The following is a 117258-nucleotide window of genomic DNA, read 5'->3' on the forward strand; positions in this document are numbered from 1 at the left end:
CCAAGCTGGTTTTTTTTTTTTTTTGGAACTGTTTAGCTGTGTAGCACACGTTTTTAGCAACCCCGCGTGTTGCAAGGTAGCGCGAGCAATTCAGCCTTCCGACGGCTCCGAATTAATCATTTCAATGACTTGTTTGTTTCTGCCTGTGGTCCCTTGGGACAAGAGGATGGGTATGATGAGAAGTTACTCCGGGGTGGATGAGCTCAAATTAATCAGACACATCAATGGCTTGTTTTGCTAAAAAAAACGGCAACTAAAAAAAACATTCTGCCTCCTTTCGAACCTCCTTTTCTCTCACGGCGGTGAACAGAATCACATCCATATCACGCCTCTATGCAATTACAGCAAGCCAACATTGATTCTGCCAAATTTATTATCTAAAAACTCATATCACAAATGATCGGTTGAATCATGAAAATAGGCGAGCCTTTTGAAAAGTGTACAAAGTTATTTAAACAGTATGTGTAATGCCAGCAACTCCAACTTGGAGGCAATGCAACTCAAAATGTGTTATTCTTTGTTTTTTTCAGTTAACAAGTCTATTTTGAATCACTGACATCAAAGTTTCCTGTGTTCCACATTAATATTCATGTGACGCACAAATAAAGGGGAGAAAATAAGACATGAAATGCAGATTAGCCTCTTCTGAGACGATATGCAAATAGAAAGTCAGACACTTGAAGCGTTTCTTTTCACACAGGCAGACAGTCCGCATGCACATATTCCGTATGTGCTTAGTCATTAAATAGAGTTTGAAATTCACAAGCTCACAGTCATCTGCAAAGCCAAATATGGAAATAACCAGCGAGTTTCATGTGCGTCTGGACAGCTACAAAGAAACAAAACAAAAAATGAAGGGAACTTTTGGCGATATTCAAATACAGAGTAGACATACGGTTAATGGAGTACAAACAATGAAGAGTCTGACATGGAAAACCTACCAAAAGAGCCTGGGGATAACTCAATATCGCAATATGAGTGCTGCTTATTGGCGGACTGATAACCTCCAACATCCCAAATTCTGCTCACATGCAAAATATCACCAGTTTAATGATCATTGCTTTTGGCACCTTTAAACTGGAAGAACCATGTTGTGCTGAAAAGCGTGTTATTATTTTACTGCTCAAACAATCTGCACCGTACACATGTAGCAGAAACATGCAACTGAATCATCGAAATGAACATGCTTATACTGGAACGTCATCCTGCGGGATTCAACATCAACAAGGAGCTTTAATTCGTGCTGTACAGTAGAAGTCCAGTGTTTGTGCATTTAAAGAAAAGGAAATGCGTCTCTGCATCTGCGAGGTCTGGAAAGCTGGAGAGAAAGCTCATTTATAACAGCAAACAAACACATTCCCTTTGAGCCTTGAGAAATCTGACACCAGGGTGGACAAAAGCACGGCAGAGCCTCAAAGGAGCCAAATAATTGCGGCATGAAATACGACATAAGCCTTATCTTGATAAAATAGTTCTCTAAAAATCGTAATTCATTTGAATGCAGTTCACCAAAGGCCTTGATTCCACATATAATATTATATATCTATGTATCCTATATAAATACACTTTTAAATCCTTTTCAAACACATGCGTCGCATCTAACAGCTTGGTTCAAATCGGAATTTATTTTACAAAACGATTTCACTTTGACGGCAGCAATCATGACCGATAGCATCGCTTGATGATGGACATTTTAACTTGCCACCAGAGCCACATGTGAACTTACAGCAGGATATTTAATTGAAAATGGGTTAACTCCTCCAAAGCGCTATATTCCACATTGATGGAGATGGGGGGGGGGGGGGGGGGGGGGTCTTAATGGCTGGTCAGACCTTCTTGGAGGAGCGTGAGCCAGAGCGGGCTTATCTAAATCCTCTTGGCAGAGCTATCTGAAAAGTCAGAGGCGAGTGCAGAGGAGGGCTCATATTTACCTGAAAAGCAGCTCTTATAAATGAAGTAGCGCCAGGAAGTTCTTCTGATATAACTTCCCTGCTCTGTATTAACTAACTTATTCAAAACGCGTGTTCAATCAAACAGAAAAGCACATGGGAAGCAGCATCACTTCATGATGAGATTGAGTGAAATATGATTTTTTTTTAAAGCCCAGACTAATCTGAAAGCAGTGTGCGTCTTCTCTGTCCATGCCTCTGGAAGCAGCTGGATTTGGGGAAAGAATGGTTCCCCTCCCGTGTGTCTGATGTCACTAAAAAGACCGAGGTGACCCGAGTCTGGGTTACGATGCGCTCTCTGCCAGCGGGCCTTCGCTGCCGCTCCGCCCCGTCGACTGCCTGCCGGAGTCTCTGTCCGCGTTATCCTCTTCATCAGATCTGCCAAGACTCAGGTGTCTGCGGCACACAGGAGGGCTGCAGGGGTCGACACACACACACACACACACACACACACACACACACACACACACAGCATTATATCACTACTTACAGTAGAAATAAAACTAGAGGATTAAAATGATGGCATGGGGAAACAAAACAAAGCAATCTAGTCTGTGAGATTACACGACACCAGGCAGTAAACAACATATCCCACGAGGTATGCTTAACATATGCGCACATTGTCATCATATGTAGGAAAGATGCATCACAGATATTCTTGGTGCACGAGCAAACCTGAAACAGTGTTAATGGGATTAAACCACAGAAATCAACACAAGGAACTCTCGTCTTATAACAACACAAAGACAGTGTTTACATGTTGGTAGATAGTGTGTGCAGTTAACAAGGTAAATGTCAGGCATCAGCATAACTCTGTTACGTCGCTTCTACCGGCCGCGTTAAAGGTCATTTCAAAGCAGGGCCTTGCATCCTTAGATCATGTTGTCATGACTACACATGACAAGCACTCAACGCGGTACCTTGAATTCCACCTGCAGGGATTTCATACATCCACGCTGCGCTGACATGACCACTGCCCTTTAATACACACCCAAAGGAAAACAAGCATTCAGAAAATACCTCTAGTCAACTCAAACGGTCTTCATTCACTCTGCAGTGATTAAAGACATGGAGAGCCAGTTTTTAACTAGACAGGCAAATGTTCAAGGACACTTGAGAAACAAAACGGAAAAAAACTCAAGCCCGCTCTCTCGCATTTTTCTAATTCTCACAGGAGGCAGAGATGCTCAAACTATCAGTGAAAGTACTCTGGAAACAGATCGGCTTTTGAAGCTAAGAGCTGGCGGTTTAAGTGTGATGCAAAGTGTTCACTTCAAGTCATCTCAGCAGCGTTGTCACACCTCTTTGAACTCTGCTCAGTTAACATGTTAAAGCCAAAAAAATTGGTGTCATTTAGTTTTTCGCCTAATTGCCAACATCTGTTTGTGCCACAGCCAGAGAACCCTCTCTCATCACCACGTGAGAGCATCAAACACAGCGTCAGGAGAAACACTGCAATCCATCGCTGCAGAATGGAAGCAGGAGAGGAACACTGCTCTACAAGTCCGACGACGCTTCTGATAAACGTTGAAGCAAAGTAAATCGGCAATGAATTGTAATGACGGATTACGGTATAAAAGGCATCCGCAGCTGTTAATAGTGACATTTGTAAATAAGACTGAAGGACCCGGAGTGTGTCAGCAGTGCAAACTAAGGGGATAACTACAGTACAACAGCAAATTGGCGGCGTTTTTTGATGAGTACAAATGTTGTCAGGAGCAAAAGGGAAAACAATCGGTGGCATGCACTAATTGGCCAATGTGACTTCTGAAAAACATAGCGAGGGCTTATCTAGTACAATACAAGTCAGCATTCGTGTATCTGAGTCAGAATAAATACAAAGCATTCACACACAGCACACTGCGTTAGTGCATTCAGTGAGAGATCCTGGATCAGTCTCGGATATGCCAGGCTCCTGGGTTATTATCACACCGAGCATCACCTTCCACTGACGGGATCAGTCACTGTCAGGCCTGTAGCGGTACTTCATCACCAGGCTATCCACCTTCTTCTGCTTCTTCTGGGAATGCTTCTTGCTTGATGGCCCCAGACGTGCAGGCTCCTGCTCGTCATCATCAGATGGTTGTTTCGGGGCCCTTTTGACACTGCTGGAGCTGCGGTAGGAGACGGCCGAGTGGGGGGAGGAAGAGGAGGAGGAGGAAGAGGAGGAAGAGGACGACTTTGAGGAGGAAGAGGAATCCTCTGACTCACTTTGCTTCTTCTTAGATCTCTTCTTGGACTTCTTGCCCTTCTTCCCCCTTGAGCTCTTTCTGCTGTGACGGTCGTCTGAAGAGGAGGAGGAGTCGTCGGACGGCGAGAGTTTGCTTTTCTTATCTTTCCGACTGCGGGAGCTGCTGGTGCTCAGGGTGCTGGACGGCCGGTTGGCGTAGTCCAGAGCAGAGCTTGATGCGGAGCGAAGCAGGCTGGATGTGCTGCCCTCTTCTTCTCCCCTCTTCCTACCGTCCTGGCTTCCTGGCCCCTTCTTCTCATCCTCTTCCTCTCCACTAGACTCGTCAAGTTTGCTGCGCTTGAACTTAATGGGTTTGAAGCTCAGCACCTCATTGATGGCGGCCTCCAAGTCGGGGTCCAAGTAGTTGCGGTGGGTGACCATCTTGATCTCCGATGAATCCGGCGGATTCCCGTCGGAGGAGCGCGGTTGGGCCGGGGTCGAAAAGCTGCGACTGAGGGAGCGGGGACTGAAAGATGAAGTCCCCGCTTCAGTGAAGGCCACGCTGTGGCCGTCATCATCCACATGCAGGCCGAATTCACTGAGGCCACAGCTGCGGGCGACGGACAGCCGCGAGCCGCTGCGTTTCTCGTCTTTCCAGGAGCTGCTGCGATGCAGCGATCGGGGGCTGGAGCGGCTCACGCTGCTGATCGTCGACTTACTGTCATCGTCCATGTCCAGCAGGCTCCTTCGAGTGGACATCCTGCTGGGAGCCACCGAGGACACCATGGAGTCCTTATCAAATTCAGGGCTGCTGCGGGAGGTCCAGCGGGACTCCAGGCCCTTCCTGGCTTTGCTGGTGGCTTCAGAATAGGCCAGGGAGATGACGGAGTCTTTGTCGTCCATGTCTTCCTGCGCCTGGCTCTTCTTCCGATCCTCCTGGAGCGCTCCAGACTTAGACTTGGCTTTGCGCATGGAGGCCTGGTCTGGTGTGTCAGGCTGTTCTTTGAGAGTGCTGAACAGGGAGCTGTCATCGCCTGTCCCCCCTATGGAGTCTTTTAGGTTGGAACGCTTCCTGTAGCTTAAGGAACTCATGACAGACACTGATCTGTTCTGCTCTACCTCTCTGCCGTCTTTCCCTCCGTTGTTCATCTTCTCCTTACCCTCTTTCACCGCCTTGGTGTCGGCATTTGCTGAATATCTAAAAGGTTATGTAATAAGTTGACACCAGAGACAACCAACGGAAGACAAATAGAGAAAAAATAATCAGACATCCGCATCCTTATGAAATTCTAAATTGTTGCCATCTATATTTATATGCAACATGTGGTGTTGGTACCTTGACAGAATATTACATTTTTCATTTTGTCCTTGGGACCAGTCAAGAGTCTATTGCTGTTATGTACAGTATACACTGCAGAAAGTGTGGCAATCTCCCAGCGAGGAGATCTATCTAACTGTGGCAGGGGCGTCATTAAGCAGCCGTGCCAACTGGCCACGGGCCACTTCAATAAATTTGACAGCAGCCGCTTCCCCGTTCCGCCTCCTGTCATTAGACAGATTACAGGGAGAGAGAGACGACACCTAATCACATGAAATACCCATCCTTCTGTTGCAAACGGCCCTGGGTAATCCTGGGCCTTCTTTTAAGGCCGGTCTACATTTATCACTGCGTCACCACGGGGCATGTACATGGTTATCTGTCGTGATGCACAGGGATGCGGGCACTGACCTGGTGCTCTTCAGACTCCCCTCTTCCGACAGGGTCTTGGTGGAGCCTTTGTTCTTGGAGAGCCAAGACTTAACCCCGTCCACGCGGTCCTCCACCTCGGAATCCGTTTCTGTCTCATCCCCACTGTGGAGAAACAGAATCAACTTCGAGTTTGACTCCAACACAACACAGCAAAAAATATTCATCTTAACAAGTCTTTTTTTTTTTTTTTTACATTTTTCCTTCATCCTTTAAATACCTTCTTGATAATATAAAAATAAACTGCCTTAAGTTGCCTTGTGCAACAATTCAGTATCAATTCAAGCAGATTTTAAGACAATAAATTGGACAAAATGACTTGTTATGTGAATGTTCTATGCAGCCTAATGTCACAGGAATTACACAGGCAAAAGAATTGTTAGTTTTCACACATCACAAGCTTTCTGTTAGTAATGCTACAGTTGTATTCATTCTCGTCATATTAAAAGACCAGTATGATGCAAGACAACCCAGACAAGCACGATGATGTGAGACAAAAATAACACAATCAAGATGCTTTCTCGACAGAACTTTCCACAGACGCAGATGAGTGATCTCGGCAGAATGTAGATGAAGCTGTTGGAGGCATAATTAACTGGTTCTGGGCTGCCAGCATCCGTGTGGCATGTCACCTGCTCCTGGTGATTGTTATTGGAGCGGAGCCACGAGGCGGAGGCCTTACGCTTGACATAACAATCAATAAACAGAGACCTGTGGATCCCGATGAAAAAGCTCGGTAGATCCCACCTGGATAAGGTCAGGCCTCATTCATTTCAAATCCAGGGTGATATTTCTAAATGATGCATCCCGTTGTTCTGTTAAGGTGACAGGATATGGTGAGGAAGAGGAGGGCAGAGTGGCGTAGCCTCTAAAGTCAATACTGCGGTCATGGTCGAAATGTTATTTCCTCCATTTGTTTGAGGACACTCTGCATTCAACTTCAGGGCTACATACACCGTCGTCCTTGGCTACATGATGTGTGAAAATGAATTTTCACATTCAGAGACGGGTGTAAAATTGTGCAGGGATGCATATGTTCGGAAGGCTCTAAACTACTTTCGACTTGTGTGAAAACGACATTTTCCATTCTTTAGTTTTGGGTTTTCTGAGCAGGACAACGGAGCGTATATTAAACACACTGTAGCAGGGCAAAGAGTGGCGATGGTGACAGGGCTTTAAGAGAGGAGCTGCAATTTTCAATCCCACATCTTCTAATTTGGACAAGCTTATCTATCTGAGCCTCGGGACATGCTGCAAAAAAATAAATTCTTTTAAAAGGAGCAAACACAATATTCAAAGAGCTGTGAGATGACAGCCAGACTGCTGAGCTCCATCAATTTTCCACATATCCATCTATGTAGGTCTCACAGTGAACAGCGTACCGTTTCCTTTGTCACCAAGCTTTGTGTCACACATTCAGTCATGTTTCCTCAGAGAACAAAGTGTCCTCTCCGCTCCTTTCTTTGTTTTTTTTTGGGTTGTCTGCCTAAAAGCTATTCTTTTTTTTTTTTTTACACAAGAGGGGTGGTGGCGGTGCCAGTGGTGTGTGAGCATTGAGAGGGAGAGAGCAGAGACATAAGGAGAGGCCTCAGAAACTTGGGCTAAATGGTATTTAGGTCTTCTAGTTTTCTAAGAGCATTAAGACATTTAACTTTCTCATCATCGAACTCATGACCCGGCTTTCTGGTGAGCATCAATGGTGACTCCAGAGAGACTAAATGGCCTGATTATAGTATGTTCTATAAGAAAACCTGAATGTGAGAGGAGCTTAAAGCGGCAGCAAGTAAAAAACGTCGAGTCCAAGTTCAGCTATTACATCAACCCTGCATACGAAACGCAAGTGATTCACGGCTCGCCACAACAGCATAATAGGTTCATTAATACTCTGAAGTTGACGACACCTGCTGCCAATTTGTCATCTCTGGGATACTGTGACTTCTTTTAACATGATTTATCACAAAACAAAACACTGAAACCAGCCCAAAGCAAAATCATCTCCCTCTTCCCACACACAAAATAAAAGGTGGCTAGCAATTGAGTGCTGTGCAAATGGTGTCACAAGCGATTTGTCCGTGGCCCCACACTGCTAGCTAACCAGTCCTGAGGCTCGCAGATACGAACAAGCCTCAGGAAAATGGAAGTGAACGTTGATAGCTTCTGACAATTGGCCTGCACTGGTTGTAAATCTTTGTCACAAATACTTACACAGCATCAAATCCCGTATTGGCTTAGTTCTATCGGTTTAGCACTTGTGGTGCCAACACCATGTTTTTAAAGTATCTGCTCAACATTAGCTAATTATATATGGCTAGAAAAAAAAAAGAGCATAGGGCATGAAATAGTGTGCACGCTCATCTAATATTCAAGAAAAATTAGCACTAAATGTGAAAAAATAACAGTGATGAAAGCATAGTTTGCAGTGTCCTATATTATATGTAACCTCTGTACTTTAACATAGCCTGCTACCCTGGTGGGAACTGATATTATCTCCCCCTACAATATGAATAATCCAGCTATTGTAACCTCTGTTTTTGAAGCATTGAGTACAAAAACGTATTGAATAGTAATGTAAATCATCTGGAAAATCCACTTCATAATTATAAGAAAAAAAAAAATCCCCTCCATTATTGTTCACCCATGCTGCTAATGCAATGATGTCGAAGAAGGGGGGGGGGGGAAAGGTAATTAAATAACACGGAAAAGTGTCGCTCTTTTCCTCGAGTTGCACAAAATGAACAGCAGAGCGTTGGTACACGCGGGGTTGTCTGATGAAAAAAAACAAAAAAAGCATATCACGAGCACAATGCCATGTCGCTGTGAAGAGGCAATCAGAGGTTAAAGCGGGAAATTATGGACGGGTTTATCCGCCACAAACTGAAGACTACATTTCTTTACTCCGCTCTGATGAAGGTTTAAATGATGTAACATGCCACAAAGGATCCTTTCACTGCATAAAAACCGAAAAGAAAAATGGAATTCAGTCAGTCAAAAGAACTTAATTAGCATTCACACAACACATTTGACAGGGAAGACAAGGTGAACATTTGTGTTTAAAGTGAAGTGTTTCACGGCGCTATGAAATTTGAGTTAGTGCAAATCTACAGCCAAGCTTTTGGGTGTAATGTTTTCAGTGGCGCACTGCCATTGCAACACTTGCTGACTGTGCAGCCGTGGACAGACGTGCCGGCCTGCAATCATTTTTACAGTCACAAGCATCGCTCACACGGTCACGCTTCAGGTCTTCCAGAGCACGTGCAAGTCTCTCCCACCACACGAAGTCCGTGTAGCGGGCACAACACAGATCATCTCTTCATGACACACTTTGAAAACATATAGAGGGAACCCTTTCATTCTATACATTTTCAAAGCCCGTATTCCCCACACGTCTTACTGGTGTCAGGCTAAGTCAGCACACCTGTGCCTCGTTGGCCACCTGCGTCCATGCAGTGGTTCAGTCCAATTAGAGCAGGGCCAGGAGGGGTATATAAAGCCATCGACTGAGGGAGAGCTGTGGTTTGTAGCACTTTGCTGTTAGGCCACATTATTTCAGTTCTTTTTCCAGCTTATTTTATCGTCTTTGTTCATTTTCCTGGGACTTCAGTTCTTCTCCTCTGTTTCCTTGTGATTGTTAATAAAAACAACCACCTTTTTGCACATTCTGAAATTCAACAATCTCTTTTCTACTCTCCTCCAGTGCCAGGCAGCCACAAAATATATATATATATATTTATGTAGTTAACTACCAGTACATCTATTTAGTTCAATATTTCTGCAGAAGCACAAGTCTAAACTTATTATTAAACTTAATATTTGATTTTGATTTCAGGCTGTGCTGTAATGAATTCTACTGATACATCGCAGTCCACATTTCTTATTGGTGAACTGAAGGAAACGGCATAAAATAATTGAAGAGAAGTAGAAAGAAATGTCTACGATACGGAGGTAGTAATACTGAAGGCAAAAGAAAAAAAACAATCAGCAAATGAAATCAATTCATCTTAATTCAAGAGATTTCTTAAGCAACTGTTGTAGCCGATACTGGAAATTTGTTCACATATTCTATTTTTGATTTCACATGAATGTATCATAAAATGAAAGTAGAGTGCAGTGCGTTGCTCGTACAACCTCGGTGAGATGTAGGCTTGTTGCATATGCTCTGGAAAACCCACCTCGGAGCAGAAGACAGGTAAAAATCCAGGCAAATGCATGATGAAAGTGTATGATGATGTTGCAAACGTCTGATAGAAAACCATTCATGGAGACAATGATGCAGTATTACCGCAGGTCTGTAACACTTTGCTGTTTTTCAAATCTTCTACAGCAGTGAGAGCGTTTTAGAGGAGCATGGCGGTGTCGTATATTTACCATTCGAGTTCACGCTTCCTCTAACATCCTGCAAAGTGTTCTGTGTGCCATCATATTTTTCAAACAACTTTTGATGGTAGTAAAACAGGCCCTGAAATCTCCAACGAGGCTGTCTGTGTACCGACACCTCCGGACAACTCTTGGCACAAAATAAAATGAAACTAAACGAAACACCGGGGCCATCCTTTTAAGCTGTCTTTTATCTGAGATGTATAACACAGACACAGCTTTCCATTCTATTTAAAGTGACTTCTCCTCGCGGTGTTGTTGGGAAACAACACAGACTGAGAGGCTAAGGAATACTGCATTATTCTCTCTTGTGGTTGAAAATGGGTGAGAAAAAAAACACCACAACTTGCAAACATTATGACAGAAACAAAGGATGCATTTTTCCATTCTCACGTTTTGTTCTTTCTTTTCTGATATTTTGTCACCATGTCTTGCAAACTGCCAGAAGTGTTGAAAATACCAAAGGGGGGACCAAGGGGGAGAAAAAAAGAGAAGGTGAGATATACAAACAACAGTGCAAAAAGACGACCAGCTGAGATAACAGCAAATAAATAGCTTTACACTTACACACGCACATGAAATAACTATCCATCGTAAACCTCGCGCTCTTGCCAGCCTCCGTCTCAAACAGAGCTGCCGCGTGTAATGTCTCTCTCTTTTTTAGAGGTCTATATTACTGCAGTCAGTGTTTACCTTAGTGGGCTCAGAGCTAGCATAACCCTCAACCCCTCTGCAAAGACGGAATGAGTAACCAAACAGGGAAATCCGCCGCAGAGACAAAAGATCAGAAGCAGGGAGCCGAATGAAACCGTGTGAGAGGTATTTGGAGAACAGACAGTATGACTCACAGAGTACTAAAGGGGTTAGACGGGAACTGGTGTAGGAAGATGTGGGAGATAGAGAAGGAAAAGATACAAGTTGTGATTGACAGGATATTCAAAAGAAGATACTTGCGCTGGTTCTCTATTGTAGCTACCAGCACAGTATCCCCTGATGCACCAAACACACATTACAGATCTAGCAATTGTATCTCCCTCTTTAGACGGCTAAATTTGGGCTTTACCTGTTGACTAAGTCGTCATTGTCGTCACTCTCCATCTCGTCCTCTATGGCGGCCTGCAGGTCACCTATCCTCTTGAAGGCCAGCTTAAGGTCCACTTGTAAGCTCTGATTTGCTGCCTCTAAGCTCTCGATGTCCATTTCCTGTTGAACGGGTCACAGCACAGAAGAAGCACGGTTACCTCCTCTAGTGTGAGCGCCGCTGAATCATATCGCGTCTCCCCAGCACCCGGCAGCCTTACCAACTCGTGCTTCTTCCGGCTCGCCTCGGCCTCCTTCTTGGACAGCTCTCCCATTTCTTCTTTCATGTCCCTTATCTGCCTCTGCATTCGCTTATTCTGGTCCTTCTCCCGGTTTTCCGCAGCAACGCGTTGGTTTTTGTCCTCCGTCAACTTCTCCAGGTTCTCCTTCAGACGACCCGTCAGAGTCTGGGGAGGATTCCAGGTGAACTGAGTGAACTTGTTCTTACAAAAATGATCTCCTTTGTTCTGTATTTACCCTTAAATGTTTGTTCCTAGCTCACCATAGTTGGCCTCAAACCCCATCCTCATCAACATGTTTAACAAACAAGGACTATTGAATAAAGGATAGAAACAATGCTAACTTATTTCTTCTCAAAACGTAATTAGTTGTGTAATATTTGTCATCTGGAAAAACAAAGAGACAATTATTATTTTAGGAAAGGTACAGTTCATCTTCTTACAAGTTTCAGCTTTCATCAATTAGTACTCAGAAGCTTATGTACCATCGTTATGATTTAGTCATTTCAAGTAAATATTATTTGTGTTATATTTATATGGTGAAACCAACCGGGGTGATTTTGCCCCCACCATCAATTGAAAACCCACAATCATTCAAACACTATTTGGTGTTATGTGTCTTTCAATATAAAACCATGTCCTCGGTATGGCTCCCTGTCAAAATAAAGGTTGAAAAAAATGTAATTTAGATTTGTTTGTGTGTGACACTTTATATCGGGGCCCATGGCAAAAACAAACTGAAACAATAAATAGTTCTATCTATAAAGCTGCATTGTGTGGAATTGTGTGCTTGTGACCCCAATATAGTGGTATTTACAAAAAGCACGAATTCAATTAGAAACAAAACAATTGGAGGAAGTCATTAAGAAAACAATTATTGACAAAGTAATGAAATCAAATCAAATGATCGAATAAAACACCTGTGAGAAATGACAAAGTATACCTCTGAGTTCGGATGACGGTTAAAAACACAGAAGATTTCAAGCTCGGCACTTTTCTCAATTATGTTTCAAAACATCCATTCCCTAACGGATGCTTTTCTTAACGAGCAACTCCAAGATCTGGAGCTATGCAAGGGATCATACCTTCAATTTTCTATCATCTCTTGCTCTTGACAAATGCAGAAAAAAATGTCAAACTTGCGTTTCCAGGTTCACAAAGTCTGTATCTCACCTCCAAGCGTTTGACCTGTGTCCTCTCGTACTCCAGCTTGGTCTCCAGCTCACGGATCTTGGCCTCCTGACGGCACACAAGAGACTTTCCCACCATGGACTGTTCTTGGAACTCTAGCTGGCTCTGCAGCGAATGAATCTTGAGACGACACACACACACACACACACACGTAAACACACACAATCACTCCCTAAGGGCTATTAGCGCTGACTGCACACCTCCCTCTTGATCTCCACTTCCTCTTAAGTACGGACTTAGGAATACGTCACGCTGATGCTATGTGTATGTATTAAAACGAAATTAATGTTCAGTTTTTCAACTTTTTTTTGCACAAATTGAATCCATCTTGGTACATGTAAATGTTGAGCATCCAGCCTGAATAATGAGCATGAGATATCTTACCACAAATGGTCAATAGAAGAGCTCGGGGTTCAGGGTTTAGTAGCACCGAGTCACAGCAATTTCACAGGCTTTGGGAAAGAGCACAGCTTCTTGCAAAGCACATTTGTTCCATCTGAATTGTTTTCTCATGACTGAAAAAGGGGGAAAACTGGCCTAAAAGGCAGTACCTAATGGGGGACTTTGCATCTGAGACACGGAGGATTTGGAGTTTCCCTTTGATATTACTAAAGAAGCTAGAGTCCCCTCCTACTGGGGATGAGATAACCACTTCAAGGTCAGATGCTTTAGATGGCTATCGCTGCCTTCTCTGGCAGTTTTTAACAATGCCTAACAGCCTGCTGTGTCTCTCTAATGTAGCCAAAAATATTCTGATGGGTGGGCTTTGCATACAACTAAGTGGACCAAAGCTTTGGCATGCGTATATCTTAATCGAATAGAAACAGGGTCTGCTGTTAGTGGGTGGCAAGAGCTCAATTCTGTCCTTCAGTGGAATTATATTGAAACACATTCTGTTCCAAGGCAGGTGGTTTGTTTAGTAACTGCATGTCAACACTTAAAGGAAGACGCCCTCCGAGAGCCCAGTCACTCCGAGCCGGAGCGTGTGTAATGTGCAGACAAACAAAGCACTTGATTGCCATATTCTCGGTAAATTCAGCGTTGATGGCGCATGAGGAAATTAATTTGGGAAACTAAAGCGTCAACAAAGAAAGCGAGCATTCATTAATGCGTGACACATGTGACATGTTCGAGGTTATCCTCTGAAAAAGCACTGTTATTATAAAAGCACTGTTATTATAAAAGCACTTTTATTATAAAAGCACTATTATCAACATAGGCCTGAATCAGGTGCATTAACCTTTTTAACCACATGAATACAAATTTATGTCGAGCCTCGATCATTTAGCTGACGACTCAAGCACAGAATACAGCAACTAAACCAATCGGCCCAGAAACGTGCTAAAATCACACTTCATGACCGGCATGTTATTCAAATGCTAAGCTTTCAAAGAGTGAGCTGTAAGCCAGATGCGCAGCATGCTAACATGCTCACAATGGACATGCTGTTTAGCAGGTTTAATGTTTACCAAAGGCTGTGTTAGCATGCTAACAGTTGCATATTAGCGCTCAACACAAAGTGCAGCTGAGGCACACGGGCATTTTGCAGGCTCACCATTTGACCTGATGATGGTGCTGGGTGAGGAATTAATGGATCTCTTGTAACGGTTACATGGAAGTGCATGTCATGGCAATCCAACCATTCGTTTTTGAGAGATATTTCACTCTGAAGCACAAATGTTAACCTCAATCTAAGGGTCGTGCAGGGACTGGTTAACCTGCCGGTGGGGTCTCACATGCTGATATCAGTTATTTTGACTGTTAATACATATAAAAAGCACATAACTACAGCCTTTACTCATGCCAGGGTTAAAGCGCTGTTTCAAAAACATTGAAGATGGACTCCCCATGAACACAGCACAGTACGTATTAAATGTCCGTGCCAGTTTGTCATTGTACTTGGAATGACACACAAATGACTGTCTCAGGGCCACTCGTCTCTTCACGGTAGTGTGCGAGTGTGCAAGGCAGCGAGCAAATACAAAACAGGGCAGCAGTTTGACATTTCCTGCATGACTAAGCAGTGTGCATCTGCTGTGAGAAATTTTTAATGTTTGAGAGTAAACCGGCATCTTCACTGTTTTTCCATTCTGTCGTATCAGAGTAAGAAGGTTTTTGTGTCCAATTCCTTTATCACATCAATAGTTAAGACATCCGATGATGTTCCCTATTGCCCATTGAGAATGTTCTGGTGTTCAAAATATAAAAAAATGATGCATTGGGAAACCAAGAAGACCAGCGATGAAAGAAATCGCTGAGACAGAAGCTGCTGCACCAAGTTTATAGAGGATCGTAGAAAGGACCGGAACGAGTGCTTTCGTTTTATCTAATTGGTTAAACCTACCGGGACAATCTGCCGAGTTTATGAACATGACCCTTCCTTTTAAGTATGAGTACTGAGAGACAAAAAAACAACAATGTCTCTCCTTGACTCTTAATCTTTGCTAATTCCTACTATTTAAATGCAAATTGCAATGCAATTTTTGAGAAGAAAGCTGCCACAGAAAAGGAGCAGTTTTTTTTTCTGGTCACAATAAGAAGTGTCGAGGCAGCGGGCGGGTGCCTGTGGTGCTTTTGAACACTTCCTTGTACCTTTTCTTGGATCTCCTGCTTCTCCTTCGTGGCCTCCTCCAGCTGGGCCTGCAGGTCACTGATCTGGCTCAAGTCCCTGGTAGACTAGTGCAAACACACACACACCCACAAAGTTACCGTAGTAGTCAGAGATTTAGGACATGTGTGTGTGTGTGTGTGTGTGTGTGTGTGTGTGTGTGTGTGTGTGTGTGTGTGTGTGTGTGTGTGTGTGTAAAATGAATGAATGTTATACTTCAGTGCCAAATCATGTGTCATGTGATCTGCTGCAGAGCAGCTTGCATCGCCCTGATTGCAGAGCACACACTGTGTTTCGAGGGCAACATGTCCTCCAAACCTCAAAGCCACTCGACTTAAACATGCAGAAAGGAACAGAATGTTAACGTCGATGTTACAGACGGTACCCCACAACTTCTCAAACTAGAGGGATCTTTGTCTGATTTTGGTCGGAGCATTGTACAAAAAGTATGCAACAAAAGTAATTCATATTTCCAAGGCTCTCGAACTGTTCACGGAGGTTTTAGGCATGTTGGGTTACCTGGGCAACTGCAGCTTTGTGTTTCTTCATCAGCTCATTCATGTCCTCCTGATCCTCCTCCATACGAGACTGCAGGTCATTCTTCTCTCTCTGCAGACGGCTGACCTGCTCCTCCAACTGGAGGACAAAGCGAGGAGGAGGAAACACGCACGTTTTTGTACAGAATGACAGGTCTTATTCATAAGCTATTGAATATGATAAATGGTCATTAGCTGGCCAGGCCGCGGCAGTGCTGAAATCTGATGGCAGTGAAACGCAATCTGGACGGGGGGGGGGGGGCTCTGGCTGAGGGTGGATGAGACCAATTGGAGATAATCAATTGGCTCATTTAGGCAAGGAAAAGTGCAGCCAGTGCAGCATATTGGTGATGTCCCGTTTAGAGTTCCTCCTCTGTGTGTGGGGGTGGGGTGGGGGGGGGGGGGGTTGGATTCAGACCCTCAATATGCATTCTCTAATCTGATACATTAACGAGACCTTTCCTTGCCATAAATGCAGCAATTAACAAGCAAAGCACCGGCACACAGCACTCTGTGTGTGCCATCCCCAGAGACACAAACATCGTCAGTCTACGAGTCTGACATGCAGGCAGTACTCTCATGAGACAGCCATTAATGAGCAGATGGAGAGAGTGGGGAAAAAATACAAAATTCGACAAAGCTTATTTATCCATTAGAGCAAAAACATTGAAATCAGATATAAGCCAAAGGGCATTTACTATTTTAATATCCCACCATGGATTTATGATGCATGCATATTAATGTTTAGAGCCCGGCTGCATTTTTTTTTAAGGGTGAAAGCTTGCGAGGCGAAGGCCGTCCATTAATTAAACACCGTTGGTTGTTTTGCTCATCAAAGGAAGGGTATAGAAACATTAACATCAACGATTTTATAAAGTCATCTGTTTACGCATTGTGAGAAGAAAGAAAAATGTGTGCAGTCCCACGCCACAGATGTGAAACCTCACCGACATCTTAGCTTTGACCACGTCCTCCATTTGGATATGCAAGTCCTCTATTTCAATCTCCATGCTCTTTCGAGCCTTCACAGCTGCCGCCGAAGTGAACTCTGATTCCTCCAGCTGTGAGAAAAAGGAGGGAGGAAAAGGTACCCGCGAGGAGGTGAGGGACAAACATGAGTAAGCCAAGGTCAAGGAGCTATCCCGGTTATTACAGAGGAATGAGGATTTAACAACCTGGGCGTAGTTGTAGCCTGAGACCAGATCAAATTCAAGAAGTGTGTGTTTTTGTTTTATCAGGATGAGACCGGTTTAAGTTTACTTGGTTTTTGAATTGGGCGATCTCCCTCTTGCTGGGGGCGTTACTCTTCAGGTGGTCCAGCATTATCTGTGCATCAGCCAGAAGGACTTTGGTTCTCTTCAGGTCTTTCTTCAGCCTCTTCTCTGTCTCCACATCCTTCTGGCTCACCTGGATCACAAAACACACCTTTCTAGCCAGTATTGTTACGAACTCTGTTTTTCTATCCGCCCTCTGAGTCCCACGCCACCACTCCAGACCCCAAAGCAGTTTTCTTTCCAATCAAAATAGAAGTGGTGCACACTAAATCGTGCACACTTAACCGCGCCGACAGAGACCAGAGGCGGAGTGACGGCGGTACCTGGTCCTGGGCGCTCAGCAGTTTGGACTCCAGCTCTCGTCTCTCACGCAACACTTTCTGCTTGTCTTCATACTCCTCCTCCAGCTGCACCTCCATCTGTTTCAGCTGCAGGACACGGGAACAGAGTGTCAGGATGCACAAACAGATGATCAGTGATAAACAGAGTCAGACAGAACACACCATCGACCATCCTGTTAGACATGGCTGCTCTCGCACATCAAAGACAAATGGATCCCCCCCCCTGAGCCGATCTGCTACTCTCTAGATCCGTCAACTTTGAAAAGCAGATATTTTAGTTTTCATTTTTCATAAAGATACAAATGCAAGCACTATTTCTCCTCTAAGTTGTATTTATTTTGTTATTAATATGCATGTACTGTGTTGTACTCTAAGTACAATGAATTTTTGTGATTACAAATGTGTGTTTCTCAGTGCTGCCTTGACCAGGCCTGATCAATCGTCAGTTCAAGATAGAGAGGCTATGTTCAGAAAAAAATATCCACAATGTGTAAGAGTGAGAATGAGCAGCACCCACCTTCTTACTGCAGGAATGCCTGATCTCCTCCACCTCTTCATCCTTACTCTCAATATCTTTAGAGTGGGTCTGCCGCTGCCGCTCCATCTCCATCTCAAGCCGCAGCTTAGCCTGAGTGCATGACGGGGACACACACATACAGCAGAAAAGATGAAAAAGAACACACACAAAAATACAAAATTCGATTTTTACCATCTGTGACAAATGAGAGACGCAAATGTAATGATTTCCTAAAAATGTTGCTCCTTTTGAAGGCAGTTTTTTGTTAAGTTACGGGACTTAGAGAATTACAGTTTGGAGCTTGAAACACTGAATAGCGTGATATAAGCAGCTTTGAGCAGTAAAAACTCAAGTATTTCACCATACTGCATCGCCCTCTACCTGCTCCAGCATCTGGATGGTTCCAGCCTGTTCGTCCAGCTCCTCCTCCTGGTCTTTCACCTTGGCCTCGAGGTCGCGAAGTTGCTTCTTGATCTTGGCCAGCGAGGCTTCATCCTTCGACTCCTGGGAGGAGAGATCCTGCAGCTCGGCCTCCAGCTGCTGCACCTTCATATTTACGGCGCACAAGTCATTGTCCTTGTCCTGCAGGCGGAAGAGATACAGTGAAACGCACATCTGGACCAGCCCAGTTATGTCAAATAGAGAGCGGAGCGACCAGACATGTAGTCCCTGAGAGAGGCCATAGTGTAGTGTAAAGGGGTTTACCTGCAGCTGCTGGCGGAGGTTAAACATCTCACCAGTCATTAAGTCTTTCTCTCGAGCCAGCTTCTCTCTCTGGCGCCTCTCTCTTTGTACCTCAGCCTGAGCCTGGTTCTGCTCTAGGTCAAATCTGGAACACACAGCACAAATATACTTCTTAGCAAAATGGTAATTGTACATGAGAGTAGGGTTCCAAAGGGCTGAACAATTTAGCATAATAGTAAACTGTATATCTGTAATAAGTGCCAATAAGTGCCAATCGGGCGGCAACCTCTGGTTCTAAAAAGTGAAGCCAATGCTTAAGTAACTTAAACTTGCATTATTTCTAATGACAAATAGGGGCCGACTCTTCTGGCTGTAAAATATAAGTCTGATTGTGTAAAAGTCCATGAGAAAATGATCCTACTTCTAACTTGTTAATTATAACATATTGGTTGTGTCACTTCTGGTTACAAAAAACCAAGATGGCGACTGCAGAAATGTCAAACTCAAGGCTTCAAAACGGCAGTCCACAAACCAATCGGTGACTAGTACGTCCACTGCTTATATACAGTCTATGGTGGCAATTTGCAGAAGGCTACATGAGATGTAGCAAGTAATTTGTCATCATCAATTGGCATTCAATATCGAACCCTAACTCCTGCTACATAGCAGATGTTGAGCCTATGAGGCCATCGTGGACACAGAGCCCAACATCCGTTCAGCGCCACCTCTATTTCAGGCTCAACTGTTGTCCCCTTCCGTTAGCAATCAATTTACAATTGGGTTGTAATGTGCAAAAGGTTTTTATATTCAGTTGTCTGAGACAGAAACACTTATGGTTCGTGAACTTAACAGCTAAGTGTTTCATGCTGTCAGCTCGTTGTAATTCCCTGTTTTTCTCTCTGAAGCGTAGCTGAAAATAATTTCACCCACAGAGCATCTTCAATTAGCCACAGGGGAGAGATCACATTCTGCCACAGCGGTAGCTTCTCAAGTGCTTAAAGTCTGAGTCATTTTCTCAGCTAATGCAATTCCACAGATTACAGAACATCTCAGTCAAATTAAAGAAAGCGTTAGTGTTCTGCCGGGTGGGTCAGCGTGTCTGCGCCTGTCCTTTCAGGGAGAAAAGAGCAATATGTTCTCTGTATTGATGTGTACATGAAAAGAAGGAAGTTTATGAAAGAAAGACGGACAGACAGATAGGCAGACAAAGAAACTGCTACTGACTTCCTCTGTTTCTTCTCCAGATCATGGTTGCGACTATGCAGGCCCTCCAGGTGAAGCTTGGTGTCCTGCAGCTCTGCCATCAGCTTCTGGCACTTCTTCTTCAGCTGCTGCACAGAGCGCTGCACATCCTCATTATCCGTCTGCAAATCAGCCAGCTGCAGCGTGCACACACACACAAACGCATGTAAACAAACACACAACATTTATATTCTTCTTTTTGTGACAGTTCAATGCATGTTGCATTTCTATAACTGGCAACAAGTGTGTGGTAACCAAACATAATGATCAATCATTTGTTTCATGATTGAGGATCGTAAACAGAGTTTCTTGCCCTTCTCTCGAAGTGTCTTTTGCTCTGCTGCTCTGTGTCCAACTTCTCATCAAACTCCTGCTGGAGTTTCTTTTTGGTGAAGTCCATTTCACGAATGGCTCGGTTGTATTTTATCCGCCACTCGCCTCCTGGAGGGAAGACATGCAATGCATAAACTGCCTCTGTGACATTTGGGTGTCTCCTGCCTTTGAAGCAGGTCTAGCAGGGTACAGAGACGGAAAAAGCTCAGTGATGATGGATGCTGTGGATTATGGAGTACACTGCCAGTGATGGTTATCAGATTCAAGAACCAAAATAATAAAATCTTTCAGAAAACTAAAACGCCTTTCATCAAATCCCGACCTTTTGAGGTCAAAAACTTCGACAGGAAACTACAAAGCAGCCTTTGCGTTTCAGCTCTAATCTCGGATAAACCTGAGGTAAGAATTCAGAGCACACCACAATAGTAGTTAGAGTAGGACATGGCTAAGTGGCACTTTCCACAGTTCTTAGCCGACCCTAATTCTGGAGCTGTCAGAGGCTATCAGTACCATAACAGCGGCCAGTCGGATATTCAGGTTCAGGTTCATTTCCAAGCCATATCATTTTAGAGGCTGTCCATTTCTCCTTCACATAGCAACACCGGCTCCTCCATCAGTGCTGCTCATTAGCATATATATAGCATAATGACAACTTGCGGGACCACCGGCTCTGATCCCAACGATTATTTTCTAAGAATTCTGATGTGCTCTGTAATGGCTTGTCTACCGAGGTTGGGGGGGGGGGGGGGGGGGGTGGACAATATGCTCTCAGCGGGAGCTCTCTTTCACAGCAGGTGCAGACCAATCAGCAACAGGCATTAGTTGTATGCCTGGGAGCGAACATCTTAATCCCCTAGCGGTAAATCCCAAACTTGGGAAATATACTTAACAGCATTATGCGAGATGTGACCAAGTCTCGCTGCCATGTCTCCCGCTGAAACAGTCGAACAAAGCCGCTAATTCCCGCAGCTACAATTAGTATAGGGGAGATATTTTAAAACTGTGCACGTAACGCTGGTATGAGCGCTCAGTAAATTATGCTTCTGCCCTGAGCTGACATGCCCATTAGGCAGGTCTTGGTAAGCTGCTGCAAATGTCACAAGGGCCAATTAATTTGGGAATTTAAAACAAATGTGTGAAAGCACTGATGACCAAGATTGGGATTCCAAAGAGAGAGAAAAAGTTTTCTTTCTCAATTGTCTTGGGCATAAAATGAACCGCACGGAGAGATGACAGTCTCGGGTGTCAGGCTGCAAGTGAGGACGAGCGGTTCGTAGCTCGACTAACCAGCATCGTCGTCGTCGTCCATCTCGCCGTTGAGCTCTGACGTTTTCATGAGCCGAGCTTCCATCACCTCCATCTCCTGTGAATCTAATTGTTTCTTCATGGCGTCAAACTTGGCCTGGAATGCACACGTTCGTACACCAATCAAAAAATGTCACACTGACATTGGAATTAGTTTTTCTGAAATATCACAATGTGAGTTTATATAAGTGTGTATGTGCCTGTAGATCCTTCATGTCCTTCTCAAGGCGGAGTCTCTCTGAAGTCTCTGTCTCCAGCATCTGGGATGCTGACTCACTGGTGCTTCTCTCATCAGCCAGTTCTGCCAACAATTCTGAGATCTGGACACAAACACACACACATACACACACAGACACGGTGTAACACAAAACTACAAAATATAATACCCGCTCTTAAACACCGTCATCCCAGCATGCATTGCCACAGGCGAAGGGACCCACCTTGCTCTCCAATCGATCAGTGTTCAGTCTCAGCTCGTTCCGCTCTTTCTCCACTTTCTCCAGCTTCGATTTCTGCTGCTGTATCTCCTCCTGTGGTACAGAACGTAGCCTATATAACTTACGTGTAATGTAACAGGCAAAACTGTGAAATATTAAGTGTCGCAAGAGACATCAAAAATGAATAACAGGAAGTTCCATGCGCCAGTGGCGGGCAGTGCGTCATTAAAGGGGACTAGAGGCTGTCTGACAGGTAGAGGGATCTATCGGTGTTGGGGTGCATCACACAGAAAGGCCTCCTCACGTCTTTGCCTCGCATCTGCTCCTCAGTGAGCTGGACCTTAATGAGGGGCTGGACTGTGGTGAAGAGCTTCCACCACGGCCAGTGCTTCACGCCGCGGTTCTTCTTGATGTTTTTCTGGAGGCAACGGATCGCTAGATCCTGAATCTAAAAGACACACACACACACACACACACACAGGGAGAAAACGTCACCAAACAGGAGCACATCTGGGACCACGTGTGTTTTTTGTGACTTTTTTCTTTCAGCTAGCTAACGGTGGCTTTGTAGTGTACACACACATAGAGATACAGAGATTGAGTCGGTGGTAGCGCGATTTTAATGTAATCACTTGTAGCTGTATCTGTAAATTGATCTTCCAATAGAAATAAGTGCTTCCCAATTAAGACAAATGAGATAATACAAGCTTTACTGCTGCAATTTGCGCAGTACATGGTGTTAAATGCAGTGTATAGAAAGAGATAACGTAATGGACAGAAATCACAGGGCGGCAGTGTCCAGGGGGCCATGAAACAATGCCAGACAACAAGGAAAATCTTAATTACCCAGTGGAATAAATGTTATGTGTTGTTGCGATATCATCCTCGCCTCCGAAGAACAATATTTGACAAACATTTCGCTCCTCATTCTTATGCTATATTGCCTGTGTATGGGCTCCCGCAGCTAACCCGGGACTTGCCAGCCTCCTCTGGAGAGTTTCTGCAGAATGTGTTCCAAGGCTGGAAGCCTGGATTAATTAAATCAAACATGTTGGCAGATAATTCCAAGTATTACACGATTTCCATGCTGCTTATGCATGAGGCTCTCCAGCAGCAGCAGATTATGGGCAAACCCAATTAGAGCAACGCAATTCTCGGCATCAGGCACATTTCGCCCTGAAGGTACCGTCTATGTCCAATTAGGATTCGTCACACAGTGAAAGCCTCAACATGGAGCAGAATGCCAGCGCATCTCTGACAGAAGCCTCAAACAGGTCTCACTTGTCATATTTAGTCTGAACTGAATAGAAAACAAACAAAAGAGTATACTACATGAACACCGTGGATAAACGTGTTGGTATTCACATCGCATTAAGAGGGCGTGACAGCTGTGAGACGTACGAGATGGGAATTAGGCTTGTGAAGCCAAGATTATGACTAAAGCGTTTTTCTGTTTTCTCCCTTGATGTTCTACATTTCCATGAGAGTTGAAAATCACAATCTGTGTCAGTGTGTGTGCATGTATGTGCATGCAGGCATGTCTGTACATATGTCAGACATCTGAGTGCTGCAATGTATATATGACTGCAGCGCCACTTCTGAAGCAAACATTCATGCTCAGTTCCTGAGGACTTCTTCAACATGAAACAACCTCACTGTCTTTAAGAGACTGTAGCGGGTTCGTTCTTGAAGCTATAGAGGGAGGATATGCAAAACTACACAACCTACATTTAATGAATCCATTGGTGCCAACCAGTCCACGCTAGCTTGTCGGGAAGGGGGCTGAAGAACGCTGCAAAATTGGGCTACATTTTGGCCTCGCAATTTATGAAGGGGTCCCTTGAACTGTGATCTCAAGATATCTGACTGAAAATAGGTTCTGTGGGCTGCCACAAGTCTTCCCTTCATATACAGTATGCATAAGCATTTTTTTGCATGCAGTCGTATTCTCAAAATGGTGTATTTGAATATTTCTGCATTCTGGGGTCCCAGAACAGTCTTGGAATTGCTTAAATTGGGGATGACTAGATAAACGTCTTCTATAAAATGACCTGTTGTGACCACTAAGATAATCATCACAGCTTCATGAAACTTTACAACCACTAAACTACAGACCTTGGCCGTTCAGAGGATGTATGGGCTTCCTAAGTACAGTATATTGACAATGAGGGGTAAGCTTTGACTTACACCAACGTGTAATGGGCACACACTATTTATAGAAATGTAACTTACACCAATGCAGAGCCTAGCTACGCCTTTACAACGGGAGGTATTCATGTTTGTTATGGAACGATGGGAACTTTGCATGTTTCAAATGAATGAGATATCCTGCATCTCTGTCTGATAAAGGTTTATATAATTCAGTGAGCACAGTTGCAATGAGTAGGTATAGTATGAGAAGGCTAAAGCTAGCTTATGATTGCTGCTTTACAAAGATTTCAAAGCAAATCACTAAAAAAAACAAAAAGAAGAAATATAAACATCTGTAGGGTACCTGAAGGACAAAACCCCCAATGCGGCGAGTGCCAGCTGAGGGAAAATAACAGACTTTTAAAATGTCAGGTTGTCCCCTTGAGGAAGCAGTTGACAGTTGAACGAGAGGGGGGGGGGGGGGGGGGGGTTAAAACACAAGAAAAATTATGGTTTTGTCATTTAATGTCACATGGGCTTGGCACAGCTTCACAAGGTTAACATGCCAGGGACTATCAATCAAGGGAACTGGTGACCGTCTGTCACATCCATGTACATCGACCAGGAAGTGTCGGAGAGGCTTCACCAGAACACATCCGCACTGTTCCAGAGGCGCAGTATCATCGACTGGACCTGCTAAAACGGGATACTTCAAATCAGTGCAAGAGGCAATGGAGCCCAATCAATATTCCCAAAGGGATGAAAGGGTAACAGCAGAGGTGCAAGTGAACCGTATTACGTGATGATTATTCTAAGATTGAACAGCAACACACTCTGTGAATCATGGAGAGAAGCAGAGATGAAAATCACTCCACAGTCCTGCTTCTGTTCCATTAATCTGGTGTCGACAAATTGAATCAGGAATAATACAAGCAGAATGAGATTCAGCGGGAAAAAAATTATAATAGCGTTTCGGGTAATCATTGCAAGAAGAGAGACGTGTAATAAATCCAGCGTACTGTGGTCGCTTGAGCAGTAGGTGAAAAAAGGAGAAATCAAGGAAATCTAGACTTGGCACTGCTCCTCACTGCTGGTTTCTCCTCAGCACGCATTTTCACATCTCAGTCTGACACTTGACTGCAGATACCGACCTAAGAATGTTATTAACACTTTTAGAGGGCTTCAGATGATAGGCCGTTCCATTATTGGAAAGACTGGAGTTCGATAATGCACGATTGGATTATTCTAATGCAGTGAATAGCTGCACTGAGCTGTGCCTGACACTCACTCAGACTGGGCTGCATGTTTGGAATATAGACTCGATACAAGAAGTGGACGTAGTCTCACCCATTTGTTTGTGGAATGCCACTTTGAAGCCTGGACTTGAGCATTTTGGCCGTCACCATCTTGGTTTTTTGCAACCAGAAGTGACATGAGTGGAAGGAGCTAAGTACAACCGAACGCTGAATGAGACATTTTTAGGCGACCCAAATGTTCCAACTAACTTTCATGAACTGAAAACACACTGTGAAAGGTTGTACGGAGGCAGACTTTGCTACTTTTGGACAGGACCAGACTAATTGTTTCCCCCTGTTTCCAGTGTTTGTGCGAACCCAAGAGTACCAGCTGCTTGACAGCTGGTTGTTGATAGTAGCTTGATATTTAACATACAGACATGACAACATGCCATCATCTGACTCTCTCTATTATTATTTAAGTATCACAACTGGTCCTTCAATTGGAAATCTATAGATATGAGAGATATTTGTGTTAGTATGTGGGCTCTGCTGCATTTACTTTTTGATTGTCCTGCTGGAGGTAGGCAAGGTTTTGTGACTGAATTGAACTTAGTGATTTTTGAAAGGAAAGAAAAAACACCATGACCATGAAAGCAACGTGCATAATCATGTGCACAGTTTGAATAAGCCTCTACACTACATCCCCCTGAGTTGATAGAATCTGCTGTCACAGTCATAATTGTATGTAACATTGAGTTTAAGAGCAATGAAATTACAAGAAATCATGAATTTATCTCTCTATTAAGGATGTATTTGCAGGAAATAAGGGGCACATGGGGGCAGAGGGGAAAAACACTGCATCTTTGCTCATGACTTCTGTAATTGCACAGTTGCCTAGCAATTTTGAATGGTTCCTCGCTGTTGATTTACTTGTCGTCCTCACAGATTATGAATCACCGGGCTCTTAGCCTGCTTCACTGTGTGAATAATGACCTGTGAACCAAATAAAGAAAATACATTGGCCTCTCTTGGTTCCACATTTTACATTACTCAGACTCGACTTGTGGTAGAAACAGTAACAGAAGAGAGCTGGAAGTCCAGTAATATAAAAGGTCATATTGATTTACCTCATTGCAAAGATGACAATTTCATAGTTTTACTGGCATCATATATATGATATCTGCTCACTACCAGCATGTAATACTGGAAGGAGAGCAGCGATTTTGATTCCGTTTCTGCTGGTTCATCACTAGCCAGCTGAAGCGGCACATTCACTTAAATAGTAATCCCAGAGAGGGAGAAGCACTGTGGGGCCCCATACATCACAGGGGGACATGTATGAGGTCCAGAGAGATGGACCCATCACATGCTGGGAGAGAGATGGAAGATGGGCGGAGCAGATGGGTGTGTGAGTCAGCAGTATGTTTGATAAGGCTGCACTCAAGAGGAGCAGTTTTGATAAAACGTAACAGAAAGTGGACGGGTCTCTTTCAAATTGCCCCCTGGGAGAGCTGATTGGACGGATTACCGAACAGGAGGTACGGAGGAGAGGGCAACAGATTTAGAGAACAGGTTTATAATTAGTTGAAGATTTGCAGCGGGGCAGGTTGGATCCACCCAAAGAGCAGAGCTAACATGCACTAAAATTAGCTGTGAACAAGGAACTCTCAACTCCTGGTGGAGTCGTAGGGAACAAGGCCTCTGGGGCCATTCCATTCATTCTCCACCTACCTAATTTTAAAAAAAGAGCTAAGCAGCTAAATGGACCTTGATTGATGGACCTTACTTTGTTCAATTTTGCAAGCATCAAATGCCTTTTTGCATTTGAAACTTGATCGTGATCAAGTGATCAATAATTCAGTTTAAATGTCAACACCTTTGGTGTTTCGGGCTGAGACTAACTTTAATTAAAGACTAAGCCGTTCGTCTCGTGTGACGTCTTTTCCTACCTTCCTCTTCTTGAAGGCTTGCCGTGCCAGGTGGCCCCTACAGGCAGCTTGGAACAGGGTGAGATTACGCTTGGTCTGCTCATCCCTCTGCTCCTCCAGCTTGGCCAAGGTGCCGGCTCTGAAGAACAACTGGAACAAAACACATGAAACCAAATTAACTTGTTAGCGATGGACAAAATGAGTGAGAGATTGTGTAACGCTTATTTTAGCCAGGGGGGAATTGGATTTAGAGGCAGCACTTTAGAGCAAAATATAAACAGAACAGAGTTTAAAAAAAAAGAAAAATAAGTAAATAAGTGCACTGAAGCAGTTCATCAATAAGAGGCAGTGTAATCCACGGACAAGTGAGTCTTATCTAAGTGTGAAAGCTGTGATTAAGTTATTATCTCGGACAATCAGCCTTGTCTGTGTCTAATCTAGGCCAAAGGTAAAACACAGGTAAACAGCCGATATAAAGCAGATCACCCCACCGGCCTCAGAGGGATTGGGCACTGTGAATGCATTCCAGCTATGATGGCGGCAAGCTGTTAAAATAGATTGATGACGGACTGTTTCCACCCAAGGTCTCTCTGCACAAGTCCCACTGCTTTACAAATGACCAAATCCATATGCGATTTGTTAACAAAGCCGACGCTGGAAATGATGGAGCAGCTGAAGGCGGGGAATCTGCAAACCAGTTGGGAGGAGCGATGCATTCAATGACATCAGTGAATATTACCTTTCAAATTGCTTCGTGGAGGCCAGAGCAGAAGCCATTTGTCATCATCAGGCGCATGCAGTACTTTGTAAAGATGTCTTTGGCTGTGCTGTTTTTCAGACACGTGGCCATCTCTAATGGCTGTCAAAAAGCTGTGATTCCGCTGGCGTAAGGTTACATGGGGGCTGGTGTAATTGGCATGCAAGTGAGCCAGGTTGCTAGGATGCCACTAACATGCTTTGCGAATGGCCAACTGTGCTCGTCTACTTCTGAGCCCTTTTCACACTCCAAAGTGTGGCTCCATGCGAAGCTGCCTCCGAACCATTCTCGAGTTGTGTGTTTTAAAAAGGAACCCTGCGCAGCCTGCGCACATATCTGGGAGCACAAGTTCCACCGTTTTCTACATTATTGTTCCCTTTGATTTCCTTCTTGGCTGATGGCCACTTTCCGGCTGATAGGATTAGACCTCAGTGTGCCAGGCAGTGTTTACTGTGATTACTTTACAACGGTCATGGGGAAAAACAAAGAGAACCATCAGTTGCGAGAATTTGCTCTAATGACCTGAAAAGAAAGAGAGAATTGCAGTCGGGCAGGGTGGAGAAATGTCTCTCGGGTTGCCACTGGCTACACGACTGAAAGAAGGGGAAAGGCTTGGCAGCTTTCCAAAAAACAGGATGACAAAGAAAACCTCAAGGAGGGACAGGTGTAATGAAAGACACACTCCCGCCCCCAGACAGTGAAGTGTCTTTTTAAATAAAAAACATACAAGGACAAAGAGAGCCTTGCACTGCAGCTATCTGCTTAGAGCTTTGAGAGGAGTCAAACTGGCAGCGATTTACAGCAACGGTTTATTCAATCGTTTTAAAGCTGTTGTAGTCGTTTGACATGCGGCGGCATGACTTACCCTACTGAGACCCATGTGGTAGCAGCTCTTCTCCAAATCCAAGGACTCCAGTAGCTCCTCCACCGCCTGGAGTAAAGGCACACATGTACACAAAGAAAAAACACACGCTTAGTCTTTCAACTGCTGCATCCAGGGGGAACTTCTACTGACACCACAACACTTCAGTAGTCCACAGCTCTCAGTTGCCATGCTGAACTAATGTCACAGCGCTGCGCTGTGCCGCCCCCCCCCCTTCTTCTCTCGCATCCATTCCCAGCTGGACTTTTGTTTTGAAAGGAATTCAGTAAGCACAGGAAAAGTTTGGCTCATTAGAACCTCTCAGCTACAACGCAATTACGACCTGTCCCCCTCATAATCCACCTGCTCCTGGCATATTCCTCACGACCCCCTCTGTGGTCTCGGCCCTGTTGCAGCTTTGAACGCACATTGTCGATGCAGAGGTACACCATCAGCCAGCCTGGAGCCTCTCCCTGTCCATCCACATGCCCGTGTGCTGTAGGTGCATTGTTGTCTCAGCCGCCTCTCTCTACTCCAGCCTCCAGCCTGAAAGACCACATCTAGATTACACCAGGAGAGGTTTGCCACGAGCACTGAGGGGCTTTTGTTTGCCAGCGTTTCCACAGAAACTCAGCCACAAAACAGGGACACAGGGGGAAAAGAGCTTTTCTCTCCCGTCAACCTCATTCTTTCACTCGCTCTCATTCCTCTCAAAAAACTAACTTTTATATTTGTTTCCACTGCACTTCAACCAAGGCTTCTCTCGCAGAGGTCCAATCATTATTTATACATTTAAGACAAAAGAAGATAATAACATCTTCTTGAATGGCATTTTGTTGCTTTGAGCGCACTTTCTAAATATTAAGCCACACTACAGATCTGCCACTTTAACAGGGGGGGGGGGGGGGTTCCTGATAAGGTTAAGTTGATTAGATAATTCCAGTGGCTCTGATGAATGAGGGTTTATTTCTCTGTCAGTTGACTGCTGACAAACCAGGGGCAGATGTAATGAAGCTGCCTCTTAACAACATCAATCTTCACTTGCGCTTGGCCTCTGGCGGAGCTGCACATTTCCCTCCCTCGTTGATTGACTCACTCTCTTCTCGTCCTTCACAATGTAATTCCTGCCGTGCTTCTTGGTGAGGTGCGGCGCCAGCACGTCAAAGCGCCGCCGGAACTCCGAGAACACCATGTGATCGGGGTAACCTGTAACGGTCGGCATGGAACAACATTAGATCCTGGAATTGTTTGTGGAGTGTGACAGGAACGTTGGGAGAAAAAGAAAGAAAGTAGAGGTCTGTATTTCTATGTGCGTCCTTAGCATGTGAGTTATAGGCGGTAATCTCACCTTGCCTGTAGATCCGGAGAGCATCCAATAGCTTGGAGCCGCGCAGCTGAGCACGGAGCAGGGCTACATCGAGCTGCATTAAGCCGGGATCTCCAGTCTCCCCTTGAGACTCACATTCCCCTCCTTTGAACAGGGATCCACTCAGAGCCTTGAGGGCATCTGCCTTCGGCAATATGCAGTGAACAAAGTGAGTCCTGGACCTCCGCACCATGTCAAGGAGAGCATCCTGGAAGAAAAAAGAGCAGTGCAATGCAATATCTTCCACAGGCCTATCTACATGGAATCAGTAGCCTAGCTGCTTTACATAAAGCAACCAAATGCTACACATATTGGTTTCAGACATCGTACACCTTACAGTATCACATTAAGGAACTACTTTGTATTTCATGGTCACATGCTGGTTAAATCCACTGTCCACAAAGTGTTTCACCCTTTCCTGTCATCTGGTTGTTGCTACTATACGTACAAGGTTTGGGGATCAAACAGCCCAGTATTTGTGGGAATTGTTGTTTTGAGTCCACACCCCACGGTCAACTTTCCTAACCATATCTCAACCCTTGTGTATTTGCCATAACAATGCCATGTGCAGATGTTGTAGAGCAGAAAAAAAACAGTGTTTAAAAAAAGAAAGAAACATTCATTTTCACAAAATAAATAATAATCAAGTGTATCGCAGAAGGGTTGGAAGCAAAATAGCTGCAGACAGAGCTGTTCTCATAGCACACTAACACCAGGCCTAATATCATTTTCAAATCCGTCTCTGAGCGCAGCCAAAATATTGGCCGTCGTCCCATCCATTTCATTTGAAGCTGCGTAGGGCAATTTGTGTCGGCTATGGTGTCCAAAGGACACCACTATACAAATGCACAACGATGAGCCTTGATTTACTCATCACATCAACCTGTCAAGTTCCCACCACAAACAGGATTAATGACAAAAGATGCAGACCGGGATGTTGATTCTCAGCGTCCTTGGCAGTACGGGCACATGATGTTGTTGAAACTCGACAGTGGACAAAAGCGTAAAAACAAAGTCTGATTGATTCGTGTCATCCTCTCCTCTCACCACTTGAAGCTTGATCTGGATGCACAAGGACTTCTTCTTGATGGCAGCCAGCCCTGTGGTGAAGGTCTTCCTCATGCTGGTGGCCCGTCGCAAGGACAGCTGGGAAACGCCTTCGAGGCCCGCGATGGACCCGGACAGCACAGTGGCTCCAGCCGCACGGCTCGTGAACAACGAGCTGATGATCTTCCTGCAACAGATGCACTACTTCAGCCTCAAGTCTGGTCTAAAACTCCCCCCACCTCCTCCATGCATGTGTGACGCTTACTTTTGGGAGTCCCGCAGCAGGCTTGTGGCGTTGGTAGACGCTGGATTCTGCTTGGCGTAGTTCAGCCACCCGCAGGCATCGTACTCCACCCAGTCAGTCCCGTGACTGTGGCCCAGCAGGAAATGATGATCCTTTTCACTCTTCAGGAGGAAAGTGTGACCTGATGGGAACGCAGGAAGCAACGTGAGATTCTCCGGCTCATTGCACGTCACACGCAGAGAGACGAGCAGTCTCCTTTAGGAGGAAAGTCGTATGCAGGGGTTGTCTTGATTACTACGTATATGTAAATGCTGTCACAAACCTACATACACTTACAGTGATAGTAATAACTGTGGTAGACTATCAAAAAGATACGGGTGATAAACCAGACAGAGACGCTCAAATCTGGTTTGTAATTTTGGAAACAACACTTTTATAGAATGCTATGGAGTTCTGTTGGGATATTTTGTATGCATGATACAGTAAGGTTTACTGTGACACAAAAGAGTCTTCACTGGAGAACTGTAGTCTCAGACATTGGGACAAAATGCATCTTCATCTAAAATTAAAGCTGTACCAAGAGTTGGCAAATAATGTGAAAGATTCTGCGCTCACATATGATCACACATTGCACACAGTATTCCGTGCCAAAAAAAAAACTGATGAAAGTTAACACCAAGCCTGTTTATTTGCACCCCGTTATTTGGTTTGGCAACATCATTAATATTAATGTGGCATCAAATACATTTGGATGAAATATTCACTTTTTTATTTTCTTCTTAAAAGGTCGACTGGAATCCTTTAAAATAAGAGTTGCCAGTCAATTTCTGTACACTAAAGGCTGTTGTATTAGCTTCAAGTGTGTCTGTCCTCTCCTTGCCTTTGCTCTCGCCCTCAGCAGGTCCGTAGTAGCTAAAGAGACGTCCCAACAGGGTTTCCTCTGACCCTCCGGGCTGCAGGGCCTCCTCCTCCATCAGCCACAGCAGGCCTCGAGCCTCATCTGTTCGCACCGTCCGTACCTGTCGAATAAACGGTCACAGCTCCTTAGTGCAATCATGACGGGGACGCAAAATGCTCTGTTTTACCGTCAAACAATGACACAAGAGTAGAAAAACATCTCCCCAAGACTGCCATGATCACTGTACCTTCAGCTAACTTTCCATTTGATCAATTTGACTCAAAAGGATTGTTTTACCAACAGTCCCTTACACGTTGACACACCACCTTGCCACAAGGACATGAATAAATCGGAGGGTGTTTCAGGTTTTATTGTTCATCCACTTTCTGGGTACTTAAAACATACTGCTACTTGTGAAGGATTCTGAGAGCTGGCCTCCTATAGTCAGTGTTCCCTTGAATATTTTCTACTAAATGTCAGTAAAAGTGGCGCTGCATGTTTTTACCATGTCTGAGCCGGTTGCGACAGGCCCGATAGCACAACTAGCATCCGAAATTAAAGTTTCAAAAGAATTTGCGGTCTCTGCACCCTCCAGCAGTTGCTGCGATAATGGCGTAATCAATTTAGCTTTTCCTCATCCTCGAAATGGAAACAAAAAAGAGCTCATGAATATGGAGAGTGGGGGGGGATTAAAAAGTAATACAATGAGTATTACAATTAGTGTGAGCACAGAGAAGGAAATAAAACCCACTCCGGCAGTGATCATGGAATAAGTGCATGGGAAAGGTTCTTGTTGTGTCCATGTACGACAAATAACAAGTACGTGTTATTGGGCAGTGCAGCTTTACAGTACATTTTAAAAGCATACTGTTTATTTCTATTTTTGCTCTTAAACTTTTGCCAGAGTCCTATAAGTTTAGATGATGAAATAAGCCACTGTTGTTCTGTGGATGACAATGAGCTCCAGGGAGATTGATCTCCACACTGAGGCAGCCGGCTCCGTTGGCATCACGGCTGACGCCTGAATCCAGCCCGGGAGCTTGGGCAACCAAACTCACAAAAACCAAAAAAAATGTTTTTATCAGCTATCAGGAAGTTACACTGGAGACATCCTTATCAGCAGTGCACACAGCGCCGACTTCAAATACAACACAGAGTATCAGTTTGGAGGAGACATATGACAACGACGAGGCAATGAATTGAGCGTTAAGGCTGTTTGCGATAACGGACATCTGAGCTACAACAGAAGAAACAAAATGAATATGTGTGTGAGTTGAGAAAAAGAAATAATCAAACTGTCTTTTCATTCTGAGCAGCGGATCTTTAAAGTTGACTTTAGAAATGACTTTGATGGATCTATGTTTCTTCCCCTTTGGTTTTCAGAGGAATATACTACAGTTCAATTTCTTCTGATGACATTCCCACTGGACAGTGGACCCTATAAAAAGCAAAGCACTCAAAGAGAACACATTGGAATTATACCAAAGTGATCTATGACTCTTCAAACTCTGCCATTTCTGTTTCCATGGTGCAGATCACAGGCTGCGGAGGCCAAACATCGATTTTCTTTCTTAATGTCAATTCTATAACCTTTCTGTTCCCGCTCCTACCCTCCTGTTTGAGCCTCTGCCAAACACCTTTCAATATTTCAAAACTTGCACGAGGAAAAAACATCCTATGCTAAAAGATGGCATTTATTGTTGATTGAAAAAGGAAGATTCAGATAACCCTGTGAAAATGAATCATCAAAGACTGCAGATTTATGCATGAAAATACCCAGAAATGTGAGCCAGAGATGAAGATGAAGACAACCGACACATGGAGACACTGAACTTACCAGCGCTTGGCTTGAGGCTTGGTCTACCACTGCTACAGACAGGGAAGTGCTGGGCTCCGTGTCATCTAAGGCAAGCTCGATGTTCTCCTGAAGGACGACAGGCAGATTGGCTCTTTAACGACTTGTGAGGATGTGAAATCAAAGAAACAGCAGATTTAAAGAGTGTTGGGGTTTTTTGGAGCGTGCATATAAAAGAAACTGGAAAAAAGGGCTCTCTTTAGATTATTTTTTGGAATCAAATTTCAAAAGTCACTCAGTGATTGACATCGATTTCATCATGGTGGTTAGTTCAGAGGCCTGGGTTAATGGGTTTCTACGGACATAGACAAGCATATTTAATCAAGCGGGGGGCAACATTCATGAAATATGGTCAAATAGATGATGAGGAATCCCCTTTAACACAAGGACTTTTTCAAGAAACCCAGGAAACTATGGAACCACAGTTTGACCGCCACAGCCCAATTCCTGATTTGGTTGTAGTCCCTAAAAGGATCCATGGTGTTGAGGGAGGAGGTTCCGATTACCCAGAAACTGAGGAGTGTGAAGGATTAAGCATTGCTGATAGTCCAACACAACCCTGATCCCATGCCCCCATGGGCCCTAGATTTTATTTATTCTATTTTTATAGAAGATAGTAAACACAACATCTTTGGGTTTTGGAGCGTTGGTCTGACAAAAGACATTCGAACACATCCTGGACGTTCTCCACATGTGACAATAGAGGCCAGCGCTGATCCCACGACAGTATGCACAAATTAAAAATCCTAATTCCCCTTCATGGTGTTGGGGGCAGCTGGGCCCATGCACCCCGTGAATGTGCAGGCATCCATAATAATTCCCAAGATTTTCATGGATATTTGAATGAAAAAAACAAAGCATATTAGATGTAAAAAAATTAATAAAAGCCGCTACAAATCTATTATAATAACAAGAACATTTGGCATTTACGAAGGCTGCTTCTCCTATAGGCAAATGGAAACTCTCAAATATTTCATTACTGTTGCAGATAATAAGATTTCGGGGATAAAAGACAAAATAAATAGAGTAAATTACCTTCACCGGAGCAAAGCGGGCATAAGGCAGCTCGCGGTGACAAAGTGCAGGCGGCACTAGGAAGGCAGGGAAAACGCTGGCAGTGCTATTTGTGTGGCCGTGACAGATGCCAGTGTTCCAGTTGACAGTGTATGTGAAGTAGCCTAAATGATTTCTGTTGTCTGCCATGCAAAGTCAATATGCAGAGGATATAAAAAAAAAAAAACATCCACAGAATTTAAAATGTAAAGACAATACGAAGCATGTGCCTGTTGTGTGCCTCACAGTTTAACCTGCATGTCCCTGTTGTTGATACTGTGTGCTGTGTTAAATGAGTTTGACCCAGTTTTCAATGACGGTTTCACAGCTTCTTTTATTTCCAAGTTGCACTGACAAGAGAGTATTACACTACACACAGATTTATGAGATACTTCATTTCGCTCCAATTTTCTTTCTCCCAGGCGGAGGGCGTGGGTGGGAAATCCCAGGATCCTTGCTCGCAGTATTAAAACTAATATGATCATAGATTTTAGCGTGCCAGCTGTGTTTAAAATTAAAGGATATTAAGAGTCGGGGCAGCCGTAATGGATAGACATATATTTATGTTAACGATGAAAGAAAAGGAAATCTTTAATATTTATATCTTGATTTCTTAGGAATGACTGTAGGTCCAGCGCTGCTGCACACAACTCAAAGGGAGGACGGAAGAAGAATTGTAACACCGCTGTGCAGCTGGGCGTGTCTCCCAAAGGCAGTTGTGAGTGACTTTCCTTTGATCTCGGCAGAAGAGGTGAAGGCTGGCATCGCTAATGAGAAAGGTCTAACACATGAACTACACAGCTTGTGGCAGGTGGTGGTGGGGGGGGGATCTGATGTGTGAACGCATACACTATTGGAGTTGACTTAGCTGAGAGAAAGCAGCAGACAAAGGGGGGGAGAGAGAGAGAGAGAGAGAGAGAGAGAGAGAGGAGGAAGAAAGAGTGCCAGAGTGAGGCTGGGTTTTGTTGCACGTGCACACTTCACATGTCCTTACCTCTTTGTATCTCTCCAACTCCTGAACGAAGGTGCGCTGGTAGAAGAGGGAATGCAGGCGTTCCTGAGTGTAGTTGTGGCATAGGTCCTCAAAGGTTGCGCCGCACTCGCGATTCGCCAGCCTGGGGTTTTGAAAGCCCGGTGTGTCCACAATGAGCAGAGAGCACAGGGAGTGCTGGCTGGATTTTAAGGACCTGAAGCACACAAGGCGAAAACACACACACACACACACACGGAGATGCTTGAGACTACATTTTATTGATTGCATTCGCTGCATATAACCCCTGGCTTTAACCTTAGCTCTCTCCACCACATCCCTAACCTTAACCCTCGCTAAACATAATCCTAGTTCTATTCGAAAAGCTAAATCCAAGAGCTAAAGCTAAAACAGCATCTGGTACTCTCAAACTAGCCATTAAAGCCGTTAAAAACCAACCCTGTCTGGACAGGCATCGCTTAAACACCCCCAAAAACTGCAGTTGTGTGAGATTCTATTCAAGATGCCAGGATTTAGAAACATAAAGATGTCACAAGGAGTCTGCACGATTCCATTATATAACGGTGCAGGCAACAACATGCCATCTTCAATTTGCCACGGCTTCGGGAGAGCACAGGATCAGAAATACTAACCGGTTTATTAAAGAGATGAGGGTCGTGAAGAGTTCCGAGTAAAGCCCCGATGCCATGGCCTCTAAACACTCCATGGCCTTGGATCCTGCTATGAGAGGCAGCCAGACCAAGAGCGGATCAGAAATAGCTCACAACAACATCTCCATCGACAAAAAACACGAGGGCCAGTTGAATTAGATCAAGAAAGAGCGGTATAAGCTTAAACATTTGTTTATAAAACCATGTGCAAAATCGTCATATTTGTGCGTATTATGCCCAAAGGCAGGCATAATGTATTCAAATTGGGTGTCTAACAGTCTCTGTAAAGCAGGGTCATTTAGGACTCAGGTGTTTCCGAAATGGTCCGGCGCATCCTCATGTCCGTGCCTCGCGGCAATGGCCACCTGTTAAAACTCCTAATTCATCCCACCATCACACAAAACAGTGCGTCCACGGTGCCTGGCGGATATTTTCATGTGCACGCGCACGTTGATGTCTGTACGTTGATGTGCGAGGGGATGTGCGGGGAAGGTGACGCTGAGGCCAATTCTGTCCATCCCTTATGTGACAGACTTTTTAACTGTATCCTCGTGCCCTTCAAAGCGCGTCGCAGTCTTGACGGAAAGCGTGTGAAAAATCAATGTGAGGCAATTATGATTTCAAGGACAATGAACGAGGAGCAGATCCAAAACTGCTTGTCCCGACACAGTGTGTGTACTTATCTATCAACAGCCATTGTAAAGCTGTGGTATTCATTACTAAGATAAGCTCTACTTTCTCCAGAGCATGCAATTTCCCTCCAGTGATGAGCAGAGGCGTATGCCTGTGCATGTGTGTGTGGAAACAGAGTGACAAAGAGAAGAGTGGAGGGGGGGGGGGGGGAATAGGAGGAAATAGTCTGTTGGTAAATGCGGTCTGTGGAGTACCTGCATCTGCTGTGCCATTTTCGTCCGAAGCCTGGCGGATGGAGCTGGCTCTGGGCAGGGTGCCCTTGGCCTGGTGCTTGAAGATGGAGGAGGAGAGCTCCTCCAGGGTGCAGCCCAGCAGGTAGGCGGCCTTCTGGGCCCACTCATGACGTGCAAATTGTTTCCTGCCAGCTGAGACACGTGCATGAAAACCTCCATTAGCCCTTCTGCCAACCACCCCAGGCACGCGGCTAGAACGGCAGCTTTGTGACGAGCCTGTCTCCGGTCAAGCTGACACTGACACAGCTGGTGAGAACACGCACTAAAAGCATGCTCCAATGTTAGCGGCTTGAACATTCACATTTTATCCACAGTTGCAGAAAGAAAAGAAGGCACATCCACTCGCTTCAACAACTGCTGTTTCATGTTCAAGTCTGTGAAGTTGAAGTGATAATTGCCCTTTTTTTTATTATCTTGAGAATGAAAGCAAAACTTATAATTAGGGGACACAATTAATGTATTGACATAAAGTCCTCTGTTATTCTCGTGGCTGAGTGATGGAAACATGCAGATATGAGTGCAAGCTTCAGTTTTAATCCACCATGAAGTGGTATCTTCTCAGACTTGAGAGGAAATGGGGGATTTCACGCAGAGAGCAGTGGGCTCTATCGGTTTCATCAACACCGCAGCAGCCCTGCACACTTCTCATGATAAGCAGGACGGTTGTCAAGACAAGTACAGCCATTTGAATATTTGCTTTGATAGACATTCGCCACCACGGTTATTGAAATTCCGGTAAATCATCAAAAAGAGGAAATTGGTTATGCCAATATTTTGAGGATATTACTGAATCAAAACATAACAGAGTTTACAAATTTGAAAGATTAGAAAATAATTACATATTTATAATACTTGCCCTTAATAGCATCCAGACTCGCAGTGTGATAAGCCGTTTTTTATCTACACTTATTAGATCGAAGTGTTGATACAAGGGAGACGCAACCATCATTTCAGGTGGGCCCTTTAATTAGTTTTGGCGGATAAGAGACCAGTGCTGCCCTCTTGTGTTCCACTACGAAGCTGCACTCAATATTTATAATATTTCATCATGTTTGTGGCAATCAATCACAGTGAAAGAACCAGCTGCCAAAAAAAATGTTTTTTTAATGGACCAGATTATGATTTGAGTACCTTAATGAATAAATGAAATATTCCCTTTGACAGGGAGACATAACTCTTATTGCCGTCAACGTGTTGACTATTGGGCTTAACTTTTATCCCATCATGCCTTGTTTTTCATGAGAACCCCGGTGTGTTTAACAGGAAGACAGCAGTCCAAATCCATAAATCGACCAGTCATTCGCAGATTAGATGTTGTGAAGCGTCTGTATTGTGGGCCGATAATAATTGCTGAACATTTTAAGAGTGTTCCTGGTTTGTGCTGCCATTAGAAAGATTGGCAGCCAGCTGGAGGGGATCACTGTGAAAATAATTTAGCAATTACACTGCAGGCAGAGAGTGGAGAGCGAACAAACATGTCAAAAGCACCAAATACACGCTCACTGTTCCATTATTCCTTGTGAATTGTCGATGATTCTGATAAACTGCTTCCAAAACACTGAAAGCCATCAAGCTAATAGATGCGCATTACAATTACATTTGCATTGCAAAATACAGTAAAATGCAATCCCATCAACAGCCCACTGTAACTGATCTTAAGCAAGGGCATTTCATAGTGAGATATATATATATATATATATATATATATATATATATATATATATATATATATGCTAATCTCATAACACAAATCTTTTTTGACAGCCTTTTAAAATAGCAGGTATCTCATTGTAAACTGAGAGTCAAATGCTGTGGGAGGCAGATCTACTACTTTATAGCAAAGAAGAAAAAAAGAGAAGAACCCTCTCTTACATTAGGTTTCATCATACAAATAGCTTCAAAGACGGGAACAAACCCTCATGTTTAAGAGGACCGCTGTTCCCATTAGGCCTCTGCTGCTTTCTTAGGACAATAAAAAAAAAAATGTTTGTCAAGATTTGAAGCCAAAATCAGATTGATTCTTTCTGTCCTCAGATGTTTCACTGTTTCATGACCATTAGACTCAGACAGTGGTCTCCGCTGTGCTTTGATGATATACAATGATCCAACCATTAAGGATTAATAAGGTCAACCTGAGTTGTTGAAGATGAAAGAAATACAATGCATCTCATATCATTTCACATGGGTGCTGCCGGGTCAAAGCAGAACCTGCTCGGCAGTGACCAGGGGCCTCGTTTATAAAACAGTGATTAACACTCACTGTTTGCAGACAGAAATTAGGAAATGAAGGTACGCCAAAGATTCTGATTAATAAAACCTTGCGTACGCCTGCTAGTGCGTAATTTCCTTTTAAAGATCCCAGTGCTGGTGCATCCATCACGCATTACAAGAGTCGCCTCAATACATCCTGCTTCCTAATAAGTACTACATGTCTCCAGTTAGCTGAAATACTTGCATTAGATAGCTGTTTTTAGTTTGTCTGTATACATTATACTGTATCTGTCCGAACAAACCATGAATAAATAAAAGCTGTGTTCACTGCAGCGATTTTACGCACAAAAACGATACACAAAGTAAAATCCTACTTGGTGATATATGCACTGCATTAGAAGATATCATTGAGAACTATTGACGATCTATTCTGGAATTCTTTAACGCTATTAAAGAATGCATTTGGATTCCTACAACCGATGGTGACAATGTCAGCAGGTGACGTACGCGTCTGTCAGGCCCTGTATGTAACAGTTATAAACGAGACCTCGGGAAGAATATCCTGGATACTGGTACAAATGTGTCCTGCCATAGATCAGTGCAACACATCTTTTCAAATTGCAGATGCCGGATCTGGATTACAGCTGTCTTGCATCACACTGAAGGAGTACAGTGAGATAAAGCAGGCTTGACATTTTTTAAGATCACACAAAGTGTTGTGAAAATAATTCTGGCTCACGTTTTGTGATATTTGGGCTTTTACATCGTGTAGTGTGTACAAATCCAAGACGATCTCTGTTACTGGGTTGCGTTATATCATTAATAACATTATCCTTAGGAATAAGCGATGCAGCTATGGAATGGAAAAGCCTTTCGGCGAGCAATCTTACCCTTAGTGGCTCCTGCAGACCCGAGATGGTAGATGGCCCCGAGGACGAGCCAGAAGGCCCTCTGCTCATCACCACTGATCCCCAGAACCTTCATGGCTGCTTGCAGCTTGGAAAACAGCTGGGAGGCCCGCTGCTTATCCTCAGTCTGGCAGATAGCACATGACGCCAAATAAAATTCCTTTTAGAACGTTTAACGACAATCCTCTTAAAGTAATGCTCGGAGACTGTCCAACTTGTCATATTATAAGTTAAAATAGGAATAAAAAAAACTGCATAGTTGTTGATAGATATTGAGAAAGACATTGATAGATTGGTGATTATTCTGCCAGTTGTTGAGCCTGTGCAGTCTTTCAAAACACACTTTCTGTCCTGTACGTATTTCTATTGTGAAATTGCAATTGAAGTATTAGTTGTCCGTTCTGGGCCACCACATACTGTGCAAACAGGCCAACCTCCCATGAACAAGTCGTATTTACCTTTGTCTGAGGCACGATTCCAAATGCATTGTTTTCGGCAAAGTGGTTCAGGTGCAGCTCCGTTCTGATAAAGGAATGAGAACAGCCCGGAAGACGTCAACATCTCCCCATGAATACTAATGTCTCCATAACAGAGAAGCAGTCACACATCATTGCTGCAAATCAACGTATTAATCCAGTACAGAATTGTGGTGCAGTGTGCATTGAATGGGCGTAATAGTATTCATGCTGACCTAAGGGAGCTGTCTAGTCCAGCCATCAGGTAGTAAAAGACATGAAAAGTGGACTCTCCCCCGGGTCTTCTTGTCACCCTCGTCTTCTCCAGAAGCATGGTCTGCAAGGCCGCAGCAGAACAGGATGTTAGCGTGACAGAAAGTAACGTTCACTACAAGCAGTGCAACAACAAAGCCTGCTGGAGGTGAACATTTGAACGAGTTTTATGACACATTGTCTGAGATCATATAGATTTGTACGAGTAGGAAACTCAGAGGTTGAGCACCAGTGATTTGAATGAATGAATGAATGAATTAGGGCTGTCCTCGACCAAAGAAATTCTTCTTTATTTAGTCTACTGATCAATCGATTAGTTGATTTAGTCGACAGATCTGTAAATCTGAGTTTCTCCACAAAGAATCACACAAAAGCACCACTTTGAATCTTTTGTTTACTGGAGATGTGCTCCTAGGTTTTTGGGAAATAAGTCATTCAGCATGAAAAGAGCCTGAAAAAACAACTAAAACAACTGATTAGTCAACTCCTTGACTAAAAGGTGCCAGCCAAAGAAGGAACGAATGATGGATAGATAGATAGATAGATAGATAGATTAATACAGGGGTGTCAAACTCATTTCCACTCTGGGCCACATCAGCATCACGGTCGCCCTCAAAGGGCCGGTTGTAACTGTAAGACTGTGTAACTAACTTCTCCCTAACATATTGTTAAATAACTCTCTGCATTTGATTATTGTTTATTCAAGTGTAAACATATTGTACATGCAGTTATATAAATGAAAAATGATATTTAAACACATTTCTGTTATTATAACATAAATCATTTTAATTGAGGGTTAAGAAACCCACATTACTCCATCAAAGATCAAACTGTTAAAGAAAATAACAAAGACAAATATCAAACACAAGTTATGACATTAACTTTGTTCAAAGCTGTTTGTGTCACCTCTCTGCATCACTAATGTTCCTCCCTGTCATCGTCCTGTGCATGCAGCTTCATCCAAGAGCTGCTCACTGAGAGTCAGGTCTGATGAACATGGATAGATGATGTGTCCGTGTTGTCTGTGCTTTCATCAACAGTTCATTAGAAACACAAGTACCTGCTCGTCTCTTAGCTGCTGTGTTGTTAGATTGCTGCTAGTTCATGAACTCTGTCTGCGATGATGTTTCTTCACAAACTGACATTTGTAAAAGTCTGTATCTGGCCGGAGCTCTGCTCACATCCTTCAGCATGCACTGGGCTGTAGCTGTGTAGATATATTCTGCTGTGATTGCAGTCTGCCTTTTAATTCTTGGACAATTTGATGTTTTTCTTGGAGGCTAAATTTAGCTCCGTGTTTGGTGTCAAAATGCCGTCGTGAATTGTATCCTTCATCACCAACACACCTCATAACACAGAAGACAGACCCGTTGTTCTCCTTGAAGCACAAACATGTATTCGCTTTCCCATCTTTCATTACATTTTCTTCCCTCTGCATCAATTTTTCTCTTCGTGGACATTTTGGGATTATTTGTCGATCTTTTTCAATCGTTGGAAAACCGCTTTTCGGGCTGTTGCCTCTCCTGTCCACCTGTTGTGATAGTTTTAATGTCGGTACACAGACAACATGCTATCACATAATTTCAACTTTCTATCTCATAATTTCGACCATGGGGATACTTTTATTTTCAAGTCTAACTTTTAATTATTTTTCCAAAACAAAATTTGCTGGCGGATTCGCGGGCCACATAAAATGACGTGGCGGGCCACATTCGGCCCGCGGGCCTTGAGTTTGACACATGTGGATTAATAGATTTATTGGTACCTGTATAGAGGCTGAGGTCACCAGGCCTGTCTGGTCAAAGTCCACGGAAACAATATGGGAGAAGCGACTGGCATTCCCATTCATACATGTAGAGGCATTCCCAAACGCTTCCAAAACTGTGTAGACCGCCTGCCATTTCTCTGCTACAGACAACAAAGAGTCAAATAAGATGGGGGGGGGGGGGGGTCCTAGTAATACAACAGCACAACATGCACTACACTTAGTATTTTTTACTTTGAGTTCCTTTTCCAACCTACTGGAGAATGTTTTGTTGGTGCTGCCGGCAATGGAGATCAGGTATTGGATGATGTGCTGACAGTTGGTGGTCTTGCCACTTCCACTCTTGCCCAGCAGGATGATGGACTGATCCTGTCGAGTGATCAGCAGGTTCCTATAGGCAGCCTGGGCCATGCTGTAAATGTGAGGGGCAGTGTCCTCCCTTCTGCAGCCCTTGAACATTTGCATCACCTGTAAAGCAGATAAATAGATCACAGAGAAGAGGAGATGCATATCAACTGTTCTTATAAGTTGATATTCTGATCTCACATTCTGCTACTCCATAGGAGATGTGTCATCATATCCACAGGCTGCAGCCTACCTTCTCAGAGTACATCGAAGGGGCGCTAATGGGGTTGACGACCACCATGTTGGGCCCAGCATGGGTGTGCACCAGGTTACCGCCGTACCGCTGCCTCAGGGAGTGCATCACGCTCGACTCGTTCAAATACTGCAGAGAGGCCAGGTCCTCCACCCGGTCAAACATCGGCGGGTTTGCCTGGAGTTGAAAGTCAAAGCGGTCACGTACTCCCCCGGTGTCATCCTTAATTGATGCGGTTCAGAGTTGATTTGATGATTAAATACCTTCTCTACATCGTCTTCATCCACATCCAATAAAGATCCGTCACTCTCCAGGCGGATTTTCACCTTCCCCTCTGGCAGGCTGCCCGCCGCCGTCTTCAGGAGAGTTGCTGCAGCGCCGCAAAGTCTGGAGTTAATTCACCCCGACATATGATCTCGAGCCGAGTGCAGTAGCTTCACCTTATTTTACATGTCGGATACTGCGTGGCAGTTGTATCGCTTTCAATAACGCATGAGCTTCATTAAAACTGAACAAGCCACATGCTTGGTCTCATTGCCGTGCGGTCGAGTCTAGTCTGGTGCCCTCTATCAACATTGGAATATCAAAAGCATTTTCTAAGATTCAATAATCCACGTCTGTAGTCCAACAATTATCAAATGTCACCCCAGAAAGGATAGTAAGTTGAGAATTTGCTGTGGAAGTGTTATAGAGAAATGACACATGGGTGCTGGTACATGTGCTGATGTATTACTTACCCATGGAAAATCCATCCTTGTGGACGAGCCATACTTTCTCTGTGTTGTACCAGGCTCTCTCTGCCGTTATCTGCTCCTCAGTCTTTCCCTGTTCGAGACAGGTGAACACTCAGCATGAGAAACACATGTACAATCAATAATTGAACATTGCCAAATGGAAGACGAAAATAAAATACGAAAAAAAGAATACTGGGTAATGGACCACCACGAGGATCCTACAAAGGAAACTTTCACGAGCACGGACGAACATGCAGTTCACATTCACATGAGACACAGGAACTGCACTCATAGCCCCCCCCCCCCCTCCTCCTCCTCCTCCTCTGAAAGCAGCTTTCAGAGCTCCCAGAGTGTGCGTTGAACTCATGGAGAGTGCATTTTATGTTTTCACTGAAAGGATAGACAGAGTGTGGGGCAGGGATGTTTCATCACAACCAAGTACATCAAAGACAAAATACACGCGTTTAGGGGGTTTGCACAAAAACACAACACAACAAACAGAAACAGCCCAAAAGTGTTTGGAGTGAGTCATGCATGGAAACAGACAAACAGACATGTAATCAAGCTAACATAACAAGCATCGGATAGCTGCACCGAGACAGCACGTCGTTTGTATTTCCTCCCTTTGGTGAAGATGTAACAGCAGGAAGTGAAACGCAACAGCTGGGGCGATGGGAAAGATGAAACCTAGGTTTTCCTGGAGGTGGAATTGCCTCACTTACCACTGAGCCGTCCTCCCACCCACACCATCTTTACTCGATCATCACACAAGGGAAAACACAAAAAGCACACATCACTCTGGAAACACGGGAAGAACTACAGTCAGTTGTAGCCATGGTCAGACCTGAGCTGCAGCCGAGTGCGCTGCCTGAAGGATGGCCACGGGGTCCTCGACAGGCTGGGGCTGGAGAAGGGAAGGAGAACTGAGAAGTCAGTATTTTCAGTGGGTTTCCAAACAATGTAGAATAAGACACGGTTGGAGAAAGAAAACGTGTAAGAAGTCAAAAATATGTATGGGTAAATAAAACATCATACTAAAACACTGCGGCAAGACCATCAGCAGTTCAACAGTGCAATAGTAAGTCAAGCAACGGCAGCAGTAAAGTAACTCACCATAAGATATTACAATATGAATGCATTAATGAGCAGGGATTACAAGGTGCATTGAAGTGAAGTGTGTGGGCTCCGTGGGGCACAAAATAAATGATCCGGCATATTTAACAAGATCAGCTGTGCACAGTGAGGTATAAATGCAGGGCACCATGCAGCCAGAAGGAGTAGCAGTCGATGCTAAAGAAGTCAGCTATAGAGATGGTATGGTAATGCGTAAACACAAGGATAGAATGAAATCTGATATATACTGTATCACTGCAAGCAATTTCGGGGAGTTTGATACTGACTTTTTCAGTGTATTTGAGAAACAGTTGCATGGGACTACAGTCTAACATCAAGAGCCATATGTGGGTATAAACAGCAAAGATCAATACACAGCAGCATGTTGTTTTAATTGTCAACTGACCGCATTCAAATTTAGCTATTTTTATCTTGTTGGTGCATCTAAAAATCAAGAATCCCCAAAGTTTAGCAACCACTAGTTAATGTCACACGACTACATTCCGGGCCCTCGCGTGAACCCCGAATGAACCGAAGAGAGCAGCTAACGGGACAAAGCCGAGCAGGCAGGCGCAGACAAAGTAGAGCAGAGAGGGGTCAGTAGAGGAGAACAGGCTCAGACTCCAGCACTGCGCGGGGGCGAAGGAGCGCGGCGAGCCCACCAGTCGAGCCGGCCGTACCTGAGAGGATTTGCGGCCATGCAGACAGCATAGAGGACAGCGGCGAGTCGGGATCCGATGGCCCGCGGAGAAGCCGAGATAGAGACATGAGACAACAGGGGGGATAACAAGAAGGGCCTTTCAGTGCTCTGGACTTTGAGAGGAGAAATAAGCAGACCACTGCCATATTATCAAGCACTGCCAGAACAATAACAATGGGCATTGTACGAAGTCATGCAGTACACAGGTGCTCCCCTGGACCTGATGACAAAGCAGTTAATGCTACAGAATGAATGAGAGGAGGGCACTGAGCGAGAGGAACACAGCTACAGCTGTTAAATCCAGGTGTGCAAAGTGAGCTCAAAGAACTCAAACTGTTGTTTCTGAAACAAAAAAGTGTTACCAGTCAATCACACGGCATTACCATTGACGACAGCATGTATGGATGCAGAATTGGATATTATGATCAGTTTCATCGAAGTGTCAGCAGAATCTCTTTCATTCCGGTTCGGGCTGGGCGATAACTCATTGATCGTCTGTTTAATGGAACCGTATCGCCATGAAATCACATGTCGAGATATTACATCGTCTAATTTGATAATAACGTTAAATTACGTTACCACTAAGTTCTATGCAATTAACTAATGTCAATATGTGCAAATGTGAAAAACATGCTGTTCTAATTCAACCTCATTTACCACTAAAGTATACAACAAGAGGCCTTATCTTCTGGTTATTTAATATCGACTATGTATTGTACTGCGATAGATAGATAGATAGATAGATAGATAGATAGATAGATAGATAGATAGATAGATAGATAGATAGATAGATAGATAGATAGATAGATAGATAGATAGATAGATAGATAGATAGATAGATAGATAGATAGATAGATAGATAGATAGATAGATAGATAGATAGATAGATAGATAGATAGATAGATAGATAGATAGATAGATAGATAGATAGATAGATAGATAGATAGATAGATAGATAGATAGATAGATAGATAGATAGATAGATAGATAGATAGATAGATAGATAGATAGATAGATAGATAGATAGATAGATAGATAGATAGATAGATAGATAGATAGATAGATAGATAGATAGATAGATAGATAGATAGATAGATAGATAGATAGATAGATAGATAGATAGATAGATAGATAGATAGATAGATAGATAGATAGATAGATAGATAGATAGATAGATAGATAGATAGATAGATAGATAGATAGATAGATAGATAGATAGATAGATAGATAGATAGATAGATAGATAGATAGATAGATAGATAGATAGATAGATAGATAGATAGATAGATAGATAGATAGATAGATAGATAGATAGATAGATAGATAGATAGATAGATAGATAGATAGATAGATAGATAGATAGATAGATAGATAGATAGATAGATAGATAGATAGATAGATAGATAGATAGATAGATAGATAGATAGATAGATAGATAGATAGATAGATAGATAGATAGATAGATAGATAGATAGATAGATAGATAGATAGATAGATAGATAGATAGATAGATAGATAGATAGATAGATAGATAGATAGATAGATAGATAGATAGATAGATAGATAGATAGATAGATAGATAGATAGATAGATAGATAGATAGATAGATAGATAGATAGATAGATAGATAGATAGATAGATAGATAGATAGATAGATAGATAGATAGATAGATAGATAGATAGATAGATAGATAGATAGATAGATAGATAGATAGATAGATAGATAGATAGATAGATAGATAGATAGATAGATAGATAGATAGATAGATAGATAGATAGATAGATAGATAGATAGATAGATAGATAGATAGATAGATAGATAGATAGATAGATAGATAGATAGATAGATAGATAGATAGATAGATAGATAGATAGATAGATAGATAGATAGATAGATAGATAGATAGATAGATAGATAGATAGATAGATAGATAGATAGATAGATAGATAGATAGATAGATAGATAGATAGATAGATAGATAGATAGATAGATAGATAGATAGATAGATAGATAGATAGATAGATAGATAGATAGATAGATAGATAGATAGATAGATAGATAGATAGATAGATAGATAGATAGATAGATAGATAGATAGATAGATAGATAGATAGATAGATAGATAGATAGATAGATAGATAGATAGATAGATAGATAGATAGATAGATAGATAGATAGATAGATAGATAGATAGATAGATAGATAGATAGATAGATAGATAGATAGATAGATAGATAGATAGATAGATAGATAGATAGATAGATAGATAGATAGATAGATAGATAGATAGATAGATAGATAGATAGATAGATAGATAGATAGATAGATAGATAGATAGATAGATAGATAGATAGATAGATAGATAGATAGATAGATAGATAGATAGATAGATAGATCAAGACGTGAAATGACCTATGTCAGGATGAAAGGTATTGTCCATATCGCCCAGTCCAGTATATCAACATCAACATTCACTGAACACAAGTTCAGCTCATGCTGCAGAGAAAGCCTTTATTTTCCTTGAAGTCATGTCCATAGCTTGCAACAGAGAAACATGATCCCACCCTTTGGTCTCAAAGTTTCAGATTTCACACAAACAACGCAGAGGACCCTTGTAATAAGAACGCTATCGGCAGACTGCTCGGGACAGCCGTGGACCCGGGTCGACTCAGGCTGGTAACAGGGTAAGCCTTGGCAAAGCAATGGCAGGTGCAAACCAAACAAAGTTACAAAGACAGAAGTTACATCATGGCCGTTGACGGCGAAGATCCTCCTCACGCGCTTGTAATCCTCCTCAGAGGGAACCAGCTCCGGGACCTACAGTTGGATAGCAGGACCAGCAAATTGCAGCGGGGCAGCCGGGAAGAAAAACCAATGATGCAGAGGAAATTGCTGTCAAGATCCACTTTACACAAACAAACAAAAAAAACTGAGTAGGCACACAGTAAGCATGCCATGTAAAAAAAAATATGTATAAAATGTGAGAAACACACAGTGTGGCGTGTACCTTTGCTTCGAGGTGAACACACACCTGTTCATTCGGTGCAGACTGAGCCTGGGGCGGCGCAACGGGGGACGGCTTATCATCGGGGGCCGCAGGGGGACAAGGGGTCTCCTTTCCCTTCACACAATTATACACAAACGTCCACAAACACACAGTTGGGACGGACACACGCGCACACACAGATGGAGACGACATGGGAAGGTGACAATGAGGATGACGTTGACGTTTTTTGGCGCGGTGTACTTTCTTTAAACTCTGTATTCAAGTCAACACATCCAGAACTATGCAACCAACTCCGTGGGACGTTTGTTCCTGCTGATTACATTTTCCAGTTAATTCAATCAGGAAATGAGTACGGGGAAACGACTATCAAGGAGAATGGGATCATTAAGCGCCGCATCACAAAGATAATGGTTCACAGCTTTTGTTTGTCAATGGTTACTTGAGTAACAAGCTGTTGCAAATTAAAATGGTTTAGCGTCGTCTCGGCTGACTTGTCATACAATTACAACGACATGCACGTTATCTGGGGGTAGCACCTGAAATGAAATCATCAAGTGAGTTTCATCATTTGCTCTGTAATTGTATGCAGCTGTGGATCAATAGTTCTAGTTTATTTCCCCTCATATCTGCTGCCGTTTACATCGAAGTTTCAAGTTGAGGTTGTGCAGCTAAAAAACTATTTTAATCATGATAGAACCATTACTACTGATGAATTCTTATCTTGAGACGACAATCAGGATAAGTAGGGCCATTACAAAGCTTGCTTTCATTTTACTTATTCTCTAATCTCCTATGCTAAAAGTGGCAATTCAACTAACTTCCACACAAAGCCTAGGAGGTGAAAACACACGTCATCCTGATTCTTTTTTTTATTTGTTGTATCTAATGGTAATGGCTGATGTCAGAAACATGCCGTGTTGATACGTGGCTCCAGCGAGAGCAGAACAGTCCAATCACTAGACGGCACAACTCTTTAAGGATGCTCACTCACACACAAATGCACATTCCTGAGTTCACATCTTGATCCTTCCCTTAATATTAGAAACCTGAATCTGTCCCTCGAGAAGTCGTAAACACAATACCCCTCAGCAAAGAACACCAGGTGCATACCTCCGAAATCTAATCCCGAGCTCAACGGCCAAATAACCAACTGTTCGCCAGATTTTATGGGCATCTGTTGATCACATTTTTAGATGGCCCGCCGGCAGACGAAATGCCAAAGACGCTAAATAGCAGGACATAAATATAACCTCGTCTGAGGTACAAACCATGAAACAAATGAAAGAGACACCGTGACGTTAAATACACAATCAGAGTCCAGGCTTAAAGTTTAGCTGAGGGAGAAGGCGCCAGCCGCACGTGCTGATGCATGACGAACTGGGATCTCGGTTTTCTAGTCAGCTGATTTGAGCTGTTTGATTAGCAGCAGCTAGCAATTAGCTTCCTCTGTAAGATTATCGTTTGTATTCTTATTGAGATTCCTGTTTCTTAAAAATAAAAAGCCTCCCAAAAGGCCGGTGGTCAGCGCAACGTCAGTGCTCTGCCTGCAGAAAGCGACAGCAATGAGTCACGGCTCAGTGCTCGCAGAGAGCGCCGACCGACCGGACTAGCAGAGTGCAGGCCATGAGCACTCCCTTACACCCACTGATGAAGTCTGTTCATGAGCTGGCACATGCACCCGTCTTCCCTTCGCTTATTCGGGGGAGGCTTCATGATGTCACGGCTCCTTTTTGTCAGAAATCAACTTATACTTTTGTGAAAATGTAAAAAAAAAAGAGCAATTGTGTTAATCATGAAGGTGACGTTTAGTAATAAAACGCTAGTTGTAGGAAATGGTAACCAAAACCTGAAGATGTCTTTCAGTGTAAACACTGTGAGGAGGTTGCATGAACAGAAAAGTCTGTGTTTTTATCAAACAGCATGCTCCACCCAGAGGTTAAGTAGCAAATGTGCACCTATTTCACTCAGTACCTCCGGTTTCTTTACAGCAACCAGACGAGGCTTTGGGATGAACCCTGCAGGAGGAGCCAGGGGGTCCGTTTTTTGGACTGGGATGAATCCCGGAGGTCTTGCGAGGGGATTCTGGTTTGGGGACCCCGGTCTGGATCTTCTGGCAGGGATGAAACCAGGTGGAGGTGTCAACAGGCTCTGTTTGGGGAGCGGGATGAATCCAGCTGGAGGGATGAGGGGGTTGAACTTTGGTGGTGCGGGGTTTGGCGCTGTAGGAGTGGGCACAGATGTGACCTCCTCTGTTTTTTCCTCCTCTTTCTCCTCCTCCTGCTTCGCCTCGTCTTTCGTGTCCTCTTTGCGGTCCTGGGTGCGGGTGCGAGGCCGGTGTTCCTTGGTTCTGCTTCTGCCCATTAGGCTGGTCAGGCCCATGGAGATATCGTCCTTGTCTGGCCGAGCAGCTCTGGCGGTCCTGAGGGTCTGGGAGTCTGCAGCGGAGGCGAACCTCGCAGACTCGGAGACTGAAACGGGCTGGTTCTGCTCTACCGTCAGAGCAGGAACCACGCGCCTCACGACTCTCCTCACGACCCTCGCCACGTTTTTGCCGCTGGGGCTCGGCTCCTCCCCCGGACTGTCCGAGCCGCCCATGGCAACGTTACTATTTGACTCTTCAGCTGACGACGCCGTCGACTGTGGACCGCTCCCTGTGTCTAGCCCAGGTTTAGTGGCTGCCTGAGGCGGACTACTATCTCCATCGGACTGGATACAAACACAGCAGGGCAGACAACAGTACAGATTATACCTACGGCTGGCGCAGATAAACTGTCAAAGATTTCATCAGCAGGTTCTGGGCTCAGAAACTCTGTAGAAAGGCTTATTCAAAGAATTCAACATTTCAATTTGATTTGAACTTTGGAGCTTATTGGCAAACTGTTGCAAAAGTACTCAAAACATTTGTCGGACTTCAAGGATGCACACAATGCATTTAGATGAGAAACACTCAACGTATAAACATAACTTTTGTTTTGCAGACAGTGTTTCAGACACATGATGCTCAGAGTAATGGGAGTAATGAACATCACCTCAAGTCCGATCAAGAAGTAAGTATTGATGAAGAAACTGTATTTGTCATCACCATATACCTAAATTCAACTTATTGTTTAGTAACCTGACATTAGCTGGCAGAAGGTCATGATCATGATTCGTTATCTTGTACCAGCGCGACCAAAACTGTTCATCGTGTGAATTAGTGGCCAAAAGCATACTGGTGTGGGGGGCGGGGGGGGGGGGGGGAGCACTTACATCTGGCTTGTTCTCAACTTGAACCTACACAAGAGGAAGCAACAAAGAACAAGATGAAACCACACATTCAGACCAACGCTTTCTCTCCATCAACAGAAAGGTTCACACATTCAACGAGCAACAGCATGCACTTATGAACTGAAAGGCTAAATAAACACACACACACACACACACACACACACAGAAAAACGAGACTTCCCTTTTGCTCCCAGAATGAAAAGCGGGATTTGTACGCCATGGAGGAAGGCCAGAAGTCATGGAACAAGCTGCCCGACGTGTCGAATAAATGTATGGAATGATGAGATGATGAGAGATAGAAAGAAAAGAGACAGCGATGAGGAATGGCAACTTAAGGGTCAAAGGTGGGAAACTGTGAACTTCTTTTCTGCACACAAGGCGGTGAGACCATGCAGCCCGAGGACAAAACACGTGAAATGGATCGTTTAACCACAGCTCTCTTCACACGATAGGAGACAAGCGGGAGACATGACGATCTAACAAGATCTGTGTGAACAGGACCAAAAGTCTGTGCTCAGAATCACCTGCGCTCGTGGTGTTTCATATATGTGGGCCTTGCTCGCAATCAATTACTATAACTAAGCATGAAAAACTGCCCTTCACCTCATTCAGCTCACTGAATTGATTACATATGTTTGTCGTAAAATCAATCAATCAAGCTTAATGTGTTTTGACTTCGCAAAACACATTAAAGCCAGCGATATTAATGGTCGACTGACGAAGGAATCAAGCAACACATGGGATTGTCACACTTGCATCTATACTCAGTAAGCAGGCAAACGTATCACAACTTTTCATGAACAGTTCAGACAAAACAATGGCCTCCTACGCACTGAGGAGACGGAGCACAGCAAAATGTTTCACCGTGGCCGAGTCCACGCCTATAAATAGTTTCAGCAGCAAAAGGAGGCCATTTCTGAGAGGCCATCAGAGGCCCAAATGGAACTGCTAAGCAGAGCATGTAGACCCGGAGCGGATCACACCGCTCACCACACACACACCCGCACAGTCCGCCAGAGGCCCCTGCGCCCATTACCTTCTCTTTAGGCCTGGTTAACCTTCCAATCTTCGCTTCGCCACCTGTAGCGGTGCGCTCGGGGGGCCGAGGCAGGGTAGGGACCTGGGTTCTGCAAAGAGCTCACACTCACTACTCCCTGAGAGGGAGTGTGGGAGGGCAAACGTGGAGGGCAGGGTCGCAGTAACGCTGTGGTCTGAGGAGTGGAGGGGCGTAATGTGAGAGGAGCTGGGCACGGAGATAGAAGAGGGACAGCTGCTGAAATACACAGGGGGCTATAAATAGTATTTGCAGAGGCACAACAATTAGCGCTTTTCACTGCCACTCCCATCTTCCTGCTGACAAGGGGTTTCCCCTCATCAGGTGATACACACACTTATATTTGCCCTATAAATTTGAGGGGAACACCAAAGCTGCAATAACTCCGTTAAGATATCTACGGCTCAGTAGTAAATTCAACAATGTCCTTCTCCAAACAGACTCAGAATTGAATGACATCTTATTTAATCTTCCATTCCCCTCTCAACAATTATCACACTATTCTCTGCACATCCAACTAGAATCCTCTTTTCTCTCTGTACAGCTACAGTAATGCACGCACCGATTCACAGGTAAACACGCAAAAACACAACGGCCTATCATCTGAGGCCACAGCACGTCTGTCATATTTGTGGGAGGCATGTTCCTCAACATGCGTTTTATACCACAAGAGGGAGCTATAAACTAATGTATCAACTCCTCTGTCTCACAGAGGGGGTCTGCTGTGGCACACTACTGACCTAAACCTGAGATGTTGTATGGCTTAGTGACGTTGATAAAGGATCATGCACAAAACAGTGGTTGCAGGACCCGAGTCCAGATACACGACAAACGGCACTCCTGTCTGAAAGAGTAAATCCAGATTCAATTCAGGGCATGGCTTGATGTGAAAACTCTGTCAATACTGCATTGCTGTAAAACCAGTTGGGTAAAAATAGTTGCCGAGACGTAGATTTTCAGAGTGTTGGTGCCATGGAAATAAAGCAACAGGCTTTTAAACAAACTGTTTAATTGATCAAATAATCAGCGCTTATGTACACAGTACAAAGTAGCAAGTGGGTGTTGTTGAAGTCAGTTATTCAGAATCGAGAGAAAACTTTTCATTTGAAATGTGCAAAAATGGGGCAAAAAATATATATATATCCTGTATATATAATCTGCTATAAAGCGTTCCTTCCTCATGGTAAAACCAGAAGCTCCTATTAGCACTCAGCAAGGGCCAGCCAAACACTCAGCCTAGCCCGTCTATCTAGCACAGTCTGCTCATCCCCAGAGTCAGTTACTGGGACGCAGCATCGCGTCTACACGAGGTTAGTGCACACCAAAGATTAAGGACTCGATAGGACACCATCAACACTGTGGATTCTGACCCAGTTAAATCCTTAAAACATATGAAATCTGTTGGAATTATGTTGCAAACAAACACAACAATATCTGCTACTTCTTTATTTACCAAACACGAAGCAATTTGAGATTTACTCCCTAGATGTTAGAAAAGGGAGAGCTAACAAGACGACAGAAATCCCTGAAATAAAAGTATTATATTTATTGGTCATTTCAGATTAAAATCTGCACACAGCATAATCCCCAAAAGCAGGCGTTTGACCAGCGGCCCATGCTTCAGGAGCTACGAGCAGAAATGAATCATGGGACATCACAATCTGCAGTCCTCAATTCCAGGACGTGACCCAGATTTTACTCCGTAATAGCGAAAAGGTTCTCTCTGAAAATAGGCCACCTGGGCATGATTTAGGGAGCAGCAGGTTTATGCTCAGGTGTGAGCCCACCTGTGCAGTGGAAAGTAAACATGGCCTTATGCAACAGTGATACACAACTTTGGAACGATGCTGGAATGCATACTGCGCGTTCTATCCGCTTGTAGTGACACGAATAAAAGTGCAAAGAGGCTCAATTAAAATAGTTACATGTAAAGAGTGGAGGGCATCTTAAGTGCAGCCTCCATCATGATCCAAACAGCTTTATTCTTGGAAGCCCCACCTCTTTCTAATCCACGCCTGTGCTAATACTCTCTGCTGCGGTAGCGTCGCCCCACTGGAGAGGGGGATGATGTGATTTAAATGGATAGCTCGGGGAGGAGATTACACCATTTGCTAATTTCCTAACGATAAAACTGTGTCTGGGCTGCGGAAAGACAGGAAATGCATGGCATGGCAGATAAATGATGCAGGGGTTATTAGTCGACCACACGGGAGCATCAGGTCGGCCGTGGACCATCCTGGCAATCAGGCCCTCAGCATCATTTCATTTTATTTATTGGTTTATTTGATAAGGGAAAGTGCACATTCATAAAAACATTGCTGTAAATGCGCCAGAGTTTTAGCCAAGAGGATATTTTTCATTTGTAGTCCCAAGGCAGATGTTACAAAGTAAACCCAAAAGCAGATTACGTTTACAAAGTTATGCAATATTTAGCCTTTACAAAGCTCATTAAGTGTAAATGGGTCAAATTACCTGCTCAACGGTATGATTTGGGATGTTATTGAAATAGTACATGGATCAGCTTTTTCCTGATTTGTTTTTTACCATATTTTATTTTAGTTTAGTTTTTGTTAAATAAAAGGTGCTGCTGCCAGCTTTGAAAGGATGAAGTAATTGTAGATATAATGATGAAATATGCAAGTAAAAGGTATTAAATAAATGTCAAGTCAGCTCTGCCAATTAGACCAAGGTGTACACCAACAACAAAGTGGCATGTGCTGTTCATGGAGGCACTAACCAGTTCAAGGGAGAGCCCTTTTTGGCCCTTTTTTGCCCCCTGCAACAACAAAAAAGGCATCTCAACTTTGTTTCTTAATGCCTCTGACCAATTGATTGACCTCAACCAGCTGGGAAATTGTCTAACAGTGTTCCTCCCTTCAGAATGTGTGAGACAACAAATAGCAGACACAGGTATCACAGCCTCACATGCTGTACAGCAGGGTCCCCACCTACAACCTGAACAGATGCAAGGCATGAGCACTCATTTCTCACCTTGTTCAGACCCACTGGATTAGTTGATCCTGCTTTAGTTTATTTTATTCGAGTATGAGCCCAGTGGTGTGGTCTAAAACTCAGTGTCTATGATGGGGAGCTTACAGTGAATCGGGGAAGACACGGAAAGCTTTGGGAACAAAACAGAAGAAACGCTGCTCTGGCCTCATGTAGTGTGGACAATGGCTGCCACCCAATGGACAAAAGGTTCATGTGCTCCGCTGTGCACACTCAGCCTCGCCATGAGATGTTCTAATTTAGGCCCAGAATAATGTCTGGGCACGTTTAAAGTTTATTTTCTCCTGAGAAGTGATCTGCTGCTGACCCTTTGAATGGCAAATAAACAAATGTTTGAGATTATATTAATGTAGCGCCAGAAACAATACTATGGATGAGGAGATTCCTTTTTTTGTGTATAAATGTGAGCGGTGCTTTACGCAGCCTAAAGCAAACCATCGGATGTTACCGACTGATCAGAGGCCAGATCATGATAAAAACAGAGACAGGGGGAGACTCCAGGAAGTCACCGCACCCAGCCAAGAAGTAGTCCAACCCATCAACCCCTGTAAACCACAACGAGTTATCGATACAACAACAAGTATATAATATATATATTTAACATGTTAATACGTGAGTTTTAGAGGTCCTGGCATAGGCGGTTCTTTTTTTTACACTTTTGAACAAAGCTAGGCTAGCTGTTCCTCCTGCCTCTGGTGTTTATGCTAAGCTAAGCTAACTGGCTGTAGCTTCATTGTTGAATTGAATTCTCTCTCCAAGAAATTAGCATATTTCCCAAAACGCCAAAGCCATTCATTAACCTTGAAATACATGCAGCCAATGTAAGTGCTCATGCATCACATTATGGTTCTACCTGCGTAGCACAGCTCTAGATCCAGAATCCAGACCTTATTATAACCACCTATTAATAGTGCTGCTGGTTCTAGGTCACGCTCACATGCTCATTTTTCTGCTTTTTTTTCTGATGGCCTGTCTCATGATGATCATCATCAAGATCAGTTCAATGAAGGACAAAGGAAAGCACATTAATTGTTGTCTCCGGCTCTGCCAGAATATTCCCACAGGTACGGTTCCCACGTGATCCCAAATGATGGTAGCGTGGGTAAAAGCATCCGTTGGAAGGTGAGACAATGTGGTACACACAGACAGAAAAACACATATCAAGTTCACACCTGCTGCTGTACAGTACAGACTGTATTGTACAGTACACACCAACTGTGACACACCTTCTGTTTAACCTCATATTTGTTTTCACTGTGTCTTAGATTTTCTGCACACCAGCCTTGTTCCGTGAACCTTTTACATCAGAACAGCAAACCCCTGTATGGCGCCCACGATTATAAGCACTGAACTTTCACACCGAGCCGAGCGAATGTGAGCCAGGTCTGAGCCCCGACGTGCTCGGAGAAGAATGGAGGTAATCTCCTTCATTACGCAAAAGCGCTGCGAAGCATTCTCCTATACAGTGTGATGCTGAATCAATCTGGCCACTGACCAATGTGGTGCTGCCTTTATTTTACTGATTGAAACATCTGTCTCAATAGATATGTAGATGCATAATATTGTATTGCATGTATCAGAATGAATATGACACCCCTGCAATAATCTCAAGGATTTTCATTTAAATAAGCATCCGTTACTATCTATCAGCGCATTAGGCAACACAATGGTGATTGAGCCTTTATCTATTTAATTTCCAAGGTTCAATAATATCGTACAGTATTCAGCTTTTTTTCAGTTTCAAACTGAAATGACATGAGTGTGATGTTCTATTTACACCCATCCTCATTATGTAACTAATATGCTGGAGCTTTTAATTAACGAATTATTTTATTACAAAATGGTTTTTTATTACAAAATACAATGTATAAAATAGCAAAAGCACTGCGAGAACACTACTGATGCACCTCAGATCACAACATAGCACACCCTTGACCTGAGCCAAAGTTAATCTCACCCACTCTCTTAAGACACTTAAAAATGCTCAAAATCCGGGTGTTTGTTGTGGCAGCTGATAAAGAGTTTAACTTGATGCTCCTCTACTTGTTGCACATGATTAGCCGAGCGAAAAAACAACCGAGTCAGCCTCAGGCCAAGTCTTACAAGACCATATGGCCGTGGTCTGTGGCGGCGTTTGGGCCGTTGTTTCCCTCAGCGTCCTATTGTTTGGTGTCAAAGGACTGGGGGAGGGTGGGGAGGCGGGGGATTATACACACAACACATTCTCTTTTTCAAAAACACACACCACACACTCCCCCATACATACAAGCACAAAAGCGCGTTACCAGTGTCATTACAGTTCCACCCACGATCGAGAGATCTTTAAAAAAAAAAAAAAATCACCTTTAGGGTGCAAAACCACACGCTTAGAAGGAGGAAATAAGAAAATGAGAAAAAAAAGGCTGGTATGTATGGTCATTTTAGTCAATTTTACCCCAGGTACATATTAAGAAACTGTATTAATAACACAGCTCCAGGAGCACCAGAACAATGCAAGTATGATCATGTTTCAAAAGTCTGTAATTGTCACGACATCCAAAGTGAAATCCTGGCCAACACATATTTTAGATCACAGGTATGAAATGCTGCGATGGCATTGAAGACACGGAATGTGTAAATCTGGAATTTGTGTTTGCAAGTTACAACACATTCCCTTTTGGACTGAACACGATTCAACAACACTACTTACATCAGAGAGATCTTTGTGCGGGCCCTCAGTGGTCCTCAGCCAGCTGCGGTTCAACTCGCTCAGCTCCAAAATGGGCTGCACCTTCAGCCGGACCGACTCTCCGGACTGACGGATCATCTCCACGATCTCATCCCTGCTCTTGTTCTCCACATTGACCCCGTTGATTTCCACGAGCCTGTCTCCTGGCACCAGGCCCAGAGCCCGGTCCTTGGTCCCGGCACCCGGTTCGGCGAAGTGTACCACGCGTCGACACGCTCCTCCGTCGGGCTGCCTTTCCAGCATGGTGGTCCTCCGTAAGGAGAAGCCAAAATCCCCGGTGTTGCGCCGCTGCAGCTCCAGCTCTCTCGGGTCTGGTATCGGCGGAGCAACGAGCACGGGCAGCTGTAGGTCTGCGCCCGGGAAGGTCTTCTCCACCAGCTCAGGAATGTCAATCATGTAGCTGCCTTTTGAGTTGGAGTGGTACTTCAAATACGTAGTCCAGTTCTCGCCAGCAAGATCCGAAGCCTCCGAGGCCTCGTCCTTGTTGCTCATCTGGGAAAAGGACACGTGCCTCTGGCCTACCAAGGAATCCAACCTGGCCAATTCCCCAAACTTGGCTGCTCTCTCCTTTACAGAGTTGCGATGATGGTCCACTTCTTTTCCCCTCACATCTTCGCCAGAGATACTCGCGCTCATTCGCCCGGCATCCTGCCCCAGGGTGTGAAGCCGCTCGGCCTCCAGGTCCGTCAGGCTGAGCTCCATGCTGGTAGCTACCTTAATGGGGATCGGATTAGAGATCTCCAACTTGGTCCTCGAGTCCCTCTTGGAGCTCCCTCGATTGAGGTTGAAGAAGCCTCTGCGTATGCTCATCTCTTCAAGGCTCCTTAACTCGGCCTGGGACATGCGCTCTTTCTTCTCCTTCTCCTTCTCCTTGTCTTTCTTAATCAGGTGAAACATGCTCCAACTTTTCGGTATAGTCTTATACCAGTTTGAATTGCTCACAGCGACAAAAAGGGCAGTGTCCTATAAATGATGAGCGAGCATCTGTGGTAGCTACGGACCTGCAACGCCATCTGTAAGGAAAAAGAGGAGGAAATTAAGGAATTATTTGCTGAACGGTTTAATTTAGTTTTACCTGAATATAGTACTGACATGGCGATTGTTGGCAAATATTGTTTAATCATGCACATCTGTAACGGCACATACGGCATGATGTGAGATGTGCAAAACAAAATTGCAGATGCAGTAAATTCTTTTCAGGATGCTTTTTTTCATCATTCTTATTTGTGTTATATTTTTATGCATAGATGAAAAATAACATTATTCCTGCATCATATTGTTGCAACACATAAAAACATTTGAACAAATACTGCCACATCATATCTCTTCTTCTCATCTTGCAGCTTTTGCGTCATTGTAACACAAATCATCAACACAATTAAATGAACTCGAATCAGAATTAGAGTGTCAACTAAAGATACGACCTCCAAACACAAATCGAGTCTACATTTGGGACTTCGAAGTTGCCCTACATACAGACACAGAGCTTGGTCCACATCTGTCTTGCTGTCAAAGGTTCAGCATCGCCATGAACGGTGATGCGAAACACCTGAACATATGTGCCCGAGGCTCTCCGTGGAACCTGAATGCCTCGATCGCGCGCACAAACAGTAGCCTGGGTCAACCCATGAACAGTAAATTCGCACTTAATCCACACTTAATCACATCTCCTGAGGTCAGACAGGCAATACAATAGCAACAGCCCTCAGTTGACAGCACTTTCAACCTCTGTGACTATCATTGTGACTTTTCACGTGAAATGAGAGAACATTCTGGATGTTTAGCTGTCACTGAACTTACTGTACACACACGCTGTCGCTGCGGCTGGTCCAGCTCGACCGTAAAGCGTAATGCTCTCCCTTTAAGCAGCTTTGCCCTCATTCCCTAGCACCGGTGGCCTTGGGGAACACTTTCAGTAGAGAGTGTAACAATGTCATTTGTACAAAACAACACGTTTTTTTGAGTAAACGCTATTAGCACATGTGACACTGACCTACCTGAAATTGCCCGCGTTGTTGTCTTGCTTGAAGTTTTCCGCATGTTCCTCTTTGGTGCGAGAAATGTAGCTTGTGATGCGTTCAGATGCTTACCGTAAACTCCTGTTTAACATTGTTACAGTAGGTTTTTAACGACCCTCGACTGTAGATATACCTACTCTCATGTTTGTGTTTTTAATTTAGACAAAAATCACGCAGTTAGTATTCATGTATAGAATAGTCTGAATATGTAAATGTAAAAACTGTATGGAACTTAAATTGTGTGCATAGAACACCACAACGCAACGTAAAGTATTATCCAACGCATACTTTCATCACGTTTTATTCTGCTTTCATGCAGTCCATTTCTATGTGTTACACGGGGAATAATTGTGCCAAATAATGGTCGAATGTAGACTTCTATAATCTTGTTTGGGTCGTCAATATTTCAACTGCTCTAAAAATGTAGTAATTCCAACAGCACGTAAAGGCAGCACCAGTGTAAACCAGACAGCAGTGACCCCTCCTGGTCGTTTTACTCACTGGAACAGTGAATGTGCAGGTATATCATAAAGGCACAGGTAAATAAATACATATTATATTATATTATATTGAGTCAAGGAAAATCAAGCATTTTGTCACACTCTATGGCACAGGTAACCTACTCTACAGGTTACAGTCCAGTAACTTTGCTGACTTTGCCATTTTCGATGAATATAGACTTCTAAAGCGGTTCAGAGCCCTTGTGAATTGCTGCTTAACAGTATGTAGTTTCTGATGTTTAAACTGGTCATCTGTCTATAAAGGATCGTTTGTGGACCCTTGTTTCTTCAACAAGGGTGGTGTACGTGTGGGAGAAGGTGGAGGTATGAATAAATCACAGCAAATACCTTGATTTGACTGTATTTAAAGAAACGTTTTCATAAAAATCTGCACTATATTCATATCAGTGCGTCCCTCTACAGTGCCCCTAAACCCAGAATATTAAATCACATTGCAACATCTCCAAATCATTCCAAAATTCCAGATTATTCATGTTAAATTATCTTGCTCTGGGGAGATTTTCTGTGGCTAGAAAGAAAACAAACAAACTGACTCTGTCACAGTTTCTCCCTGAAATTGTCTGAATCCTTTGGATAATCACTAACTTCATAAATGACTTAAACTGATCCATCCTGAAGAGATTTCAATCACACAAACACAAAAAGAAAAAATATGGTTTGAAATCATTTACAGCCATGACTTTTTCCCTCTTCCTGTTTTGGCCACATTGTGCTGTCTAGTCTTGCTGCGTTCTTTTTCATCCGGATTTCTCTTCGAGGTGCACTCAAGTCTGGAGTCCGTCTCAAAGGAGATGGCCGGGCCTTGGTTTGGGACGCCGCTGCTCTTGTCCCGTGACACGGAAGAGGTGGTCTGCAGGACGACGAAGCCACGAAGCGAGTGTTTGAGCTCAAGCAACAGTGGGTTGTTGTCGGGGTACAAGTCCAACTGCTGCCCAGGGGTTCTCCCTGAATCACAGCACATACAGCATGCAGAGACCAATACCCTGAAAATATAAATCCAGCCTAGATAATGCAGCTCCACAATGTTCAAGATGAAGCAGCTGAGACTGACGCTGAACATGAAGTTGAGAAAGATGGTCTTCTCTGTTGCTCGAGACACGAAGCAGTCGGTCCTGTTTGGACAGGGGTAGGTCTCACAGCGGAAAAGGTGTGGGACTTCAAATCCAAAAAGGTAGTACTGTCCAATGAGGAAGATTATCTCCATGATGGAGCGCAGCAAAACATGTATGATGTAGATAAGTAGCACTTGGCTGGAGAGCTGGGTTGGGTCCTTTCCTACCTCTCTGGCATCCTCCTCCAGCTGGCTCTTCTCCTCACACTCACCTTCCCGTGAGCTCCAGTCCTCGTTGTTGTAGCTCGTGTTGTAAGGACTCCCGGCCTCCAGTGTGGTCTCTTGATCTCCTCCCACGTGTTTGTCCCCTTCAAGTGAAGGTGAGGACCTGGCCACCACTTCAGCCTCCCTATCCTCGAGCTTTTCATTATTGGTGATTTTTTGCAAGACGTAGACAATGTAGAAGATGGAGGGTGTGGAGACTAGAACAATCTGAAAGACCCAGAAGCGCAAGTGTGAGACGGGGGCAAAGGTGTCGTAGCAGACGTTGTTGCATCCGGGCTGCAGGGTGTTGCAGGTGAACTTGGACTGCTCGTCGCTGTAGACGGCGTCCCCCACCAGGGCCACGAGCAAGATGCGGAAGATGAGCAGCATTGTCAGCCATATCTTGCCGATGACTGTGGAATGGTTCTGGACTTCCGTTAGGAAGCGGCCAAGAATGGACCAGTCTCCCATTTCTGTGGAGAACACAGTCGTTCAAATGCAATTTACAGCAGTCAAGCAGAATGAACAAATAACAGAAGCGCAATGAATCTGAAGTTGTTGATCTGCACTCCTAAGGAGACAAAAAATGCCTTAAATACAGTGTGACTCAATCTTACCAAGGAAGCAGATGCTTGAAACCTGACGTATTTGCACGTGTGACTTTCAAATATTATCTAAATATTCACCTAAAATTCCTCTATAAATATGCAGTAAATATCATGAAATAGTTTTCTTAGTGTGTCATCGCTTCATGTTGGTACCCAAGTGTTACAATCTGGCATGTTGCTTAACCTTCAGTGTCATTTTTCCACTATGAATTTCTTCAAAAGGATAAATTGTTGTAATAAAGAATTCTTTCACATCACATCAAATCACATGCATTTTATATGACTTTAAATCAGAGCAGATGTTGCATTCAGCTCTAAATTACCATCAGCTTAGTTACATTCAATGAGACACAGTTTCCTGGATGAGAAGTTTGTGTTTTTACAAATGAATTATCAAAACAATATATAATCTGCTCCTAAAAAGAAAAAAAACAAGTTCAAAAATAATAAACTTCCAGAGCATTCCTTTTGTTATCCGGTGTTTGAGGAGCTTACCTTTGGAGAATCTGCCTTTTCCTTGTCCAAAGCTGGTAAAATATCAGAGGAAGCAATCTGCATAACTGTATTTTCAAGTGGAGCTCGTTGCTGGACGTTAACGTGTCTTTTGAGCTGGATGAGGGGAGAATGGGCTGACCACACATATTCCCTAACTCTAACTGAAACATTCGTTGCACTGTATAAAGAGGCTTTCAATGTACAGTGGGACAAAGATTGAAATGTACAATGGGGGCACCTTTACTGAACAGCCATTCACAGACGAGCAGAGAGTTCAAAGAACCTACTGGAAAGAGTGCGCACAATACCGTTTCAAGCACGGACCTGTGACCACTTTCATTTTAGGGCTGAAATACAAGTCTCGTTTCTTAGTGGAAGGGTCGAGAATCGCTTTGTAACAATTCTCACCTCACTTATGACACAAGTTTTATGAAATGTCAGGAACTTTTTAATTTGTACCAACTTTTGGTTGTGGTGAAGCAAAGAATATACCTCAAATCGTACTCATAAATAGAAGCACAAGGGTAAATTCAACCATTTTTTTGTAATTCTCAGATTTTATTTTCATTCATAGTTTGCAGTTTGTTTTTTTCTTTGGCAGCATTTAAATTTGGATAATAATTCAACTCCTATTGAGGTGTGCCTTACTGAGTTTAATATGGGCCTATAGTTTTAACATGTTTAACCTATGAACACTGGTCCTTCATTCTTGGTGACAATGGAAATTTAACTTTGTTTGGCATTCTTGCCCAAGTATTGTGTACATTGTCTGGCGCTGCCAAGCAATCTGAGCCCTGTTGCTTCGGAGACACCCAGGTACTTAGTTTTAAGCAGCACACTTTACTGTGTTGAACCTATACTTATTGTATCCACATGGGGTTTTATTTTTAGGAGTTATTTCAGGAGTTTAGGGTTATTCTTTTTGTTCATTGAGATATTTTACAGCAAATATGGAATAAGAAAATGACAAGGGGAGTTGTATCTTACGTGGGCCTACAGGTTAGCCGGACATACAATCGTATGTGTCTTATTTATCCGAGCTAAACCCGTATATATGAAAGTCTTTGCGTACTTTTCTTATAACCTCAGAGGCTCTGTACTTTTCTCTTGGCTGTCTACAAGGTTGAAGGTGTCATTTCAGCACAAACAGACAGATGTCATGTATTCCTCATATTGTACGTGTATCGAGTAACTCCAACAGCGAGTTATTTATTGTTATATAACAGTAATCTATCACATGTTCCCTTCTATCAAATGACTAAATTCAAGTCCAATGTGTGAAGCATCTTTGAGATGGGTGCAAAAACATCAGGATGGTACAATGCAGCTATGAATCATCTCCAGTGTGGTCGCAACAGTTCCGAGGGTTGAGTAATCATTGGTTATACAGTTTGATGATGCATTATACAAGAAAAGTGAAGGACAAATTTGCATTTGGTTGAAAGACTGACAAATAAATGCACACGTCTACTCCATGTGTAGAATGAACGCTGATATGGTTTGAGACACACAGAAAGTGTCAATTCCCTTTTTCTACACACTCAACTTTCATTTTTAACAAATCAGCAGCCTTAGCATAAAAGCCAAAGATATTGTGTGGCAATAACATTCATAAAAATAGCATAAAAACATCAGAAACGACTCATCCATCACACAAATTAAAATACTCTTATAAACATGGCAAATATTTTAGAAATAAAAGTAGTTTGTTCAATATAGGTGGCGTATTTGCAGTCAATGAGTGACCAGAATGTTTTATGTTGGTCCACTGGGAGGCAATTCAACCAATATATTGGCACTGTCGTGTTCATTCACCCCATCCCATGAATGAAAATAACTGCTGCGCACGAGGATTATTTCTTGCTCCGTTTAAACTGGAAAGCCTCTCATAACGGCGAAGAAGTAAGACCAAATGCTTGTAATGCAGAACGAATCGCTTCACAAATTATTTTCTTGTAAAAACGACTGTGGTGTTACCGAAACACATTCTTATCCAAACCACATGCGACAGTGGTCGACAAATCATGGTAAAAAAAATGCCCCTCGCGGAATCACCGAAAACTCACCCAGAGGGGTGTTCAGAAATCCAGCTACGTCAAGTTAGTTCTGTGATAGAAGAGGGACGACTCAGATAATGTCTCGCAGATACATTTCTGAAACATTTTTCAATTAATAGTCTTTAAATATTTATATATGTATTATGAGCAGCATACACGCTTACACTAAGAATTTTAACGCACTAAATTTAACACCCCCCCCCCTAAATAGTATGTAAAATGGTTCAGCCCTCGAGGTTACCGGAAGTTGTTTCAGCTGCCATGTTTGGTTGCTTTGTTGTAGGCTTCCTACAGAATTAGTAAGTGTGGAAATGGAGCCGAGCTGGAGTACGTTTCTTTTTCAAGTAAGTTGACTCTTTAGGAGGGGGACTGGGATAGCTCGTAAAACAACCTTGAGAAAACGCAAGCACCGGGTTTCTTACCGGTAAAAACAGTTTTGTAAACGCGTAACGTTAATGCCAAGATCAAGTAACCAAGCAAAACAATGGTATATGAATCCAGGCGTCCAGCTGTGAGGCTCGGGAATGACGCTAGAACAAAAAATCAATTCTCCTCAACGTGCATTTGAAAAATGTGGCTTGTTTTTTTCTATTGTACGAACACTTAGCTCGTTGATGTTTAATAACTCGACAGCGTTTGAGGTTTTTCAAGTTTGTTTGCTAAGTCGAAGCTAGCAAAAACATGCGGGATAATTTGAAGTGAGGCTGGAGAGAGACGCCACTGCACCGTTACAATCGAGACAGACCTGTTTTTTTCTCCCTGTGACTGAGAGGGGCTTTGATCGGACGCCGTAGGTCGGATAATGAGATTTAATGCCGGCGAAGATTTTCGCTTTTAACGCAGATAATACCGCAGATAACTTAAGGGGGTGCACGTTTGTAAAACGTTGAAGAAGTGCAAGTTGTTGGGTTATCAATCGCTGAGATTTTACCAAACGACGATTCGCAATCCCGCGGTGAACTTTCCGCTCGCCTCAGCCGGTTCCACAGTAACTAGCCAAGTTAGCTTACGGTGTTTCGGCTGCACACATCAAAGTCGCTGGCTAATTTAAACGTTAGCTTAATTTGGGCGAGGCTGACGCAATGAGATTACAAAACTAATGTTACCCCGACTCGATACGCGGCGTTTGTACCGGGCTCTCTCTTTTATTTACCAGCTATTTATTCTGCGATACCGCGGTGGTAAGGCATTCAAACTATGCTCACAACATCAGCTAACACAAGCAAAAAACAAGAAGAAGAAGAAGCACGTTTGAAATTAGCAACGACATTACGCAATGTGTAAAACCCCTTTGCAGCCAGAAAGTGAACGCTGCTGCTGAGACTGATGTCTGCCACGGTTTAGTGCTTTTCAATGCGTCCTAAGATGTGAGGCTATTGTTCAATAAAATGAATGAAAGGTTGTATTCCCATGCCGTTACACAGCCCACGACAATTAAGCCCAGTGAGGTCTTGGGGGGGGCGTAGGACCCGGAGTTGTATGGAGACGTTATAACGTCGTATTTCAAACCATGATGTTTTGCCGCGCATCTGATTTTGATTATTCAAAGCTGTCATTTTGTCCGTTTGTTAATTAATTAATTGCATGAAACTATATTGTACATCACCGTTCTTCCATCTCGTGTGCTTCCAAGTCTTAAGAGGGGGTTTTTTTTTGGGTGTGTTGACCATTAAGTTATGCCCTTTTGTGTTTTTTAGTGGGTGTGACAAACTCCTAATGCGAAGAGCCTACTCGATGAGCTTTACAGCAGTTCAGCATCATTCGCCAAAATACTTTGAACTGTTTTTATTAAATAGAACACGAACACAAATCTACATCCGAAAATGAAATGTTCAGGGTAGATTTGCTGCCTGCAAAATGTATATTTCTACTGCAGCTTCACATGAGTATGGATAATATGAGGGGGGTCAAGTATGGATACTTAGTTTTTGTTGGTAGTGTTTTCATGTTTGAGGCTCTTGCCGATGTTAATTTGGTATTTTGTGAGAAACGCGTTTACTTTGTATCGCTCGCCATCTGATTAGTTCATAATCTGTTATTACAAATGTGTGCTAACACACTGGTGCTAAGAGGCAGCACTCATGCAATATGGCGGATAGGAGGCAAAGATAAATGTCCAGGAACTTGGAAGGGTTCATGTGTGCCGTCATTAGGCTAAGCCACAGGAGAAGCTGGAGTTGGTACAAGTGAACGTCGTATCGTCAATATGTCAGAGGACTTCTACACAATACAAAGTTAACTTAACAAGTGTCAACAAGTGTTATCTTAAAGCCTCAGGCTGAATTCAGGCAAAGTTAGAGTATGCACCGTGGACTGCTTTTATCATATTTGTAATTAAGTTAAGATTTCGTATCACAGCCTGTGGGATACGTCACTTCTTTAAGAGTAGTACGGTATTGCTCCGCTGTCAGAGACTGATCACTTACTTACATTTTCTTCCCGATTGAAAAGGGCAGATGGATGGTGTGGCTTGTTGTGTAGTGTCTGGCGTCCCGCCAGAAGCCCTGCATGTATTATGTCCCGCACACTGTTGCTCTATAAATCTCATGTAAATATGCGTGAAGTTATCAACGTAAAGAGGTCGATTTTCCATTTAACTACCGTCACAGGTGTTGCATTATTTGTAGTTTTAAAGTACTCTACTATGTTACTGTTTATGGGAAAGCATTTTATTAAAAAGTTTAAAATTAAAAGTTGATGATGAGCATCTTCCTGTTTGTATACTTTGTCGGGCGTTTTAAATGATCCACATTGTTGTGTAAATGAGCTTGAATAATACTATCGGTACAGCTGCCTCGCCTCCTGTTTTTGATTAATGCGCAGTGCAATGTCTTGAAAATTCAGCATGAAGAACAAAAGCACTGTATAAACTATTATAATAACACAAAGAAACATTTATAAGAAAGTGCCTCGCATCCATTCATTCCGCCCGACAACTTCCCAAATGTCTAAAAGAAAATTGCATTCAACAGGTGCGACACATTATACTGAAAATGTGACATGATTGGCTCATCTTAAACTAATAATATTCCCCTTACAGCACACTGCAAAACATGTAAACATAGTTTAAAAATAGCTGTGGCGATGCACCTTGCAGTTGGGAGCCATTTTGTTGGTGTAGATCAGTTTCTTAATACAGTAAACATCTAGCTAACGTGTATGTATGTATATATGTATGTGTTTTAGATATTTAAATTCAGCATAGTGACAATTTTGAATTCAGAAAAGTGTTGCAATTGCATTTCTCATTTTTCCATTTGGGGCAGAAACACATTCAAGTCAAGCTGACCGATACGTAACCACTAATGGCTAACGTGATAGCAAACAATTGCCTTCTCAAAAATCCAGGCAACATGAAGCAACATTTATCATTCGTTAATATCTATGGCCAGTAGTCCAATATTTTAGCCCCGTTTGTTCTCCACTAACCCCTGAGTCTTTAGCGTGCTAGCCGCTAACTTTCTGTTTGCCATTTGGTGCTAAGTAGGTAGCGTACAGTGGGTTTTTATTAGCTTGTTAGCTTGAAACAGTGCAACTTCAAATGGGCTGTTTGTTGTAATGGGCCGACGTACTTTGATTCACAGTTTATATCAGTCGTAGTTTTAAGTCCTCGTCAGTCGTAGTTTTAAGTCCTCGTCCCAGAGTAAAGGCTTTTTTGTAGACTGAATAAAAAACGACTCTGCAATCTTTGTTAAATTGCGGCTTAACAGTGCAAGTGGGACATATTTAATTCGTTTCTTATATTGTACTGCTCGTCCTTGTTCTACACATGTTTTTAACAATAGATCTTTTTTTAGACATTTTGTCACGGCTCAAGAACAACACCGGAGCCCTTCGAACAAGCTCAGCTAAATGGAATGCAGCCGATTTTAATCAGTTAGCAGAAACACCTGTGCTCTTACAAGCCAAGTTCTCAACACTACGTCTTGTAACTGCGGTGGTCACGCTAGCAAAATGCCAAAAGATAAGTGATCCTTCTATTCTGTGCCATACATCAGCTACATCAGAGAGACTTGCACCCTGGTTTTGGATCACTGATTTTAAGTATTTTTTAATCGAAGGCTGACACGGTGAGTTGCATAGAAATGGCCTCTATCATCCTCCTGCATAATGCAGTCAAAGCTGAAAGAGTTGATTCATCAAAACTCCCAGCAGAACTGAGAATACCTCTTGCAAGCGAGGCCATGAATCCCTGCAATATTTGTGTAGCTTTACAGGCTATGAAAAGAAATCCAGAAGGATTACAAACGTTACAAAAGTGACGGTTTTGTAGGAACTTGTGTCAACTCTGCCGTCTGGGTAGCAGCCAAAAGATTTCAGAAATTGGTAAACAAGTGAAGAACATCCGAGAACAAACTTTGAAGAGAAGGCTCTACATGTGTGCCAGAAAAAGGACAAAAAAAATGTTTCCTGCGATATGCGATCACTTTATTCCTTTTACTTTTTATTAATCAGTTATAGTTTTTGCTTGTTTTGTAAAAAAAAAAACATCATTAAAAAAAAGGGATTTCGGTAAGCAGCTGTAGAGTGTGACACAAAAGCTCTGAGAAAGATGTAATCTGACTCAGACCGTGAGCTCAATTCAAGTCTACAGTGGCCTGTGGAGCCATCGGGGCACTCCCTCCATTTTGATGTTATTTATGAGGGAGCAGCCCCAGTTGTCAGAGCGCATTTGTGTCAAAATGGTCAGAGCTGCATGAAGGCACAGCAGCTTACAGGCCCTGCACCTCTGTATAGAGGCGGGCTGTCTGCAGTGGCCGTGTCTGCCGTTCACAAGCTCCACAAAGAGGGATCCTGGCTGGTATCCCCCCCTCCCTCCACCCCACCCAAACATAAAGCCCCCCCCCCCCCCCCCCTCCTCCTAAGGGCCCACCTGGTGTGCCAGCGGACGGGTTTGCATTGGCATGATGATGACTAATCCTGGAAGGTGGCAAGCGTGAGCAGGTGCTCGGACAAATGGATCGGTGGGCTTAGTGGCATTCTCCACAAGTTCCCAGATCCCATTGCGTTACGAGGGAATGACGGCTAGTTTAGCCGAGCAGTGTGTGTGTGTGTGTGGAGAAACAATGACCCCGTCTCATGAATAGATGAGCTAAATCAATGAAGATGAGCATACAAAGATCCCCTGCTGAGGCATCACTGCTCAGATTTGTGTCTCTCACAATGGGCTGGATGACATAAGGAGGACACTGTGCGGTTCATTTCTCTTTTCTGTCCCCTGCCGCCTCTGCTGCAACTCCTTTTTTTTTTTTTTTCTTCTTCTTCTTGGCTGGCCTTCTGCGATGGATGATTGAACCTCAAAGGGAAAGGTCAAGCATTTCACCATGCCCTCTCTTGCTGGTGTTTCGCGACACGGTCGTCTTGACCGTCTACCAAAACAACAGCGTTGGCTGTGGTTTAATATTAAGAACCATCAAGGAAATATGGATTATCATTAACATATCCTCTTGTTGATTATGTGTTTGCAACTCGGTGCTGGCCCAAAATGTAGATTTAGACTAACTTCTAAACTTGGTTAGAGCACTGTGTGTGTGTGTGAGAGAACTTCACTCCTTTACTTCACCATGCCCTCTAACCGAGCTCCTTAGCTAAGCTAATGGCCTGCTCTTCCGAGCACTGGACTCTGCTTTGCCTCTGATTTGGCACGCTTGCTTAGCAGTCACATGCCCGGCGCCGTCGTGATGGGATCGTTTTTCATCCAGTATATTCGGATTATTTTGCAGCAGTGGCATGCTGCATCAACCTTAATGACAGGCCTGCTGCTCATTTTGTGTTCTGTAACATCTTCCTAACCTTTTGTTGCCAAAGCTGACTCCTTACAAACCTCCACTTATTATTATTTGTTATGTGAATTCTTATGCAGCCTTTTGGAAAGGCAGTGGGGTGTTCCAACTGTGTTGAATCCCCAATATTAATAACGCTGTATGTGTGTGGTTTTTTTTCTTTGTTTCATCAGCAGGCCAATGAAGCCCTCCACCACCAGCACCACATGGCCCAAAACAACCTGCTGCCACTTCTTAATGCGGGAGCCGAACAAATCGACCAGAAGCCCATCTTGCCCATCCACATAGACCACAAGCCCCCGACCAGCGCCGCAGATCTCCTCAAAGACAATGTGGCCAGCGGAGGAGGCGGGCGGCCGCTCGTGCCTGTGATAAAGAAGGAGCACAAAGGCAAGACGCCGTTCGTCTGCGGCTACTGCAACAAGGCTTTCCGCGACAGCTACCACCTGCGGCGCCACGAGTCCAGCCACACCGGCATCAAGATGGTGTCGCGGCCAAAGAAGATGGCCCAGACGGCCCCGACCATGGTGCCCATGATCTCGACCATGTCGCGGGAGAACAACGGCCACCCGTCCTACATCTCCACGGTGGCGGGCATCCTCTCCACGGCGACCACCTCTGTGTCCTCGGGCGTGAGCATCATGACGTCGGCCGCGATGGGCAACGTGCAGCAGCACCAGCAGCAACAACAGCAACAACAGCAACAGCAACAACAGCAGCAGCAGCAGCAGCACCACCAGCAGCAGCAGCAGCAGCAGCAGCAACAACAACAACAACAACAACAACAGCAGCAGCAGCAGCAGACCGTGCCGAAGAAGCCCGCCAAACCCGTCAAGAAAAACCACGGTTGCGAGATGTGCGGCAAGGCCTTCCGAGACGTCTACCACCTGAACCGCCACAAGCTGTCCCATTCGGACGAGAAGCCTTTCGAGTGCCCCATCTGCCAGCAGCGCTTTAAAAGGAAGGACCGGATGACCTACCACGTTCGCTCTCACGACGGGGGGGTCCACAAGCCCTATGTATGCTCTGTGTGTGGGAAAGGCTTTTCCAGGTAAGGACCACATTCTTTGGCCTTTTGATTAACTCAAAAAAGGTAACATTTTGAACAGACATCCTATCCTGTTGTGACTGTTACTCAGGTGGCGTTTCTCAAATGGAAACAATGGCCCTTGCAGTATTTCTGGAGGCAATGCTAATGACAAGCAAGCACTGGTATGATAATGAGACTAAAATGTTTTATAATAATGATAGAAAAGCATTTTTCCACACGTTAGTTATTCAACAGCTCTCCAAAGCTATTCCTTTGAAAAACAGACCTTCAACAGTTGTACTGATAGTTCAACAGTGAAAAGGGTGAAATGAATTCATGTCAAATGTGAACATATTACTCCTTCATGCTGCCACACAGACTTGTCATCGGGAGTCCGACCGGCGAACTCTGTGCAGTGCTGGCAACAGATTTGATGGGGAGATAACATTACCCGTTTCAAATGTCTTTGTACATTCCTCATATAGCTCCTGGGGTCGTGGAATAAGTTGTTATGTTCCCTCTTAGAAGAAGCAAAATGTAAAAACATTAAACCACACGACACAGTTCATGAACAGGCTTTTCAAGTGGCCTTGAAGTGTCTTAAACTTCCACTAATATGTTGGTGAAAAGCTAAGAAAATACTTAGACTTTTAGGTATTTTCAAATGTAGACAAAACTGAAGTGATTTTTAACTTTTATTCACTGCAGTTATCCAACTATTTCAGCAAACCCGCTTCTCGAGACTCTGACTCCCGTTAACGTAACAGGAGATGGTCTCCACCGGATTGTTTGGGATGTGTCTGAAGTGCAAAGTGTGTCTGACTGTGAGTGTCGGCGCGTAACTCTCTCTATGTGTATGTGAGGACGTGTTTGCACAGCCAGTTTATTCATACGCTTTCATTTCAAAATTCAGAAGGCTTTTGTAAACAGGAAGTATGCCTCTGACATCTAATTTATTCTGATGTTAGTGGAGACGGAGAGTCATTTGACCCCCGGTATGCATCGGTTGCATACCGGGGGTCAAAGAGGAAAGTCTTGGCTTGTCTGCACGGAAGTAAAAAAAAACAACAACAAAAAACACGATGCGCAACATTTTTTAACAAACGCACCGTTTTACCGTTTACTCGTCAGTCCAAAAATGAGCGTTTGTTGCGTTTTCATGTTTCTGTTTTTTGTTTTTCCTTTGCTTCTCCAAAAGCTCACTGAGCAGCGACCCCGTGACTGTTTGGATTATTCGACGTATTATTATGATGGTGCAAAGCGGTTTGGATTTGTACTTTTCTTGACCCCCCCAACGCCATTTCAACCACATGTTTAAACAGTCGCACATGGGAGAGCACCAGTAGTAGATTACAAGGGGGGGAGGGGGGGAGGCGTCACTTTGCGCTTCCCGCCAGCATGTCACAGACGCTCTTTCCCCTGGGAATTCAGTGAACTATGCGGTAATCTCCAGGTCCACATATTCACTGTGTAGGGAATAAATGTGTAGTTTAGGAAAGGTCTCTCGTTGCCAAAATACACACAAAAAAAACTACATTTTACTGTCTTTTAACGTGCCAATATGTGACACAGCAGAGAGTACAACAGCAGAAAGAGTTCTTTGCTTTAACCGCACCACACAAGTTCAACAAAAACATTCAGCGGTGCACCGTAGCCAAGCTGTAACATAAGCACCGCGCTGTGCAGGGCAGCTTCAGGCATGCTTCCAACACGGTGACGTGGGGTTAGGGATTCATCAGCATACTGGAAAGTGAGAATGGGGACTGAATAACAGGGCACTGAGTCACTGCCACTCAGCCAGATATGCAGGCACGCACTGTCTGGAGACTGCTCTCCTCGTCAGCGGATCAGAGAGAACTGATTCCGGTTCATAGCACCACTGAGGAGATTCCACTTGACTCCTCATTTGTATTTAATAAAAAAACGAATCCAGCAGCATGAAACTTTCCGGTTTGGGCTGCCAATGCTGGAGCCCTTACTCACTCCGTTATGGCACTTCTAGCATGATTCAGCTCCGAGCTTCAATAGAACCAACAAGCTGGCAGAGGAGGACCGGTGCCAAGGAGCATTCACTGTAAAGGTCAAGAGGCATAGAGATGTTTTCTAGCAACTGCTGATATGCAGTGGACATTAAATGATGCTGTGAGACACGGAATGTTTAACCCTCAGGTCAACATCAGTATTTGTACAAAGACTTTTTAGGATTCCGGATTTTATTTAAACATAAAGTGTATATATATTTGATTGAATATCATCAGTTGGAAGATAACGTCACCGGTGATTGTCGGGGTTTTGTTTCATCCATTTGTCATTTTTAATGTGTATAAGCTACATAATACATGTTGATGACACATTTGTGAAAGAAATAAACAAGTGTTAAGAGTTATCAAACTGGTTTCCTGATTCAAAGCTCAGTGCAAAAGCAAGTAATATGCAAAAGAGATTAGTGTATTTGTTTATTCCGTGACAATCGAAAAGGTCATTCAGCACCTCGGTTGTTGAGGCATAATTCAACCCCTCCATTGCATTGATGAAGTTGAATTAACTTTGTGGACTACATTTATATTTGTGTAATTAAAATCAAGGCTGCGAGTAAATGAACAGAATATGTGTAGTCTGATGCTATACTGTCAGTTTAATCAGAAATAAGTGGGAAATGTGCAAATCTACAACCTGTGGTGGGTTTTTTAAAACTAGGTCAAACTGATTCACGCACGATTGATCATGGAGAATTAAATGCAGTTGACTGAAGTTTTAGGGATTTTCTTTTCTTTTTTTTGTGCCCATCCCCTCATTACCAGAGCAAACAGAGCGCATCCTTAAACTTCCGCACTTCTGCACTCGCAATGTATGGAGAAGTTGTGAATTTCACTTGTGCTGCTCCAAGTCAGTTAACGATGTACACCTTTAGTCTTTATATCGTTGTATCTCCGGTCAAATCACAAGCAAAGTAAATGCAAAGTTACAAAAAAATTACCTCAGTGTGTATATATATATATATATATATATGTCACTTCTCTGGTCTACTGCTAATGACTTCTGGTGTAATTAGAAAGGACAGCATTGTTATCACACTAATGAGGCATCTGTAGCAGACAACATAGTATTGTCTTCAAGTTGGGGTTGCTCTCTGTATGTATATATATATATATCTATATATCTCTATATATCTCTATATATACATATATATACACATATATACATATACACATACATATATACATATTTACATACATATATACATACATACACACATATATATATATATATATCTATATATATAGATATATATAGATATATATATAAAATCCTCTGTAGTTTATGGGTTAATAGTTGAAGGAAATCACTACTTGCATTCAAATTTCCTCATGAATCGATATAATCCGAGAATCTGAATCTGCTTCTCTGGCGGTACATTTTTCTGGAAGTGGAAACATTATCAACTAAACATTCTGTTCTTCAAAGAGTGTGTGGAATCAAAACAACATCTCCAACTCGCGGAGCTCGCTGAATCACTTTCAACCATTAAATGTGTTTGTTTTGTTTTTGATTCAATCCAGGCCAGACCACTTGAGCTGCCATGTGAAGCATGTGCATTCCTCAGAAAGACCATTTAAGTGTCAAGTAACGGTAAGAGTCCTTTCTGTCCTCCTACGAGATGATGATCGTTAATGGTGTTGTTGCTGTACTCTGCTGACCTTTGACACCCCCCTCTCTTCTGCTATGTGCCTGCAGGCCTGTACCTCTGCTTTCGCCACCAAAGACCGACTCCGTTCTCACATGATCAGGCATGAAGGCAAGGTCACCTGCAGCATCTGTGGGAAGATGCTCAGCGCAGCCTACATCACCAGCCACCTGAAGACTCACGGACAGACCAACTTCAACTCCTGCAACAAAGGTGCGTCCTCGCTAACAGCAGTTAGAGAGATATCTGATTCACGAATAAGTTGTGTCATAAACATTCAAGTCTCGTGCTCCTTAGTCTCTACAGCCTTGTCCAGCGCCGACATGTTGGCAGTGTGGAATTTTATTTTGAATCTCTGCCTCATTTTTGAGTCTCTTTACTTGGCATGTAGCTTTTGAGAGTCTCATTACTGCTGTGGTCGAGCCGTACATGTTCAAACCCATCACCCTCCTCTAATCCTGCTGGTTATACTACAGTGTATAATGTTTTTCCACTGTTAAAAGTCCTATTTGGCTCCGTTGCATTGCAGTAGTGAGGCTTTTATCTCTTAACATTAATAAGGGCTGCACGATTAGAAGAAAATAGAAAAAAAAGAAGCACCTTCTTTTTACCAAATTATGACTATATTGTCGGCTTGACCACTGGTGCCTCTTAACATTTTACACAATGCTTTTGATAAATAACCATCATTAATGTAGATAAAATGACTTGTATAATGGTTAAAGGCAAATAATAAAACTGTCTCTTTGCTGTAATGCAACCTAAAAAAAGAACACTTATGCTATTTTTTACTGTGTGTGTGTGTGTGTGTGTGTGTGTGTGTGTGTGTGTGTGTGTGTGTGTGTGTGTGTGTGTGTGTGTGTGTGTGTGTGTGTGTGTGTGTGTGTGTGTGTGTGTGTGTGTGTGTGTGTGTGTGTGTGTGTGTGTGTGTGTGTGTGTGTGTGTGTGTTTCCCCCAGAGGCTAACGGCTTCTGCAATTCCTCCTCAGTTACACCTGTGACCATCTCTGCCCCCATCACCTCGGCGATGCACCGGTGCCACTCCAACAACCCCGTCACCATCTCCGCACAAATGAACATTGGCACCAACACGGTCAACATCACGTCTCCCATCAGCCTCCAGCACCCGGTCACCATCGCTTCCGTCAACATCCCCTCCACGGGGTCCATGAATATCGCCCACCCGGTCGCCATTACGACCAGCATGCCCATGAACATGGCCGGCCCGCTCAACATCGCCATGAGGTCCATGGACAGCATGCCTTTTCTGTCCCAAGTCTTGCCTTCTTCCCCACCCTGGTAAAGAAAGAAAACAACAGAAAAGAAGAAAAAGAGGTGAGAGTTGGACTGGCCAGCAAGAAAGGGAAAATGAAGTGAAACGAGAGACTTGAGAGCCGCCTCTTTCTCTCTCCCCCCACCACCATGTTTACTTACCCCCCGAGGTGAACATCTACCGTACATGAGCTGCTGCGCCGCCGGTAGAGCCCCCCCCCCCCCCCCCCCCCCCCCAAGTCACAGCTGCGTCCCAACTAATGTTAAAGCAACCGACGCGAGAGGCAGAACACTTGAGTAGAAATCGAGTAGGATTTATCGTGAAATCAGGATGACCGCCGTTAGTGTAGTCAAGTTTATAGAGTGATGAAACTGTGATTCGTATGATGACAGAGGAGAGGATTCCCCCCCCGGGGACTCCGTAGGAAAACACACCTGTGCTTTTTGTAAAAGGGAGACGAGGAACGGACTGAAGCAATAACAATAAATTGCTGTTTTTACAAGTTCTCTCCCAAAGCCTCTGGGTGTTACTTTGTATGTCGGTTATTTTTTTTGTTTTGTTTTTTATTATAGCCTGCTAATCACTATTTAATGTTATAGGAAATGAGTCTAGAAAAAGGGACGGCAGCTTCCACTCGCGTGGAAGAATATTTTTTCACAGTGCTCTAGCTTTTCTTTCTCTTCTCAGATAGTAGGTATGCTCTCGAGGTACAGTGACTAACTTGTACAGTTGACATAGTAATGTATTTTCATGTCGGCATTTTTAACTATTTGTTTTTAGCTTTTGTCATTCAAGCGGATGTCTCGACGCTGTCCTCTCTGATAGCGACACGTTTGTGCTTTTGTTTTCTATCGGTCTGGAAACGCAGAGGTTTTGTTTTCGTTTGCCTATTTGTAGTGTTCATTTTTCCATGAAGTCAGAATGGATCGAGTCTTGCACTGAAAGCATATCCTCCACACACACACACACGCAGGTGAGCAGCAGCAGTATTATCAAAGATCAAAATTGGAGTCTTAAGTGTGGTGGTTAGCCGGCCTGTACCTAGAGGGCTATCTAGTGGCTGAACATGGGACTTCCTGGCCTTGTAGTGAAGCTTTTTCAGGCCGTTGCTGTCGTCACAATGGTGACTAATTCGTTTTTGTCTGACTCTTCTGTACACTGTTTTATTTTTATTTTTTTTAAATCATGAATCTGTGAACGCCCCACAATGATACGAGGGACCCTTCACTCAGGAAACACATAAAAGCCCCATTACACATGAACGTGGTTCCTTTTTAAGTTCATCTACCATGTATCTTAATTCCAGCTCCCTTTTTTTCAGATCATAATTTGGTACGTCGCGTTAAACGACTCCCATCACGGACAAGAAGTCCCAAAACTATTGATTTTAAACATAGCCGTCCATTTAAATGATCATTTCCTGTGCAATGGCGTACATGCTGTATTTCCGTCATGAAGTGGAGTTCAGCCTCGGGCTGCGTAAGTTATGTGGCTGCGAGTTTGATCAAATGCAAGTTTGTGTCCATGAAAATAACGGGACAGGATTGATGTTGCATGACCCCAAACACTGTTGAACATGAACTTGTTTTTAATGAATGCCATGTGATCTCAGCAGAGTTGATTTCAGTTCATACTGAAAAATGCAATATGCATGTTTGTCATTCCCCCCCCCCACCCGAAGATTTTGTTTTAAACAAAATGTTAGCGTAGCTTTTTCTTTGTTCTTATGCATTTTACGTAGATACACTATGATAGCCTGTTTGCCAAATTTGATACAGTAATAATGTGATAAACTGAACATTTCTGGTGGAATTGAACATCTCTTTATTTTTTAGGAAAAGAAAAAAAAATTGGAAATTCCAGGACCCTTGTGAAAGCAGTTGAATGTATATCTTTGTACAAAACTATTTTAGTTCCAAGGATATGGTAGTTACAATAGATGTGGAAGATAAGATAACTTTTTTTTTTTTTTTTTATATAAATCTTTTGTATTAGAACATTAACAATGGTAATTTTGTATATATACGAGAGGCTAGGCTTTCCGATTAGCAGAAAGGTCAAACATTCCTACATTTTTTTTTAAATGTATGTTTGTCAAATTATTACATAAACATGCGCAATGTTATGTGCCTTTTATTTGGGTTGTCTAAATAAAAGAAAACTACCAAATGTGTTTATATGGATTAAGTAATGTTCGGTATGAAAGCACCACAGGTTCAAAGTAGCAGTTTATCACTCTTTATCTCTTCAGCAGAGAATTTCCAGAATCTATGAGTTTTATCGTTTGTTTAGGAGCGCTTACCATTGGCCACGCCCCTTACCACTGTCCTTATATTTGTAGCTAGTGTGTATTTAAATTAGCTCATGGTTTCAAGTTTGCACCCCCCACCAGGGGGTCCCACAGTCTGCACTGATTTAAACATGCAACCAGACGTCATATTCCGGAGATGTGACTGCGCAAAGGTAGAGATGGGAGACCATGAAGCACTCTGCGATCATGACAATGAGTCCCTGACACATGACATCACCCCACCGTGGACGTGTGGGCTTGAGCTTCATGAAGTGATGTGGTGAGAGGTCGCTGCCTCCCGGGCAACACTCTCTGTTGCACAGTAACTGTATATGAAGTTAATAAAAAGTAGCTCCACCTCACGCAGCTACAACCGCAAAAAATGCTACTTACACACGGATGCATCAAAATTATGAATCAAATGTGTGTACTAATACAGTCACGGGCTAGTACTTTTACTTTTGATACTTCAAGTACAGTTTGCTGATTATACTCCTGTAAAAAAGGATTTAGAAAACGGGACTATTACTTGCAATTTGAGTATTCTTACATTGCCGTGCTGGTACTTTTACTTCAAGTTACTTTGAGGAAGTTTTAACTTGTTATTAAAACATTCTCAATTTAATACTGATGCTTATACATAAGACGACGAGACCACCAGCGAGAAGATTGGTTCTATGTAGCTATTCTTAATGCTCTTCATCCGTGCAAAATCAGACAAATCCTGGAGGTTCACCAGAAACTCCTTCAGCTGAGACTCAAGCGGGACCTCCGGCGGCGACCGGTCCACCGTGGACAGACCCGAGTTCGTCCCTGCAGTCAGAGCTCGGTCAGGAGGAGGAGAGCTCTGCTCCTGGATGGAGGTGGTGCCACTGCCGGGAGCAGAGCTCTCCTCCTGCACCTTCGCCTCACTGGAAGCCACCACGGACACCGTCCTGCTGGAGACCAGGGCCGTATCGCTGGGCCCTCTGAAGAGAAGGGAAGCACGGCAGGACCAGGACCAGGACATTTCTAATCTGTCCAGAATTTCTGAAAGACAAACTGCACTAAAGACCAGTGGTGTATAAAGTACCCAAAAGCCATACTTGAGTAAAAGTAAAGATACCTTACTGGAAAATGACTCCAGTAAAAGTCACCTATTAGAATACTACTTGAGTAAAAGTCTTAAAGCATCTGATATTTATTGTACTTGAGTATCAAAAGTAATTTTCTGATATTAAATGTACTTAAGTATGGAAAGTAAAAGTATAAGTAAATGCTGTTAATAAAAAAGCAAAGGGTCAGAATTGTGAGAATGATGAAGTTTATTCTTTTAAGTGCTGTGGCACCATGACCAAGGACATGGAGCTGTGTTGAACATAATTGGGTTTGCTGTGATCCATCCAGGAGCAACAATGTTCAACATAATATATTGTACATAAGTATACTTTTGCATCTACTATGAACTTATCATCATAATTCTCCAAAAAGCAATATGACACTATGAAGGAGTTGTAACAGTGCGTTTATAAGTCTGCTCATTAGACAAGAGGATGTAGAGGACAAATGCATAATATTGTGTTCAGCAAAACATATCCACTTGATGATCAGGTCAGTGTTTTGAGAAAGGACACCTGCCTTGTAAACTCCTATGGGCTGATTTGAACACAATAAAGGTTTTGCTCAAGATGAATCTGCAGTTGGGCGACTGCTACCATCATAACTCCATCTGATCATCCACAACATGACTCAAATATCAAAACATGATCAATACTAAAGCAGCAACACAGTCATTACTTGAAACTGAAAAATGTCCTGTTCATCTTCAAAAGACAATTCTATTAGAATGTAAAGAAGCTACAGTGTATAGAATGATTCTATTGAAGTTATTCCTTTTTTAAATGTTTTAGACGAGTCACTAATCACTTTAAAAGAGTGATTATAGCTGATTTAACTTACAGACATGAGATTGATCTTCTCATGTCACTCTCTTTATACAATGATATAAATTCATCCCCGTTTTATTGATATCTAACGAAAAGTTACTCCTCATTTTTCGTGCGGTTTTCCTGCAAAAGTCCAGCAACATGAGTCTGTTTCCGCTTGTTACATGCATACTGTATTTTCAAAATAAACTTCCATCTTCACAGGAAACAACTCAGGTTTAGGCGATGAAACGACTTCGTTAGGTTTAGGAAAAGATCGTGGTTTACGTTAAATATCTACGGAAGTGGCGTTGCTTAAGTACGGAAGTCACGTCACAAATAAATCAACGTTGGCTTCTCGTTTCACACACGGCACAAACTGCGGCCTCCTGGAGGAAACACCAGTGTTTGTTTGACCCGTCCACCTCTCCTCATCCCACCCGTCCTGTGTGGAGTTCTACTCATAGTCGCCCGCTAGCTTATAGCATGTAGCATCCTGGGCATCACTGGGGATCAACACACCGCGGCTTTGAGAGCACTTGTTCGCATTAACGCGATTAACCAATGATTTAACTTGCTGCTAGGACCACTGATTCACCAAACCTGCTTGCTTGCAGTCTGTGTTCCACCACAGTCCCCGACGCTGCTCTCATGATTCATTTTGTTTCTAAAGATAGATTTGATTTTGTAGCGAGTAACGAAGGTTTCAGGGGAAATGTATCGGAGTCAAAGTATCAGTTTTATTTGCAAAATGTAGTGAAGTAAAAGTCAACAGAAATATAAATAGTAAAGTACAGATATCCAAAAAAAACACTTAAGTACAGTAACGAAGTATTTCTACTTCGTTACTATACACCACTGCTGAAGACACTTTGAAGCTGAATGAGACTTCATGTTTTTCTTTGCAGTGCAGAGTTGCCCAGCAGATGGTGCTGTCGATGCATACTTCACTCGAGTCCTCTCCAGTTTGATCTACCCTTTGTTCCTCCAACTTGTCCCCAGTGTGGGCCTATTGATTTACATTACCCTCTACGATAGCAGCCACTTTACTCACTGAATGGCAAAGTTTGGATTTCATCGTTCCCGGACCGGACATTCTACTTGACTGGGACGGTGTTGGAAACCACTGAGACACACAAAGACACTCCAGAGGACAGTATCTGATGGTGGACATTTCATGGAGTGGACCAGCTTAGATCCCTGTGGTGGAACAATTTACCAAAAAGTAAAATGTGCTCAGGCAATTGGGTACCTTTTCATTTGAAGATCTCCAGCAATGTAAACATCTGTTGTTTTTTTTGCTCTAAAGGTTGCTGGACTGGTGCTGGTAAAGAACTGAAGCCCACCAGTACTTTCTCCTCTCTGCCCCCCTCCCCTCGCATGTATGCAGTAAAAAATAGTAAAGGTTAGAAGGGTGCCTGTCCCTCAATGGAAATTCATTTTTTAGAAAAAGCTAAAGTCATTTGGCTGCGCTCTAGGGCAGCTGAAGTACACAGGAGGCCTGCTCTGTCTTAATTCCTGTTTTCAGATTGTTTATAATAATATAAAAAAGGCAATGGATATGCTTCTAGATTCCAGTAAAAAGGGATTCAAATAAGATATAGTCGAGACATTTCAAAATAAGAGCTCCACGGCATCTTGGATTTCAAAGAACCTTCCCTGTAATGTGTTTTTGTATGCGTTCGCGCAGCTGTGGGAAACCCAGTGGGGAAAGAAATGTAACACTTAAAATGACATTGATTCCACACGATGATACCGGTTTACTGTGAGACCAGTATGATGGGGCACTCTTTTATCCAATGATTAAATAACAACAAACTTCACGCCACAACACCACTTGACATTTCTGCTGAGGTCATGATGAGCAAAGCTAAAAGCAAAACATGTCTTGTCAGAACAGACTGCAGACGGCTGCAGGCTCGCATGGTCAGAAGGCCGAGGTCAACCTTTGTCAAAGACGGGGTCAGGACCAGCAGGTGGAGGTTTCAGTAGGCTTGCCAAATCAATTCTTCCATCCTCTTCTACTTCCAGGTTTACGCCTGCAGTACACCTTTGAGCCACATGAGGGAGCCTGAATGTTTGTATGGATCTGATAATTGTAGCCTACTTATAACATTGAATCTAATATGAAAGGTATGGCACATTATGTGTTTGTTATACTGATGAGAGGAAAAAAACAACTCGAAGTGTATTTTTCTGGCCTTGTTAATGAGTATTTAATGTGTGTATATGATTTCAATAACATGCTTACAACAAAGTTGGGATTTATCTTCAAAATGGCTGGTTTAGCTGGTCAAGATAATGAAAGGTGATGCGTAAATGGCTGTAAAAGATAGTGGGGAACGTTCTTTTATGCACAAATTTGCTCTTCTCGCAATCTTTACATAAGGCCTATTTGTGGGTTGTCATTTTTAAGAAGTGGGTATAAAAAAGATGCAGGAAGTGGTCTTTCTTCCTAAAGTTTGAAATCTAGTCAAAAAAATTGCAGAGTTACCTTCAGCATTGAGAGCGCTAAAAGATGTATAAGTGTGATTGTGGTCGGCTGCAGTGACTCTGAAGCGTTCGAATAAGGACGACAATCATGTCTGCTCAGAATGCCTCTGGCGCTGTGTGTAATTCAAATGAGCTGTTTTGGTGTACAATGCAGGCCAATGACAGCACGCATACTGTTCGTCAAAATACGAGCATTAATCAGGGTACGAATGAAACATGTCTTGAAAAGTTTACATACTTCGAATAATTTTGATTTGTCGTCAGCTAATGAGCTTAGCAGTTAGCTAGATCAGAAAAGTAAGCATCTCCAAATGGTGCAAACTGCTTCTGCGGACCGTATAGGGCAGAGGCTCCGGGGTTGGCCCGTGGAAATCCTTTTCCAGCAAAGCAGATGAAATCAGACGGTCCTCAATCTAATTTAATCTGAGCTCCATGCTGCGTGTGGTGTCATGGCTGTCCAATGGTATGCCAGTTTAAACGGCTTAAGGGACCATCAGGCTGGGAAAGGATCATGTTATCCTCAGCCGGGTGAGTCGCGTCAGCAAGCTGGCAAGTGCCTATCTGAACATTGCTCATGCAAATCTTTTATATATATATATATATATAATATATATTGCAGGAACGTTTTGTTGCCTGCATGCATTTATTACTGAACAAAGGTCAGAGAACGAATGAGGCGCTCAGATGTTTTTCATCAGAGATGCTTCTGCTGTGCTCACATTTCACCGTTTTGTGACCCGTCAACTGAATGTTTCAGTCGTCATTGCGGTTATCCAATAGACTAGAGCAGGGGTGTCAAACTCATTTTCACTCTGGGGCCACATCAGCATCACGGTCGCCCTCAAAGGGCCGGTTGTAAATGTAACCACTCCTAACATATTTAGTTTAGTTTCCCGGGATATCTGTGACTTCCACAACACGTACTAAGCAGAAATAGAGGTTATTTTTTCCATGGTTAATGGCGGACAGTTGAACGGCTTTCAGGGCGATAAGCCCCGCCCCCTCTCCGACGCGTCCAGTGCGAATGAACACAAATAGCCCCCGGTGAGACCGGCGGCGCGAATGGCTCAACTCAAAGTTTTTTTATACTCAAACATCTCCGCTCGATGTGAACTTTGAATTGGAACAGTACTTGGGCTGAGACTGATGACGTTTCACAAGTCCACGAGTTTACAAGTGCAGAGAAGTACGCATGTTGAGAAAGGCACGATCACTTGTTGGAAATCCTCTTTATGGGTTGTTGCATCTCCTGTCCACCTGTTGTGATCGTTTTAATGTCGGCACACAGACAACATGCTATCTCATCACTTCGACTTTCTATCTCATAATTTCGACCATGGGGATATTTTTATTTTCACATCTAACTTTTAATTTTTGTAAAAAAAAAAAAAATAATAATTTTTTTATTTTTTATTTATTTTTTGCTGGCGGATTCGCGGGCCACATAAAATGACGTGGCGGGCCGGATGCGGCCCGCGGGCCGTATGTTTGACACCCCTGGACTAGAGGATAAGACAGGCGTATGGTATGAGAGACGTTTAGAGGAACAGTTCCCTTAAATACCCGGTTTTACTGACAGCTGTGTTCCTGTGTGTGGTACTTGTTAGTTAAACAACACTGATCCACCTCACCTTTTTGTTGTTCGTACAGCGCTGCTTATTAGCTTGACTGCTCTCTAAAAAAGTAAACATTAAATATCTCTTCAAAACTTGACTCTGATCTCGCTTTCTTTTTTGCCACTTAGTAACTTGATTTTGAAGGCAAAGAAGAGCTGGAATTGGCAGGGTGTCATGCTGGCATGTCCCCATCAAATCTGTGCTGTTAATACCGCAAGACTGAATTTACAAAGCATCCGTCGCTGCAATGGCGTTAGACGGATTGAATTTCTTGTCGAATCGGTGTCAAATGTATACCTGTGGTCTGTCAGAGGTTTTTACATATAGTTTCAGCTGATTGGAGGTCAACCCTGTGGTATATGCCAAAAAGAGTTTCCCACTTCCTCGGTTTTGTTTTCACCCTGATCTCCACATGTTACAGTGCGAGGCCTGCTACATGGACTGGTGCATGTCTGGCCAGTGATAAGAGGACGAGAGAGACAGCTAGACAGATGGAGAGGAGGAACACAGGGCTCCGTGAGAAGTGACTCACGTTCCATTGTATAATCAGGGTATATTAAAGGAAGGAACATCACACCCTCATTGCAGCAATGAGCCATGTGCACCGTTGCTTCATGGTTGAGGAAACCGTGCGCACACACCTACCGCCCACCATGCGTGTGATGTGCACCGTGCTCACACGAGGGCAAACTGGGGTACCTCTGCTCTTGAAGTTGCAGCAAGTTCCGTCACTGACGTCGTTTCTTCATTTTCGCCCGCCTGCTCTTTCGCTCCGGCATGCGTTTGCTTTCGGTCGGGGAAATAATAAGAGCACGAGTGGGAGGATGAAGAGATCGGTTTCAATTTGACCGTCTCATTTGGAGTAACTCTCGAGACTTCTGCAGAGCGAGAGTGCATGCACTCGACAACAACAAACTGAAAATGTGCACTATTAAAAGGCCGAGAGACACACTGCACCCTTTCCACGCCGAATGTCACAGCATTGTGGAAAGTGCACAGTCTGCATTTTGAATGCAGACCGTGTACACTCAACTACATGCAAGTGGAATGTCAACTATGTGGAATTGGATTGGCGGTGATGGGAAAAGGGGGCTGCACACAGATCACAGACTGAACCCTCAACAAAGCACAACGAACCTGCATGCGGCCTTTTAACCGTAATATGCTAAAATCTCATTCCTGTAGGCCTCGTGGTGCATTTCTTTCGCTCAATGCAGAGAACATAGCGGCGGTCCATGGCGCTGTGATGTGAGGTGAAAGGTGGTCATTATTCTTGGGGCCCAAAGCTACTCTTGCATTGCCAGCACTGCCTCCCCACACTCCTGTTTAATTGTTCTGTACAGAGAGAGCGAGAGATATTCTGGCTCCCTGAATTCCTCACAGCACCAATACGAGGCAGATCGTGCACAAGTCCTTCAAAGCATGATATTTTGTGAGCCAGCATGAGCGACTCCAGGACCTTAAAACTGAAGAAGCTAAATGGAATTAACTGTTGATTTGTTTTTAATCATTTTACACCTGTGCTCCTCCTGTTGTAACAAGCCAAAATAATTCATAATAATAATAATTCAATGACAGTGTAATATCAAGGAACTCACCGGAGCTCAAAAATGGAATACACCACAATCAATGTTATGAATTACACCTGTGCTTTTCCTGCTATAGCTTTGTAGATACTGTACTAAACACTTCCCTGTGTCCTAATACGAATCAACTTCCCTTCAAGGAATAATTAAAGTGAGCCGTACGCAACTCGCTCTCCCTCATTTGCATGCGAGTGAGCACGCGCCACGAGAGGGTGAGGGTAGGGCGGGAGGGGGTCGAGGCGGTGTAGCGCGGAGTGCAGTTTTTTTTTTGTAAGCCTGGGCTGACTTCATTTCCCAGACTGCACCGCGCCCCATGATGTTCCCAACAGCTGACAGACGGTGAGAGCCTCTGCCACAGAGCTGTCGGTGCAAGAGAGTAGCCTGTCGTCGGTGGCCTGTACGGACCGAAAAATACAAGTCGAGCACTCCTGGACTTCGGACCGCTTCACCCCCTGTTTCCCCGTCGAGCATCTTGTTTTGACCAAAACGAAAATATTTCCTCTTGCCTCTTGCATCCTGACTTTTTTGTGTTTTTTTTTTTTGTCCTGACTGGGGAGCTGGGGGGACATTTGCTGTCAGCTAACTTCCACAATAGGTCGCTGCGTCGCTGGACTGCTGCATGTGTTTTTTTATTTTTTATTTTTAATAATTTTAGCTTAACAGTTTGACTCCAGCCCTTACAGCCGTGCCCAATGCTGAGGAATGGATAGTGTGTCTGCTAAAGGTGGGAAGATGGTCGAGAGTGATGAGCAGCCGGAGAGGGACAGTGGCGGCGGCGGCGGTGGCGCAGCGATGGCCGCACTACATCAATGCGAACTCATCCAGAATATGATTGAGATCTCCATCCCCAGTTTACAGGGGCTGCGGACCAAATGCGCCGCGTCCAACGACCTCACGCAGCAAGAAATACGCACTTTGGAGGTAACGAGCTTTCCAGATCTGTTATCGAAGCCCCCCCCTTGTCCTGCGATAGCGGAGCAGTCGAGTCAAATTGCGGAGTCATAAACCCCCAAAGCACCATGTCTGCCTCATACAGGCGGAATATTAGGCTGCGAGCGAGGCGCCCTATCACCGAGCGTCAGTGAGCTGGGCACATTGTGTCGCTTTACGATGTAGACTACTACTACTAGGTCGATGTGTTGAGGGTGCAGGTGACTCAAAATAAAATGACATCCATTGTTTGCCTTCATTATGCCTGCAGAATATCCCCTACATGGTCGGAGATAGGACTGATCTGGTTATTTGTGCGAACCCTCTCCTCTAGGTGGAAGCGTTTGTTCAGAAGCCCCTCGCGCGCGGCGCCGCGCGGCCGACTCCCGCCTGGCCTAATGGCACACATTCTATAATCTGATACACCCCTAATGTATGTTATCGTGTTCCATGTCCCTCTGCACGGGATCCCTCTCAATCTCTCTCGCGCGCGCGTGTGTGTGCGCACAAAAGACGCACGCGAGACAAACACAAGGCAATAAAAAAAAAAAAAAATGTACGACGTGTCTCGCGTTGTTTATCCGCGTGCCAGCCGCGTGAGCGGGCAGGGTTTGATGCCCCCACTGCATCTGGATGCAGATTCAGTTCTGCTCGCGTTGGTATGACTTGACATTGCTTTGCGCGAGAGACCGGGGCTTTGTAGGGGGCCTCGGCACTGTTGCAGGCGGCAGAGGAAGGGGTTTGTGTGTGGGGCTATAGAAGACTGATACGGTACATTTAGATGAGACGTGGAGTTGTGAGAAATAGTGGAATAGTACAAGGTTCATGCCTTGTAGAGGGTAGTCTAATGTGTCTTTGGGTGTGTAGGCTCCAGACACACTGACATCCTGGAGACACGATGGATGGTAAATGGGTTTTCTGGCTCATGGTTTATTTAAGCGTTATACCTTGGATAAAAGGAATATTCTCTCCTGATTGGCTGGAGGCTATCAATTATCCATGTCTGTTTTATTTCTGTATAACTGAACACCCCGTGAACAATTGCACCATCGCCCCGAAAAGCTAATGTACCAGAAAGCTCCGAGCGTTTGGTTTCAGCCTCAGAGACGTGGCGTGTCTGGCTGAACTGGTTTTCCCGGTGACCGCAATGCATCTTGCTGTTGCTCTGGCATCCGTCCGCCTCAGCAGGCCAGGACACACCACAAAATATCTACTTGAGTCAGTGTTTTTAGGTGCAGCTTTTTATTTTTTTTCCACCATTTCCATAATGTCTACAAGATAATTCGGTAGCCCCTTAGTTGGCCCGGCAGGCACAAGCTGCAAGTTGGCACGCTGTGTAGGGGGAACACATTTTCACAGACTCGAGTAAAGAAACACTGTATTAAATGGAGAACAAATCCAAAGTGTTAACTGAAGTGGAGAACAGACCGGAGAACAGACCACACCCGCTGCTTTTGCACAATGAGTGTGAAACTCGTAGTCTGTCTGAAAAGTTTGCACAAAGTGAAGCTTGCTGGCTGTGCAAGCTTCAGCTCTTCTTCATCCGTTGTGATGCGCGCTTCGTCACTGCGTGGAGCAGGACGTGATCTGGCACAGTACTTCCTGAGGTGCGCCGTGGCTTTTCACGTGCGTTTTGCACCGGCATTGTTCTACATGACAATGGGCAGGCCGTGCATGTTTCTTGAAGGCCTTTGAGAACTGGTCTGAGGTCTCTTTTCCTGTAGTTAGAGGCCTTTGTGAGCGAGGGGAGGGGGGGTGGTTACCCCTGAAAAGACAGAAATGCAAATCGGGGGTCTGGTTACCTCAAGTGAGCTCTGCTAAGGTTCGGTGTCTTTCATTTTGAGGGTTGAAATCGACCACTTCCTGCTTTGGAGATGATAAGGACCTCAGATTGCTCACAGTCTAATAGCTGCTGCACTGGAAACCGGTATGGAAGATGCTAAACGTAGGTCTCAGTGGTATGTTTTTTTATTTCATCTTATTTTCAGGGATTATAACTGTTCTCGTGTCTCAATGGTCAAACTGTTGCTGCTATTACAAAGCGTATATGTATTCGTGCTTCAAGCTGTTTGGACTGTTCCGAAGTCTAAATTGTGATTTCTATCGGTTCCAGTTGCGATGTGTAAATAATATCGGTTTGTTATGCTCCCCGTCGTAGCTAAAAGGGCGTTCTGTGAAATTTACAAGTTTCATTTTCTTATTTTCCTCCTCTTGTCCGCCATAGATGTAAAGGGCGAGCGCATGAATGCTCTTCATTGATTCAAAAACACTTAATCATCAAACCAGTAGATTCTTGGAAACTGCTTTCCAGTCATATAAACAAGGGGAGAAGTCACAACTGATTAAACGAAGAATTTGGATTTTAAAGAAAGCGCTCTGCAGAAGACGCCGTGTGAGGGGAGACGAGAGAGTGCAGAACAGTCAACGTTTTATCAGACGTCTTTCAGCAAGCTTTTTTTAAAGTGGCGCCTGCATGGCATGGGGCGCTGTCTTGATCAGCAGTCTTACTTCCTGTCTTTACTGGCACAACCTTATGAAACCACATCTTGACATAGTTGTGCACTTTCACTTCTTGCTTCGGCCCTCCTTGAGATTTCATTTGCCGACTTGGTTCCAAATCCCGGCCGACGCGCCTGGTGCTGTATTTCCGACATGCACAAAGACATCCCGGGAAAAACTCACCAGTTTTGCGTGCGACCATCGCCGTGAGATGCTTGCCGCCATCTCGAAATTCTAGCGAGCGCGCTGGCTCGCATCTCCCTCCATCGGTGTCCGGGTGACCACGCGTGAACCGTCCTGTAGCGGCCGGACTTGATCGATGTCCTTCCTGCTGACGCTTTAAGCACCACGAGGTCAATGCAGTTGTCGCTACCCGCCGCTCCCATATTGCGTTGGAGCGCCATCGAGAGAGGCTTGAACTCACTTTATACTCTCATTGAGAGAGCTTTATTATTCCACTTGAACTGTGTGTGTTGTTGTTTTTTCCCCCTGCCTTGCCATTGAGAGGATAATGATGCCGGCCTCTCAAATGGAGTGCTAACTGGTACTTCACTTTTCACATGTTAATCCTACTCAGCCTCCTCAGTGCTGCCTCTGCGTTACTTTTACTGTAGCTCTTCATGTAGTCCTGACTTTTGCCCTATCATACCCACTCGCACTGCCCCGCCAGCTTGTTTGCCTTCAAACCAAATCAGTCTACATGATCCAGACGCTGAACTCAAGACATCCTGAAAGACAGCAGAATGTGCTGGGTCCCCCCCCCATGAACTTAAAACATATTTATTCCTGGCTGTCGGTCTTAACATAAAAGCAAACCAGGGTCTTTATCTGTTGTAATCTCACAGCTCTCAGGAATGATCAGCAAACAGCAAAATAAACGTCACTCTGTTTTGTCTCCTCGCTGTGTTGGAGAGTTTGCTGTGCGCTCGTGGTGCGAGCTGTTGTGGCTGCATCTATATTTAGACATCTTTCTTCCTACGCATTTTCAGGGTTGGTTGTTAAATAAGAAAATCAAATGACGCAAGGAGAGCCTGTGGAAGAGGGGAGAGCAGGGAGGAAAGGGGAGGGGAGAATCAAAGCCAATCCGCTGGGCTGCTTCTTGTGACATGACAACCTGTGTGCGTGTGTGTGTGTGTGTGTGTGTGTGTGGCTGAGGCCTAGGAGAAGACAATGGAGAATGTCGCTCACATGAGGGTACAGAGGAAACACAACTCTAGCGACTGTGGCAACGGCGACCCCTGTGTCTGTTTCCTTTTTTTTTTTTTTTGTGGTGCAGTCAATACGAACGGGCTGCACGATGTGGAAATCAGCATGGTTGAAGAGTGTCGGCTGGCCTTAGTCTATTCTTAAACCGGCTCAGGATGAGTTGCATTACATCCTGTCATTTTGAGGTCCGCTGCACTTCTCTTGTGGAAAAGTGGCAATTTGCTTGCTCCGAATCATGAGGAAGTTAGCACGGCGGTTGGTTAGATTTGTGCACGGGGGTTTTGAAATGTACAAAATGGCTCCACTGACCACATGTCAGATATGTCACAGTGTTAGCCTAAACAAGCCCCCCCCCCTCCAGCCCAGCTCACTGTAGGGGTCAACTTGTACTGGTGCTAACAATGATGGAGGAGGGGCAGCAAGCCATTGGTCCGGGTCCGTCAATACGTTCACCCCCCCCCCCCCTCTAGAAGTCCATGTGACGTGCCCTCTGCATACGTCTGCCTGCCTTCATTGTTCTTTTTGACATTTTCATCTTTTTTGTGAGGATAAACTTGTGCGTCAGCCATAAAATATCGGTGCGCTCGCCACGGATCCGCTACTTGCCCGATCCAGTAAAACAACTTTCCTTTTAGACGTTACAAGTAGCTTCTTGTGTCCCTTTTGTTGGGAGTACGGAATAATTGTGCTATTATTGTGCCCAGATGTGGTTTCCTCCAACTGCATTCACTGCTTGGACCGCAAATGTTCCCCGGATTTGGCTCGGGCCTTTAATGATCAATAGCTAATATGACACCAGGCGTAGAAATGCCTCACTGAGCCTGTTCCGACAACAAGAAACGTGAGCATTTTTTACCGGTCTGAGAGCAAGGAAGTGACCTTCCTGTGCAAATATCAATTCCTGGGATAGAGCGCCGTGGCTCACTTCTCAGGATGCTCTCCCCGGCAGGTGCACCAAAAAAAGTGGCCGTGTCAGCAGGAGCCTGGAGCGAACAATCGGGAGCCGTGGGATCTGCTCCTTCAGCGCCTGCTGTGTCAGGCAGGCAGGCCGCTGCCCGGGACTCCTCTCTCCCCTCTCTCTGGGTGGCGGACCACACCGGCTGTCACTCATCTCCTCACCGCATTAGGCCGTTGCCATGGTGTTGTTTAGCTCGGCTGCTGACAGGTGGGCTCTGACGCCATCCCCCCTCCTCCATCCCCCCTCGTCCCTCCTCCCACCTCCAGGCCACGCGTCAAACGCTGCGTTCTCCACTGCACCAAAAATATATTAGAGGGGGTCTGTCGTTATCTGTCGAGACGCCTGACTGTGTTCTCAACACGCATTACTGGTATCTTTGTGGGATTTGAGGACGTGTGTGAGTGTGTGCACGCACACTTGTGTAACTATCCACTATTTATTCAGGGTGGTAACGGGTAAAGTCAATGCTCCGTGTGGGACCGGAGATCAAACACGTCGGCCGTGTTTTGTTTATTGTCCTGTGGACACGCATGGTGACACTTTGTATGTGGACATGCATTGTGTCTGATCTCTGTGTTTTCGCATGTGTGGGAAAATCCCAGTGAAATGTTGCTGACGACTCAGAAGAGGGGTTGCTAGGTAACCCGACGTCACAGGGCTGCACCAGTGTGTCGTGGGGGCAAAGCAGGAAGCTAGCTCATTAGCCACATCGAGCACAGGCCTCTCTCACTGCCGGCCATGCCAGTATCATCCACATCTCCAGGAGCACTGCGTCCGGAGAGCACAGGGAGTAATGTCCGAGGCTCTGTAATTCAGAATGTCCGCTCGTAATGGGTTGGATAGACAATGTGTCACAGATATGTTTCCATGTGTGCTCATGGATTTATGTCTTTCCAGCCACAGATGTGTATTAAATACAAGAAGATACAACTTTGATCAGCCCAAAGGAAAATTGCAGTGCAGCTGTTGCACGTCAAAGTGGGAGGGGTGAAAATATAAAGATATTATCTCAGATAATAATAAATTCAAAATATGTACGACAATGGCAAAATCAGGTTAATGTAAGGTTTGGAGCAAGCTGCCGAGCTCTTACTGGTTGGACTCTGAGGTCAAATGCATGCAACTAAAAGGAGGTTCAAACTCTGACGTTATGTTGTGAACAGCAGGGCATCGCATTTAACCACACTACAGTATGTTTATGCTTTTTCAAAACGAGTTTATGAAGGCATTTACATGTGAGGGGAGATTTGTTGGGTGTTTTGCATTTATTTTCTTCTGCATTTCCTTGTAAGTTTTGAAAACGTCCCTTTTTTTATCAGCTGACGTTCAATAATGCAGGCCACTTTATTATTTGACAATGCTCTCGAGTGAAACTGATAATAGCTGAGTAATTGCGGAGCTGAAAAAGCCGCAGTCAGAGTCGACACGGAGAGCACTTCACCTCCTTTCCATCCTCTTTCATCTCAGTGGAGTTATGCTTTTGTTAGCTGCCACGCAGCAGCCTTTTCACATCCCAAGGCCGCACTTTCCTGGCAGCGGCGTGGCTGTAAGAGAGTTTCTGTCTGCGTGTGCGGCTGTGTCACAGAGAAAAGTTCAATGAGCAGAGAAAAAGACGTGCGCGTTGTTGCTCACTTCACTCGAGTCGGTCGAGAAGCTATAGCTGGCGTTGCACGTGCTGTAATGGACTCTCACAGATAGATAAGCCCGCGAGATAAGGAGACACACTATACGGCCGCCGCTGAGCTGCATACAACGCGAATACAACACCACGGCGCCACGGTGATACTTACTCACAGGACCACTGCACTTTGCATTGGCTTCGAACGCGTCGGCGTGTCGTCTCTCGGCTTCGAGTGTCACTTGAATACGAGTTGCTTTCGACAGGGTGACGGTGCTGGCTCTTTGGGAGCACAGCTGGGTTTGGGGTGTTTAGGTAAAGTAGTGCGTCATGAGACGCTACAGCAAAGGTGTTCGCCAGGGCTTCAGTCATTAATGCAAGCCTCAAGAGCAGGTGATGTAAAAAGAGAGCGCAGCGCCTCTGAAACTAACTGTGAGAATTGATCATATGGCTCTTTCTTCCGCCATTATGTCACTGAGCTGCCTCCTTGTTTGCTGTGCCAGCACCGCGGATGCTCTCATTAGATGACCGGCTCGTTGTTCCGCTGCATGATAATAGCTGTTTCTATCCAATTAACTGTCTTGTGCACTGGGGGCACTGGAAAATCCGGTTAAACAAACACTGAAATCATTGCTGCAGGTACACTGAGTTCAGATTGGAGAAAGAAAGAAAACCCCAGTGAGAGTACGGAGTGATGAATGCATTCGGTGAACCTAATGAACAGGCTTCTGACCCCATGGAATGTCACTTTTGTAGCATCAACAGTAGTCTGTAGTATCTGTGGTACTGCTCTAAACAGTGACTTATGATGTGTAGTGTTACTGTAAAAACAAAGCACACATACTGCATCATTTCTGTGTCATCTCACACACACACACACACAAAAAAACCCTAAAAAACCCCAATGCCAACACAGAGGTGTGACAGCGAAGGCCTGCTCCGTAGCTCCTAGCACGCTGTGAGTCTCCCCTCTAACCTGCCCCTCCCGTCTGCGCTGTGTTCTCTGTTGCTCCCTGCAGGTGAAGCTGATGAAATACATCTGTAAACAGCTGCAGTGCAAGCAGAAAGTGCCAGAGACGGAGAGGCCCGAGGCCCTGGACAGCTACCCGCGCCTACGAGACTGGCTCCGCACCATCAACCTGCGAGCGGAGCTCATCGAGGTATTGAGTTGTTTCTGTGTGAATATCAGTCTCTCTCTCTCTTTCTCTATCCCTAGCTCTCTCTCTCTCTCTCTCTCTCTCTGGCCTGGGTGACTGTGTTTGTGTCACATTTATGTGGAATCCAGTTTGTGTACTCAGTCCCCGCTCACATGTACGTGAGGAATACTTGACCAGTGACCATCAACATGTCTTTCTAAAAGAGGAGCTCTGTCATTTTTCATTTTGACTTTCGTAGAGTGGAATATTTGTTGAAATTAGTATGTGCATGAACATGATTTAAGGTTTGATTCTTAAACCCTGGCTGCAGATTCCAAACGTTTTGCTCGGTCTAAATGAAATGAATCCTTTCTTTTAATCGAGGATGTTGATGAGAAGGATGCTGATCTCTTTCTACAGATGTGAGAAGCACAGCTGCACGGTCATTTTACGATTATCTATTGTGAAAGTGAGCGCTCAGTTTGGAGTCAAACTATCAGCTTTCTGTGATAAACGACACCAAAGAGCAGCGTATGTCGTGGTGGCAGTGTTGCCCTTTGGTGGCCTTGTAAGAGATGACTTTTCAGATTAAGAGCCTGAGTAATATGTTGAACATGTGTTGGTCCCTGAGCAGGACACAGAGATATTTCCTCCAGAAAGAAAAACCTGTGTCAAAAAAGATAATAAACATTCCTCACTATTTGGTAGGTTGCATTGGCTCATACGGAAACTACTCCCATTGCCAGTTTTTCTTTATCTTGTTCTGACTTATGAGATAACAGCTGGTTTGAGATCCACTATTTAAGTTCACGCCTACAACGCCGTTCTCATTCCACCTCGTGATTTGTTTGATTCTGTTGTCCTTCCCTCCCCTTCCCCTCGGCTCCCCTTCCTGCGGCGCTGTGAACTCTTTGGGTCCCTCTCATCTACTGTAATGTTTGCATTGTCTTGTTTGTCTTCGTTTAGTGACGTAACTGACCTGCTTATCGGAGATCCCCTCTTGCTCTTGTTATTCTTTGATATGGCCCCAGCTTGTGCACACTTTTTCTTTTCTTTCACTTGCCTTGTTGTTCCTCATCTGATTGTTTGTGTGACGGTTTTAGTCGTAACCCTCACGCTCTGTGCTCATTTGCTTTTCAGTTTTAAACCCCCACCACCTTCAAATCATTTTTTTGGTGTGTGTGTGTGTGTGTGTGTGTTGAATACCAACTGGGATTTCCCAAAGTATGTATTGGCGTCATGGCGTGTTGATGACCCATTTAGATCAAGCATTATTAGATTTGAGATTTCTACCGACCGTCCATACTATGAGGGCTGGATGATGTAATGGCTGGTCCAAAAACATTACAATGATTATATATACATATATTTTTAAACTTGGCGTCCAACCTCTCTGCTCTTCATTGTCCGTTTGCCCACATATTGTAAGCCCTCTGTGTCGGTTTTGGGCCCATTTCAAAGTGTAGACTCAGTAAACATGCGGTGTTATTTGCTGTGTGCACATACATGGTAAAAAAAAGGAAGCCCCCAGTACAGCAATCATGCGTGCAAGCTGTGCTGTGTTCATGGTGCTAAAATTGTTATTATGTTATTATGAGTAAGCAGGTGAGAGGGGAGCGGCGGGGCGGGTTCCACAGCCACTTTTGAATATCACGTCACTCACCCTTGTGTTTGTGCGTCTGTATGTGTGTGTGTGTGTGTGTGTGTGTGTGTGTGTGCTTCATTTTGCATACAGTGTACACACAAGTGTGGGAGGCTGCCCTAGTTTTCTGATCAGTGTTTGCCCTCTCAGAGCAAGGCTTTCACCTGCCTGATAAGGCGGTTGCGTCCTTCCCCCCCCCCATGTCAGAACAACATCCTTAACTCACTTTCTACGGTTTCCTTCCGTGATCCGCAAACAGTTTGTGCTGTCATTTTTGCCAACTGTCTCAGTAACCGAACATTAAGTGAAGCGGTAAATACCTCAGGCTTTACACCTGGTCCTCACCTGTTATTAGCTATTCTGTTCGACTGTTCTGGTTGTGATTTATACGATAACCGGTGGAAATGAGAGGAAACGGAGATGGTGCTAGCTTATAGTTATCACGTGTATGGCATGTTAGCGAGGTCCGTGTGTGACGCTCAAGCCACTATTTAACTAAACGATCCTCAAGCAATGTAAGATCGAAGGTGCACTTTACAGTTAAATACATTTTTTACTACTGCAGCATGCAACAATAATGTCTAAATCCAAATATGCAACTGAAAATGACCTAAGTACAGATACAATATCACACTGTTCAGTGTGGTTTTTTATACCTGTTATAAATGTAAATTTCCACCATGAACTTGCTGCTCGTGTATCTGTAGCTGAAAAGGACCACGGCCTGTTTTATTAACGTAATCTCATTGTTGATTTTGAAAAGAAGGAGAAAACTAAATCATCCAATCCCCTCTTGCCCCTCTGGAGTGCTGCATCTTGCTGTCTCTTCAAGTTGTTTATTCCCATTGTACTGTCTAGTTCGACAAGCTGTCGGTTACAAGTAGGTGTTTGTTATGAAGGTGGTTCGGGGGGGGGGGGGGGTGTGATTGCCGTGTATTGAGTCCTAGCAGCCATGTAATCCGTGTCGTGTCTGACTGTTATTTCCTTGATTTGTAGCCTAACCAGTGCTGCTCAGTCTGCCTCCCACTCTGATCATGCCTCGCTAATGTAATCCTCTACTTGCACAATGTTGCGTTGAGCGATGTCTGTTGTCTTCCTGTTAGCTGCTGTCAAAGTTTCCTTCACCTCTGTACAGTGATCACTCCGTCTCAGGATGTGCTGAGCTGCACCCATCGCACAGACGTGTAAGTCAGGATACACTGACTCTCAAACGGTAGAATAAAAAGAAAGTATTACGAGGCCTTGATCACTTCAGATTTGGCCTCCGAAAGTTTTTTACTTCTATCTCCTGATTCAGACATAAAACCACGTCTGTAGTCCTGAATAATCTGCCCGATAAGTGGAAGAAGCTGCATGTTAAATGCCCCCAAACATCCAGGATTACCACCGATTTCCAGGAACAGAGCAAGTCAGGGGTTGTATGACCTATTTAATACTGCGACATGCGGCCCTTTTTCAAAGCTGACTTTCAGCCCGCTAACGCCGCCATGTTCAACAGAAGTCTTTTAGTGATGCTCTACCGACAGCTCAATCCTCCCGTGACACAAATGGCATCAGTTGTATAATGTCCACACCAGTGGTGTGACGTGTTGGGTACGGGAGAGGGCTAACATGCATCTCGTTTTTCTCCTTTCCCTCTGTAATTGCTCCTCTGCAGGCGGTGGAAGCAAAGTTGACTCTGGATGCCTTACTGCAGATGTCAGGCGCTCAGGTGAGGGATACCATGCGAAGACTCGGGTCCAGTTCAGAAGAATGTGCTCGACTCAGTGCTGCCCTCTCCTGTCTGAAGAGTGCTGCTGAATCAGGTCTGTGTTCACTCCACGGGAGCCTCCGGGACATTCTATTCTTCTTGTTTTTTTGTTTTTTTTCCGACTGATGGTGTTTTTTTTCTGTGCTGTTCCAGGAGGGGAACTGAGGGAAGACAGCAGTCCCTGGCTGTCCGAGCCCACAAGGAGGGACAGTGGCTCTCTGCTGACTTCAGACCAGCTGACCGGTTTCGGGACTCCACTCCGCCCTCACAGCCCGTCGCCTCTCGCCCGCCCGTCCGCCATCCACTCCACCCCATCCACCCCCTGCGCCACCTTCCCTCATCCCCGCTCGGGCTCGGTGTCGGCGGCGCCCACGCCCGAGACGCTGGCGTCGTTCGGCCACAGCGAAAGCCCCCTCACGGACCCGTTCCCGATGTTCTTCTCCCGCGCAGCCCGGCTCCACGGGCACACGTCCACCCCGCCTGCAACTCCGCCCTCCAAGAGGCGCCACCAGCTGAAGCCCCCCTGCACCCCTCCGCCTCCGTCCCGCAAAGTGCTGCACCTCCTTCCCAACATCACCCTGACGCGCAGCAAGAGCCACGAGTCCCAGCTGGGCAACCGCATCGAGGACCCGCCCTCCAACAAGTAGGTGCTCAGAGAGCTGTTTGTGCATTGAGAGAGGGATGCAAAATACGGTCGTCAACTTCCTCGTATGCACACGCATTGGTGGCCAATAAAGCAGATTCTGACATACAATGCCAAACTATCCTTGAGCACTGTACAAACAGGCAATTCACCTGAAAAAAAGAAGAAGAAAAAAGTGTTCCACTTACAGTGGAGAAGTGAAAGGAACAGATAGCAGGAGTGGATGCTGTAGTCTACTTGAACGAGCATTATCATGGTGGCATTACCGTAATTGGGTTACTGTTGCAGCCGCGTGTTTCTTGTCGCCCACTGATGAGCTGGTGCGATTTTCCTGAAAGCCTCTTCCCAGCATCCCCTCCTCACCTCAGTCTTGCGCCGCGTCGTGACCGCAGAGGCCGAGCTTTTCTTCAGACGCGCTCTCGCGTTCCCTCCCTCCGCCTCCCCCACATCCTTTCACATCCTGCCTGTTGCTCCTTTGCTCTGGCTGCATGAGTGGAGCTAATCCCCGCACAGATTCCCAGAGATTATGACTCATGTCAAAACAGGAAATATGTCCGAGGACTAATGGTCAGAGAGGTGGCGAGACACGTACACATCTCTCTTTCTCCCTCAGTTTTCCTCCCTATTGTGTTTGGATGCAGATACACAAACAAGCCACATGTTTATCCATAATATCCTGTGTGTTTATGGAAAGCTTTTTGTGAGAAAAAAAACAAATGGCAAAGGCAGAAGTAAATACGCTTGACATAGATCCAACACATCTAATGCACGCACAGGCAGTCCAGCTAGTTTATCCCGGCTTTGTGCATATCGGTATATTACAACGACAAGCTGAAAATGAGTCACAGGTCTGATAGCTGACTGAACAGAAATCTGGATGAAATTAGACAAATTCATTGTTTTTCATGCGTTTGCGTGCGTATAAACCTCAGAGCTGGCACTGCTCCCCGCCTCAGTCTTTGTGACTTCTGGGTGTTAAGGATGTCACCCTGTCTGTCCCGGGCCAATGCTATTTAGGTACTCCAACGTGCCTCTCTCCAGCCCTTACATAACCTGCCCAATGCAACCTGGTGTTGACGCGCACCTGCTCTTGCATCCAGTCTGGTACTGATTGTTTTTGCTTCCCCCTCTGTCCAGGTGTGTTAAGAAGAATAAGTTGTTGCTGAATATGCAAGTTAACGGGAACGGATGCGAGGACTCGCCTTCCCGTTACCCCGTCATGTCTGCGCGCACCCCCGGAATCACCCCGGCTGCCACCACGGCGTCTTACACCCTGCCCGGCACGCCCACCCTCCTGGAGGAGCACAGCAGCATTAAGAGTGAGTCATGCATGTGTATACATTTTTTATTATTGTTCTTATTTTGCTGATTTGGTGAATATGCGTGTTTGACATGTCAAAAATAGTCTGTTGATCGGGGCTGTGAGTGACGATTCAATGAACTGCGATACTGTAAGCCAGGCATTATTCAGATTTAAAAGAAATCTTTAAGATTCATATGCAGTCAAGTTTGTGTTTGTGCTTGAATGTGACTGAAATCTAAATGCTAAATGCTCCGTTTTTGTTTTCATGTGATTGACCACTGGGGTAACGTCATTAGATACCGGTCTTTCTCGACATAGCCTAATCACGTCTCTCGCTCGCTCTCCCTGGCTAGATAACGTAGCAGCGCATCGCGGCTCCCCGCAAGCAGTGAGGAGGGACATCGGCCTAGCAGTCACACACAGGTAGACCTTTCTCTTCCACACCATATGTTCCATAAGCTAATGTCACAACAAAGCTAACGAGCTAGATGTGGTATTAATAACAGAATGCTTGCGTCCTATAGGTTTTCTACCAAGTCCTGGCTGTCCCAGACATGTCAGGTGTGCCAGAAGAACATGATGTTTGGGGTTAAGTGCAAACACTGTCGGTGAGTTTCTATTTAAAAGGTGCGTCACTCAGCTTTTAAGTGTTTTTGTTATTGACTGAGACAGTAGAGCAGTGGCGTGTTAGAGCGCAGAAGGAGGAAACACAGGCGCTCTGGCAGGATTCAATCCTTGGCCTGCGTGATGGAGCCTGGAGGGTTTTAAGGTGGCGTGTATTGATATTCTGCCGACTCTCTGTGCAGGTTAAAGTGCCACAACAAATGCACAAAGGAAGCCCCGTCCTGCAGGATCTCCTTCCTGCCAAGTAAGCGTTGTTCTGCCCTCCGTCTGCAGCTGATTGGCTCACTGTGTTGTGCGTGCACGTTGTGACATTTCCAATTCCTCCTCCAGTCGCCAAAATTCGGAGGACCGAGTCCGTTCCGTCTGATATAAACAACCCCGTGGACCGGCCGTCCGAATCACCGCAGTTCGGCACACTACCGAAGGCCATTACGAAAAAGGTGAAACATGGCTCAGCAGTTCTGCATTACGGCACACCACTTTATGTCGACCTTCTTAAAACACGACAGTCATTGCGTATTCACAAACTATGACACCTCTATTAAAATCAATGAAGCCATCATGTAGAATGCCACACAAGACTATATTTTTGCCACTTTGGTCAGAATCATCGCCATCGGTTCGCCGTCGACTGCTACAATGTAAAGATGAGCTTTAGAAGTCATCTCGAATATCTGCTCTGACGAGTGTCGTTTGCCTCCCTCCCTCCCCCGCCCCACCAGGACCATCCTCCAGTGCTGAACCAGCTGGACTCCAGCAGCAATCCGTCCTCCACCACCTCGTCCACACCTTCCTCCCCAGCGCCCTTCCAGCAGAGCAACCCCCCCAGCGCCACCCCGCCACCCAACCCCTCGCCCAAAGGCCATCGGGACAGCCGCTTCAATTTCCCCGGTAAGCCTGGAACGAAGTATACTGTGCTGACTGAAATGTGCATGCTAACATTGTGCTCTTGATTTGAACTATTTGTACACATTATTGTCCTTAAACCACGTTTCCAGTTTAACTGCATTTAACAGCACGGGCCACACCCTTCTCTCTCCAAATACAACTCTTAACACTGAAGAACAACTGTGCTGTTTATAAGATCTGTTCATTCAAAGCTTCTCTAACCGAGCGTCTCTCCCTGCCATGCTTGTCGGTCTTTCCCTCTCTTTTTTTTTTCTGTGCAAAAGCTGCCTGTTACTTTCAGCACAGACAGCAGTTTATCTTCCCCGGTGAGTTGACTGTCCCTGCATTGCTATTCTCCGCATCGTTCCATCCTCCACACTGTAGATTCCACGTAGCTCTCTCCCTCCTCTGCATGTTTGCTTTTGGGGTTGTAGCAGTCCATCCGGCTCTCTCTCACTGTGTGCCAGCACTAGGATTGCTTGTTGACACTTCACGGCCTTTTGACACCATCTGCTGGTGGTAGGGGGAAATTGCATGAGCAGTCATGTTCTGCATGTGGTGGGGCTTTCCTAAAGGGGAAACATATACAATGATTTTTGCACCTCTCATTTCTTCCTGAACCATCTCATTGTCCTCTACAGATGTCTCCAGCCCTGCTCATTTGCACCCTGATGTCCTCCAAGACACTGTGTAAGACATTTGTATTAAAAGTTCATGACGCATCAGTTTAAATATCAAGTTTTTCTTGGACTTTGCCCCTTCTGATACCTCTTCTCTGTGTCACAGCAGTGAGAGAGAGCAATCGGCGGATGACATACACGCCCAGCTGGTAGAAGATGAAGATGAAGAGGTAATGTTGCAACACGATGTACGCGCCGTCTAGAACAATACTTTAGGTTTAGCTGTCCGTGCAATGAGGTTGTTATATTCTTTTCTATATATTTGGGAAATGTATCTTTGCATCACGTTCTGTCGGAGACTCGTGTTGTCATCCATCAATGGGTTGATAGACAGAAAGACTCGGGTGACTCGTATAGTCTGTTAAATCTCAGACAAAACGTTTGTTTATTGGGACCAGCTCTCACCTGTTTGGCTGTGCCGGTGCTGGAGCTGTTGTGTTATTCATTTAAACAGGACAGTCTTGCTGACACGTAAATATCCCCATTTTATGTCTGCGACAGCAAAAGAAAGACGTCTTCCTGTATAATTCAAAGCTGGCTCACAGTTACAGAATGTATTGACTCATCCTTCATAAGATGCATTTCACAACCATCCAATGGGGAGATACAGATGACTTATATACAATAAAACAATTAGAAGCTTTTCTGAATCTGTAAGAATAGGAAGAAACAATGCCAGTAAGTAAGCACAATAGATCAACGACGGCGTCACCGCACTCTTGCAGGAAGAGGAAATCGAAGACGAAGACCCCGACGCGGAGGATGATAATGACGACGAGGAGGACGATGAAGGGGAGGATAAGGACGACGAGGAGGACATGAGGATGAACGTGGGCTCCGACGGCGAGTGCGATGAGCTGGATGATCTGCCCGGCTCCCGGGGGTCCCAGTGGAAGGGCCCCATCTCCCGCAAGGCGAGCCAGACCAGCGTCTACCTGCAGGAGTGGGACATCCCTTTCGAGCAGCTGGACCTCGGGGAGCTCATAGGAAAGGTGAGGACCTCGACGTTGACGGCACATGCTGTCGTACTCCGGGGGGAAAAAAGGCACCGCAGCTGAAGTTGCTGTCTGTTCGCACAGGGCCGCTGGGGCAGAGTGCACAAGGGGCGGTGGCACGGCGAGGTAGCCATCCGACTCCTCGAGATCGACGGGAACAACCAGGACCATCTGAAGCTCTTCAAGAAGGAGGTGATGAACTACAGACAGACCAGGCACGAGAACGTGGTCCTCTTCATGGGGGCCTGCATGGCTCCGCCCCACCTCGCCATCATCACCAGGTGAGAGAGGAAATATCAAACGCGCCTCTGAAGCGCTTTTAACCCGAAGACATGTCTTTGTCTTTTACTTCAAATGGTTTTCTTCTCTCCCCCTGCAGTTTCTGTAAAGGCAGGACGCTGTATTCCGTTGTGAGAGACACTAAAAACACGTTGGATATTAATAAGACCAGACAAATTGCGCAGGAGATTGTAAAGGTATTCATTCTTTCACATTATATTACGATATATATACAATATATATGATTAAAGCACTTAGAAGGCAAATCCATGAACTGTGACTGTTGTTTATTACTTGTTTTATTTGAGCTCTTTTGTGTGTGATTGAGCAATCCGTAGCTACTGACCCGCCTTCTCTTCCGACACAGGGAATGGGCTATCTGCACGCTAAAGGCATTGTTCACAAAGACTTGAAGTCGAAGAACGTTTTTCACGATACCAACAAAGTCATAATCACAGACTTCGGGCTGTTTGGGATCTCTGGAGTTGTTCAGGAGGGGAGGTAAGAAACGCCACTCAGCCAAAGTGCTCTTCACACCACACTGCTATTTCCTGGGGAGGTCCAGTGATTTGTAATAATTGCTGAGCTCCTCCAGCCCTGCAGGCATTTCCCTTGTCAGCCAGTATTTTCTCTTTTTTTTTGTAAAGACTGAAGCGTCCTGATTGTAAAGTCGGAATGCTTTCCATCACAGCCTTGTTTATTTTGAAGTACATTCTGAGCACACCACTCTCTAAATCCGCGCTCCCTTTTCTACACAGGAGTTGGAGATGGACTACATTTAGTTAATGCGTCTTCCACTCTATTTAATGCATCTTCCCACTCAGATTTTCCACTCCATTTGATTTGTTACTGACAAATGTGCACCTTTTTTTTTTTTTTTTGCCTTCTTTTTTGTATCCAGGCGTGAGAACAAACTGAAACTTCCACATGGCTGGATTTGTTATCTCGCACCAGAGATCGTGCGCAGGATGAGCCCAGGTAACAACGAGGACCGCCTCCCTTTCTCCACCGCGGCAGACGTCTACGCCTTCGGGTGAGTTCTGTCACACTCGTCTCGGTTAACTCGGGGGGGACCAACTGCTCCGTCACACCTGTTTCTGATGAAGAGACTTCGCCGTTCGACAGAATAATTACACTTATGATTCTCCCCCCCCCCCTCTCCTCTTTAAGCACCATTTGGTACGAGCTTCAAGCTCGGGACTGGCCGATCACCAACCAGCATGTGGAGGCTACCATCTGGCAGGTGGGGAGCGGAGAGGGCATAAAGAAGGTCTTGGCGGAGATCAGTCTGGGCAAGGAGGTCACTGTGAGTTGAATAAAGAGGCACCGATGTGTCACACACACGCATGTCAGGATTGTGAAGATGCCGTGAAACTCATGAGATTGATCCTCACTGATTGACGGCTGACTCAAAGTGGTTTGTCGTCCTCAGGAGATCCTCTCCGCCTGCTGGGCGTACGACCTGCGGGAGAGGCCGGCCTTCACCCAGCTGGCCGACATGCTGGAGAAGCTGCCCAAACTCAACCGCAGGCTCTCCCACCCCGGACACTTCTGGAAGTCTGCAGAGTAGGTATCCAGAGAGGAAGGACGTAGTGGAGACACTGGGACGTGTGAACACAAAACCAAAATACAAGAGCGCCGAGTTCTGGTTCCTTACGGCGCAGGGGCTTGACTGCAGCCTTCGGGGGCTGCGGTTGGTGTTACATAATCTTCTTAATAAATAGGATTTGTTTGGCATATTTTGAAAATAACATAAGTTCTGTATGTTTTGAGTATTACCCAAATGCGCTCGGTCGCTCTGCACCAAGGCACCGCTCCTCTCAGCTCTGCTGTTGCTTGCTCTCTAATCCAATGTGAACTTTACTGGTTTCTACGTGTAAATGTGAGTTGTAAAGTTGAATTTGTTCATTGTCACACAGAGCTCGTTTTTTGACAGCAAAACGTATCGCAGGGCGTGACTTTTTTGCAATGTCACGAAAAAAAAACCTCACGCTGCCGTCGCACGTGTCTGATTGGATCGTTTTGTTGTCATGGCAATTTCCAGTTTCCTAAACGAGGCTGGCAGCGCAAGCAAAGACCCGCGAATGTTGTGTTTGTGTTCATTTCTGTCCTCGTGCGTGTGTGCGTGTGTGCGTGTGTGTGTGTGTGTGTGTGTGTGTGCGAAACAACGGTGATTGTGCGAGAAGCAGCAGATGGAAGAGGTTAACTGTGTGATCCCTCAGTTAATACATTCCCTTGTTCTCACTGTGATCAAGCTACAAATATGAGCCTTTTTTTGTGACTTATCTTCTGAAGTTGAGCGCAGCGTGTGAAGGAAGGTATGTGGCGACGCTGTCCATTTCTGCACCTGAATGGATTTCATCCTCCTTTTTATTTGTACCCAGACCAGCCTTTTTAACTTCCTGCCATCTAACGCTTTCATCGACACGTCTTCATTACAGCTTTCCCCACTTTGTTTTCTGCTTCATAGTTATGATTTGCTTCTGACGACAAGCTACCGGTAGTGAAGGGCTTCACTATCTGATCCCACATCGTTGTTTGGGCTGTGATGATGGGAGAGATGCAAGCTAGTTTTCTTTAAAAGGAAGCAAGATGACTTAAAGAGGGCTGCGTGGTCATAAAAACCAAATGAAATCTTCTAAACAGTTTTGTTGATTGAACTCACACAGCCTGGCCAGTTTTTATGTCGTGATCATCCTCGAACTAATCTGTATGTACTCTACGTGATATCTTGCTGCTTTTCAAATGATGCTTTCTTCACTGTAAAGCTGTTACACTTTCACTAACCGTCTAACGTTTGTGTTTTCCCTTTGCTCTCTTTCCCTCTCTTCTGTTTCTCTCTTCTAAACCTAGGTTGTAGCAGCCGCTCTGAAATCTAAGCAATGCAAAACAAAAGCCTGGGACTGCCTTGCATGCTCTTGTATCCTTAACTCTTACGGGATTGATCAAAGCGTCGCCTCTGCCTGAAAGAGACACCGCTTCCACTAATCCCAAAGTCTGATCTTCCGTGTCTAACCGTCGTGTTTGTGTTGTCGGGAAGAGAGGATCGGTGGAGCGAGGTGTGACGATGGGGAGGGGGGAACAGCTGTCGTCCTTCACGCTTTTCCCTCCCTTTCGTCTGACGTCTCTTTGCCTTCCTTTTTGGTTTTCGGTTCCGCAACGTTGTTTCCGGGACTCCGAGGCTTCTCTGTGCTGCTGTGACGTGGCTGTTTCTCCCCGGGGGGGTGGGGGGGCCTCACCACGGGGCTCTTTTTCTCTCCGAATCACACTCGCACAAAAATAATTTATGAAAAATACAAAAAAACGCACACTGCTGGACATAGAATGGACCCCACCACCAAACAGACCGCTTCATTTATCTGTGTTTAAGGGGGGGAGGGGGGCTGAGTGCCTCTCTGCTCCTCTCTGTTTTTAACGGTTGTGTGATGTGCTGAGATGGTCACCAGCCCATGTCTAGACACCTTATGCACTTTGTCAACGGGAGGACAAAAAAATAATCATGAACTCTTTTTGTTTTGTTTGCTTTTGAATAGTCATATATTTGCAGTGTTTTCTTTCTTTTTTCTTTGTTTGTTTGTCTTCAGGAGGGTCTCAGAGGCTCGGACAGTGTGATATGCTCACGTGTTTGTTGTCTATTTGGAGTGTAACCTGCTGAATCCACTGTTTATTGGATGCATTTGAGCGACGGGGCACTGATGGAGACTTGTTGTTTGCTAAACGACGGCTGAACTGAAACGACACAGGTCAAAATATTCCCTTCATCATTCACAATCCACACGGGAATAGAATAACGCTGGCTGAATGTCCATCCTTCTGATGTGTAAAGTGCACCTTACAGGAATATGAGTTGTTGAGAAAGATACTTCTGTCAAGAAGTTGAGTGATTTTTCATTCTCTGTGCAAAAAAAAAGAAAAAGTATAAATCAGGAACCTGGTGCAAAAAGTGTCCTATATCTTCCTAAAACATTACCTCTTGTGCGCGCTTGTGTATACTGTTTGTGATTGCTGGCTTCAGTTGGCGTGCTTGTATTTATCTGTGTGCGTGTGTGTGTGTGTGCACGTGTGTGTGTGTGAACGCACGTGCGCGTGCGACTGAGGTGAGCATCCTGTGCTGGAATACGTAGGGTTGGGGTTTTTTTCCGTGAGAGACTGCGGTAAATGTTGTGTTGCAAATCCAATGGTATGTAATGTACATACATTATTTTATGTATAGCAAATGAACATGGTTCTTCTAATATTTGTACAAACTTTTTTCTATGTAAAATACATCACATTGTTTTGAATAGGTACTGCTATGGCTATTTACAGATGTGTATATATATTTATATTTTTTTCAGGTATAAGATACTGTATAAAAGCTGTACAATGTTTTTTTTAGAATGGGCCAATACATGTTTTTTTATGTTGTAAAAATTCATATTTTTGTATTGCATGTGACTACCATCCTGTACACGCTGTTTCTGTTTTCATCCATGAAAGACAATAAAATGAGGCTTGTCATGTAACAATTGGGAACTTTCTCTCTCTCTCTGCCGTGTCATCTGTCAAATATAGGTGAAAAAAATGCGTCTTTCAAAGTGTCTTTCATGTCCATTGAGACGTTTAGCCCCTGGAAGCAGTAAAAGTCAAAGTTTTGTCAAAGGTCAGTCATGAACATTGAAGCTCATTGCAGTAGGCGGTTATGAATAAGCTTGCAGCAGCTGCTGCGTGATGTATCCCAGTTGGCCTCTAGGTGGCATAAAGACCCAACGTAAAGGACCAGTCAGCTTCAGTCTTTGTATTCTGAGCTGGGCTGATTCTTTCTATTCTAACTTACTGTGCTTTGAAGTGAAGTTTGGTCAGATACTTTGGTGGCGTTGCATGCACTGATAAGGTGTGAAAGAGCAATCGTTATTTTACCTAGAACAGCTGACTCAGCTTACGTGAAATTGAGTGACTGTGCCCTAAATCTGGAAAGCGCTTGAACCTGTGGGTTTGTCAGCTAAAATGTGTGAAGCTGGTTGCATTTAGTCGGACATCTCTGCCTAACAGCAGATCATCTGGTTCAACGCTGACATTGCCAGTAGCACGCTCCAAGCCTGGCTCGGATGCTTTATTGATCCACATTCATCCACAGTTGCAATCTACAGCAGAGCAGTATGGACTGTTGGCGTGGGAAATGCTTTCATACGCTTCATAAATAAAATTTCGGCCTTTTTTTTCCCCCCACATTTGTGCTTTTGCAGCGTTTATGTGATGACTATCAAAAATGTATCATATGAGACCTTGAGAGCTGTCGGTAAAATGATAAATACTGCTCGCATTCAGTCCTTGAAGCCTGTTATCGGTATGGATGCATCTGAAGCTGTGACTAGTGGGAAAGATGGATTGATTCCTGCATACTGGTATCAATCCAACAGGAGAGCAAGGCCCTTGTATCCCGGCTCAGGATGCACTAGCTGCAACCAAAAGCTCTTTGACTCCAACTGGTACCGGGTCACATGGCCAGCATTCGGTGAGGGGAAGCCGCTTCCTTTCACTGGGAGGCCGGACAAAGAATATTCTTTCCTCCCTGCATGGCAATCAAAGGGAACAACAATTAGCCCTTTGTTTTTGTGGTGTGCCTTCACTGAATTCTGGCTCCGAGTGCGGAATATTGATATGTGCAGAGCCAATGCGCTTCTTTTCCTACAACAAATTAAATCACTGGGAAGATAATTTAGAACACCACGGCCAACGTCTTGCGCCCGGCGAGTTCGTTCATCAGAACGGGGAATATGGGTGCTAAACCTAAAGATAAGACTCCCACAGAGTGTGAGATTGATGGATTCAGATCAGCCAACTTCAGAAAAAGGGAAAATCCAACACTTTGAAATGAATCAAATGAATCGACGTGAGGGCCAGTGATGTCTGTAGAGGGCAATCAGTGGTGCAAAAGCAGGATTTCTCTGAGCTGTTTAAATTGTCTGGACAAGCTGGAGGCCCAGTTTTTTTCTTTTTAATTAGAGGACCACTTCCGGTAGGCCAACAGAGGGATCAACAAGTTGAGCATCTTCTTAGGGCTCAACACATGCAAAACTCTGCAACACTTGCGTTCTGAAAGGGATCAATTATGTCGCTGTAACTTCCATCTGTTGTGGGGACGCGAGCATCTTTTCAGGGCACATGGCCTCCACCCATGGCCGGGCCTGAGACGATGCAGCCTGACGCACGGCAGCCTCGACGTGACGAAGACGGAACGCCGCAGCCTCGATGTCGTCGCGTCGACAACCAGCTCGTGGATCATCCTTCTGAATCTCCCTTTTGGGACTCACTGATAAAAATGGAAGTGCTGGTTAACAGTAACATTAAATTCTCCCAATAGTCACCGCCTTATTTTATTTAAGCCTATTTTGATCTTATTTTGTGGTTTCGTTTCACTCCTTATGATTTACAATTCATGTGTGTGTTATTTTCTTTCCTTTGCCGATATACTGTGATTGTTGTTACTGGCAAGTGGGACTTTCCATCACTCTGGGGAAGATGTGAGGGGCTTTTGAGATGAAGTCATCTGCGTTCCTTTAATTCTCACTTCCTCCCAAAGATATTTAGAGTAGAAGTTGAATTCAAGCTTGGGTAAGCAGTTTACAATTGCAAAAGTCCATGTTGACCTTTCAGTGTGCTGTCATTCAAGCGGTCTGAGAGGAAGCTAGACTTCTGCACATCCTCTTGGCTCTGTTTTCAGGCTTCAGAAAACGATCCCATGGATGGAAGACTTTAGCCAGTCGTCGCTCATTTCAGAGAGAAGGCGTTCTTTGCTGTTCTAATGCAGACGCACATGCACGTCCCTTCACATGGGGAAAGCCCGAGTCAACGGCGGAATATCATCCAGGAAAAGCAAATATTACCGCATTGGCAACAACTGCCTACACGGCAAAGCAACCTAAAAAAGGAAGATGGAGACAAAAAAAGTTAGCTTTCTGCTAACCGTAGCCAAAGGCTCACTGCTGCAGGTTACTGTATGATGTACTATGTTTGAAATAATGGACCACTACTAGTACAGGTTACTGTATGAAGTACTATGTTTGAAATAATGGACTACTACTAGTACAGGTTACTGTATGAAGTACTATGTTTGAAATAATGGACTACTACTAGTACAGGTTACTGTATGAAGTACTATGTTTGAAATAATGGACTACTGCTAGTACAGGTTACTGTATGAAGTACTATGTTTGAAATAATGGACTACTGCTAGTACAGGTTACTGTATGAAGTACTATGTTTGAAATAATGGACTACTGCTAGTACAGGTTACTGTATGAAGTACTATGTTTGAAATAATGGACTACTGCTAGTACAGGTTACTGTATGAAGTACTATGTTTGAAATAATGGACTACCACTAGTACAGGTTACTGTATGAAGTACTATGTTTGAAATAATGGACTACTACTAGTACAGGTTACTGTATGAAGTACTATGTTTGAAATAATGGACCACTACTAGTACAGGTTACTGTATGAAGTACTATGTTTGAAATAATGGACTACTACTAGTACAGGTTACTGTATGAAGTACTATGTTTGAAATAATGGACTACTGCTAGTACAGGTTACTGTATGAAGTACTATGTTTGAAATAATGGACTACTGCTAGTACAGGTTACTGTATGAAGTACTATGTTTGAAATAATGGACTACTGCTAGTACAGGTTACTGTATGAAGTACTATGTTTGAAATAATGGACCACTACTAGTACAGGTTACTGTATGAAGTACTATGTTTGAAATAATGGACCACTACTAGTACAGGTTACTGTATGAAGTACTATGTTTGAAATAATGGACCACTACTAGTACAGGTTACTGTATGAAGTACTATGTTTGAAATAATGGACTACTGCTAGTACAGGTTACTGTATGAAGTACTATGTTTGAAATAATGGACCACTACTAGTACAGGTTACTGTATGAAGTACTATGTTTGAAATAATGGACTACTGCTAGTACAGGTTACTGTATGAAGTACTATGTTTGAAATAATGGACTACTACTAGTACAGGTTACTGTATGAAGTACTATGTTTGAAATAATGGACTACTGCTAGTACAGGTTACTGTATGAAGTACTATGTTTGAAATAATGACTACTACTAGTACAGGTTACTGTATGAAGTACTATGTTTGAAATAATGACTACTACTAGTACAGGTTACTGTATGAAGTACTATGTTTGAAATAATGGACTACTGCTAGTACAGGTTACTGTATGAAGTACTATGTTTGAAATAGTGGACTACTGCTAGTACAGGTTACTGTATGAAGTACTATGTTTGAAATAGTGGACTACTGCTAGTACAGGTTACTGTATGAAGTACTATGTTTGAAATAATGGACTACTACTAGTACAGGTTACTGTATGAAGTACTATGTTTGAAATAGTGGACTACTGCTAGTACAGGTTACTGTATGAAGTACTATGTTTGAAATAATGGACTACTGCTAGTACAGGTTACTGTATGAAGTACTATGTTTGAAATAGTGGACCACTACTAGTACAGGTTACTGTATGAAGTACTATGTTTGAAATAGTGGACCACTACTAGTACAGGTTACTGTATGAAGTACTATGTTTGAAATAATGGACTACTACTAGTACAGGTTACTGTATGAAGTACTATGTTTGAAACAATGGACTACTGCTAGTACAGGTTACTGTATGAAGTACTATGTTTGAAATAGTGGACTACTACTAGTACAGGTTACTGTATGAAGTACTATGTTTGAAATAGTGGACCACTACTAGTACAGGTTACTGTATGAAGTACTATGTTTGAAATAGTGGACCACTACTAGTACAGGTTACTGTATGAAGTACTATGTTTGAAATAATGGACTACTGCTAGTACAGGTTACTGTATGAAGTACTATGTTTGAAATAATGACTACTACTAGTACAGGTTACTGTATGAAGTACTATGTTTGAAATAATGACTACTACTAGTACAGGTTACTGTATGAAGTACTATGTTTGAAATAATGGACTACTGCTAGTACAGGTTACTGTATGAAGTACTATGTTTGAAATAGTGGACTACTGCCAGTACAGGTTACTGTATGAAGTACTATGTTTGAAATAGTGGACTACTGCTAGTACAGGTTACTGTATGAAGTACTATGTTTGAAATAATGGACTACTACTAGTACAGGTTACTGTATGAAGTACTATGTTTGAAATAGTGGACTACTGCTAGTACAGGTTACTGTATGAAGTACTATGTTTGAAATAATGGACTACTACTAGTACAGGTTACTGTATGAAGTACTATGTTTGAAATAGTGGACCACTACTAGTACAGGTTACTGTATGAAGTACTATGTTTGAAATAGTGGACCACTACTAGTACAGGTTACTGTATGAAGTACTATGTTTGAAATAATGGACTACTACTAGTACAGGTTACTGTATGAAGTACTATGTTTGAAACAATGGACTACTGCTAGTACAGGTTACTGTATGAAGTACTATGTTTGAAATAGTGGACTACTACTAGTACAGGTTACTGTATGAAGTACTATGTTTGAAATAGTGGACCACTACTAGTACAGGTTACTGTATGAAGTACTATGTTTGAAATAGTGGACCACTACTAGTACAGGTTACTGTATGAAGTACTATGTTTGAAATAATGGACTACTACTAGTACAGGTTACTGTATGAAGTACTATGTTTGAAACAATGGACTACTGCTAGTACAGGTTACTGTATGAAGTACTATGTTTGAAATAGTGGACTACTACTAGTACAGGTTACTGTATGAAGTACTATGTTTGAAACAATGGACTAGTACAGTCATTTATAGCGCTACTTAAGACAGGCTTGTACACTTGTAAAACGGCCTCAGATCTTCTGTCTGAATAACAAGATGCCGACATTATTATTCCATCATCATACATTGTTGTTATCAAATTCATTTCAGTTCCATTTGATGTTCATGTTGATAAGATTGTCGAAACTGATGTGTGACACTTAGGGGTCTGAAGCTTAATACCTGCAAAACAGATGCTGTTGGAGCATGTAGTGGGTTGATGGATGAAATCACTTCGGGAGCTCTTGTCTTGCATGTCACTAGTGTCACCTGCAGGGATGAGGCAACTTGCCAAATCAAGCGTTTCTCTCTAAATGTGTAAGTGCAGCTGCACACATTACCACAAATACACAGAGGAAACAAAAAGGGGAACTTAATAAAAAATTTGCAATAAATGCTGATTCATTTATGTATATATATATATATATATACAGTATATATCGAGAGAGAGATTTTTATTTGCACAGTGAACAGATGTTTCACATGGCTCTTCTAACATATCTGCGTCTGACCTCAATGTGCGTGCGGTGTGCTTCAACATTTTCCACTCCATGTGGTATCAAATGACTGAAGTGTCAAAAGGCCTTGTATAATTGGTACAAGGCCTTAAATGATGATGACGAACATGGACTACAATTAACGTCATCTGTGAGCGATTGAGGTTGAGAAGAAAATAAGTAGATGACAGTGAAGAAGACAGACGTTCGCACGCGTATACCTAAAATCTTCTGTTAGCACCAATAAGAAGAACAAGTTATTATAAACGATGCAAGAGACGACATGGCCCGTCAGCATGTCAGCTTCTAAAAAGAGAGACCTACCGCAGGCCTGGAAGACATTTCCATGAATAAAGAGCTTTACCGCTTGTGTTAAAGTCATGCAATTTCTACCTTTGGTGTCATGCAGATTGTGGGGTTTATTGTGGTGTTGAATGTAGTCGATGGAATTTGTAAATGGAATGAACTAGGTCATGGTCAATGAGTGAGAACGTTTTTTGCTTTACTGTAGGTGGGCTGCTCAGCGAGCGTTTAGCACGCCACCTTAAATAGTCAGCTACCCGACAGATGTCTGCGTGACCAGCTACAGCACCGAACTGAACACCAAAACCACTTCCTTTTCTTATTATAGCGCAAATGGAGAAGTAAGAACAAGACAGCCGAATGAGTGTACCACTGATTGAGATTAGCGTCATTCGACATCACCCAGTCGTTCGTTCATCTCACTTCTTCTACTCGCAGCATATTGTGTCCATATTTATTGATACGAAACCTTATTCTTCTTGGAACTCAATCAAGATCTCCAACAATGTAAGTGATATAAATGAATACACACTTTTACTTTGAAAACCTGTAAACACTATCAGCTTCATTTTTAAACAAAGCTACATCAATGCTAAAGGTTTATTCCAGTGTTTATAATGACATATATGTACATTACAGTACATTGCGGCTGAATATTTCCTAAACCCTGCTTTAGGTCTTTTTAAAGGGCAGCCGCTGGTCCTGATATAAGCATATTCAGCAATGAAATATTGAGATCCATGGAGCCAATGCTCAGCTCAGTGTTATTTTCTGTCCTTTGTGTCGTCCGTTAGCCAGTATAATGTTCCATTTGATTGGACTTGATTTTCCAAAGAAAGCAACGCTTGGGACGCAATGCAGTTCAGTGGCGAGTCGGACTTTCAGCACACGGGTCTGTCGGGCCGGAATCGAAAAAATCCACGGCTTCTAAATGGTCACTGTGATGGATTCATTTCTAAATTGTTACTAAGTTATTTTCATACTGAATATGATTGTATAAAAGGAAATAATC

General features: G+C 44.0%; 5 protein-coding genes across 13 annotated transcripts in view; 3 read left to right on the forward strand and 2 right to left on the reverse strand.

Annotated features, from left to right (window-relative positions):
* Positions 1–1210: 1210 nt before the first annotated feature.
* Positions 1211–60706, reverse strand: LOC306788264 (unconventional myosin-XVIIIa-like). 8 transcript variants are annotated; one of them, XM_079283706.1, is made up of 47 exons: positions 54041–54160; positions 53185–53252; positions 52987–53009; positions 51709–52443; positions 49762–49851; positions 49476–49547; positions 45761–45820; positions 44920–45007; positions 44446–44552; positions 44183–44359; positions 43842–44052; positions 43585–43727; positions 41783–41883; positions 41550–41613; positions 41074–41218; positions 37934–38104; positions 37029–37116; positions 36400–36592; positions 34335–34421; positions 32480–32618; positions 31621–31780; positions 31356–31542; positions 30291–30516; positions 30039–30148; positions 28946–29011; positions 27345–27473; positions 22332–22475; positions 22031–22120; positions 21791–21910; positions 21573–21687; positions 20266–20393; positions 19935–20089; positions 18732–18855; positions 18408–18608; positions 18027–18137; positions 17492–17596; positions 17155–17301; positions 16842–16955; positions 15878–15994; positions 15343–15426; positions 12733–12870; positions 11542–11727; positions 11304–11443; positions 10634–10678; positions 5849–5971; positions 3892–5317; positions 2228–2363 (listed from the first exon to the last, which is right to left on the reverse strand). In XM_079283706.1, exons 2-46 carry the CDS (start codon positions 53222–53224, stop codon positions 3907–3909), a joined length of 7410 nt encoding a protein of 2469 aa, XP_079139832.1. In that variant the 5' UTR covers positions 53225–53252; positions 54041–54160; the 3' UTR covers positions 2228–2363; positions 3892–3906. The 8 variants fall into 8 exon arrangements, with proteins under 8 accessions (XP_079139838.1, XP_079139832.1, XP_079139835.1 ...); XM_079283712.1 differs by lacking the exon at positions 3892–5317 and having other exon boundaries at positions 1211–2363; XM_079283709.1 differs by lacking the exon at positions 49476–49547.
* A 2295-nt stretch (positions 60707–63001) lies between these two features.
* On the reverse strand, positions 63002–64120 carry LOC306788583 (gap junction delta-2 protein; the record flags this gene model as incomplete). The annotated part of the gene is made up of 1 exon (XM_079284155.1): positions 63002–64120. One exon carries the CDS (start codon positions 64118–64120, stop codon positions 63002–63004), a length of 1119 nt encoding a protein of 372 aa, XP_079140281.1.
* A 3000-nt stretch (positions 64121–67120) lies between these two features.
* Positions 67121–78737, forward strand: LOC306787901 (vascular endothelial zinc finger 1-like; the record flags this gene model as incomplete). The annotated part of the gene is made up of 5 exons (XM_079283211.1): positions 67121–67153; positions 72766–73643; positions 77183–77252; positions 77358–77520; positions 78296–78737. The coding sequence occupies 5 exons, from the start codon at positions 67121–67123 to the stop codon at positions 78607–78609; spliced, it is 1458 nt and encodes a 485-aa protein (XP_079139337.1). The 3' UTR covers positions 78610–78737.
* A 10143-nt stretch (positions 78738–88880) lies between these two features.
* On the forward strand, positions 88881–110112 carry LOC306787578 (kinase suppressor of Ras 1-like). Of its 2 annotated transcripts, none has more exons than XM_079282758.1 (20): positions 88881–89389; positions 96699–96839; positions 100115–100262; positions 100361–100850; positions 101988–102169; positions 102507–102576; positions 102678–102761; positions 102960–103021; positions 103108–103217; positions 103500–103668; positions 104307–104355; positions 104452–104515; positions 105071–105337; positions 105425–105621; positions 105720–105816; positions 105987–106120; positions 106521–106652; positions 106790–106925; positions 107052–107185; positions 108473–110112. In XM_079282758.1, the coding sequence occupies exons 1-20, from the start codon at positions 89171–89173 to the stop codon at positions 108477–108479; spliced, it is 2892 nt and encodes a 963-aa protein (XP_079138884.1). In that variant the 5' UTR covers positions 88881–89170; the 3' UTR covers positions 108480–110112. The 2 variants fall into 2 exon arrangements, with proteins under 2 accessions (XP_079138884.1, XP_079138885.1); XM_079282759.1 differs by having other exon boundaries at positions 104455–104515.
* Positions 110113–116678: 6566 nt separating this feature from the next.
* The window catches only part of LOC306787610 (uncharacterized protein), a 2113-nt gene continuing 1533 nt past the window's right edge, over positions 116679–117258 (forward strand). Inside the window, exon 1 of the mRNA XM_079282800.1 lies at positions 116679–116753. The gene's annotated coding sequence lies outside the window, so the exon portion shown is untranslated. The remainder of the gene's footprint in view (positions 116754–117258) is intronic.

Source organism: Melanostigma gelatinosum, assembly GCF_949748355.1.
Source record: "Melanostigma gelatinosum genome assembly, chromosome: 14".
Classification (NCBI taxonomy): Eukaryota; Metazoa; Chordata; class Actinopteri; order Perciformes; family Zoarcidae; genus Melanostigma; species Melanostigma gelatinosum.

Excerpts from the sequence above, each read along its gene's own strand:
- LOC306788264 (XM_079283706.1), bottom strand. The coding sequence starts at position 53,224 with ATGGCGTACAAATCCCGCTTTTCATTCTGGGAGCAAAAGG. Across the intron at positions 34,422-36,399 it reads AGTTGGAGAGATACAAAGAG|GAGAACATCGAGCTTGCCTT; the intron begins GTAAGGACATGT and ends GTCGTCCTTCAG. Across the intron at positions 11,728-12,732 it reads CACAGGTCAAACGCTTGGAG|ACTCTGACGGGTCGTCTGAA; the intron begins GTGAGATACAGA and ends AATCCTCCCCAG.
- LOC306787578 (XM_079282758.1), top strand. The coding sequence starts at position 89,171 with ATGGATAGTGTGTCTGCTAAAGGTGGGAAGATGGTCGAGAGTGATGAG. Across the intron at positions 103,022-103,107 it reads CAGGATCTCCTTCCTGCCAA|TCGCCAAAATTCGGAGGACC; the intron begins GTAAGCGTTGTT and ends TTCCTCCTCCAG. Across the intron at positions 104,516-105,070 it reads TAGAAGATGAAGATGAAGAG|GAAGAGGAAATCGAAGACGA; the intron begins GTAATGTTGCAA and ends GCACTCTTGCAG.